Source organism: Vidua chalybeata, chromosome 1 (assembly GCF_026979565.1).
Source record: "Vidua chalybeata isolate OUT-0048 chromosome 1, bVidCha1 merged haplotype, whole genome shotgun sequence".
NCBI lineage: Eukaryota > Metazoa > Chordata > Aves > Passeriformes > Viduidae > Vidua > Vidua chalybeata.
In genome coordinates, this window is record NC_071530.1 from 21,666,303 (window position 1) to 21,810,481 (window position 144,179).

General features: G+C 38.7%; 4 protein-coding genes across 8 annotated transcripts; 2 read left to right on the plus strand and 2 right to left on the minus strand.

Annotated features, from left to right (window-relative positions):
- Nucleotides 1–11,988: 11,988 nt before the first annotated feature.
- On the plus strand, nt 11,989–80,587 carry ADAM22 (ADAM metallopeptidase domain 22). Of its 4 annotated transcripts, XM_053967862.1 has the most exons (28): nt 11,989–12,064; nt 15,700–15,763; nt 16,375–16,444; nt 21,539–21,609; nt 22,105–22,179; nt 24,323–24,394; nt 25,401–25,567; nt 27,474–27,558; nt 28,000–28,090; nt 29,886–29,937; nt 31,856–31,955; nt 34,778–34,849; nt 35,112–35,204; nt 37,738–37,818; nt 38,043–38,093; nt 38,371–38,434; nt 38,961–39,066; nt 40,138–40,254; nt 40,937–41,105; nt 42,099–42,207; nt 43,092–43,182; nt 44,533–44,550; nt 47,399–47,506; nt 50,385–50,485; nt 51,043–51,109; nt 56,068–56,154; nt 63,501–63,624; nt 64,901–68,282. In XM_053967862.1, the coding sequence occupies exons 2-28, from the start codon at nt 15,704–15,706 to the stop codon at nt 64,919–64,921; spliced, it is 2,322 nt and encodes a 773-aa protein (XP_053823837.1). In that variant the 5' UTR covers nt 11,989–12,064; nt 15,700–15,703; the 3' UTR covers nt 64,922–68,282. The 4 variants fall into 4 exon arrangements, with proteins under 4 accessions (XP_053823837.1, XP_053823830.1, XP_053823846.1 ...); XM_053967855.1 differs by lacking the exons at nt 56,068–56,154; nt 64,901–68,282 and adding an exon at nt 80,490–80,587 and having other exon boundaries at nt 47,399–47,593; XM_053967871.1 differs by lacking the exons at nt 56,068–56,154; nt 64,901–68,282 and adding an exon at nt 80,490–80,587.
- SRI (sorcin) lies at nt 74,589–82,931 on the minus strand. The gene is made up of 8 exons (XM_053967915.1): nt 82,791–82,931; nt 82,041–82,124; nt 78,849–78,918; nt 78,103–78,146; nt 76,887–77,034; nt 76,619–76,732; nt 76,128–76,186; nt 74,589–75,458 (listed from the first exon to the last, which is right to left on the minus strand). Exons 1-8 carry the CDS (start codon nt 82,836–82,838, stop codon nt 75,432–75,434), a joined length of 594 nt encoding a protein of 197 aa, XP_053823890.1. The 5' UTR covers nt 82,839–82,931; the 3' UTR covers nt 74,589–75,431.
- A 230-nt stretch (nt 82,932–83,161) lies between these two features.
- Nucleotides 83,162–85,253, plus strand: LOC128801775 (uncharacterized). Its single transcript, XM_053967905.1, has 2 exons — nt 83,162–83,943; nt 84,072–85,253. The coding sequence occupies exon 1, from the start codon at nt 83,198–83,200 to the stop codon at nt 83,906–83,908; it is 711 nt and encodes a 236-aa protein (XP_053823880.1). The 5' UTR covers nt 83,162–83,197; the 3' UTR covers nt 83,909–83,943; nt 84,072–85,253.
- Nucleotides 85,254–99,337: 14,084 nt separating this feature from the next.
- Nucleotides 99,338–120,029, minus strand: STEAP4 (STEAP4 metalloreductase). 2 transcript variants are annotated; one of them, XM_053967885.1, is made up of 5 exons: nt 119,955–120,029; nt 104,536–104,991; nt 102,627–103,154; nt 101,897–102,061; nt 99,338–100,895 (listed from the first exon to the last, which is right to left on the minus strand). In XM_053967885.1, exons 2-5 carry the CDS (start codon nt 104,989–104,991, stop codon nt 100,626–100,628), a joined length of 1,419 nt encoding a protein of 472 aa, XP_053823860.1. In that variant the 5' UTR covers nt 119,955–120,029; the 3' UTR covers nt 99,338–100,625. The 2 variants fall into 2 exon arrangements, with proteins under 2 accessions (XP_053823860.1, XP_053823869.1); XM_053967894.1 differs by lacking the exon at nt 102,627–103,154.
- Between the last annotated feature and the right edge of the window lie 24,150 nt (nt 120,030–144,179).

The window sequence follows — 144,179 nt, forward strand, 5'->3', positions numbered from 1 at the left end:
TTTGCTTGTTTTGTTGCATCTGAGTGTGTGGGATTGGCAGGGGGGGAAGCAGCTACTGTGAAAAAATGTCAGAAAAGCCTGGTGGCCACAGTCATGGGAACATTTTCATGAAAGTTTAGATACCAGAAGATTTTTGGAAAAGTGAAGGCTACTGAGTACACTTTAATACCAGACACTGGGTGAGGCTGATTTCAATACTCAACAGCTGTTTAAAAATAAATCTGGTTCCCTCTGACCAGTCAGTTTTTTCCAGAGCACGTGTAAGTTCATTTAAGAGCTTTGTTTGTCTGTTGAACAATTTCTGAAAAGACTGGCAGTATCTGTTTGCTTTGGTTTTACATCAAATGTTTTGAAAATCTTATTGCAACTATAAGAAATTTCCATGATGGTGATTTATTACCTTTGATTACTATGGGAATTGTTTACTATAACTGGTAACATAATTATTATACTGGATTTTAGGGATTGTGCAGATTGCTTAGATACTTATTTAAAAATAGCTAGTAAAAAGGTGCAACTTAGGGATAAATCACAAAATATGCACTCAGCTATGCAGCATATTCCAAAGCAGAAGCTGAAGAGGTATTTCAGAAAGGAGACAGGTTTCTATCAGTTGCTTCAACATGCTGCTCTTCACCCACCTCTGTGCAGTTTATCTTGGGCTGTAGGCAGAGACAGAGGCGGCCTGGCAACATCTCTCTTGCTGCTTTGGTGGGACAAATGGTGACAGAAAGAAAATGTCCATCTGCTATCCACTGCCAGCTGCAGGCTTTGAGCAAGCCTGCTCATAGAGCGAAATGGCCTCCCCTGTTCTTGGCCTCCTTACCAGAGAGGTGTATTTTAAAATCCGCACATATTCCCCCTTGCATTTCTCTGTGCAAGAAGGCTGCCCAGACACACAGATCATCAGTGCTGCTGTTGTGCCATCAGCAGCATGGGAGAAGACAGGAGCTTTGAGCCACGGTGTGAAGGCAGCTGTAGGTATGTGCAGCAGTTTGGGAATGTATCTGGAAAGTGGATCCTGCCTTGGCTCATGTGCGAAGTGGAGTTGATAACTTCTTTTGCCACTCCTCCCCCTCTCCTTCCCTCCCAGTAGAACTTCCTGTGCTGTAAAGTACATATAGATCTTCTGCTATTACTGAGGATGCTTCAAAGAGGAGATGGGGGAAGGGGAACATGTTTATACCATAAAAAATACCACTTTTTAGTGGCAAAGGGATTTTTACTGTGAGAAGAGTCCTCAGTTTAACATACCTTTTTATCATAAGAAGATGTTACATTACATTTGATTTCTGCGTAATTATTAATACATTTGAGCATTGTGAAGGTGAAACATATTACACATGTTTTTGCAGGGTGCCAGCATTTAGCTGCTGCAGAAGAGAGGCTTCTTGTCAATTTGGCACAGTTAGGCAGCACCTAAGACATTCTTATTAAACCAGCAGCAGTGTGCAATGCCTATGAAAAACAAAAGGAGCTAGATGTTTGAATTATTTCAGTGTTTCCCCCCACACCCTCCTTTACTGTACATCATGTCTCTACTAGGAAAGCAGGAGTGTTGGCCTAAATTCCCTCTGGTAGCAAAGAGAATAATCAATTAATAAGAAAGAGAAAAACCCTTCTTGGCATTGCCTTTTCCTGATTGTGTCATTCCAGACCATCCTATGCTCATACCACATCACTACTCAACCAGTGTAGACCTAATGTTGTTGCAATATATTTGTGTGTCCTTTTATCTCTCTTTCTCCCTCTTTTTTGGTTGTCGTTCTGTCACTAATGCTGTCAGTGAGATGAAAGGCAAAAAACTGCTATAGTGCTGAGTAATTCACTTTGCTGGATTTTTCAACCTCAGAAAGAACAACTGATATCTATTCAGTGATATTTTCTCAATAAAATGTTTCAGTTTTCCTCTTCAGAGTGTGTAGAAATAAATGTTTCTGTTTGTATTCCCCCAAAACAATGGACACTTCTGTAAGTTCTTAGGAAATTGCTTTATGAAAAAGATTAAGCCATGAAAAAAAATCAGTCATAAAACTTGCACAGGTAGAGATGTGGTAGATAAATACCAGAAAATTTTGATGGCATGTTTAAATATGATTATAGAAGGAACTATATTTCATAGGCAGTCCTTAAAGTCTGAAATTCTTGAGTGTGGTGGTATAAACACAGCATGTGTATTATGGGCACAAAATTACAGCGAGAGCACTTACAGCATAAACTGCTGCTTTTTGCTTCAGCCTCGCAGCATGTTCATATGATAGCATTGAACAACATGAATGGAGACATATCAAATGCTAGGTAGTGTTTTTCTCTGTTGTAGCATTAACAGAGGAGCTTTGGCCAGGCTTGTCCTGTGGGTTAGGACTGCTGTGTGGCTGTGTGTTCCAAGCTGTGCTGAGCCATTCTGCTGGGCCCCGCAGAGCTCAGACTGTGCCCACTGAGCTTTCTTCAAAGCACCCACAGTTGTCCTGTCCAGCTGGGGGGCCCCAGCACGGCCTCCTGCTCTGTGGGGGTCCCAGCAGAGGGGCCATCAGTGGAGTTTGGCCAATGTGGGGTTTGGGGAAAATGCATTTTAATGCTGTACAGCAAGCAGAGCTGTTAGCTTGCAAAAATAGTCATTATGTCGTGTGTGCATTGTTTGACTAGGAGCGTGTGCAAGATGACTGTTATTGTAGCTTACAATGATTTTAATGCTTCTGCACAAGGGGGGAAAATTACTGTTCTTCATTGCCTTGCTGTGCTTAAAGCCTTGGCTAGTGTGTGCCATGATGTCTATTTGAAGGGCTCTTTAAATGCCCTTTTTAAGGAAAAATGATACATAAGGGAGAAAAATATTAAAATCTTGAAAGACCAGAGGAGTCTGAGTACCCTTGATATGGTTGATATTGCTTTTTCTGTTAAACTTTCTCCTTCAAATCTGGTCTGCTTGAACAGTTGTTAAGGTACAGTCCCTTGACCAAGGACAGTGTGTGTCTGTGCACACCTGTGCCTGTGTATGACGAGACCTTATCCAAGTAGTATTCCAACATTTTGTTTTATCTCTTCAGGTACAAACTGATCATAAATCTACAATAATTTGTGGTGGAGCCAGATGAAACAACCAGTGAGCAGGTCATTTTAATAATTAACTGCTATGTTTCCAGTCCTATAGCAAGGTGCTTCTAATCATCATCTTTCAGTTAGGGCACTGTCTGAAAATAATTTCTTATTATTCTTCAGGTTTTGGTAACTCACCATTTTTTTAACCAAAGGGGAAGGTATTTCAGTTGCCAGGGAAGCCTGTATGCTAAACAGGCTTTTCTGTAAGGGATTACATTTTCTCCTGAATAGTGGAGTGCCAGCTGGGCTGCCAGAAGATGGGATGGGAGTGCAGGAAGACTCAGCCCTGGGAGGCTGGAGCCTGGGGCTGGTGGGGAGCTCTGTGTGCATCTACCTGAAACTTGCACAACCTGCTGATGAAAACTGAAAAGGAACAAATCATAAATAATGCAGGAATTATATATGCCTGTTTCTGGCAGAGCTTTTTTGGCTGCATCCAGAGACTAGAGAAGCTGTTATTATCGGAAAAATCACTCTCTATCTTGTTTGAGAGAAGACTTTGAATAAGGGTTCCTGTAATGTTGTCAGATCTTCTCTCTCTTGTGCCCTCAACAAAGCTCTCTTGGCCTCATGGCAAAATACTAACAAATCTAGGCCATAATCTACTTTTTAGTGATAGCAGTAAACTAACTGAAGAAGAGCTGACAGGGAGTCTTTGAGTCTGACACAGTTTAGCAGGGGTTTCCTGCAAGGCTGATCTTCAGAGTGCTCTCATCAAATGTTTTCATTAATGACTTCTGTAAAAAAAAGTATGTGTATATTAATGAAATTTGCCAACAGTACAAAACTGAGAAGCATTACAGTGCAGAGAAGGATCAGCTGGAAAACTGACTATCTTTTGACCAATGGAGTAAATAAAAAAACAAATAGGAACAAATGGCAACTTCTTACACTTAGGGACTAATTATAGGTATTTGTGCCGTACAATGAAAGTTCATAAATTGAAAGTTCCACAAGAAGGGGAAGATTAGGTTGTAGTAGTGGAACAGAATGGCAGGATGAAAGCAAACTGATCCCAGAGTATACTGGTCAAATTGCTTCCTCTAGGTTTTGACTGGAATTAATGTGTCTTGATGAAGAGTTGACAAAATTTTTTAATTTCTATGTGTTTTCAGTTACTCTGGACATCTTTTTATTTCCAGTAATGTCATGCAGTCACACTAAGTCGATAGGCATTGAGAAATATCTCACTTTCCTGTAGTAGCATTGTTTCAATTCTGGAAGCATGCCCTTTGGGGTTTAGAAAACATAGTGTCCTCTATAGGATACCAGGGCAAGATAACCAGTCCTCATATATAGTGCATTTGCCTGACCTAATGATCCTGCAATCTGGCATTTTAATGTACATTTACAGTAGCTTTTCTTTATATCTGATTATCTCCCTGTTATTACTAGCTTACTTTTTACATACATCCTGCTACTGAGGAGAAGAAAATTAAAACTAACAGCTTTCCATATTAGGAGTCATTCCCAGGTCATGGTTTTGAATATACTACACTAGAATGAATTCCAGATCATGATTCATGTAGGATTTTGCAGGTTTAATTATCTTGTCTCCCTTTTCTTTGTGACATAAAAAAAAGAACTCTGTGGGTTTAACTAGTCCTGCAGGGGAAGAATGTCAGAAAGCGGAAGTCTTTCAGAGCTTAAAAAGTACATTTCACTGTGGATGTGGACCCTAGTGATGGTGGGTGGTTCTGCTGAAGTGACAAGTCAAGCGACTGTGTGACCATCAGGAGTCACCTCTTGAGTACTCTGCTACAGTTTTCTCTTGTTCCAGAAGGAGGACAGCTTGAACTTGCCGAAAAATCTTGTCTGCCTTTGTGCACCTCATGAGTTATTTTCCACGAGCTGCAACAACATGCGGCATACATAGCCAGAGTGGTAGCAACCAAGTATTCTGTAATCTCAGACCATACGAGGACTGGGTATGGCTAAGAGAAATTAATTACTGCTATAACATTAAAGAACATCAAATCACTTTGTAGATGCCCTTATTAAAAAAATTAAAGTATATTTTTGGAATTAACTTAATCCCTTTGAGGGGGAATTAAGCTAAGCAAACAGAAGCTGCTGTACTTCTGAAGGAGTGCTTCCATGCAAGGCTTCAGTGTGCTTTAGCTTGACATTTTTACTTTCTTCATCTTGACTTCTGTAAGTAGCTTTGGCTAGAGATGTCTGTTGTTCCCTATGGATACCAAACTGGCACTGTATTATAAACAGTAGGTTAGTGTTTCTAGACACAGCCTCAAGCTCTGTGAATTTTCACTTAGAGAGAAAGTTCTGTCGTTCAGAAATAATGAGCCAATAAGGATATCAGAGTTGCATTGTTTTCTGTTTTCCTCAGAACTTTATGTCCTGCTGACTGATTGGTATCCATGTACGTGTTGTGTTGTGTTTATAGTAATCTTGTAAATCACATTCTTGCTTGTTGACTTCAGACTCAGGGTAAGCTGATGATGTGGCAGATTAGAATGCATAGATTACAAGGAATTTTCATTCTGTCCCTTAAAATATTTGCTTCCGTTTCCCTGGAACAGGAATGCAGGAGAAGGGCAAAATGACTGTCATTTAAATGACTTGTATGACATGACTAGCCACTGCTACGAGAGCTGTCTTAAAGACAGCAAAAGAGTAGGCAGGAAGAGGTAACCTTTTCTCCTCTGCCTCATCTTTGCCTTGCAGCTGATAATAAAAAATGATTTCCCCTAACAACAAGGTAAGTCAAGGCAAGTCAGGAGTCTGTTTCCCAAGCAGATGCCAAGGCAGCTTCCAGAGCAGATGGCGTTGCGTTGGCATGAGCTCTCTGTCCACACCCTGCAGTGTTTTGTGGGGCATCTTCTCTCATAGCTACTGGGCAGTAAACACAACCCTCATTTGGCCTCTGAACTGGGAAGCTGGGCTGATATCTTGTGCCATCTGCTGAAGGCTCCTGCTGTGAGTCACCGATGGCAGTTGGAGCGAGTCGCCTGCGTGCAGGATCCTGTCACATACACGTGTGTCTCTGTTTGTTAAGAGTGCTGCCAACAGTCTTTAAACATGGGCATTTTGTGGAGAAGGCTTAGAAGCGGCTGTGCCTTATCCTAATTTTGGAATCCATATCTCTGATTTCCAAATCTGAAACAGCGTTATAATCTAATGTCACCATAGCGTGTCGGCTCTGAGATATATGAGCACATGTGATAGCCGTCCTCCTACGGAGGGAGGGCACTGTTCACAATTTCAGAACATTTGGCTTTGAGGAGACTGCAGTCCAGAATCTACTCTGCAAAGAGGTGGTGCCAGGTCCCTGGCGTTGTTACTGAGCTGAGTAAGAGCTGAACTCAGAGCTCAGCACAGCCCCACAGCAGGACCCCTGCCAATTGCTGAAATACGTGTCAATTAAAAGATGTTTTCTCTCATTGCAGTTACACAGGTTAAATTGCCATTTTGACTCTTCTATTTACTAATAGAAACCCATTCATAACAAGTTGTTTTCTGCCGTAGAAGTCAGCGAGCGAGGGTGCGTTTTCTTTTGCTGTTGATCATGCAGCCTTAGTTATGTATTTTTGTAACTGGTAGCCCCAAAATGGTTAACTCTTTAAATATCTAATAGTTATCTGGCAGCTCATCATTATCTAGCATTCACAGAATGGTGGCTTGAGCCTTAGGTGGCCTTTTGGGAAATTTCTGCTGCAAGGAAAGAGGGAGATATGTTACTAGGATTTGGATTAAACCAGCAATTTCCTTTCCTTTGGATTAAATAGTGTTAAAATAGGAATATGGAGGAGAAGGAAGGTATTAATTGTTAAAAAAGGGTCCACACTCCCTGTACTAAAAGTGATTTCAGCATTTATTATAATAAAAATAAAGGCCTAAAGCAAGGGGGCCTGCGGGCTGAGCAGGAGTGTTCCTGTCGAAGATGCTGCAGAGCCGGCGCTGGGCCCTCTGAGCAGCGATGTCCCCGATGTTCCAGGTGAAGCAGCACAAATCCAGTGGGTCAGATGCCCCTTTTATCCTGTTTTTTGTCCCTTTGGATTGGTTTCTTTCTGGATCCTTTCATTTGCATGAAGGTTTAAGGCTCTTGATTGGCCCATTGCAGTTCTGTCCCGGCTGGCTCGTTTCGCCTGGGGAGTGGTGCACTTTACTTAGGTATATTATGGTACATAGAGTACCGTATTTCTGACAACTACCCCTTTAAACCCCTTATACCATCACCAAACTAACAGTACATGCTTAACAATTATCAACTATTTTACAACAGTTTCTAACCTATTTTTAACATTAATTTTTAGGTCAGTGCCTGACTGTTGCATGTGTTTTACTGGGCAGCACCTCTCTTAATTGCCGAAAATGGCTTACTTGGATATCCAGTGTAGAAAGCAGATGAATGTGCATCCTTATTTTCCTCCCCTGGGAAGGTCATAGTGTCTCTGAAGTGAATAACAAGCCCTGCCAGTGTATGGTCAGCAGATGCTTTGTGCACTGTGACTGCAGAGAAGAGTGAACTGCTGCCATTAATGACTGTCAGGGCTGTTCTTTCGCTTTACTTATTTCACCCTTTATTATGAGTACTGGTTAATGTGCTTTTCATCTCTTCTGTGCCTGCTCAGCAGCTGATGCCTCTCAAAGCAGGGACAAACTATCTTAAAGGATAAAAATGGGAAAAGATTCTATTTGCGCTGCTGACACCTGTGTCTTACCATTTTTTAGTGTCTTTGCCACGCTACGTACCCGTCAGGTTGCAAGAAGACTTGTACTGACATGGGCAAAAGGGTTGCATCTGTAGCAGTTCACAGGGTAAATAGCCCTAATTCAGGATTTTGCTATAATTATCCAACTTAAGCATCAAGACGAAGACTTTCTTATGAATTAACAACTATCATAATGATTAACTTGTTTTAATTGACCCTGGGGTCATTCTGTGGGTTTTTAAATTTTTTTGTAGGGTGTTATTACATTTTTATCTCCCCAAATTAATAAGCTTCTTGTTAAAAATCTCTATTTTCTGTACTGCCCTCAGACATCACCAGTAGGTTGTCCCTTACATTGAGGAGGTTCATGCAGGAAGGATAACTTACTGATTCAAGGAAATGGACAACCGAGTGCTATGGGCATTGGCAGAAAATGTGCCTTGCATGGTGCAAACCACAGCATGAACAGTGACCGTGTGCCTTGTGGAGGCAAAAATGTTGAACTTCTCTGTGCTGTAGCATTAGCCTACCTTGAGATATGGCATAAGGTCTGCCTGTGTGTGTTGCAGGTTTGTGCCACGGCCATTGTAACCAGGCTGACCTTGTCTCATAGGAGATGACATTTACCCTAATTTTTTTCCCAGACTCTAGAGGGACCAGGTTCAATTTTAGAGCAGAAGTGGGTAAATGTGTTGCTCACCCTTAGGACTGGCATATCTTTAAGAGCAGTCTGATTTCCTCTCATCTGACGCTGGACCATTCCCCAGTAGCTGGCAAAGGCCAGTGTGGAAGTTTGATTTGCTGAGATGGGCAATTATTGCTTTTGAGAGAGCAGAGAGAGGCTCTGTTAGCTATGGGAAGCCAATAGCTCTTCACAAAAGACCCTTGATGTTCTGGACTGAACTGTAGTTGGTGCTTATTTCAGCTTTTAAGGGAAGTCTTAATTATCATATAGGACCTGAATATTTTTAGGAAAAAAATTAAGATTTTTTTTCCCCAGCTTTTGTCTCTTTGCTGAAGATACCAGTAGATAAGAACAGCAACCCCAGTCCTTCAGGGAGTGTTTCCAAGAGCAGAGTAAAAGAAGATAGATATGTTAATCATATTTAGTGTTTGGTGGTGTTAGGTCTCTCACATACTGTGATTTCTCTTCTAACACAGTGCATTTTATGGCACCACCTGCTATAAAACAGGTTTAGTACATGTCAAACCCAGCAAAATTTCAGCCTCAGCACTATAGTGAAGCAACAACACTGAACTTCTTGCCCAAAATTACACGTGCTTGAAAAAACCTGCCCTGTAGAGTGCCGTCATGTGTCCTGACTCTCAGTACAGAACCATAGAATCATAGACTCATTAAGGTTGGAAATTACTTCCAAGTTCATTAAATCCAACCTTTGACCAAAGACCACCAACTAAACCATGGCACTGAGTGCCACATCCAGTGGTTTCCTGAACACATCAAATCTCAGAATTTGTAGTTTTAAGTACCCATACAGCGGCCAAACCCAGAACCTTTGTGTTATTAGCACCATGCTCTAACCGCCTCAGGTAATCACATGCATCAAGTAGTTGGAAAAATACTATCCTCATTTAATGAAGTGAAAATAATTTTTTTTAGCTTAAGTAAATTTTATTAACTGGTTTGAAGTGACTTATGTTATAATGATAGGAACATAAGTACATGCATAAAAAATATCTCCTGGATGCTGGCATATAACAAGGAATGTTTTGTAGTGATAAGAACTGATCCTTGAGACTGAGATCATAGTTGTGTTTCTGTCTCCACCAGAATTACCATGAACTCTGGTAGATTGCTGAGTTGAATTGATTTGACTAAATAGAGTAGAATTTGTGTATCTCAATTGTATTTTTCCCAGACAAGAATTTAGAGCTGCTTTTCTTATATTTTTCTTTTCTAGATCTGTATGCATAATTTTTTTCCCATGGATTTATTACAGAATAAATTAATTTGGAAGTACTGTCACGGGAAATTTATTTGATTCTCATTTGGAAGATCAAATCACATTTTTGAGCCACAGACTGGATTCTTAGTATGAAAAAATGTTCCTCCTTTTGAAAAGACATGGTTTTGCAAACTAATGGAGCCTGAGATTCTATTTCTGGTACATATTAACTACATTTTCTGAGAACAAACCAATTTGTGTAATTACTCCAAATTCCTGCCACAGCTAGAAGTCTGTACAACTCCCTACTGATAGTCTTTCCAGTATTATTCCCATATCCATGCACTTATTCCAGTAATATCTTTAACTGGAATACTACATCAAGAATTTTCTTTAGAGAGTATATTTTTGCTCATAAGACTTTAGATCATCCATATAGTTTGATTGATAGCTTTGTTTGCTAACTGGAGTCTCTCTTTGTTTACTTCTTATTCATATATTCCAAAAGGACCTGAAAATCTTAATCAGTTCCATGATCCTGTAGTGGGGGACACCCTACCGACTAAAAGAAAGAAAATCTCAAGTCAAGGGAGCTTAAAGTAGCTAACATAGAGGAAGTAAATAGGTGTAGAAAAGGAGGATAAAATGGAGAAAATGAGCCAAGGTTTCAGGAAAAACAAAGAAGGATATAGTCTCTCTGAAATCAAATTAACTGAGGATATTGGTGGCTAAAATGTATGCGAGTGCAAAGCAGAAATTAAAATTCCTTTTCACTGTTACTTGATCTGCGTCCCAAGTTCTTGATAGTCATGAGAAACGTTGACCCAGGGGTGATGGGTCATACACCTGTAGGGAGTCCAACACTACCTGCGTGGCACTGGTTTCACTTCAGACATCTGAGCAGAGAGGTGCCCCTGGTGAGCAGCATGGTGGTTGCTCTGCAGGTCAGTGTGGTGAAGGACTTCCTTTGACCCAGCTGAGATCAAGGCTGTTTCCCTGTGAGCAGCTGTGCTCTAACAAACAGGCTCCTGTACTCTCTTAAGAGAGCACCTCAAACCAGAGGCACCCATACATTGTAGCTGCTTTCAACAATAGTTTCCACATCTTGTAGAAAACAGAACAGGCTTTCCTGATCAAAACACAAAACTGCCAGCACTGCCTACATGTTTTCTTACCTTTAGCCTGATCTTGATTATTTTTTTTTCATATTTAAAAACTAAAATCCAAAAGCATTTAATGTCAGATGTCTAAAATGACTGTGCTATGCATCATGCAAGTGACTGCTGGCTTCTGAAAAAGCTGTAAGTACAATTTATTGTGATGCCTTTCCCTCCCTCTGGTAAATGGACATAAATATTCACAGGGCTGGGTACATTAGGCTAGGTAGATTATTTATTCATTTGCTAGAAGAAGTATTTGTAAATAAATGCTATTAAAAAAGAAAAGCATTGAAAATCTCCTTCATAGTCCTTTAACCAATGTTAGTGCATTACAGCATAGCTGAATTTGCTGAGACACTAATAGGTAAGTTATTCTGAAGAGTAGGTGTCAGTGAATATTTAAGGGATGTTTGAATTGTTTTTCGAATTTTGCATACAAATATTGATATTGTGCAATATTGAATAAATTTATTGCATGTCCAGTAGGGCTTACAGCCCTATCAGTGAAACCAGGGGGGATATTTTTGAGTAGAGTCAGCTGGATTTTATTTGAAAGGTTTACATTTTGTTTGCAGAAGAGAAGAGGCAAATATTCATTTTCACTATGTTCCTCTACTACTTAGTTATTTTTAGAATTTCCTTTAGCTTTGGAGTGCTAGTGACTATTCTGCTTTGGTCTTTTTTTTTCAATCAAGCATTGTTATTACTTTGTTAGCATACCTTTCTCCTTAGAAGAAGGAAATTGCCTTACCCTCAGAGCAGAGTTCATCCTGTCTGATGTAGTCATGTGCAGAGCAGATGTTGAGTCTAAGCCCCCTACTTCCAACTCTTTTTCTAGTCAATGAAGAAAGATGAGCACTTCTGGAGTAATTTGTCTCTGAAATCCACCTCAGGATGTCAGGGATTTCACACTGGAATTGTGAAATACACCATTTGGTGTACAGTGTCAAGATGATGGTGCTTATCTAAGTACCAAACCAAGGCTCAAAGAAGATGGGATGAACACCCCTATGAGTGATAGTCAATTCTTGGTGCCACGTCAATGGCTTGGCAAAGTGTTTATGAAAAAGCAGTCTTTGACAGGATGAAGTGTGATGCTGTAGAATGTTCCATGGATTTACAGTCTCAATTTCCAATTTCAGGGAGGAGAACATTGCTATTATCAGGGAAAAATTCGAGGAAATTCTGTATCATTTGTTGCCTTGTCAACATGCCATGGATTACAGTAAGTCTGCTGTTTTGTTTTTACTGACCTTTGTTTATCACTCTTTTAAGCAAAATCAAATTGTTTATAGTAAAATGATACATGTATATAGTAAAATAAGTGCTATTTATTTTCCTACCAGTTTGTCACCAATATTAAGAAATCAAAAATCTTCAAAATTTCCTTTTTTTTTTTTCAAAGCTGAGGACTAATGGCAGTGGCCAGGTATTGTTTTAAGATAATTTATTATAGAGATAGCAGAGTAGAAGTAGCTGAAAACATCTTATTCTAGAAAAATAAAAACAATGCCAGTGAATTATGTGGAAATTATGTTCTTTTCTTGTTGCTATAATGATGTATACTTAATTTTTTTCTAGTCTCTTTACAAAGAAAATGTCAGTTTAGAATTTATCTTGCATTATCCATTTTTTTTAACAGAATTTCTGGCCTTAAGCTGTGTGTATGGGACAATAACTTTAATATAGTGAAATCTTGAAAAATCTAGAAGAAAAGGTATAAGAGGGCGCAATAATTTCTATTTGAAGTACATAATTTTACTTATAATTAAAGGCTCTGTCAAGTGAAGGTTACATGAAGTTGTGTATGGATTGTGCATCTTTTGGATCTGTCTACTTTTGGCACTATTGAATGATGCTAGTCAGGTTTTCAGATCAACCAAGTGCCTGTCACATCTGGGAATTACAGGATCTCAGCACTACTAATACTGACATCAGCTTGAAAAGTCATGGCACCAAGTGAGCCTGTGTGGAGGTCACATGAGCTTTACTTTTTTTTTTGTGGAAGCAGAGTGGATGCTGATGGAAATCTTCAGTCTATAGTCTATCTGCAATTATTCTGTAGTTCAGTCATATAAGTACTTTTATTCGAGTCATATAAGTACTTTTATTTGAGTAGTGTCTTTCTTTTATAGTTGTATATTCTTTGGTATGAAGGGGAGAATGCATGCAGAAGACTTGTCATCCTTTCACTTGTCTGATTTACAGCTGTGCAGCTCAAGAAACTTGAGCCCGGTTTGAAGCATGGACAGTGAGCCTAAAAATAGCAGCTTCCTAATGCATCCTGAGCCACTGCATGGCTTCCATTAGCAGTGATCCATTAGGTCTTGGCCCCTGCTAACTCCTAGGAGAAAAAGTAGAAACAAAGGAGAGCCTGCATATGTCTTCTCCTGCTCTCTTTCTGTGAGTTTATGCTTAACACTGACTGTTCTGCTGCTCTGTATTCTTCAATGGCCTGATATCCAAATTGGTCCCTTCTAAAGTTACATGATAGATGATGCATTTTTTTCATTATATAATTCAGCTCTCTCTTGAGAGGTATCTCCCTGTCTCCTCTCCCCACCCCTCCCTCCATTTTCCCCCTGATATAAAAAAGTTTCAGCTGAGTTCTTTGACACAAGGTTACTCTAATCAGGCTGGTATTTCAAACATCCAATATGAGAAAGTAATGTTTCCTGAGCTGTATTAAACTCACATTCTCTGACACTGCATCTCCATCATTGCAACTAGCTCCTATACAGCTGATTTTAAATTATAAGTAATTACTAGAAACTCACACTGACAATCAGAGCTCCTTAGCTAAAACCACATTTTGCAGTATCTTGCTGGAATAAGGGCAGCTGGGCAGAGTTGTCTTCCGTAAGGTCTGTGGGATAGGAGCTTTGCTTTAATGAATTTTAGGAAGTACACAAGACAGAACAGATGCCTTTAAGAGAATAACAAGCTTCATATTTCTGATGGTCATGCCAGTCTCCTCTTTTGCATATTAGTACCTCTAGATCTCAGCCAGTAACAGCAGAATTATTCATACATGTGAAAAAATGTTGGGGATTTTTAATCATAAGTTACGAGTTCTTCTTCTAGTAATGTTTGCTTTGCATCCTTCCTTTTATTGTTAAATCAATCACATCTGGCTGACAGAATATCTGAAATTATGGATGTCTTCTTAATGACTTGGCTAATGACAAATGTATCTCTGCAACCTTAACTTCGAGCAAGCCATTTTGCTTGGATTTTTGTTTTGTTTTCGGTGGGATATGCAGTAACCACGGTTTCCTATGAGGTAGCCCAAGAAAGACTTTGAATGCAAAGGCCGGCGGTTGCTGGGATGTGAGTGAGCTGTAGTGAGGCACGACTCGCAGCCCGGGCTGGGAGCCGAGGGCACAGGCAGCGGGCACGGCTGGGATCTTGCTGCCGGCTGGTGGTGAATGCAAAAACTGCCGTCGCTGCTGTGAATTCCACTATCACGGCTACAGATGTGATTGTCTGAAGAATACACATCATCAAAATGCAGGCTTTTGAAATGTTTTGCTTTCTGTTTCACACACCCGTGAGCGTGTGGTTTATTCAGAGCACACTAGGTCTATGGTAGCTGGTGGGAAAAGAGCCATGAATGCCTTGAGTGGGAAGGTCAGGTCTGTAGGTCAGCTGTGACTATTTTTCTTGTCACTGTTGAGTGACTTGATCAGAGGTCAGTGCTGCTGGGAGCAGCAGTCTCACGAGAAGCTCTTCACTGACAGTGCTTCAACTTGCACTACTTAACTAAAGCTGCAATTAGAGGGAAGGAAGTTTTGACTGATAAAGAGCTACAGCATCTTCCCCAATCTTATTTCCAAGCAAAGAAATGATGCTAGAATATTTTGCTTAAACTGTATAGATAGTATTTATTTCTAAAGAATAGGCACATATAATTTGAAAGGTGAAGCAGCTTTACATTGTAGTTATGTTCATACCTGATATATGTTATACAGTCAGTAACCCAGGTTACTTCTGTGAATGTCAATTTTGCTGATAAAAAATTACTGCATAAGAAAAAAGAAAAGGATCTGTTTTTGTTGCTTGTAATTCCTGTTAGTTTTGGGTGTTTTTAACAGTAAGGTAAGTAAGGTAAGTAAATAAATAATCTCACTTTCATGCTGTTGTTGTTGTGTGCTATGTGCCAAATTTGAACTTACAGCTCCTATTTAGGGCCAAGCTTAAACACCTTAGTAGTAGTAGGCCCTTTGAAAAGGACATGCTGATACAGCCTAATCCCAGCCATGTGTGTATGCCACTGCAATAAAGGGAAAACTACTTAAAAATATTCTGGTTTGGTTGGAGATCAGAATGTATTGATATAAGATATATTTGTTTTTCTGCTCTTACAGAATATATAATATTTGTATCAACACTTTATTTGAATGAAATGCTAAGGAAAGAGTTAATAAAAGACCCATTAAAACCTAAGGATAATTCAATTGAATGCTATTTTTATCTGGGGAAAACTATGCATGTGTTCCAAATATATGTTCCTAAAGACAGATCCCTTATTTATCTGTTGCAGGTAGATATCTCCTGCATGGACTGGGGGCTTTGGACTGGATTTTCAGTTGGTTAAATTAGTCCATTTTGTGTTTAAATGCATTGTAGAGAAGGTTTGTGGGAGAAAGAAGTCTGCTTCACCACAGGAGAAAATCTGTCTTTCTAAAGTGAAGAAACAAAAAGATTGATCCAGGATTGCATTCAGTTCCTGAAACCATTTTAAACTCTTCCTTTCTCAAACATTTAAATTGTCAAAGTATATTAACTTTAAGAAGCTACTTCCATGTTGCACTACTGTTTGTTTATTAAATCTGTATTTACATTTCCTGCTCTTGACAGTGGGATGTTCTATGATGGAAATCATACTTACCTTATTGAACCAGATGAAAACTACACTTCAGATGTAAGTAGAACTTATAGTAGTCCTGCTGTGTTTTTTGACTGCAGTCATCCATGGGTATAGGGTAGGCATAAGGCCATGGGACCAAAGGGTTATCTTCTCATTCCCAACTAGTTTACCTTGGATGTGAGACTCCACAGACAAAAGCAGACCTGCAAAAATTAGACGGTGATGTGTCTATATGTGTGTGGTCTGTAGCTCTTGGCTGTAGAGCACTGCAGCACTAGAGGAGGGTCTCTTGGAGCCTGTGAGTGCCCAGTCCCCTTCTCTGGCACTGCTCTGGGTTTATTATATCACTCTCCTCCTGGTTCATCCTTGACTCCAGTTCAACAGCTCCTGGGACTTTCATTGACTCTCCCTGTGCAGCTCTGGGAGCTTAATTTAGGCCTAGCTCTATGTGCTCAGCCACTGTGTTTGAGGTACTCAGATATAAAAGGTGGTTAAATGTGGCATAAGCCATCACATTGCAGGTGGGAAAAGAAGAGTGTAAAGTGCCTTGCAACTTGCATGTTCTCTGGGGTATGTGTTGCGTAAAAATTGGAATTGTCTGTTTAATGCTCATGAGATGGATTAATTTTTCCTGATGTAATATGGGCAATTATTTACTATTTCAGGATGACTTCCATTTCCACTCTGTTTACAAATCCAAGTTGTTTGAATTTCCTTCAGTCGACCTGCCGTCTGGTATGATTTTTTAGTATTTATGACTTGAGTGTTTTAGTCTAAGGCCAAATTTGTTGATTGTATTTGCTCGATCATCTTCTGAGAGTATATTGTTTTGTTATATATACTTTCTTTTACCCAAACAAATAAAAAAACACTGAAAAAGCCTCCCATTTCAAAACAGTGAAAGCACAGGAAAAGAATCTGAAATGATAAAAAAACCCTGAATCCAATGAATGAAACCTTTCCTACACCTTCAGGTTGTGATGCATGTTTCTTTTAACAGGTCATGTGGTCTGTGGGCTGGATTATATGCTGGTATTTGTAGAGAGGAAAGGACTGAGGTAGCCTAGAGGTGATGAAAATAAACACCACGTTGATGGTGGTTGATAACTCCTCATGAGATTTTCTTGTTTTGAGACACAGGGTGAGTACTATGGAGTGAGCATGAGTCTGGGAGACAAGAAGCTGCCCAATGTAGTTTCTGTTCAGTGACTCTTATCTCCAGTCTGATCAGCATCTTTCACGGTACTGGCTATGATGAGGGCTGTGCATTTCAGTGCAGATGAATTTGGAGGCAGAAATTGTTTCAAGTGCTTGTAGTGATGAATGCCCATATTGTGTGTGGAGGGAGAAAAGATTTTTTTTTAAAAATGGGTTTTCATCTGAGAGGTTGGTTTGTTAATTGAAGCTAAAATTGCAGTAGTTGTGCCATATCCCCATTCTGTCAAGGATTTCCCAGTTTTCCTGCCCTACAACGCATATCCTAGATAAACATAGCTGTCCTTTGTAGATACTGACATTTTGGTAGAAACCACCTCCAGTCTGATTTCTTCAGGAGAGTTGCAGATGTTTGGTTATCTTGTTACAAACTATTTGTCCTGTGGTAACATTTGGATCTGAGATCTCTAGGGTGCCGAGTACTGCACGCAGATGGGTCCATCCCTGGAGCACAGTTTGTGCAGGTTTGCCAGTTGTTAAGCAAAGTAGAATCATTCAGGGAGCTAATGAGAAAAGAACAAAAAAAGGAAATTGCTACCTGGGTTGCCTTAATTTCAGTTCTGAAGAAGGAATCTGTCTGAATCCAAACAAAAGCAGTGTCCCAGCTTGGTGCCTCCTGTCCTGGGATGATGATTGCCCAGGCAAGGTAGAGGCAAAGCTGGGATGAAGGGACATGAGCAAAAAGGCTCATGACATTTGTGCAAGGCATTAACTTCTGGGTCACAAAACTTCCTGTGTACCTGCACCTTACACACGTATCATGCTTGCTACCTGTGCTTGCAGAGATGATAGTGTAATGAGAGCAATTTATTGAACATAGAGTCAAATAATAGAGTGCATCATTTATCACCTTTTCTTGAGGACATATAACTCCAAAGATTGGAAATAATGCAACCAATGCTGAGTTTAAAATAAATCTTCTATCTCAGGTTGTTAAGCTAAGACACTGCTAGTGTTGGTACTTACTATCTATAAGCTGTTTTATAAGATTCCCTAATAGTGAATTTTATGTTTTCAAGATTATAGAATAAAATTGTTTTCTGCTTTTAAAATTATGAAAAGGGATTAATTGCAAGTAAATGCCTCATTTTCACCTCCACCAAAGCTTCTTGATTTTCAAAAAACTGTCAAACTAGGGTTTCATGGTCTTGTTTTGTTTATTTGTTTTCCCACAAAAATCCAGATATGCTTGTACAGTTTTGATTTTACTACAGATAACAAATAAATAGTTGCTGGATTTGCTGTACAAAGCCCAGTACGTGACATAATGGGACTTGTTGCCATCTAGATTGAATTAGAATCACAGGATGGTAGAAAAATTAGAAGATTTGGTTGCAGAGTCCTAGTCTTCTCAGTTATGCAAGTATTTGTAATGTAGATGAAAGGTAGAGGGTGCTAATCTTCCATCACTTTATGTTTAGGGTCCCATTTCTGGAGAAATAGACTTAATTCACAGTCTACTCTCCCACATGCCCATACTTGTTTTTGTAAATTTGTTTGACAAGGTGTTTCTGATGTTTGTAGTGAAAATTACAGTACAAGTATAACATTATAGCCTCATTAGAACATCCACCATTTTTTTTTTTGTCTGTGATTATTCAATTTATCTCTCTGTAAGTCACCCTCCATACATAATCAGAACTCCAGTGAAGGATGAGAGTTCCACCAGTATCTCTATTTCTTCCTGGCCAGTCTGGAGAGGTCAGACTGCTCTCTTGACTTGACTTTTTTTTCTTTAATTAACATTTGCAGTTAATTGCTAAAAGGATTGTTGTGATTGATTTTTTGAAAGTACTACAACAAAATTACTGTTAGCAGTAGCAAACACTGTGCTGGCGTATATCATCATAGCTACTCTCATAATTTATCAATTAGACTGGCCTAATGAGATTTTGCCTGAAGCCAAGATTTTTCTCTTATCTTTAGAAGAGTGTGTGAGTAAGGTAAGATTTCCACTCAGCCTTTCCACTGCTTTAGGAATGAACTGGATAGATCACCAGCTTTAATACTGGTGTTAGAAAGGGAAAAAATTCAAGTGGTAGGGATTACTCAGTATCAGTGATAGTAAAAGCACACACTATTCTATCATGGTTAAATAGCAATATACTTTATTCATTCTTTTGCTCCCTGTGTATTAAAAAAAACCCCACAAGCTGTTGCAGAAAATAATTGATTGTACTGTACTTTGCAATGGTCTGAGGAATAATGAGGATTTTAAATAAGGAAGCTTGGACAGATGACTTGGCACACTTAGAGCATTTGACTTTGTGTTTACTAGACTGTGTTTTTTCTCACACTCTCTGTTGAGATCTACAATGCCCTGGCATGGTTTTAGATAACAATATGTTATCAAAGGTGCTGTTTTTCAAATAATACATAACAGATGTCCTTTTATTTTGGGATCACATGAAAAATATGGAGATACAACACTTAGGAACGTGATTTAGTGCGACTTGATTAGATTTACAGTTGGATTTGATTTTAACAATCTTTTCCAATCAAGATGATTCTATGATTTTGTGAATCTTCATTACTTTTTTTTTTTTGAGGTAATATATTGCCATCAAAAAAATCTGCTAGGCTCTCTCAACTGTCAACATTCCCTGTGATTTTGCTGGTCATGTTCTTTTGCCTGAGGCTCCTTGGCTGGAAATGCAACCTGTGTACATTTATCCATCTTGTGAGTTATAAGGCAGTGTTAATGTGTGTTAATGGTAATGGCTGCATCATTTCCCTTAGAGATGACTGAATTCTGATTGTGAGTAAAATAATCACATTTGCTGGTAAAGTTATCTGAGACCCTATATACATACTATAAATTATTATTTTATTGATTGAAAAGTGTTATTTTTACTAGTTTCATTAAGCATGTTATAAAATCAAAAATTAAAGGTTGAGATCCAGTTGTGTGTCTAAACTAATTAACATACATAAAGCATAATCAAAAACATTGTAAAAAGGTTTTCAAGATTTAGTTTCTCATCATTGTTCAAGCTCAAAAGTCTACAAGTCTTTAAGCAATAAATAAGAAGCTTGGGTGTGATTTAATTTATCCTTGGTCTTTTTTCTAAAGAAAGTACTCAAGTGCATTGATGTAACCATGAAAACATTTTTAAGCAGAGAGCCTGTGATTGTCCAGGTTGCTCCATGAAAAGCTATCTGCAAACCTCACATACCAAAATGACAGTATAGTCCCTAATTTACACAAGACGATACCAGTTAGTCATGCCTTGTTTTCCTGGTTTGTCTTATTAGTAATTTGCCACTCCTGGTTAAGATTATCACTTAGGCCTGGCAATGTCTTGTCAGATGGGCAACTCAGCTTTGTGTTTTAAGATTTTGCTGATATGTCAGCCCTATCAAATTCCTATCAGCATGGTTTTTAATCCTGTTTTTGAACCTTATGCAGAAATTGTAAAATTAATGTACAGCAGGATGTGAAGCTGTGAGAAACTAGCCTGTCTCACCAGCAAAACTGAACTGGTCAGGAATTTGTAAAACAAGCAGAAGTTGTTTACTGGATATGTGAACTGGAAGATATGTGAACTGGAAGTCCCTTAATTTACACAGCTCCGTCATCCTGTAGCACTATAGGGGCGTCCTATAAACACTATAGGACTATTTACTTCTCTGCATGACTGGTTAAATCACTGGAACACTGAAAGAAATTTTCAGTTCCTTGACACTGAAAGGATGTCCAAAGGTGCAGAAAGCACAAAAGAGGGAAAACAGTGAAAGGAGAAAGACATTATTACAAACTTAAAAACTGTAAACATTTAATTTGCATGAATCAAGAAGATCTTCTTGGGGTTATGCGAATAGCAAACACATTTATACAAGAAAAGGAAAGAGCTTTATTTTGTGTAGAGAAAAGAGAGGCAGGGACTATGAATCTAAAATTAAAGATGGAAAATTACTTCTTGGACATTTGAAAGGGTGAGAGCAAGTGCTATCTTCTGCTTAATTTATGATGTGTCCTTTTCCATGAGGGGCTAGTAATAGATTTGGTGAAAAGGATTTGGCAAAAGAATAAACTACTTGATGCTTATGTTTAGAGATTTAAGAAGTTAAAGACACAGAGGGATTAGCAGGGAGGAATATTGTGTTGGCAAGTGAGCATTGCCAGAATCTTGTAAGGTTTCTCCCAACTCTGACATATTTTGCTTTGTGAATATAATCGTCTTAAAGCATTAATTCTGCCTTCCATGCTCTTCTTATTAATTTAGGTAGCTATTGCAAGAGCTCTGTGAATGTCTGCTGAATTCCTGAAAATGTGATTCACTCCATGGAAGCACTATGCTAATAATATTTCATGCCCAGTATTGGTGAAGTTTTGGCATAGAACATCTGCTCTGCTTTCTGAAGCGTGACACCCACAGATCATCTGTTTCAACAGACCCAGATTATCACTAGTAGAGTTTTTAATAAGATCCATGTTACTGGGAAGCATCTGTAGTCTTGCCTCTCTTCTAGCTGGAAACTTGAAAAAATGAGTTGATGCTGCATCTGAAATGCTGAAGAGTGCCATACTACTGTCATGTTGCATCAGGGTCACTAATTGCTGGGCTATATTTTTGTAAATATTCCATGTATTTGTCTGTGTTTTCTGCTTAGAGTTCTGGCAGACGAATACTACATCACAGAATTTTGTTGTAAGGCCAAGACACAAAAGAAGGAAAAGGCAGGTATGTGCCAATATGCTTGTTTATAAGGAACATGCCGTCAAGTTTGTTTCATGTCTGCTGAGTTAATTTGTCCAGCTGGAGTCCTGCTGCTCCTGCTGGTTTGGCATGAGATCTCTATATCAATACAGCTAATACAAAAAGAGGTGTCTAATGTAAGCTAAACATTGATGGGTGCTCTTGGACATTGCCTACCTGAAGAGTTAGAAAATTTTTATATACTGCTACATGGCAAATAAAAAAGTAGATAAAATAATCTTGATAATTTTGAGTATAGTTTTATCAGAAACTCCCATAATTAAACCTATATATTTTTTTTATGTTGTAATAGTGACAAGTAGCTACTTTACCTCACTTAATTTTGTTTCAAAATAAATATTCTAAACAGAGACTTCATTCCCTGTTTATTAAAGTGGGGAAGCCACTAAGTGCAGATGTTTGTTACCAGTTACACTCTCTCTGTACTGTTAGACTCTAAGAGTTACATTCTCTCCATAGGTTCGTCAGATTCCACGTAAAGTTGAAGAGGAAACAAAATACATTGAGTTGATGATTGTAAATGATCATCTAATGGTAAGACTGACACATTTCAACATCTTACAATTAGCATCAAATTGTCTTAATTTATCCAGAGGGCATAAAAATAAAGAACACTATAAGGCCAGAATAAATTCAGTATGTCCTTAATAGAAGAGATTATGGTCTCATTTACTATCGATGAAGTTGGTTTTGAATTTTGACAAGTTAATTTCACCTAGAATGCAACTAGGCCCAAGGATCAGAAAGAAGGGTCAGAAAGTAACTAATGTCACTGTGACTTAAACTGATGATTTTCTTTCTGGCTTTCCTGAGCATTTCTCTTAGTTACAGGCACTCAGCTATCCATAGTGCAGTTATTTCAGTTGTGCAGCAGCTGTTGAGAATGGGGAAATTAACAGTGACCAGATTTTTTTTTGATACGTTCCAATCAATGTAGAGAAAATGATTTTGTTAAACTTTTATACTTTCTCTGGGAGAATACAGTGGGGTTTTTAACATAGTGGAAAGACACATAATAACAGTGTGTTGAGGAAAAGCCAGACTTATTCAAGTGGGAAAAAGCACATATTTATATCAGTGAAGATGATTTATTAATCATTTAATGAAGGAAATATCAAAGGAAAAGGCAAATTCTTCATCACTTGCAGTTTTCAAAGGTAGGTTCAAACACAAACAATGGATTTCCTCTTGAAGTAACTGGATGAAGTTCAGCCTGGTAGTACCCATCCGACTGGTGACATTAGATGTTTTTATGGTGCCTTATGGCTTTAAAATCAAAATATTTCTATAAATCTTGTCTACTTCTTCTGTAATGTGAAGCAATTCTCTCACACAATACCTGAATTGGCAAAAATAGACATGAAAGTGTACAAAAAGTGTGCCACTGTCCTTAGACAGCATACTCCTCCACCAGCTCAGTTTGGTGAACACAGGAATAAATTCTTGGATTAAATTAATAATATTGGATGAAAATTCCTTAAATCAGTGTAACTGTGTTTGATCATAAGGACCTGAAGCCACAGCATTTCCCTTGGGATCCTCCTATCTGTTCAGGCCGATTTTCTTCAAGGACAATGTTTCCTAATTTTGTCTAATCACAGCTACTGCAAGAGTCAGTCCAGTTAGGAGTTTATTCTCTGAGATGAGTGCCAGTGATCAAAGGAGCCAAATAATTTCCTCCTGTGAGAAGGAAATATCATTTTCTATGGGCTTAACTTCCTTGTTTTTGGTGTTTTTTCCCCCCATTCCTGCTTGAAAGGATGCCTGTTCTATGCCCTAGTTCTTGGAAACTTCTTGCCCTCTAAAAGATCCTAATTTCCAGAAAATATGGACAATTTTCATTCCAAAATCAAGTATCATGGGGCACAAGATGGCAAAACATTTCTGAAAATCTTGTACACTTTATCTTAAATTCTTCTGATGTACCTGGGATTTTCATGTCCATGATGTTCATTCATAACTGTGGTGGGTTTTTTTTTGTTGTTGTTGTTTTTGGTGGTTTGTTTTTTTTTTTTTTTTTTTTTTTTTTTTCCCTGGAAATAGGAGTACCTGAACAGCTGTTTCTAGTGCCATTTTTATAACACTGCATTACAAATTTCACTAAAGGTGCCATTGGAGTCTGATTGCTGAAGTGGTTTGAACCAGTTACTATGGCTTTATAGAGTGTGCAACTATACAAGAAGAAAACCAGAAAACAGCTTAAAACAGGAAATTGAAAAAAAAAAAGGAGCCTGATAGATTAAAACACGTATGCAGGCACTTCTGGGATAACAGATCTTAAGGAGTCTCAGCTATGGAAATTTTTGTTGCTAATTTCTGCATTGGCTTTTGTGATTAATTTTAAAATTGCCAACAATAATGATGGCAACAGAAGAGACTAACAGAATGTTCCTGTTCTTATGGAATTTTCCAGTAAAGATTCTAGGGTACTTTCTAAAGAAGTAAGTTGTGAGGACATTCATATGTCCTCACAACAGCTGTTGTAAAGTATATCAGTAATGTGCATTTCTGAGCAATTTTCTACTATTGGTTATTAACATTACACTCAGCACAAGAGACAAAACATCGTACAGGGGCTTTATTGTTGATATAATTGCTTTTTACTTCATGGTGTTTTGGAATTGGATGTTGTTTTTCTGAAATCTGTACCTGTCACTGGTCTGTGCTTGTTTCACAGTGTAAAAAGCACCGCTTGTCAGTTGGCCATACCAACAGCTATGCCAAATCAGTTGTGAACATGGCTGATTTGGTAAGTATCACTCAACTATATGTTGTTTTACGTGTAAGATGAGTCATAAGATTCTCCTGATGATAGATGCAGAAGTTGTCAGCTCACGGTATAACAAAGTAATTTATGAATACAAATTTTCATCTAGAACCACAATCATTCACCTATAGAGCCTTTGTCTAACATAAAGCATCAGAGGGGTTTTATTTTGTGGCTTTAAACATTTAAGTATCCTGCTGGATTGGTCCCTTGAGTCGGAGTTTTAAAGAGCACCTTAGATATGACAATTTCTAGCACAGGATCCCTGTTTTGACAACTTTAAACCCAAAAGGCAACCTGAAATTCTAATGCATTAAAATTTCTCCAGAAAAAGTGCACTTGAGTAAATCAGTTAGAATAGGGACATACAGGTGAACTGTGTGGACTATATTTAGTGCTAAATCAGACCAGCTGCTGGCTCTTGCACCTCACCGCAGCAAAGTATTAGAAAAAGAAAAGTATTACTAGAGGAAGAAAATACTTGAAAGTATTTGGTGTGGAGTGTTAATGCAGCATTGAAAGGGTGTCCCTTTTTTTGTGATTCAGCCAGCATGAGTTGAAATACTCCTGTAGACGTATACAACAATGAAAAATTATGGCTTTGTAGGTCATTATTCCACATAAGAGGGCCCTTGTGTGTCATTGGGTGAGTTGGCTGTTATAAAAGCCAACCATTAAATTCAAATATTTGATCTATTTGGAATGTAGTAATTTTTTAAAAATCACATTTTTCTTCTATGTACCTCTGCCTGTGTAGGCTAAGAGAAGGCTAGGAGAACTGATTGAAGAATTAAGCTTAAAATTTTGGTTTTACCTGGTTTCCGTGTTTGTTGGTTAAGGGAGATAAAATCACCTACAAGAATGCAAAGTGTGCTAGAATAAGTGAAATATTTAGTTATGTAAAAATGCAAGCTCTTAAAAAAAAGCAGTAAACCTCATCTTTGTTCTATTTGACATAATATATTTGTTCATTCTGTTAATGTACTAGATATATAAAGAGCAACTTAACACGAGGATAGTATTGGTTGCCATGGAAACCTGGGCTACTGATAACAAGTTCACCATATCTGAAAACCCCTTGGTGACTCTTCGTGAGTTTATGAAATATAGGAGGGATTTTATCAGAGAGAAAAGTGACGCAGTTCACCTTTTTTCGTACGTAACCTTGTGTGATGTTATATTACTGGGGTTTTTTCTTTCCTTGGGGGTTGCTTCTCACAAGTGGCTGATGCATCTCCTTTCTGTTGTGTGTGTAATCCACAATAATTATGAAAATAAAGTTTTGGATGGGAAGGTGGGAAAAAAATCAATGCAGAAACTGCTTGCCAGTGAAACTAGAGGTTTGACTTTTATTTTAGTTTTAACATACTAAGCCTGAGCTGCATGCGCTGTAATCCTTTGTTATTCTGTGCAACCACCTGTTCCACAAGTGCAGCTATATGAAGAGTCATGCATGGTTCCACCTCAGAGATTGACTTCTTCAGCAGGTTTTGAAACCAATGAGGTTTTCTGCTGAAGTGCACTATGGCCTGCTTTACTTTGTTGAATAACCTGCATGCTGCAGATTACTGAAGTGTTTCAGATTCTCAAAACAGTTTGTTCTCCCAAGACATTTGAGATATAAGTATGCTAAACTGAGAAGATATTATTTTCTCTAAGTATCTTGTTTTGAAAATAAGAAGATTGCAAAATTTTTATTTTGTAAATAAATATATTTACAATAATACAGGAGAGATACATGGCTGAGATTTTTGATTCACATATGACATGCCAGATTAATATCTCTGTTGGAGTCCTTTTTTCTCTCTGCTGACTGTTTTAGGAGCCTGTAAGAATAAACTTAACCTAAACACCTCACTTCACATGACTTCAGTAGGGTTCCAGGATACCCAAGCCGGGTATCCACCCTCAGAATTTTTGCACATACCTAATTACTGCCACTGATTTCTGCCTTGAAGAAAGGTAGTAAGATCTGCAAGTGGTGCTTGCAGATTTTGGTTTCTCTGTGTCTCAGATCTTCATCTCTTAAATGGGAATCAGGTTTTCTCATATCCTTTGTGTGTCCTCTCTGGTGACATTGTAAAGTCTTTGAGGGGGAAGTCTGGTTTTTGTGAATGTGTGACTAGGACAAAAGAGAGCCTTATCTGGTCTGTGGCTGGGACTCTGGATACCATTGTAATGCTAATTCCAGTGCTATCCATAGCACCACCACCAATGGCTATTGTCGTATTGCATTCATAGATTGTTTAGAAACAGCACTTTCTGAAATTGTGTCTGTGAGTGAAACACAGCTAAGTTGGGAGGTGGGGGTAGCTGGTGTGATGGTACAATGGTTGCAAATGAGCTTCCACCTTTAGCACAGTTAGCCCACTGTGATCCTTCTTGATGTTTTTTCCTCTCACCTGAGAAAAATAATTTGCTGGATGGATCAGTACTCTCAGGTGGAGCAGAGTATATTTTGTCTCCAGTAACTGGCAGTCATTCATGCTGATGTGGTCAGCACCAAAGAGCTGATTATATTTAGGCTCAGAGTGCATCTGTTCCTTGGATGAGATTGGCTGTAGTTCCAGGGAGTTTTCACCTACCACTGCATCTTCTGCTAATGCATCTACCCTTGAGTTTTACCACATCAGCACTGCCCAATTAGACACATGTAGTTTCACTAGTCCCCTGCATTGGGAGCATGGTGGCCTCTCCTGAACTCTGCCTGGAGCATGTGCCAGCAGAAAGCACTTGCTGCAGTAGAATGTCAAGAAACAAGAGGCTGGGCAGATCCATGTGGTTTGGCAAAGTAGTCCCCTTTTTCTTATATTAGGTAGTCTGAAAAGGAGGAGGGAAGATGGTATAAGTTTTCTGGAGATAACTTGTCATGTGAGGTTTGTGAGTGGTTATCTGTTTTTCCCATTTGGTTTTGCATAATTTGCAATGTAGTGGTGGCATCCAGCATTTGCAAATGGCAGCTTCTCATTTGGAAATCAGAGGGATAGATACTGGAATAGGCAGGTGCAAAACTCGTGGACTGAGCAAGGTAAACTTCTTTTCCTTTTCGTTTTTGTCAAAGGGGGAGTCGATTTCAGAGCAGTCGAAGTGGTGTAGCCCACACTGGTGGAATCTGCTCCTTGCTTAAAGGCGGAGGTGTGAATGAGGTAGGTGGGGATACTGGCATGAGCAAAAAGTGGTGGAAATTTATCTGCAGGGAATTCATCAGTGCAGACATGTTCCTCAAAATATTTTGCTTTTTTTTTTTGCTGATGTAGACTCTTACTGCAGCTTTATAGAAGGGACACTTCAATGAAGAGTGATGAGTGAATAAAGTCAATACACTTCAAATACACTTTTAAGCAAATTCTGCAATATCCTGTCATTCATATTTCCAGCCACAATGCCAAGAGAGAAGCAGACTTTCTCTTACTTATCTTGTCTATAAGCCAGTGTTTAGTTTTCATCTAGCTACCCTGAAGTAAGAATTCTAACACTGTGTATCTGATCTCTACATTTTTTTTGCCTTGGTATGAGAAAAGCTTCACTTGAATCTGAGATACATGTGTGTTACTGATTACTTTTCCTACCTTGCTTGTTTCTTTCAGTTTGGAAAGCCAGACTTAATGGCAGTTACCCTTGCACAGACCTTGGCCCAAAACATTGGCATTTTCTCAGACAGAAGAAAACTTCTAAGTGGTAATTTTATTTGCTTTTTCACTCTGTCTCAAGAGAAAAATCTTAAAAAGGGTCCTATAAGTGTTTTTCTGATATATACTTTATCCTTCTGTTTCTCATAATATTGAAATATTTTTATTTCTTGCAACAATGTGAGAAGGGTCTGACACACTAATTTTCCTCTATTTGAATGCTGTAGTATTGTCCTGCTTATAACTGCTGACAGCACTGGTGTCACCATTTCATCCAAAACAGACCATAATGGTGCCTGCCACTTCCATTCATTTCAGGGAGACTGGTGTCCCACCCACAGACCAAATGGCTGCCATCTTATGACACGAGGGTGGGAATATACATTATTAGGTCAGGGTATAATGAAGAGCCTCCTCAGTACTGGTATATAGAACAGCTCAAACAATACAACTTTTTATCTGTTTTCCTTTATTGATTTCCTTTTGTAGATTACCCAAATATCTAGTATTTGGTACCGTACTGCTCCCACTTCTCTGCTGTAACCTTGGTATTCAGCTCCTTGTTTATGCCTGTTTACCTGCAATGCTTTAATCTCCACCATTTGCCCACAACAAGCGCCTCGCCTTCCCCCTTCCATGTTATATGAAGTCCCAGCTTGAAAGGATTAAAATAAAAATACAGTTTTGAAACAATTTAGATAATGAACTGGAGTATGGACTTACTGGACTGTGTGTGCTTATGTGGCCTACATTTTGAAAGATAAATTACTCTATTGATTAGTGGATTTTTTTTTAGGCATTGTAAAGACATTATATAATGCAGAGATGCAGTTGCATTTAAAGGGTTTTTTGCAGATTATGTAGTACTATTTTTTAAAATACTCAGAAGTGTAGGACCGATGTTCTATCCTACAGACATGCTCAGTATTCATTTTCCAGCCACGTATTTTTGAGTGGATGTAGGGGCAGGGTAAAAGTGAAAATTATAATACTGGTGACTCCCTTTCTTTATGGCTGAGAGGGTCAGGACACTGTTTTGGTAGGGAGAGAGGAGAATGCAGTTGTTAGAGCTTTGTTTCCTTTCTAATTGTACTTTTAAAATGGAAGCAATAAACTGATGTTCATGTATACGGTAAGAGAAGTTATGGAACATGCAAGTGAAAAGCATTTCTACTGAAATTAAAGCAAGACACAGCTTTGAAAGAGGAGGATTGAGACCAGAGCAAAATGATTCCAGCTGGCAGGGCAGAAGGAAGTTGCATGGGGAAGGGAGGCAGGCAGGGGAGGGAAGAAGGGAGGGAGGAAGAGCAGAGGAAAAAGCTGATAGATCCTGCTGTACTACCTTGTGTTCATTGATCATTCCATGCTTTTTTTTGGTCTGAATTATTGTTTGGGGTTTTCCAGGGGAAGATTTTCAAAATCACCTTACCATAGTCGAAGAAGAGAACTAAAAAAGTAGAAAAGTAAATGATTCTTTTTTTTAACTCTGAAAATTTGGGAAATGAGTATCATCACACAGGACAAGACAAGAAAGCTGACTCATGATTTGCAAGTGCAGAAGGCTAACACTGCAGTTTCCTTTAAGAGAAGGAAAGAAAAACAGGACATGTTTTCAAAGCTCACGATTGCATAGAATCATGCAGAGTTTCTAAAAATTTTGGCAAGATGCACTGATACACTTAAACTAAAATGTGCAATAAACTAGCAAATTATTCTTTTCAACTTGTCTGGAAATACGAAATGGAATTGAGTACAGTGTGCTTTTTATGATAAGAATTGTATTATTTTGGACTCACAAGACTTAAGATGTAACCTTTTATTTTTTTTTTTTTTTTTTTGGGCAGGTGAATGTAAATGTGAGGACATGTGGTCTGGATGCATAATGGGAGATATGGGGTAAGACATTTCACTGGAGAAAAGTCATGTTTTTCATACAATGACATAAAGGAAAGTTGTGAAAAGTTTTCTTTTTTGTGGCTCAGCAGAATATTTTTGATGACTCAATTTTCAGATGAGAAAGTAAAGTATTAGGTATATACCATACAGAGACGCCTTTAAAGAAGTGTGAGAATAAGTGAGTTCATGAGAAGGGCATGTGAGCATTTTTGGTGAATGTTGATTTAACTTGGAAAGCACAAGGCTCAACAGTCAAGCCAGGTCATGGCAGAGAAGCAGAAGCAGGCATAGCTTATTTTCTCATGCAAGATTGCTATTGAGTTGCAGAAAGAATGGCATACCCTAATTCTTGAAATCTTGTAATCAAATTTCTGAGGCATGTCTCATTTTCAGTGTTTTTGTTGGAATCTTTCATCTATTTCTATCACTTTTGCTTGCACAGTTTGTGTGATATTGTTAGAAAAACTGCCCCCATTGGAGGCTGAGTATGTTCATACCCATGTGTAGTGTCACTGGGGAGATTTTAACATGACTGGTGAATCAGCAAATTTTTTCTGCTGGGTGAAATTTGATGCTTTCTGAAGTATATTCAGACACTAACACTTTTTATTACAGGCCTTTTTATTTCAGGTCTTTTGTCATGCATATGAATTACATTGTAGTCTAGTTTTAGATATAAATTACATTGTATTCTAGTTTTAGATATAGACAGGGCTCAGTTTTTAATTAATTTCGAACGGATCCACAAATTTTCACAATAGCTTTGTGATCAGAAAAATTTGAGCAAAGAAGTATGTCTCATTCAAACCTCTTTGAAAGTGTGAATGTGTGCCCTTTTCATCTTAGAATACCCGAAAACATACCTGGTGGGATTTTTCTGGTTTTTGGCAAGTGAAAAAGCCAGTCTGACAGGCATTTTTGATTCTTATAAAAGTTATAAATTCCCATGTCAGGGCCTTTAAATTCTTTATCTGAAGCTCAAACCTTTCACATAATTTGGTACATTAAAAAGCCTTGTATTTACCTAGCTTATTGCTGAACTTTGGTGAAATCCACAGCCTCTGTAGTGTTTAGACCAAATTAATGAGCAGTACAGATGGAAAAAAGCCAATTATGTTTTGGAAGCTATCTCTCCCAGCAGTGCAAGATAGCACTTTGGCTAATATTTTTTATATCCAGTGGTGAGCTGATAGAGGAAAGCCCTTGAGACTTCAAAATCTCCTTGAAGCATAAGTACTTTCATGACTATGGACCTGAGTATAAAGATCACTGCAGTTGCTTTGGGAAAAGTTATTTCCCTGTGAAAAGGATCCATGCAAAGATTCTCTGCATCACATTGTTTTTACGTGGGGCACAGTGCCTCAGGGGCACTCTGTACTCAACTGAAATTTACTGAGTGGGACACATGACAGAGGGAAGCCAAAATGTTAGGTGGTGTTTGCTAGAAACATGTTTAAAATGGCATAACTCTATTATATAAAAATTCTGTGGGTCAGGGGAACCATTTCCTCTAAGAGAGAAACAAACCATAAGCTGTCTTTTTCTCCTGCAGTTTGTATGGGAGGAAATAAATGTATTTCTGAGATCAGGTCTGTTAGTGGAACAAGTCATACTTGTGTGAACTACACACTGTAATCAGATTTGTGCTGTTTGGCATGTAAAAACTTAGTGAAATATTCTAGACTTATCACATTCCATGAGCTTTGTGTCACTGTTGAAATTTCCTTGTTATTTACTGCAAGGATTTTCAAATAGAAAGAAATAGAATAGTCAGATAGATTTACAGTCATTCTGATTCTGAACAGCATGTTTTCATTCTTTTTCTAAAGTATAATGTTATATTTCTTCTGTTTCAAAAAAAGAAAATGCAAGTGTAAAAAGCACCAGAGAAAGTAATCCTTTTACCTTATTCTGTTAGGTACTATCTTCCAAGCAAGTTCTCTGAATGTGATATTGAAGAGTATCATGAATTTTTAAACAATGGAGGTGGAGCCTGTCTTTTCAATAAACCAACCAAAGTAAGCATTACATTAATGTTTAATATGATTTCTATTCTATTGCTGATTTTGATGAAACCAAGAAAAATGAAAATTATAATGTTGGGAAAAAACCATGTAGTTTTGATAGTTCTGGTTCTCTCTAAGTTCTAACTATTCTGGTAACATATGGGTGTAAGTAGATTATTTCAGTTAATAGTAGTTTAGAAATTACTTCTAAATAAATTGCTAATAAAGTGGTTTCATGTCCAGTAGATTATCCACAGCCTCTGATCGAGAATCATCCCTCACACAATTAGTTCTGAATATTGTGAATACAATACAGTTTTGTATTTACAACAGGTCTGCAATGCAGGATTTGCAGCATTTTCAGTATATTCCTGCTCCATTTACTGAAGCATGTGTTAAAATGTAAAGCAAGCAGGATAATGATCTTGACTCTTTTCTATATATAATTAATGTTAACCTGTATTTAATGGCTGTCTTTCAACAAGCAAAGGAAGAGAGGCTAACGCAAAAAGACAGTCCAATTTGGAAAAAGGACTTACCTGGTAACTGAAGTGGTCACAGATGTAAGAGAGAAGAAAGTCAATTCAGGAGTGATTCATGTTCCTTTTGGTGAATGTGAGAAAAATTGCATCTTCTGACAACCACAGAATTTCAATAAAACTTAAAGAAGGAAAGACAAAACATAAATATGGACAAGCTGAGCCTGTTTATCTCTTAAAGGTCCCTTTTGATGAAAGACTATATTATTAAAAATAGAGAGAAAGCACTGTAATTCATTAATAAGATGTAAAATTTCTTATTTAAAATGTACCTAAGATTTAGAAGTTTGCTTTTTTCCCTCCCACAAAGGTGGAGAAATACTGGTAGATGTATTAACTTGCCAAGTGTATTGTTTATATAGTGTAATGTGTCTTACTTTCTTTTATTTAAGTGATTATGTTTATTTACACATCCGTCAGTTGGGAAAAAACCCAATTACTCTCCTTTCAATTTAGTTTGGCAGCACTTTGGTTTTTTTTTTTTTTTTGTTTAGTTTTTTTTTTTTATTATTTTTTTTTGTTTTGTTTTGGTTTGGTTTTTTTTTTTTTATTTGTGTTTTGTTTTTTTTTTTTTTGATTGGATGCAGAAATGTGAGTTAGGTGTGGAAGCCAGAGTGATTTAGTCTCTTTTATGCATTGTGGTTTGGGTTGGTTTAAAGGTTTTGTCAATGGATGTCTGTCTAATTAGCTATGCTGTCAAATGTGTTTCCTCGCAAGGGTGGTGAGACACAAACTTGTTTTTGTTTTTCAAGCATTATGAGATAAAGGAAAGCTGATGTGACAAGGTGCAGTGTTTGGCAGTGCTCCACTCTTAGATCAGCTATAATCCCAAACATCACATCAATGTCTCCTGGAGCAGATTGAACATATGCTCTTTTCAAATGAATGGATGAATGATATGACTTTGGGGAAAGGTTATCCAATTTGCTTTTAATGTTTGGTTTTTTCTTCAATTTCATTTTCAGCTGTTCCTATGTACTGCAGCAAATTGGCCCAATATTTCAAGGCAGTATTCTCTGTTACTGCTCTCTCTTTGTCTCTGCTGTGCAGCACACTGAGAGATATTGAAGAAGTTATGCTTTCTGGAAAAATTCATAGGAAACAAGCATTTTTAACGACTCTTTAATAGTTCTAAAGGCTTGCCTACATTTAATGTTAAATTCTACATATGCATTGCATGCTGCAGTCAAATTTCCATTTCAATAGGGGATGTAATAATAACACATCAGCCTGTACCAGGCTGTGGTTTGTGGCACAGTGAGGTACGTGGGGTGATGCTCCATCCTGTGGGCTCCTGACAGAAAGGCAGCAGCCGGTGAGAAATGCTCTACACCATGTACAAAGTACTTGTGCAGATGGCTCAGGAGCAGAGTGATTTTTGGAATGGTCCTAGTTTAATTGGAAAACTTGAAGGCTGAGCAGCAAAATTTTAGTCTGGTGACACACTTAAATGCCTTCTCATTTATGTAATAAAAGCTATTATTATGTTTTCTTACGTCCAAAGGAAAAAATTATTTTCTTTTAGAAAAACTGCCTTTAAAAGTTTTAGGAAGACAGAAGAAGTTAAACTGGAAAGACCAGAATGTCAGTATCCCTTAGAAGAGGTTATGGCATACAAATATAAAGATCTTGATCTTTTAAGTTAGAGTCCAGTGGGAAGGCTGAAAGGAAAGGGAGGAAGGCTCATCAGCAATACTTGTGCACATCTGCCTGTGTGTGATACATACTTACAGAAAACTGCCAAAGTTCCCAACTGTGGTAGAGGAAAATGGAAAGAAAAAATCCAACTGCAACAAAAACTGATAAAGAAACTGAGCATTTCTCCTTTCCAAGCATTTCTGAGCCACATAAAAGGACTACTTTTTATGACTGTTACTTCTGAACTTACAGTGCAGGCTTTAACCTTTCAGTCTTTGTCACTTGAACTTCAGAACAACAGCAATTGCAACCACTGTGAAGATAATGAAATTCTCATATCTTTAATTTTTTTTTTCCTTTATTGTCATACCTTTTGTTTTTCATTGTGACTTCTGCTCAAACAGAATTTACTGTAAAGCTGACACCTATGCACAGAAGATACCATGTGACTCGGCAGCATTGCTGTATTAATTTTCAAGTGTTCATTCTCTGTATGTTTCACTTGTGTTGTGTCACTCTGTGTCTCCCTGAGTCATGGGGACTGCTTTTCAGTTAATGGATTTGGAGAGCTAGCTTAAAAACCATGTTGCACAGAGCAAATATGACAATGATTCCCTTAAAAGAGACATGCCCTTTGATTTCTGAATTTCCATGCAGCTTCTGGATCCTCCAGAATGTGGCAATGGCTTTGTGGAAGATGGAGAGGAATGTGACTGTGGGACAATAGCGGTAAGTGCAATGTACTTTAAATTAGCAGCTAGCTTTGTCCAAGAGTTGCGGAGGAAGGTAAGCAGGGTGAAGGTCGTGTGCCCAAGGATTCATAGTAATAGCTGCCTGTGCAGAATCAGACCTTCAAAGGCATGATGCCTCTAGGTGCCTAAAGGAATAAAAAAAATCCATTCAGGTAGTGTGCTAAGATGAGCAGTAATAAAAGCTTGGGGTTCATGTGCTTTTCCCATGTATTCTGTTCTCTGTGTGTGTGTGTTGCCAGGAGTGTGCCAGTGAAGGAGGAGAGTGCTGCAATACCTGCACCCTGACCGCGGGCTCCCAGTGCAGCAACGGGCTCTGCTGTCGGAAGTGCCGGGTAAGGGCAGTGGCCTTCACTGTAGCAGCCTGGTGGGAATGCATCCAGGTGGCTGCAGGCACTACAGCACTTGTGTTTTCCCTTGCAGACCTTGTGATTACTCTTCTGAAAGCTTACCTTTTAAAACTGGCTGAAATCTGTTTTTTCTGAGGCTGTACTCTGTCTTTTAGGCTTGGCTTTTTTGGGGCAGGGACTGTCATCAAATGCAGAGGTAAATTGAATCCTTCCAGTTTCGGACAAGTTTGAATCAGGTTGAAGTTCTATGAGATCTCATTAGACATCCTTGCTTAAAGAATGAATTAACCATAAAGGTTTCATTAGATGTCCTTGTTTTTTCACTATGAGGATGGTGAAGCACTGGAACAAGCTGCCTAGAGAAGCTGTGGATGCCCCATCCCTGGAAGTGATCTAAGCCAGGTTGGATGGATCTTTGAGCTAGTGGAAGGTGTTCCTGCCCATGGCAGTGGTGTTGGAGCTAGACAATCTTTAAGGTCCCTCCCAACCCCAACCATTCTGTCATTCTGTGAACACGCCCATCCTTATCCAGGTGCCACTCTCAGTGCCGTATGTGTTGCTCTGGATTTGCCCCATGAGACTGAATGGGAAAATTGTACCACAGAGTGTCTGAGGGAAGGATAGAGTAAAAAACACAAAAGCGCAGCCAGCAGAATTACTCAGAAGGATTAATCTAAAAGACACCTGACTTCAGTTTCAGTTTGGTCTGCCTGTGTCTCCTTATGTTTGGACTGACTGAAATCCCATTGAGTAAAGGGAGTCAAGCCCTGTGTAAACTGTAAGTTATTCTTCTTGATACATCAGTAAATAGTGAAAGGAGGTTTAACCAGATCATGACTGTAAGGGAGCCTTGTTAAATATGACTTCAAATTGTTGTTTGTACTTGTTTAGTAATAAAGATAATTAGTATTAATGTAGTTAAAACTGTGGTGTACTATGTGTGATATTTTTATCTTTGTCTGCACATTTGAGGGTTTCATTCCCTTAGGAGGATCATTAATAATAACTGTGGATCACATTCTTGATTTTGTGCTCATCCTAATGTTAAAAAAAAAAAAAAAGCACAGATTATGCTGGAACAGATTACATTTCTTTAAGCACATTCCCTTTTAAAATGTAATAATAATTTGAAAAATCAGCAGATTGCCAGTGTGGGTGAATTTTGCTCAAGAATCCAAGTCACATAGGCACCATATTAAAGACTATCAGAACAAAACAAAGCTTTTGTATACCTATCTTATTTTTTTGCAAATGAGAGAAGGATTTATCTCATTTCAGAGTGGCAAGGGTGAGTGAATGAACAGAAAAGTAGAATTTTACTACTGTGTTTATATCAGAACAACTCAAAAGACTCTATGTAATAGCTCCCAAACTTGGGGTTACTTTCCCCCATAATATCCTGCCTGAAAGCAGGAGTGAAGGAGGGGTTGCAAGCAATACATGGTGATTATAAATCCCAGAATCCTGTCTCTGACAGCATTTGTGTCTGTCTGCATTTTTCCAGTGACTGGTAGAAAAAAGAAGCTGAGGGCTGAGAAAGTACCATAATCTAGCTCTTCCACTAATGTGTGCCTGTTCACACCAGCTTGGAGTTAGCAGTTTTCCCCCAAAAAATGTATGTGCATGCAGATCAAAAAAAAAAAAAAAAAAAAAAATCACAGGCCTGCAAAATGAACTGGGTATCACAGTCTTAAGAAAACTTTGAGGAAAAATAAGGAGTCTGTAATATGTCCATGACCAGAAACACTAAAAAATGCCTCAAATGAGATGTTTTCCTTATTTTCCAGGCCTTGAGACTTAGCACGTAATTCTTTAGCCAAAATGTCTGTATTAGGTTACTGGTACACTTTTCATTGTTAAGTATCCAGTCCCTTAGAAAATGGTGTCAAACTGTACAGAATTCAGGGCATTTATTAATAGTTCCTGTTCTGCAACAACAATGGAGGATTAAAATAACCAAAGTGTTTATACGTAGAGCTCTGTGGTGTTCTTCATCCCTAGAGAGAAGATCAGGATTACTTTTTCTGTTCTGTAAAGAAGAGTAAAATAGTCACAAAAAGGCACAGTGACCTGGTAGGATAATTGTCCTGGTTTAGGGCAAATTTGGGAGAGAACCTCTGAAGGGGTTCCTCTAGAAAGCTGATTCAATTGGCCCCTCCCCCAGCCAGTTCGGGAGAAATACTTCCTTGGAGAAAAGTGGAAAAATGAATAATGCTGCCAGCCACTGCAGTATGGGTTTGGACACCACCAGGGGTCCTCTGTCCCAGGAGAGACTTCTCCTGTTTGGGCCCACAGTCCATACCCTTGGGAGGGGGTGCCTCAGAGAGTGGTACCACTTGCACCAGTAAATGGCTTGAGTGGTGCAGCATACTCACCAGGGAAAAGAGAATCTTCCCACTTCAGTCAGTATGTGGATATTTCCCATTTTTTATTTTAGATAAAACTGTAGGGAAGCATTGCGTTTAAGACAAGATATGGAGAAACAAAGACACTAATTTTCTATGCTTTCTTTTTCCAGTTTGAACCTAAAGGAGTTTTGTGTCGAGAAGCAGTGAATGATTGTGATATTGCAGAGAACTGCACAGGAAATTCCAGCCAGGTGATTTTTTTTGTCTTCTATTCATGAAACAAAAGAACCCCACCTATAATCTCAAAATCGCTATGAATGTTTTGTATAGTATGGTGTATAAAAATTGTGTTAAATCTGTTAATGCTGAAAAAACCAGAATGATACTGAAATGATTTTTCATATGGCTTTTGTTGTATACTTTGCTTTCATATTTGTCTGATCTATGATCTATTAATTATTTTCTCTTTCTATAGTGTTCTCCTAATATCCATAAAATGGATGGATATTCATGTGATAACAGACAGGTAATTAGGACTTCAGTTTGTTTTACATTCTTTCTGCTATTATAGATTGCTTTGTATGGATTTTGTTTTAGGATCTTTGGAAGTCACCTGCGACAGCTCTGCTAACATTCATGACTTCTGGATGCTAGTCATATTTTTAATGAAAAGGAGATAGAATCACATATTCTTTGTCTTAATATAAAGCATGTGACTAATCTTTCTATTATAGAAATACCTATTTTGGAAAATCAAGTAATTTGAACTATTTTCTGTGGTTTTTTTTTTTCTTTCTCTCTAGGGTATTTGCTTTGGAGGAAGATGTAAAACCAGGGACCGGCAGTGTAAATATATCTGGGGTGAAAGTAAGTGAATGCTTCTGTTTCTAAGTTGGTTGTAATACATGTGACTTGAAAGACTATCTTAACTAAGAAAAATTATGGAAGAGACATACTGAGAACCATTGAAAACATCTAGAACAGTGTGTCTCTCCCTTTCTTTCACCCATCATTTTGTCTTTCCATTCTCTTTTGCAGCTCTTTCTCTAGTGTTGGTTAACTTACTGCTGTTTGTTCTGAAATCTGAAACTTTAGTTCTCATTAATAACCATCTAGGAAGCCTGTACTCATGTTCATTAGTTTATTTCAGTGGGGACATTTTTGACCAATAAACTCTCATCAATCTGAACAAAATTTAACAAAAGTCCAGTGGTGGCATCATAAAGCTTTTAACTGAGAAGAGCACTGTGCAGAATTTCATGGGCCACGTGCAGATCATGGTGTGTCAGTTCACAAACTGGGAAGCTCTGCTTGCTTTGATTGTGTATCCCCATTTCTCATGACATGGCTTTTCAAAGTCATCATCTTAGAAGAGATTTGTTTCTGTTTTTAGAAGTGGCGGCTGCTGACAGGTACTGCTATGAGAAGCTGAATATTGAGGGGACTGAGAAAGGAAACTGTGGAAGAGACAAGGACTCTTGGATACAGTGCAATAAACAGTAAGTTGATCCATTTAGAAAGCTACTAGAATGAGGTTCTTACCCCTGATCCAGTTCTTAAGTTGGCAAGAAGAGACTCAAAAAGCCTCTCTATGGATCAGATTTCTGGCCTTCTTCCGCAGACCTTTGTGCAAGAAGTCCTGGAGGGAGTAGGATGCCAAGAAGAGATGATCCCTGACAAGAGAGCACTATCTGAGCTTGGGAGAGTTTGGACCAAAAGTGGTCCTAGAACTCAGTGAGGGTTAGCGGAGGAGAGAAGCCTTTGGTTTCACATCTTAGTGTGGTGTTCACTTTTCATGCTGTGCCATTGCATTGCTATGTTTTGTTCACTTTTCATGGTATTGTAACTTTCCAAGTATATTCCTGCAAGTCGCTGCCTAAAGCATTTTTTTCACATTGTGCATATATCCAGTTGATTATTTCTGCCAGTTTCTGAACCTTTCACCAGACCTTATCAAACTCTTTTTTCAGATTTCTCCATTCTGTCCATGACATTTGATTTCTAGTTCTGCCTACAGGTGAACTAATGCTCTTTCCCACTTTTTAAACTCAGATTTGCTAACCTTACTTCTGCTCTATTACAAATACATAAGTAAAAAATATTCAGTAATATGGGAGATGTTAGACCCTACTATTCTGTCAGTGCAAAAGTCTCCACACATGAGTAGTGAAGTCCCTTCAGCAGTTGAATTAAACTTGGTGTCTGTAGTTCCCTTACATATGTGTCCTATGAGAGTGTATTTAGAACTAGTATCTATTGTTGCTCCTCTATGGACCAGTTACTGTATCTTAATAGATCATTAAATCAGTTTGATGTAGCTTATTCTTGACAGCTCTCTGCTTGTTGTTACTCAGAGTATTTTTGATAATGTGTTATAAAAACAGAGTTTTCCCAATCTAACTTCCAAGGGAAAAATTTTCTTGGGAAACAGCATCATTTATGGGAGTTATTGTCAGTGGGAGAAAAGCAGGGAATAACAAATAGGTTACCAAGCAAGTGATCATATTTTTGATTGTCCATTTTAATTGAATTTTATTTTTTATGAGCATCTATTTATTCTTTCAATGCAGGGATGTGCTTTGTGGATACCTTCTGTGCTCCAATATATCCAGCGTGCCCAGACTTGGAGAACTTGATGGTGAAATCACAACATCAATCTTGCACTATGGAAAAGTCTACAATTGCAGGTAATTGGAAATCCTGAAAGCAGAACAATCAATATCCATCTTGCACAAAAAAGCAGCTTTCTCATTCCTAAGTGGAGAAAAACTGTTTCCATTATTTTTTTCCTATTAACACATAACCATTAGTTCAGTTCAACCTTTGTTAAGCTTCAGAAAATTAACTGCCTGTGGGGCAGTTTCGCAGTCCCCTCAGTAGTTAATTTTGCCTGTAGAGATGTAATGCTCTTCTCAGGCCCTGTGATTTTACATTCTTTAATATTTGTGAAGTACTTCTTGTACCCAGAGTACTTAAGACATATGCCTGCACTGCCAAAGTTAACTGGTAGCCTAATTCATTGCTATATTGTAGCTGAAGTCTAATTATAGATGTGGTATGTTTTGATAGCTTCACACAACTGTAAGACGAAATGATGTCCTAAACAAGTAAACTGAATTTTGTCTAACTCAAGCTGTTTCACAGGAAAAATGGTCCTTGTGTTCATGATTTCATTTGTTTGATGTAGATACACTGATTTGGTCTGTTTCATGTTAGGCCCAGTGAGCTCACTTAAGGCAATACTTACTCTTACCTGGCCCTGGGCATTGTGTAGCACAGACATACAGGCAGCAGCCCTGGGCCCAGTTTCTCAAGCAGTCCCTTCTAATCACAGCACAAGTCTCCAAGGTCCTCTTGATTGTCTTGCAGTGGTGGCCACGTGAAGCTCGATGAGGACACGGACCTGGGCTATGTGGAGAACGGGACGCCGTGTGGGCCGGACATGGTGTGCCTCGACCATCGCTGCCTCCCCACCGAGGCCTTCAACTTCAGCACCTGCCCCGGCACCACCGACAGCCAGATTTGTTCAGGACACGGTGTATGTTCTTGCACTCTTTAGCGCTTTTTGCTGGTTTTGCTGAGTACCTGGCCTTGTGTAGTCTACTAGCTGGATCTTTCAGGAAGCAAGCAGTTTGACTAGAAGTCATAAAACTGGAGAAGTTTTTGAAAAGGAAGAGGGAAAGAGGCACATAAGTAAATATAATGCATTCCAGTCCAGGCATCTTAAACAATGAGTTTACTTACTAACAATAGTTAGTAAGTATTAGTTTTACAGAGTTTTATCAATCAATGGTTTTGCTCACTTTTGCTAACTTAATTGGTATTTCCTTCAGCAATGTGCTGCAGAATAAATACAGAGGTTTTAGGAACTGAGAAACTTGGGTCTCTGTTCTTCCAGAGACCTGTTCTTTTTAATTCCCTCTTTATTACAAAAATAGCCAAGAAGATTCATGAAGTTGTTGATGATGTTGGATTTTGTGGGCTGAGAGTTCCTTTACTCTGAAAAAGAGGGCAGCGAGCTGGCTCTTGGCTATTTTCTCTGCTCAGTGTGCAGTCTGTGGCTTTACTGTGGCCCTGGCAAGCCCCCTTGTCCCTCACACAGTTGACACAATGTCCAAGGCCCTGTGACTGAGCTGGGATCAAGGAAGTTGTTCTCTCATAATGTCTTTTGTCTTGTGCACTGCATTAAAACTTCCTATTCCGTCTGAAATCATGCACTTCATCATATTTTGAAGGAAAAAAAATCATTAAGGTCAGTCTCCCAAAGCAATTATAAATGCTTCTATTAAATACAGATTATGTTAAAGTATGTACTGAATAAACATTACATCTATTTATATAAAATATAATAGCACATTTAATGCATTTATACCTAACATAAATTTAAAAAATTGCTATGTATTAAAAATTACATAGCAAAATTGTGTGAGCAGTAAAATTATGGCTTTATCACTGTACCTATACTTAAGGTATTAATTACAGGAATGGATGAATAATCTGATTTTTTTCTGAGCTATACTTTTGACTGCAGGTTTGTAGCAATGAAATAAAATGCGTCTGTGACCGATTCTGGGGAGGAGATGACTGTAGTTCTCACATCAAAGATGATCTATTTTTTGATAAGGATGCCATCAATAAAGGTATGTTGTTAAAATTTTTAACAACTGAAAATTCTTGGATTTGAAAAAAGTTCATTAAGCAAAACTAGGTCTCCTACTCTTTCAGTTAGTACACAACATGCTGCAGCATCAGGAGCCTCATTCCCCTCTCTCCTCCCACAGCAGAAGCACTCAGTGTCTGTAAATGAAGCCTCAGCCTGTGCATCTTTGGGAGCTGGTATCAGTGGGTCCAGTTCCACCATGCTTGTCCCAATCATCTGAGTGGCCTTATTAGGCATATTGATAGATTAGGACAAGCAAAAGGTTACTGGGACATTCCATATCTAGATGGAAAGCTAGTGCCTGACTTTTATATTTTTGGAGTGGAAGTTTTTATTCCTCTTTAATCTTGCATACAAAAGAAAGATATATTGTGGAAAAATGAGATTGTAAATGTTGGTCATTAGAAATCCTTGTGGGGGGACATCTTCCAGAATCCTTCATTTGATTAATTTATTCAGCTATGGAAGTCATTTGAGCAAAACCAAACAAGTAGTCTGGTTTTATTCCATGGTAAGCATATATTTGTTAGGGCAGGTTGTAAGGATGTAACCTACAGCAGTTTAATATTAATAATACTGTTTTGGCATACCTGGCACAGGTTTCCCATGTAATAAGCATTCAGTTAATGGAAACAGACACAAAAATCAAAGCTTGATTTACAAGTGATCTTGAAAATCATTTGTAAATCAGTTGTAAAGTGGTCTTTTTATGTCCATGCTCTGCTTCAAGAGTGTATCATGGGTTACAATTCATCAGCCTAGTGAAAGTTGTTCCAACTGGTTTTAGAAAGATGGTGCATTTACAGGTTTTGTGTATTTTTCTCCTAAAACCATGTATATTTTTCGTCTTTCTTGTGTTTCCAGGTGTGGTTAGCACAAATATAATAATAGGGGCTATTGCTGGCACCATTTTAGTGTTGGCTCTCGTTTTAGGAATAACTGGTTGGGGTTACAAGTAAGTACATTTTATTCTTCTTTATCGAGTTTCAAAATATGTGAATTTCATGTGATAGCTGATTATGTTTTGAAAATAACAAGTCAAAAAAATCTAAAGAATCCAAATTCAACAATATTTATACATTAACATTTTTATCATATTAACATTTTTCAAGCAGTTCTTATCTTTGTATGTGGTTTTAGAGAGCTTGATCCAAATTTGAAATTTATTTATCACTTAGTAATTTCTTTTTCTTTTTTTTTAGATGATCAGATTATGATTTTACTGTATGTGACAAAGGAAATACAAGAATATGATCTGATTAAATTATAAATTTTTCCTCATGATGAAGTAAATATAGCAAGATTAGCTCTCAGTTAGCCAGCAAAGCATTTAACCATAGGCTTCATTAAATAGATGATTATATTTAGTCAGCTTAACCTGAAATTAATTCAAGCACATTTTTTGTAGGAAAGATCTGCAATTTGCAAATAAGGCTCAAGTTCTCTCCTGGTGTAGATATGTCAGTGCTCACTGAGAGGCAAAATTGATTATATTAGCCTGATTGGTCTTTTTAATTCTTTTATGAATTTCTTATAAAAACAGAGGGATTTATGTTTTTTGCTTGTAGTAAAAAAATATTCAAGGTACTGACTTTATCATCTGTGTTTGGATGAGACTGTCTCTTGAAGTCGTTTGTCCCTAGATCCTTGTTGTGCTTGGAGGGCAGGGCAGGCTCAGCTTCAGGCAGTGCTGTGGCTGGGGCACAGCCCCAGTGGTTTGGCATAATGAAGTGGCACAGCCCCTGCTGGTTTGCCAGACTGAGGTAGGCTGAGGGCAGCTCAGAAATACGTAAGGAAAGAAGCATTTGGAATAAAAACCATGAAGATGAGGATAGTAGAAAAGCAGGATATACTGTCTTCATATATCACCCTCAACTTCTGGCAGTATCTGAAAATCTGGACTTTTATTTAGAGTAAAACTCTAAAAGTTAATGGCTCATTTTGAGATCATGTCTAGCCAGTGGGATTAATTTTTGGAGGTTCAGGACGAGAGTGCACCTCTCACTAACAGCTTCACAGTGAACAGGCTTAAACCCAGCATGAACTGCACCTTACACTCAGCGCTGACAAGCCATCAACATGTATAATGAATATATTTTTCTTGTTTATTCTAATGTATAATACTTCTGATGTAGTATATTTGTGAATATGCTTATTTCAGAAGTGATTTTGTAGAAATATTTTGAGCAAAAATTTCATTCTGTATACAGTGCTTTTCTTTTTACATTTTTTAGTCTTACTGACCATGTGTACCTGCATACTAAAAACTCATTCTTCTTCCTTTCTCTTCTGTTTATATGGAAAGAAACTACAGAAGACAGAGGTATGTGATAGAAGTAGTGGAATGTATCTTAGAAGTCTCTGAAAATATCTTTTCTTCTCTTTTGCTCATTTACATGCTACAAAGAAAATATTGAGATGGGTTATCATATTTTAAATAATATGTGAAATCAGTATTCTATAATGCATTGCTTGAAATCCTGATTTCACTGGATTCAGGAGCAAAACCAATGTTTTTCATACTTCTGCAATAGACTGTTTCATTTAGGAAAACAGGAGAATATTTCCAATAAGAGACACTGAAAATCAGCTATTAGAGATAAAAGTGTTCTTGGGAGGCTAAGAACTGAATAATTAATATTAACATGAAGTTCAGGAGCCTTTTGAGACAAATTAATTCCTGGAGCTTCTTTGCAGTTAAAAATACAATGCAATTAAATTGCTGTGTGGACAAAGAGCCCATTCTTTCCTGTCACCCTGTTCCATTGATTCATAGCTAAAGCACAGGATTGGTTTCAGCACAGGGCTGAGCTTTCTTCATCTCAAGCTTGTGGCCAAAAATAAGAGTTTTCCTAGTGACTTATGTTTGGCTCCTGGAAGACTACCTCCCTTTGATCAGGCATCTGCCTGGCAGATGGGTCTTGTGGGAAGGAGTTGGCTCCTTCCTCTCCCAGTCCCCAACACATAAGAGGATTTCTCAAATTCCCCTGTTTTCTGCCTGTATCGCTGCCTTCTGCTCCAAGCTGCTGCTTTGTTTGTTGCTGCTACCCGTTGTGCTTGTTCTCCATTTCCCTTTGTGTAATGCTTTCTCTGCCAGGCTCAAAATATTTGTAAAAAGTGGAAAAGCCCTGTCAAGTGCTAGTTGCGTGCTACAGGGTCAGATAGGCCACAGGTACAGTAACAAGTAAAAGACAACACTATTGAAGTCAAGGCTTATACAGAGGCTGGTGGGTAGGGAATGCCACCCAGCTCAAGGAAGGCAGAATTTAAGGGTTTGGTGCTGCTTAGTGGAAACTGATGTATCTATAAATGGAGACTAACATGGCCATCAAGTCATGCTGCTGTGGATGTTTCAGTATTGGCTGAGGACAGAGCAGAAGAAACCTCAAAACAGAGTCCACTCCATGTATGTTTGCATTGGAATACTAGAGAATGTAACTTCTTCAGATACCTTCATCTCCAGAAATTACTTTATGGCCAGAGAGCTGTGAGTGTGCAGCCAGTCTGCAGCTGTGTGTGAGAGCACAGGCAGAGTGGGAACCAACAAGAGCTGAGGCTTCTGAAGGTAATGGAGGACTCCATAATTTTAAATATGAGGAAGATATTTAGTAACTAAATCTCCTTCATGCATAAAATTAAGTACTGTAGGCTGACTTCTAAATAGAATATTTTTGGGTTAGTACAAGGAGTGCTCCATAAATGAAAAAACATACCCACCAGATTGTCCAGACAGTCCCTTTAGAAAAAAAAAAAAAAAAAAAAAAAAAAAAGATAACTCCTTAAATAACAATGAAAACAAGCTATTATAATATTTTTGAACATGACATAAGGATTATACTTGGTACTAAGCAAGTTGAAACAAGTAAACTGAAAGTGGTAAGTAGAGCCAATTAGCAAATTAGCAAGGATTCTGCCAGCTGGAATAGTGTGGCTTTAAAGGGCACAGCTACATGGGAAAAGTTATATCTGATGGAGCAGTGAGAGAGCAGTTTGCTAGAGGAACCCTGGGGAGCAGATCTGCCCACATTGAGCCAACTCTGAAGACACCCATGTGCCAGTTGAGGAATGGGATAAGAACTGAAACTCTAGAGGTTTTAGAAGATGGAGAATTGAAATACTGCATTGCACTAATGATTTATGCCATATAGTTGTATACTTTACATACCTCAGAAGGATTAGAAATCTAGATATGGAATGGAGAGGTAACAGTTTAGGTCTGTAGTTGGACACAATATGAATCAACCTGGAGCAGCCTGTAGCAAAAATGTCTTGGAAAGTGTGACATTGACTAAATACTGATGCTGATATTATGAAATAGTCAACTATAAAAGTAATTACCTGTACTTGGGAGGATTTTTAAACCTAGTGGAACTAAAACTGGAATATTTGCATGGCAGGTATTCTCTGCTGGTGATGAATTTGCCATCTGCAAAAACTTTGCATAACTTGATTAGCACTTTCTAGTGGGTTTTTTTTTTTGGTGTTTTTTTTTTTTTTTTTAACCATAACTGAGCTTCTAGTTCTGGAAAAGGATAAACTGTTACATTACTGTCGTGTGTCTTGGCAGATTGAGTCTACTACTGTGGTAATCAGGAGTAGCTGAGAATCTCTGACACTGGTGTTAGTTACCTTACACAAGAATTCAGTTAAAAAACTGGAGGTTTTTATCCTCCTGAGATTTAAACAGCTCAACAGATTGCTACTCTTGAATTCTATCATGATCACAAGTTAAATGGTAAGCATCTACCTCAGAAGGAAAAAAGCATTCACTATTCCTGAGCTCCTCTTTGATGCAGGCATGTATTCAGCTTAGACTCAGTACTGGTGTTTTTTGCAACCAGCATGATGAGCTATTTGAAATGTCTGGACTGGTTATCCAGTATCTCAAGAATCACTAACTGTTCACTTTGAAATTTGTGGTCAGAGTTAACGTTTTTCCTTGTTTTCTCTTTCCAAAACCACATAATCCACTCTTCTGCACATAACAGAAGCGTTGTGGGAGTTTTCTCTCAGATGGTTGAATTATTTAATAACTTTATTGTGTGTGGTTAACAGGTTTTCTCAAGGATTGCTATCCTTGTCTCTTTCTTTTAAACTAATGTTCATGCATGTTTGTGTGCATTCTAGTTCCTGTCATGTTTTCTGACTCTACAATGTTTATTACACTTCAGACAAATACCCCAGGGAGATTATGTAAAAAAGCCGGGAGAGGCCGACTCTTTTTATAGCGACATGCCTCCTGGAGTCAGCACAAACTCTGCATCTAGTTCTAAGAAGAGGTCTGCTTTTCTGTCGCATTTTCAGATTTCTACCTGTTCCATCACCCATTATTCCATTAGTCAGAACATTTCATTGTTTTGCAGCAGGTTTGACTCTTTCTTCTTTCTTTGTGGAATGTTTGAAATAGCATCCTTTTTGCTTTGATTACTGATTTTTCTCCTGTGTCCTAGTTGCTAATTAGTATGATTAGGCCAGAATAAAAAAATTTTGCATTGCAAACCAATTTTTGTTTAATAAAATTTTCATAATATCCCTGCTTGAGAATTGATTTCAAGTAGACTGTAATAATAATTGCTGTCTGAAAAAAATTAAATAAAACACCAACAACTTTTTTAATCAATGTCATGTAATCAAAGAAAAGGAACATTGTCTTTCTTCAATAATAGTTATAAACATAAAATGTTAATATAAATGTTATTTTTATATCTTTATTTGTCAGTGTCATTAATCCAGTGTGTTGACTTAGACTTCTGCTGTCTCATATTAAAGAAGATAGTGATTGCATTTTATTCCACTTATTAGGCTAGGTCACCAAGTGTTATCTTAGAAAATAATTCTACAAATACTTTCTGCAGTTTTCTGCTTGCTGTTGTTAGATTAAAGAGAATTAGCTTTTGCCCTTGATCAGATTTCACTAATTCCTTTATTGTTCCAGTTGCCTAAAAATTTCAACATTTTAAAAGGGAAGATTCATTTAAAAGCATTGAGAGCCATTTGTAATTGCTAAGATCATGATGCTCACTGTTCCTCTGCAGTTAAAGCTTCTTTATATGAAAATCTTCAGCTAGCACTGTAAAAGAATTTATGAGAAGCACTGTGTCCTAGAGGAATTTACAGTCATGAACTGCTTCACAGGAAAACCGCAATTCTCAATTCTTGCCCCACTAAGCAGCCTACAGCTGTGCAGTTGATGAAGCCATTTTCTTTGCTATTATTTCAATGAAAATAAAGAAAATGTATGGAAGGGACACATATGTAGTGACGTTTTCTATTTTGGTATAGCAGCTTGATCTTATACACAACTTCATTCAGTTTGTTCTAATGATTGTGTTATTAGGGAAACTCCAGTAGTGATTACTTAATTATCTCTAATTTTTAAATTCGGCTTTTTAGTTGTGTGGGTTGGTTTTTTTTTTTCAGGAAGCAAGCATTAATCTTAAATGATGCACTGTTTATGTTAGAGAATCTTTTTTAATTTGGTTAAAATTTTGAAATAAAGTCTTGGGGAAAAAAAGTTTTCATAGCTTTGTCTATCAGGTTTAAATACCAGTTAAAAAAAAAAGTTATTTTTAAATACTGTAACTTAATGTGTTTCTTCTTTCATGTAGTATCTGTGTTTATTTCATACTTCATTTATTTCATGTGTCTCTATTATTTGTTCCAAAAAACTAATGATTTCTAAGGTCTGTCTGTACTAGAGAGTTTTGTTGTTCCCACCACCAGTTCAGGTATGTTGTGCCACTGTCAAGTCTGGAAAAGTAAGTCTGACAAATATTCCATTAACATTGTGATACAGCTGACATAGTCCTTCCATTTGAATTCCCAGAGTGCTACCTCCTACCTTCCAAGCTGATTTTGATTTGCTCTGTGTGCTGGTATGGATGGCATCTCTTGGGAGATGTTAGAGTGACTGGGCCATCAGCTGCCTGGGCTTCTCCATGCTGGAAAGCACTATGGAATATTAGCTGGTACTCAGAGGATGTTCAAGGATTAACACATAACTTTATGATAACTCTTGCTATTATGAAATAGCAAACACCAAAACCATTATATAGCAAGACATTCCTGAACTTGAAAGAGACCTTGAAGAGGAGGAGGAAGTGTTTGAAAATTTGTCAGTGGATCTGTTGTTTCTCAGATCTTTTGTGATGTGATTAAGTTTGAATTAATGAAACCCTGGGCTCACCTCAGTGTGGCTGTGATTAGCCTGAGCTTCTGAAAACTGGACAGCATCTCTCAGATGCCCCCAAGGAAAGCAGAGACTGAAAAATGCAAGTATCCAGACTTAAAAACTACAAAAATAGTTCCTTTAAGCAAGGCTTTGTAATATGTAAGCCACCTATTGTGGATTTTTCAACTTCCTCTTCTCTTTTGGAAATAATTGTAGAGCTCATGGTAAACAGCTGAGCAGCAGCTCTAGTTCAACAAGAGGCAGCCTGTTGCAAAACCCCACATGTTGGACATCGCCACATACATCTCTGGCTCTTAAAAAGAATGCAAGAGGAAAGAAAAAACAGTTTGCACCAAACACCTAGATAAAAAGACTATTTTTGGCTTTGAGTTTAGCATTTAGTATATACTGCAGCAATTGGCTGATAAAATATAAGCGTTGAAAATTAGCAAAAATGAGGCAGAGTTACCTCTCCCCTGGCACTACCAGCTCTGGGTGGGAGGATGCTCGTCACCAATTCCTGAACCCCTGAGACTAGAAGCAGTGGGTTGAGGGAAGCTGTCCTGGCTTTCCTGCAGCAGCATAAGGAGGGAGTGGGCAGCCTGCAAGCAAGATGTGCTTGACTGTGAGATGAAAAAGCCTTGAAATGGGCACAGTAGTAAGAGCATCTACCATCTAGGAACTGAGGCAGAGCTGCAAATCCAAAGGAAATCTGGTGTGCGCCGGTGTTTGTGCATTCCACAGCAGATGAGTGAGAAAGCAGTGCTGATGCCTGGCTCTTGAATGTGGGCACATGGAACCACTGCAGGGACAGCTGCAAGGTGTAACTGCAGAGTTTAATCAGAAATCCTAGATGCTCTGCTAGTGCAGACAGACCTTAGGCTGTGTTTTGTCACTGGCCTCGGGAATGTGACCAAACCACTGAGCTAACATTGATGTGAGACAATACCCTTAACAATAACCGCATCTGAGCCCTCCTATTCCAGGTCAAATGGATTATCTCATTCCTGGAGTGAAAGGATCCCAGATACAAAACATATTTCAGACATTTGTGAAAATGGGAGGCCTAGGAGTAATTCTTGGCAAGGTAAGTGTGAACCACTGTGCTGGCCACAGTGGAAACCAGCCTCTGGACCACTGCTGCTCTGCTGAAAGTTTAGCTGATCTTAGGACAGCAGCATGACTCCTTAAAATTGTGCTAGTTGTTACTAACTTGGAATTAGGATTTAGCAGCACCCTACATAAGTGCCTTTTTTGCACAGTGCTTTGTCACAAAGAAATTACACTTAATTTCTCCCTCCAGTGTGAGCTAACATGAAAAAGAGAAAGAAATCTATTCACTATTGCCAGCTTCTGTGATTTTATCAGGCAGTGTTAAGTGTTTTTCTTGAAGTGTAGTGATTTTGTCAAATAACAGCTGAAATAAAGGAGTTTTTTTCTCTGAACAGTTGCAGCAAAAAGTAGAGAAAGTGTCTGAGGTAATTCCAAGAGGAACATACTTGTGAGATTTAAATGGTTAAAGGTTAATGGTTAAAGTTAAAGGTAGCAAGTCTTTTGCTATGGATGCAAAAAGAATATACAGTTTGGCATGGGGCAGGTGAGTTTCAAGTTGTTTTACTGTCTTTGTCCTTTGATTTCTTTCAGGTAATATAGGAGGAAACAGAAAGAAAGTCAGAGGCAAAAGATTTAGGCCACGGTCTAATTCAACTGAGTAAGTCTGAATTTAAAAAAGCAAAGCCAAAAAGTAGAGTTTTCATATTTGTGTTTTGTAGATGGAAATTAAGACTACTTAAAAGTAGACAGCTGCATTTTTGCTCTGTGGCCCATTCTGATTGCTGACTGATAATCTGGTAAATGGTTTGGCTAATGTATTTCAACCTCTTTTTATGTATTCTTTAAAAATTAACTATTAATTTTCTTTTTTTATGTAGGCTTCCTCACAGTCGTTCCCATAGCAATTCCCAATCATGGTGGCAGCCTGCACCATCACTGCAGGCTTTTGTCTACAGTAAACTGCCATTGCTGAGTGTATCCTGGTTCAATGCTGAGTTTCTGATAACCTGACTGTTTCCTACCCTTGTCTTCACCCTGGGTTGGGCCATTGCAGATTTAGAGATTTGTATCTCTGCATACTTTCCTGGAGGTTTTAGGAGAGGTATTATCTGTCTGCTTTGAGAGTACCTTGAAGTTTGCCATTGCAAGCCTGAAACAGCCAGTCTTGACTAAGCCCTGCGATCAGTGGGTAATTAAAGTTTCTACCAAGTGACTGATCCCTAGACTTTTCCAATACAGCTTAGAGTTGATGGCTTATTGATTTATTGGTTACGTTTCCTGAAGAGCCCATGTGTGCAGTGCTCCCCACACAGAAAGAGCCTTTCTTATGTACTGTTGGTTCAGGCCCCTCTTGTGAATGAGTGGTGAAAGGCTGGAAACCTCTGGGCTCATCAAAAGCACTGGCCTGCTCTTACAGCACTTCCACCCCACATGAATGGCCCCTTCTTTGACCATGATGGCAGTGACAGTGTCCTTCCCCATATTATGACTACTAACTTTGCACCTTGATGGGCAAATGGGCTTGATACCAACCCTGCTGGAAGCTGATAATGCTAATTGCTCTCTGGGCCCCATTTTCTTTGGTTTGGGAATTTTGAGTTTGTTTTGAAACTTTTATTTCACCTACAGTGCACTGTCTTTAGGTGAGTAGGCTCAGAAAGGATTCCTAGAGAAAACCCCATGTTACAAATTACAGAAACAATACTTTGATGCACATTGCAATTATAACATTGCATGGCCAAAATAGCATCATGGAATCAGGAATTTTAGCCCTTGGAGGAGTTTATCTCAAGAGTCTCTGTGCTCTTTGTCTTTGTGTTGATAAACTCTGAAATGTTATTTTGCTCATTTTCTTTTCTCCTTGCATGAGATAGTTTGATAAAATCAAAATTAGTCTGGCTGAACTGCCAAAAGCACAAATGAGATTTGCTCTGAGAACTTTGGGGCATCAAATAAGCAGACATAGATATTGTGAGTTGGAAATATTTTTCCCTGTATATTTGTTTCTCTTTTAAAGGTGCCCCTGAATTTCCACCTAATTCTCTACTTTCCTTCTTGCTGCTTGTTACGGTGGTGCCTCAACCCGGCACCAGCCCTGATGCTACAGGGAGGAGGCTTGTACTTCCCAGGGGCCATGCAACAACCTTTTGGGGATGAAGCACAGTGTGTGTATTCCTGGGAGAGGCCTTCCAGGCAGGAAAATGCTCTTTCTCCTGATCAGGTCTGCACAGGCCTGAATGGCTTGTCCGAGTCTCCTTGGCAGTCCTGTCACCAGCTGGAGAGAGAGCTCCCATGGAATGATCCTCATGCTGTGTCATTTCAGTGGGGAATGGAGAGAACTGCCAGGGCTGTTAGAGGGCAGTTATCTCTGGTTAGAGAGACAGCTTATTTTGCAAGGAGAAAAAATGGACTGAGAATGATCTAACTGTGACCAGCATTTAGTCATTTAGGAAAAAAAAAAGCCACACCAGCTGCTTTGAGGATGCTGCAGAATACATGGAGGCTTTTCCCAGACCAATTTACCTTTCTACCTTGTCAGGGAAATACAGAATAATATTGAAATCTGTTCTGAAGCAGTAATTAGAAAGTCAGCTTGTGTGGCCCTTAGGAGTCTAGTAAAGCATACTTGTTGATATGAAAGAAAAAGGATAACAGTGTTGGTCTCTTGTAATTAGCAGACTGTAGTTAACCATTATAAAATTTGGTTTATTAATGCCTTATCTTGTGCAGAATTCATTTTTTTTTAAGCAGAAGCACACTGGTGTGGTTGCCTACAAAGATACTTGTATGCATGGGTCTGCAGTAACTGCACACATTATGCACAGGGTTTTTTTTTGTATACAGCCAAGAATCAAACCAAATTGTGCCATTAATGATTTAAACAAAATTTCTTAAGGACTGAGCAAGGTTTGAAGTCTGCAGCCCTCATGAGCAGCACTGACAGGGAGTTGTGAACACTTTGGGCAGCTCCTGAAAAATGTTCTGCTCACACCTTTGTGTGACCCTTGGACCTAGCATACGTGAACAACGCTTATGCTGTGCATAGAGCTCTGAGGAGACTACTAAAGATATTTTGAGACATTTTTAATTGTTTTTGGATGTTCGATAACAAAATAATTGTTCTTTACTAAAGGCAGCTGTTTCATGGAATGCCAACAGGCCAAATGCTTTTTCGGAAACATGGCCGATGAAATGGCCCGATAAATAGTTCTCTGTTAAAATCAATTAGAATTATCCAGGAATTATGAGTTTTCTGAATAAGTTGACAGTTTAATTGGGAGCTTGTGTTAAAACAGGTCCCAGGAACAGATAGCAATTCAGACCTTTGTTAATTTGCACTGCTTTTCCTATTAGCATTTGTCTTCCTCGTTGTTGTAACTGATACGAACGTCTTTGGTTTAGACTTTCTATTATATATTGTCTTTTTGCAGCCGGGTAACCCATGCATCTGAGCCTGGGCTTTCTCTCGCCCACCAAATCCCTACCCAAGGCATAAGCCCAGGGGGTTCCGACCACCCCCAAACAGGGAGTCGGGATCACAGGTCAGTCTCACCTGCCCCTGCATTCTGGGCTGCCATTTTGTCCCGTGAAAAGTCCCTTCCCTAGTATCCGATAGTTTCACTGTGGCAAAACGCCGTGACTGCTTGGAGGTGCTCCTGCTGATGCAGCGCTAGCTACCCTTCCTCCTCGCCAGCCTGAGGAGTACGAGTACTCTTGAGCCCAGGTCTTTTGCCTTGTTGCATGTTGCGCTAAGAGCCAAATCGAGCTGTTGGTCTAGCTCTAGGCTTATGCGTAAGGACACCTTGTTTCAAAGCAGAATTTCTCACCCAAAGAAAATGTGGATTCTGGCCATTACTAATGAACATGTGGCCAGAAACATCAGCCTGAGGCTTTCCAATGGTATCATGTAGTGGTCTGCAGTAACTTGAGTTTAACCTTTTTGTAACAGATGGATTGAGGTGGTGAATGATGGTCTGTAATACACCCAGACCTAGGAAACCCTGCAACATGGTTGTGCAACAATTGCATGCTTTGATAGCACCTTACACTGTTTTCTAATGCAGGAAGCCAGATTGGGAGTGTTTCATGGTTACCAAAAGACCCTATCAAATGAGAAAATACAAGTTTAAAGTACTGCAGCAAGTACAAGAAAACGTACAATTAAAGCTAAAGCAGAACTTTATTAGTTCCTGGTGATGCTGGCATCAGTCTGCTGTTTCACTTGTGGTTCATCTGTTTTGCTGTGCTACCGCTTTTGACATTTTCTTTCTCTAAGACCCCAAGCTGGAAAGCATAAAGCACTCCCATTTCCTGAGAGATAAGCGAGCTGAGGAAGCTACTTAGAAGCACTTGTGGCTGAGGGCGAGTACTTTCTGAGAGCTGTGGCTGTGCTTGCGCGGGGCGGGGAGGAGACGTTCCAGAGCAAAAAAGGAGCAAAAGAAGTTGAAAAAAGTGCTGCTGCTTTTGTTGTCATCGTTGTTTGAAATATGGAGGGGGTTGAATGACATGATTTGGCCCAACTTTTATTCATCTGAGCAATAACTTGCAAGGCCTGTTCCCATATGTGAGGTCATTGGAGTCACTCCCATAAATAAGGGTGGCAAGAACTGCACCAGAGGTATCAAAAATAACTTAAAGAGGAATTTTCTTTCCCATTTTCCTTGGTTAAAATTTGTTTCCTATTTCATTGTGCTAGTTTCTATTGTATAAAGATGGTGATCACAAATAATCATTTGATTGTTGCCATTTATCTGTAACAAGAACAAACTTTAAATTGATCCGGGCAGACTACTATTTTCTGCATCTCCCTTTTTTGTTGACGTGACAGAGGGGGAGGAATTTGCTTATCTTGTTATTGGGAAAAATTTGTTACAAAAAAGTTTTCTTCTTCCTTGGTAATTTGTTGTCAGATAATTAAACATCATCTTTATTTCATAATTTTTCATGTAACTAATATGAGTATACAACTCAGATTTTTTTCCTAAAAAATGTGGTTTTGGTGTCAACATTGCTTCTATAAAACATGAGATAACCCTGCAGCCTACTTCCATTAAAGCCAAACTAAATGAACATTGGAAAATCATAAGGTTGTTTGCCTGTAAGTGTAAAAATTGTCGCTATAGTGGCAAAAAATTCAAACCTTTTAACATGACGAGGCTGAAATTCATTCCCGTAAAAAGGGTCAAGCCCAAGATTCTGTGGTCTTTTAGCCATTATCTTACAATTTATCTAGATGGGTGTCAAAGTGTGTCTTTGGCAAGCAAACATCATGACTGAAGTCAAAATGCCCCTTCATCCTTATTTTGTAATCATGAGGGAGTTCAAACCATGAGCTTAATGCTGGCCCTCTGCATAGGAGTGAATTTTACCCTTAAGACATTAAATGAATGATGTATCCCAAAGAGTTTCCAGATTAATCAAACATGAGTTGTTGTAGGTCAGATTTTCTCATGCAGTTGTACACATTACCTAGTCCTCACCCAAATTCATACTGATTTATTTGCCATATTTTGCATTTTGGGGATGAAGACATCCTTGCTAAGCTTGTGCTGTGTGTTCTCAGATTTTCTATTCTTGTTCTTCTGCTTTCTCTGTTCCTTCCATTGCTTTCTGCAGGTATTTAAACCCATGGTTCAAAAGAGAATATAATGTAGCTAAGTGGGTAGAAGATGTGAATAAAAACACAGAAGGACCATACTTTAGGTATTTTGTAAATTAATTCTATAATTCTCATTTTTTAGAGCTGTTCCAGCATATACAAATATCTTGGGACTCCTACCTTGTATAAATCAATACAAGTTACTTAGGTGCAAAGGGCCCCTCTTCTTTTGCTGCATTTTGATGTCTGTTTTTGGCTTCATGTGCAATTTACAATTCTTTTTCTGAATGTTTTAATGAAGCCATTGAAAAGGGTGTGTGTAGTGCATGCGTTCCCACCATCATCTATAGCTTGTAGTAGCTTTCTCATCATTTTATGCCAAATAGTGTTTTATGGGCATGAGACATATTTATCACTAATAAAATAGTATTAACTTAAATAGATTGTTAATTTACTGAAGCAAGTGGTTTCATAATGCATTCTACCTACTGTTTTATATAGTGCATACTAAAATTTAAATGAAAACAGTCTAAAATGTAGTGATATTTTACCCTCAGCCTGCAATGAAATAATTTATATATTGTAATTGGAAAACTAAATGTATGAGAATATACTCTGTGCTCTAATATTCAAACTGTTACACATCTGTTACAAGTGAGGTAGGGTTCAACCAAAACTATAACTTATTTTTGAAAGGGAAAAGTGTGCATTATCTGGTACATTCCAAGTTACAGAGAAAAAGCATGCATGAGGCTGGGCCCCTGTTGGACATGAATCAAGAGACTGAGAATGTTGCAGTATATTCCCAAAAGACACAGTCCCACAGCTGAGACAGATCTCTGCATCAGCTGAAGAAATGAGCCAGCATAGGAGAGAATTAGGAGAGAATGGAAGACAATTTCTGACAAATGACATAAAGCATGAACAAAATCCATGAAGCTGTAAGCTGGCATATCAAAAATAAGGATAGTTACAGAAACACAAATCAAAACAATAATAAGCAAAATCTTCAGCCAAAACAGTTTGGCTGAAGGATGGTAAGAACAAGTAAATAGAATCTTAATAGTTTTGCTACACAAGTAGACCTAATAATAGTGCAACAGGGCAGAAATGTGTGCAGTGTGCATTTGGGGGAAAAAATGTGATGGGAGTTGTATCACAGGGTACTAATGAAACACTTTTATTGGAATAGTAACACTGACAGACATTAAATGGCGGGGTAGGAATTTTGTCATTTTTAGAGCTAAAAATGTCCCAAAGTCTTAAAACACCATAAAATTGTTACTTTTTAAACCATTTCTGTTTGTTTTCAACACCTTATTAAACACAGACAGAGTAAGCTGCAGGAAAGGTTTCCAGTGAACAGTTAGGAAAAATGAGTAAACTTTAGCCTGTCAGCCCTGATCTCAGTCCTGAAAAGGGAGAAGAGATCCCTGATGCAAGAATCCAAGGCTTACAGGAGGTTGTTTTGATTGTGCCAGTTGGTATCAGACAGGTCTTGGTACTTGGACATTCCAGCAGGGAGTATTGCGAGTCTGGTTGTTTCAGGGCTGGGATACGGGGTCCAGGTCTGGTGTCTGCAGTTCAGCAAGCACGTTCTAGAACTGGGGAGATCTAAGTCCAGAAAAACCACAGAAAGGACTGGAGAACCTCAGGCTGTTCAGTTTAAGGGAGCACCATGAAGTCCACACCACTGCATATGGAGCAAAATCTCTGTGCGTGGGGGTTCCTTTAGATTTGCAAACTAAGACTGATAATGACCAAAGGTCACTGGAAGCTGAAATTAGGCAAATTCACATAAGAATTGAGGTATGTTTTATTACCAAAACCTTTTCTAAATATAGCCTCTTGACCTTTATTGTTCAGGCAAGGTCAAGAGCTGCCCACCATAACATAACCCCATAGCTGTCTTTCAGGGTTTTTGTATCAGAAGCCCTGTAGTAGCCATAAACAAAGACATTGATGTAATATGAAGATAGCACTGTTTTAATACAGGTTTAATACACTTGAAATGGTTTAGTTAAACAGGGTTAAAAATCTGTTTTCTTACTCATAATTTGGTTTTCATTTTTTAATATCAGTATATTTTTATTTAGTAACTAGATTAAATTGATGGGAGTGTGCCCTGCCCCTGAGGGTATTCAGCTGTTACACTGAATGAGTCATATTTCTAATTATATTTGAGATAAACCAAGCATTTTTGGCATGTAGATGAGGATTAAGCTGACCCATGTGAGTTTTAAAGGCTACGTATCAGCAGAGATGAAACATAAATCAAATTTTTTGCACCACAGAAGCTTACTAATCACTGCCTGCAGCAGTTACCCTTAGAAATCAGAGAGCAACTAGAATAAATTTAGAAATCTGTATTGTCCTAATTAAATGAGGTAATCATGGGGAAGTATTCTGCAGACACATTATGGAAGGCAAAAGATCAGATCTCCTGAGATGAGTTGCTGTGGGTTTACAAGAGGTTGAACTAACAGTTTCTCCACAAAAATCAGATGCAATTTTGCTTAATGATAGTATGGACAGGAAAAGACTATTCTTAAGAATGTTGTGTCAGAACATCTTGTGGCTGAGTTTTGAGCCTGGGCCTGTGAAGTGATTCACAAACAGAACAAAGCAGATCTTACTTGATAAACTAGAGTATCAAGCTGAAGTCAGACTGTGCAGCTGGCACTTTATTTTTGAGTCAGAGTCCCAGGATAAGGCATTTACACCAGAAATTTAGCTGAGTAATTTTCATGTAGCTAACTGTCTTTGATTTCTCTGTTCTTTTAAATGTGCTCTGAAAGTAATACTGCTGTTTTGCTTGTTTCCCTGTAGTTTTAGGAATACTATGCTGATGACTGGTGATGTTGTAGGAAGAGCTGAAATAGAATAAGGAAAAATTACAAAAAACACTTTCCAGGAAAGTTGCAAATTTTCAGAATATAGGGATATTAATCATCACCAAGATTTTTTCCATCTACTTAAAAAACCCTGTATAAATCATAATTTGTCTCTCTAATACCTGATTTCCTAGTAATTTTTTGTAGTCTACAAGTCTGATGGGTATTTCTATATAATTACTTTTTATTATGATAGTAAAAATAGCATCTGGTGTCTCTGGCACCAGAAATCTCCCTATTGTGGGATTCCTATCTTTAAGAAAATAAGATCTGTGAAGAGAACTCTCATTTTCTTGTTCAATATCTAGTCTAGATTTTAATTTTGTGTGCCAGACAATAACCACATAACCTCAGCAATAAAATCAGGCAGGTAGCCTCACCTTGATTTTAGCTTTGCTGTAAGGAACATTATTTTATGAATGCGCTACTACTGCTTATTCTTGTTACTGCCAATTACAATGTCCACTGCACAGGCTGACCTTCTGAAATATTATTAAGGATTACTCAGAATTCTCACTGAATCTGAAAGACTTGATGGAGCCCTGATGGAATCAGAGAACAGACTGCCAGAAATCCCAAACATGACGTTTCTGGAGATAATTATAAGCAAAAAAGACTAGAAGGCACCTTCTAAAGCATTGAGCCACCTACATTTGATTTAATTCAAGTATTTACAATGAGTTATATTTTATGAATTATTTAAACACAAAAGTGGTTTACAAACAAAGGCTTTTTTTAGATGGAGACCCAGAGCACGTAACCAGAAGGAAAATGGCTGTCCCATATCAGAAGGGCATTGAGAAGGGGCATGGAAGGAGGAGACAGTAGGCTGCCATTTCCCTCCTATTTCTAATGTGCTTTTGTGTCCTTGATTTTTTTCTCAGTTCCTCTTCAGCTGACCATCTCCATTACCTTATTTTGTGAGCATCCAGCTGAAGCAGAGCCGTGACCAGCCCTAGGCAAGCTGCTCTTGCTGAGGCAGCTCTCGACTGTGCTTAAAGTAAAAAACAAACAACCTATTTTCCCTATTACAACCAAAGCAAAATACTGGTTTTTTTTAGCAGGCAATGAAAAAATGCCTACTGATGTCAGTAGGATCAGGATTTTGTTTCAAGAGTTAGGGAGAAGGGTTCATTGAAGCATGTGAGTGCCTGCTTCTGAGGCATAGTTCACTGCTCCAAGTGACACCTCAAGCCATAATCATTGTCTCTTCTGCAGCCCCTCCATGAGCCTCCTCTCCCCTTGGCTGCTGCTCTTTCTGAGGACATGTGTGCACGTCTGTGGCTTTAAAAAGGAACTTACTTTAAGATGTTTAGCCACGCCAGTGTTCCTAGAAGATCCTAACTTCCTAATGTAGGATCTAGGCTGATGATGTCATACAAAGAGCTGAATCCACAGCAGCACAGGTCAGATTAGGCTGATAGGGTCTATATATGGGCTTTCAATGCTTTCACCAGGTTGAATGTTAATTGAATTTCATTACATTATTTCAGTCTGCAAAAGAGAATCACTCACAGTTCATGAACAGTTCAGATCTGTCAGGGGCACCTGTCTTGAGTTCTGTTAAAATGACACTCAAAATTGCAAGATGTTTAGTTATGTGACCAGGTGACACCTTTTGCACTGTTTCTTGTGGACCAACATTTGCTGTTTAGGGACAAAGAGGCCAAGCAGGTAGGCCCAAGGCTGCAGGGACTTCATTTGGGGTTGGCAGTAAAACCTCTGAATCTCTGTCCTGGTGTGTACTGGTTTCTTGTGTAAGTTTCAGCTGGAAGCAACATTTGGCATGAAAGCTAATGGACTTGATTGCAGGAGAACTGAAACCCTAGTGAAAGCTAAGTTCAAGGTCAAGATCCCACCCTTGACCAAAACTGCCAAGTTTTCCTATCTTTTACCCCAGCATTACCTGCAAGTGTCCCTGAATGCTGTCTCTCCATCCTGTAAATGAGAAAGAGCCAGACATGACCTTTCTCATTTAAAGTATATGTAAATCTGGGATACACAGCACATACACAATTGCAGGGCACAACCTGAAAGGTGATCAAAACCACCTCAAACAATGTTGTTTATCACAGAAAACATACTGTAAGATCTGCGAGCATATGCTGAGTCGTGTATGCTCACGGTCTCAGTAGTTGTCACTAAAGATGACAAAAACCAGCACGTAACTCTATAACAAAAATAAGTGGTGAGGCCCTGTGAGGGGAGGGCAAGGTCATTTCTCCAAGTGTGCAACTGCATTCTCAACGTATTGGCTGCAGTGCTGCAGGTGCAGCTGAGCTGCAAAGCTCACATCAGTTAGATGTGCAAACTGCAGGTGAGCAGACAGTGCAAAGTGGGGTTGAGAATAAGGATATGTAGGCAGTGACATTGGAGGCTTGGCCTTCAAAATCTTTGGAAAAGGCAGCATTGTGTTTGAGTTATGGTGCCAAGCTTCCTGGCTGAAAGGCTCAGTTAGGGATCCTGGTCAGAGAACCTGCATGTGCAGGGAAAATACTCAAGATGCTCCATCCTTCTGGGGATTTTTACTCCTTCCAGGGTCACCTGCTCAGATGGATGGACAGGAAGATTGGCCGTGGCTTTTCCTCTCACTGTGGCCTTCTCTTAGAGTATCTAAAATGTGAAGAGCCTATGGTGTGTTGGAAGTGTCATGCCTGGTGTGGTGAAAGAGATAGGAGATGCCTTCATTCTGTGCCACGCCGCTGGGCTGTGCTACCTTATAAATGGCTTTCTGATAGGGCTTGCCAAGTCAGATTCCACTAGCCCAGTTCCTTGTTTCTGATCTCCAAGTACAAATTTTAAAATGAAAACTTAAAATTATACTGCAGCAATGGGGTAAAATTTGTGAATAATTGGATTACTAATGATATGTAAAATCTGCTCTCCTTATTTTCCCCCTTCCCTCTTTTCCTTATATTCTTCATTCTAGAGCCACAAATAGTTTATTAGTGATAGTCCAAGTGGGGGCAGAGATGAGAGGACTTGTATGGATAGTGAACAGCAGGGCACTGTTTACAACCTTTCCCTGGAATTTTTTTTTAAATTAACCTGTTTTCTTGCATGCACAGTTTGGTGCCCAGATCCATGATGTTGGACATATGAAAACCTTGTTTTATACTGCAGTAACTGTTTCAGGGTTTTTCTTCCTGAAAACATTGATGTATGTCCAGTTCATCTTAATGGCTGATCAATGGGCAGCTACTGAAGATGTATGCTTCCATGTTTGGATAATTGTATCAATGTAGATCTCTTAAGTACTGTTGAACTTAGAGGCTACCACATGAGGCGTTAGAGGATCATGAGCCAGAGTGGAGAGCTCTCATCATATAATTTCCATTGACACCTTGTTGCTTGTGGCTACCATCAGTCATTGTTTGTATGGGAGGCAACAGAATCTGCTATTGTAGGGAGCTACAGACACAACAAAATGATACAATACTCCAAAATAAAAGTACAATTATTTAAAGGTTAATAAATTTCACTTATTGTTATGGAAACTTTCCATCTTCAGGGACACATTAACTCAGAAGATACTAGATTGCAGTGCTCAGGGAGGGCTGAGTGATGTGCCTGCAGTGTTAAGAGGCCTCGTGTGGTGAATGCCCTTGGTCTGCACAAGAGAACAAGCCTCAATTTTTCTACTTTGAGGCTTTTTTCTGTTTTACTCTACCTAGATTTAGAGCCTGATAGGAACCTCTCAAGTGGGAAAAGTGCAGAATCTCAAAACAGAAGTATAAGAGTTTTTCTTGGGTATAAAATTTCAGTCAATAATGTGCTGTTGCCTTATTGACATGAAAAAAAATGCCTTTCATGTGATACAAACATTTACTTGCTCCTGCTTACTCTACTCACCTTGTACAGAAATGCTGATTGCCATTGACTAATCAGTCCATTTTTGTATATTCTCATCAGACTCTTTCTTTGGCTGGAACAATATGCACTGTATGATGCTTGCATGTATAACAATTTGTTATTAGCACTTTGTATATGCCTTTGTTACTTCACAACTAACAGTTTGGCCTCCAAATGCATGCATTTGTGTAAATTAATGTTACAAAAATAATATATTTATTTGCTATGTTTGTATCAATTTAGGAGATGTGTAAGATATGCATAAAGACACATAATTGCCATTTAGTCACTGGGAGAAGACATTTGTTCAGTTTGTATTTATACAATTACTGTTTCTATTTAGGCTTTATTATACCATGTTTATATTTTAGTTCTGTATTTATTCAATTGCAGATTTTGTTTTTAATAATTTTATAATGATTAATTACAGTACCATGTAAAACAGTTTAAGAAATAATTTTTGTTATACAATTCTAATAAGAAGTAGCAAATTTTTTTCTTCCAGTGTTCCTGAAATCTCTAAATATCTTTATTCATATAATGAAATTATAAGACTACTGATCAAGCAATTTTATCCCCCTGATATTGAGCTAATAATAAGCTATATTCTTGGCTCTGAACCAAGCTTCAGAGTAATGGCAGTTGCTGTTGCAGTGCTAGAATGCAAAGACATCACATTTATTTTATGTGTTTCAACATCTCAGGACACTGTCTCCTGCAAAGTCTCCGTCTTCATCCACTGGATCTATTGCTTCCAGCAGAAAATACCCTTACCCGATGCCACCACTTCCTGATGAAGAGAAAAAAGTCAACAGGCAAAGTGCCAGGGTATGTGTCCCTCTTCTCTCTGCATTTCACCAGTGTCTTGATTTACTGGTAGTTTTTCAAAAGGAAACTGTGGCAGATCAACACCTTTGACCAACAAGGAGAGCTGGAATAGCATTTCCTTTGCACGCTGAAGTTCTGAAGCTGCTGAGCCGCTGGCAGTGATGAAGGCCTTGACAGCTGTGTTTACAGGCAGCTTGTCAGGTTGCTCATAAAGCTGCCCTGAAGCCCAGATTTCACTACTTTTCTTATTTCAAGCTGAAAATGTGCCCTGGACAGCCTTTGGGCTGCAGAGTACAGGCAGCCCTGGAGCAAGTGGTGTATTTGGCTCTCCTTTCTTATCCCTTCTCCCAGCAACTCTCATTCAGGCTGTGGGGATAGCTGCCTCCCAGCTTTATGGAAATGTAAAAATTTCCAGTTATGCAGCATGTGGAGTGCTTTCAGGGCTGGAGGGACTTCACTGCTGTGTGACCTGAGCCCACCCTGGTCTCCCTGGAATGACCAGGAGCTGCTGGAATGTGTGGTGGATAGTAACACCTCATATGGAGAGATTTCCAGCTGCTCCAAAAGGCTTTTATTTCCTTTGTGTCAATTCAGACATAGCAGGTATTTGAATAAGCAAAAAAGTCCTGAAATTTACTTTAGGATCTTTACTTGCAATACCCTTGGTTCATATTGCTGATGGTGATGAGATTCTCATCACTGTTCTCTGTCCTTTTTTTTTTCAAGAAAAAAAGAATGGAGTGCTGTTGAGGGAACCTGCAAGCTGCTCCCCCAGTGCTGCTTGGGGCAGAAGATTGTGTGAGGTGCAGCACAGGGTCTCCCAAGGCAGCTTGGAGTCTGGGCTGTACTGATGTGTCTCAGCCCTGGAGCTGCTTTGGCAGTAGCTCAAACCCACAGCAGGAAGTCATGCTGCTCTGAGCAGAGTTAGGCAGATGAAAATGGGAAGTTATCTCTCCACTAATATTAGTGTAACTCTAAGGTAAAAGCTATCTAGTACAAGTTTGATGCTACACTGACTCTTTCAAAAAGAAGACTGAACTCCCGCCCATGGGCATTTACTATGCTGACTGCAAACAGCCTTTACCATGCTTGTGCTGAAATGCTCAAGACTGTCTGCTCACTTGGTGAACACATACCCACCAGAGGCTGGGAGGAGATGTGGTGACCCAAGTGATGTAGATGCAGCTCCCCAGACAAGTTCCTTGCACTGTTTGGGCGACAGCCTGTTTTATCTTGGTGTTCAATGTGTATTTGTGTTCCTTTCCCCCCTCTCCAGCTATGGGAGACATCCATCTAGCTGCAGTGTTTTCCTGGGGTCACATCAGAACTGTTTACTTTGGATTTTATAGAAACTCAGCATCACTGAGTCACTGCACATTCATCTGCTCTTCAGACAATTCGAAAGATCAACAGAGGTGCCCGTGATATCGCAGTGATAACCTCCTGTCATGTGGAAAGGAAAAAAACAGTCTTTTTTTTTCTTTCTTTCTTTTTTGTTGACCTGTATTTTATGGATTTGATGAACAACCAAAATCATATCCTTTGACAGAGAATAATTAGCCCAGAAGTGACAAGGCTGTTCCGCATGGTGACCTAGAATCCCAACTGCAGTCCATTTGCCAGTCCTGTGTAAGAGAGGTTTTTCTCTGGTTTACTGCAGTCCTGAGTCAGACCAGAGTGGAACTGGGAACATGCCTCACGGAGAGCCCAGCTGATATAAACTTGTATGCTGTATGCATGAACCTTGTGTTCTTTACTTTCCACATGTAAGGGAAAAACAACATACTGTAGTAGAGATTAGCATGCAGGAGTAAGAAATATAGGATTTTTTTTTGTGACAGGATTTCAAGCTTTGAAAGGCAACTATTTGACACAAATGGCAAACAAACAAAGATTATATCTTTTTTTTTTACCTTACATGTTTATAATCTCAGTATACAGATTGTATATATGTATGTAAACATTCAATAATGTCAAAAATAGCTGTTATACGTATGTGTATTTTGCCAAATGCCTAAAGGAACAGTCATGACTAACATCATCACACTTCAGATTTTTCTAATGTTATGAGCAGACATCCTTGGAAATACAGAAAGTACAGTACTGTAAAAATGTGTCTCTCAGAAACTGGTGTTTGACCAAAATCTATACAACTTTTTCAGCATCTTATACTGTCTTGACAATCTCAATTGTACAGCAGACTGCGGAAACCAGTACAGCAGCACTTTGTCTTAAATCATCATAAAAGGAACCAGCCAAAATCCCTTGTTTAGTAAGATAACCACTGTATCCTCTCACAGGTATAATCAAGAATGATTCAGCAGACAACAGTCTTTAAGTCATGTGCAGCCCAAACTTACTGGACATTTGGGAATACTTCTAAGTAGTCAATTCAGGATGTGGTGATGTGAAGTCTGTCTGTGAGAGCTGCTGTGTATTTTTGATAGAAAATTTCAGTCACTGTTTTAGATGGCAAGGCATAGGCTTATGAGAAGCATAATAATTTCACTGCACTAGATAATAACAGTGCTGGGCAAGTGGCCAGTTTCATTGCTGTCTTTCAACTTTTATTCGTTACTGGAATCGCATTTACCATGCACTTGAATGCTATGCTTGCTGCCCCTGAAGCCCCCTTGACAATTTTTTGGGGCATTAAACTGAGCACAAGTGAATTTAGCTTAAAATGGTTTGGGGTGGGGGGGGGAACAACTCTTTACCATGTTAATCTTGTCTGTAAGTTGATGGTTGTATTTCTAACACCCAAGACTTCTAAAGGTTGTTGTAAAGCAAATGCCTTCTGGTTGGGAATTTTCAGTTAGTGAGAAACTGGACCATATTAAATCAGTTTATAATTCTCTAGTTTTCCAAAACTGACTACTTTTTAGCTTCAGGTAGTACCATTGCAGAAAAAAAGACCCGACTCTGTGGTGCAGTTGAATACCCTACCCAACAACTGTATGATTAATTAGATATTATTGTAATGGGAACATCTATGGTGTTTCTGAATCTTCTACCTCTTTCATGTATTTTCTTTAGTAGGTGAACCCAACACTTGCAGCCTTTTAATGTATTTTTTTAACTTTTATGTCTCTCAATAAAGTCAGAGATATGTAAGATTAAATTAAGAAATGTTTAAAGATGTTGGCAGCTGTAAAATATGTAAGATTTTTAGAAACACTATATTTTATGATCAGGCTGTATGTTGGATTATGAAAAAATATTTGCCTTGGCATTCAAATGATTTTCTCACAGTCAACAGGTTCTGGTAAGTATTTGGAAAATGACAAACATCAGTGAGCACAAGTGGGTGCAGACTGACCATCTGGAAAGAGAGAGTCACTTGTAACTGCTTTAGGGAAAGATTCTGCATTTTTGTGAAAGGTAAATCTATCAATCAGCACTGAAGAATATTTTTTTGCAAAGATTTACTTTGAGTGTAGCTAGCTGGATTAAAGATAGTTGATAGCATGTAGCTTATGAAATTAGGGTCTGAGCCATAACTTGAAATCAATATGTCTTTTGTTGATTTCACTGGACTTTGAGCAGGACCCTCAAGAGGTTCACCCACATTAGGACATTATGATAACCCGATCATCGCTGTATTACTCTGTCGCCTGGAAGCTGGTTTTCCCTCCCATATTCATATTTTGTCTTTAGTAACTGGACTGTTCACATGTGCCTTTTATGGTATTTTTTTTGGATACAAACTGGCTTGTAGTTTTGAATGATCCCATTAGATTTCTGTGCATATCTTATATTTACCACTGTTTACTCTCCCCTTTCCATTTTGCCTTACCAAGAAGCAGCAAGATTTGGCAGACAGGACTGGACATAACATGCAGGCTCTTTCTGCTATGTTCATAGCTTCTTGTTTTGCAAACAAATGGCCCTCCTGACGGTATTTCAATGTAGTATGTACTTCCAGCTGCTTTTGTTTTGGTATAATTCATTTGTAGCATGTGATGATACACTTATGCGTGTAGTGTACCTTTAACAATCACCCTCACATTTGGAGATATGTAGTGACTGGAAGTCTAGTTCTGGGCACTAAGTTTAAGTTAAATAAATGTTGACTTTCACTTTCGTGGTCTAGCATGAGAATATCACAGGACTTGTGTTCTGGCAAAATTCTTCTGCAGAGAACTTTGCATCAGGTTGGTAACTTGGGAGACCTGAACTGGCAGGGCTGTGTGAGCCTCCCAGGCCAGTGGAGGTTGGACAGAGAAGTTGTTTGCTTACAAAGCTGTCATTTCCTACTTTTAAAGTGTAGTATGTTAGAAAGCTGCCAGATTAATAACCTTGAAGATTGCAAATATTTTTATCCACTGTAGTTAGTTATGCTGGCAATAGCAATATAAACTGCTGTATAATACCTCATCCAGACTAAAATAGAGTACTTGTCACTAATATAGCTCAGACATTTTGACTCATTGAGACTCATGCTTTTATTTTGGTTTTATTTTAATAAATGAACTAGTTGTTGCCAACTATGCTGTACATGCCTGTTGAAGTGAGAAAGCCATCAGTTCTCAACTAGAAGTAATTGTTTATATGAGCATAGGACCGGCAGGATGAGATATACTTAAGTTACCGTTATGTATTTCAATGTGGGAGAAGAATCTTGTGTTATTTATAATAAAATTAATGTGACTAACTGATGGAGACTGGAAAATTGAGATTGTATCTAAAAATAATGCTGCACAATGATGCCACAGTTTAACAAGTAAAGATTTACCTACTAATTCTGGATTTGTTGACTTAAGAATTTTAGTAATGTCAGGCAATATACCAGAGATGGGTGTGACTGATAATTTACATATAGTTTTGTTATATTTAAGTAAGTAGATTCAAGAAGATTGTTAATTTTATAGAGCCTATCTTTGCTGAAATTGTGACTAAAGTCACAACTTGCCAGTCACCTGATGTGTGACTTGACTTCAAAGATGGCTTCTTCCAAATGATTTAAAGAGTTCCTGATTTATGAGATGTTGAACCTGCTGACCTCATGTGCTCATGAAATAATTTTGATTGTGCTATTGAACAAGTGAACCTTTGAGGTATATTCTGAATTAAAATCAGAAAGAAATTGTGACAATAGTTAGTGTACTGAAATCCTCTTACTCAAATCCCTATTTCTGCTTTGGACTGATTGGACTTGTCAATGCTAATGCAACAACTGAAAACCAGAGGTAAGAATGGCTACATACACTATTATAGACATGCATATACTACAAATTCTGACCAAATTTGCTGTAACTTCATTAATGAATTGATTTATGGATAGAATGTAATGTGAAAGAAGGATAAGACTCCATAATCCTAAAGGATATACTCTTCAGTTAGCCCTTAGGACTTGCTCTGACATCAAATCCCGTAGCTAGTTGTAAGCAAAGTTCTCACACTCCAGTGTAAAACTCAGTGAGCTCCTGTTCTCTTCCATCCCCTTTTCACTTCTACTGAAAAGAATTTTCATGAAATATTCATCCACTAACAGCCTCTGTGAGTTGGCTGACATCAGAGAGCTGCTAAGTTGGTCACCTTTCCACACTATGGATAGGGTCTTCCCAATACTGTTAATAATAGTAGGTTAAATGAGGTATTAGGAAGAAATTCTTTAAGGGTGGTGGGACACTGGCACAGGTTGCCCAGAGGAGGTGTGGATGCCTCATCCCTGGAAGTGTTCAAGGCCAGGTTGGATGGTGTTCTGAACAACCTGGTCTAATGGAAAGTCCTGCCCATGGCAGAGGGGTTGGAATGAGATGATCTTTATTGTCCCTTCCAACCCAGACCATTTAATGATTCTGTGATCTTTTGCTTGTGCTATAATCAGGTGATGATGCCTCATGTCTTGTTGATTTTGCACTGTTTTTGCTTGGGGATAGGTTAATTTTCTTCATTGTAGCTGGTATGAGGCTGTGGTTTGGATTTGTGCTGAAAACACTGTAGATAATGCAAGGATTTTTTTCAGTTATTGCTGAGCAGTGCTTGCAATGAGCCAAGGCCTTTTCTGCTCTTAATATGCCCCGCCAGCAATTGGGCTTGGGGTCCACAAGGAGTTGAGAGGGGACACAGCTCGGACAGTAGACCCAAGGGATATCCTAAACTGTATGATGCCATGCTCAGCAGCAATCCAGGGGGAAGGCTGGCAGTGAAGAACTGCAACTCAGGGACTGGCTGAGCACTCGTCTATTGATGGTGAACAGTTGTTTTCATTTCACTTGTCTTTTTTGGGTTTTAGTTCTCTCTCTGTTAATTCCCTTTTCATTATTTTTTTTTTGTTATTACTACAGTTATTTAATTTTAATTATTTAATTGTTCTGATGTCAACCCATAAGTTTTCTCACTTTTACCTTTACAATTCTCTTGCCATCCCACTGGGGGTGGGGACTGAGCAAGCAGCTGTTTTGGGGCTTAATTACTTGTGGTTAAAATACTACTGGTAAAACCACTTGATGACTCAGCCATCCCGTGTCTCTCTCACCTTCTAGCATTTTTGAAGGCTAAGCCTCTTAAATTACCGAGTCTGTGAACCTAACAGCTGAGCTGTTTCCTGTTTCTCTTGCTCCAAGTCTGAAAATGTGGTTCTTTCTCTAAATTGAGTATCAGTGTAATGGGATAACAGTGGACTGTATGGACCACTGTTTTTAACCACAAGATGATGTTATTACCTCATTTTTAAAGAGCTTGAGCATTTCAGTCTCCAATGAATTCCAAGAATGGATGAGCTGATGAGCCACTATTTGCATGGCTTCCAAATCCTATGTATCAGCAATATGGGATTTGACTTGGATCACATTTGGCGTGCTCAGTTGGTTGGAGCTCGGTGTTAATAACACCAGGGTCACAGGTTCAATCCCCCTATGGGCCATTCACTTAAGAGTTGGTCAGGATTATCCTTGTGGGTCCCTTCCCCAGAATATTCTGTGATTCCTGAAGACAAATTTGAATAAACTGCAAAAATATGTGCAGGTCGTGATCCCATGACTGGACAGTGGAGCAAGATTCCTGTGTGCACATAACTATTATCCTAATAAGGCAAGAAAAGAAATGAAACAGTGAAGCTAATTGTGTAAACATAGCTGCAATACAGACAGGACTCTCTTAAGTGTGATTTTGTCAGAAACAGGAAAGGAAGTAACAGTTTCTATAATCTATGCTAAAAATCTCCTCTGACACAAGTAGTTTCTAAGTCAGCTTATGAAAACAATTTCTGGTGTCTCAAGTATGGATGCTGATGTAAATTGCAGCTTTGGAAACAGCATCTTGTGCACACAGTATCTTGTCATTCCACAAGAGTTTTCTGCAAGTATTTAGAGAAAAGCACAACAGTCAACATTCCTATGTTATCCCAGACAAGTAAGAAAAGCAGTAAAAATAAGTTCAGAGCACACATATTGCTCACACTTGAGATAATGTACCTGGCTTCAAACTTGGCACACCTAGCCAGATCTGGCAGTTCTAGCTCTTTAAAATCCAGTCTATACCAGTTTCAAAATCACTTCAGCTAAACCAGCTTTAAACTGTTTAAAAACTTCTGCTACTTAAGACGGGCCATAATTGCCATATAACTCAGAATGAGATGAGGAAAATTTGGGAAAATAAGCACAGAGCAGTTAAAAAGAAACATGTTATCTAGGGGAGAAGTAAAGGTGTCAACACAGTTTTTAATTGCTAGAGCATAAAATGTCAAAGCAACAATCTTTTATTTTTCTGTTTCTGTATTCCTCTGAATAAAAAGATAAAGCTTTTGTTTTAAAAAATATGAACATGAGGCCTTAAGACCTTATATATTCTAACTTTAGCATGAAGAGTCTATTTTTACAACCATGTTAGAAATTCTGTACATAGGCCTGACTGACCTTGTAAGTGGAGTGGTGCAAGCAGCTAATCATGCAATATTGTAAGGCTCTGTAGAACAGCAAATGCTCATTTAGTTTGATTATTGGTACAAGAACTCCTGCTCACTGCCTGTGTAGACTCTGCATACTTTACGCTTGGAAATACAGTCCAGAACATACTCAAACTGTGAATATATAACCTAATTTTTCTTTTCTTAAGGATAAAAATATATTACAATAGGTAATGTTTTATATAGAATACAGTACTTATTTTTATTGTTGCATAAATGCAAAATATTTTTTTCAGAATAGCAAAGCATTACAGAATTTTTAATATGCTGGAGAAAACACTATTTACTGTATGACCAGTTCTTTCAGCAAAGCTTTTGGGGTGGTATATACCAACTGGCTCTGCCAGCTTCATTTTGTGCTGATGTTTAACTTGGGCATTGCTGTAAAAAAAAAAAAAGCTATTTTTTCACTCATACCAGCCGTTATTGAAAGAGGCAAGGAGAATCATGTTTCACCACTGTGGCTGGGCTAGTATTGGCGAAAACAATGAGTTGCATCATATCATTGTCTTTGCTAGTTAAAATTCCTTAAAAATCATACCTGATGTAATAAAAGCGCAAGATGTTGACAAACATCAAAATGAAGCACTGCAGTTTACAACTTTCTAGCTTTGAGTGTGATATTTTTGTCATAAACATTACAGGCATTGGGCTGTTGAATGAATCTGGCTTTCATGTAGCTAAACAAAACGTTGCTTTTTATAAAATCAAATAATTGTAATTTGGGGTTCTAAATTCCTGTTCACTTTTAATAATAACAGCATCACAGTATCCACTTCTACAAGAGTATTTAATACAAATGCCTGTGGTTTTCAATGTTACTAACATATTGTAACATCAGTAAAGTGACTTTCAATGACAAAGACTGTTGCCTGTATTTTGTTCTTCTAAGTCACTGTATTTAGCACTTTCTGTTTTATAGGTCTCTATAAAATAAAGATGTTGCATGCATGGGAAAAGGCTAATAGAAGAATATAGATGTTATTTTTCACATTCCGAGGTTGAAAATTATTCAGTGACCTTCTCAAATCTTTGAGAAGGAGCCTACTGTTCTCAAAGCAAATCTAAAATTACTATTCCTTAGTTTGCATGTTTGAGGGCAACCTAGGAAAAATACCGATTGGAAACTATGCCCAGTGGTTGGCTTAAAGGTCGAGAGCAATCACCCCACTTGGTGTCACATGAGTATTCTTCCCAGTATGCCTTGTGGGAAAGAGAAACTATCAATTCTGAGAATAACTGTTTCTCTAGCAGGTAATTTGCATATTCAATCTGTCCACTGAATCTACTCTTAATGGAGAAGCTCTTAATATTTGCAAAGGTTTCAGGTGGCTTTTTTTTTAGCTATGACAGCAAACTCTGTACTAACTCCTTGGCATCTCTATGTATTAGCTTAGTTTCTCTCTAAACTTGAAAGATGATGTATCTCATCAGTCCTTGTGAATACACTGGATTTTTGAAATACTGATGTAAAACAAAAAGCTATTTTTTCCTTGAGGAAGCCAGAATTTTCTCCTGGCTTTGGAAATTTTTTTTTCCAGTTTTCTCTGGTTTATGTTTACAAGATCACTGAAGAAAACCCTATTGGTTCACACTGTTTTCTTGCAGCATTTCACTGCCCGGTAACTGGCTGGTGCCAAAATACTGATTCAGCCTGGGGAAATAAAATGAGCAAAACTTGAGTTTTGGGTCCTTGGGTCTTGAGTGCTTTGGCCCACTTGAGTCAGCTGCCCTCACTGAATTCCTACCCAGCCTCTTGCCCACACTCAGCCTACTCACTGTGATTGCAGAGTGAGAAACTGAGAAGACCTGGATTCTGTGCAAGCACTGCCCAGCAACAGCTGAAACACTGCTCTGTTATTGATGCAGATTAGTTAGAAATCTGAACCTTTAGGCTGCTATAAAGAAAATTAATTCTATCCCAGCAAAGCCACTACAAGACCAGAAACACAACTAAGCAGAAATAAAGATGTGTGGGAAATGAACATTTTGGTAAAGATCTCTTAGTATTCTTAGGGTAAAATGAACTGTAAGGATGAGCACTATATTTATACAAAATAGTCTACTCAAATCCCTACAGGAAGAACAGCCTTTTTTTCACACTCTTACTAACCTCATCAGCTGTCAAAGGTTTGAACTGCAGCAGAACTGATGTTGGCTGCTACACTCAAACCTTTATGGATTTTGGTCATTCCATTAGAAATACTTCCGGTAGTATTCCATCTATTTCCCAACTTTACGTGCAACAGGACATGTACTATCAGAATATAAATGCATAATGCTGTCTATGCCTTTGAAATTCATTATGAGGATAGAAAGAGAACTAGCTTCTGTAATGAAACTACAAGCAATACCCAAAGGATTCTAAATTTAAGCAGTAAGTACAACTTGCTTCTTTAGGGAAGATGAGCCTGCTTTGAATTTACAGCCCAGAAACTAAAGTGCTGAATTTAATAGACATCTCCACAAAGCAGGGTACAATACAGTATCTGAGTGAGATTCCTGCTCTGAGGAGCTCGTTTCTCCAATGATGTATAATTATATGTGTTTATATTTATGCACAGATGTGTAGTTTTGCTTTCATTCCTTAATGCAAAGGTTCCTCCCCAAAACTGCCCTAAACTACTTATTTAAGAAATATACTTCTTTTAACATTCTTCTGGCATTGTATTCACAAGCAACAAAACAACTTATATCACTCCTCTGTGATAGGCAGAGGTGACCAAAATAAACAAAAGTTTCATTAACTTATTTTATTGGAAAAAAGGTTGTACTACCTCTGTACAGTTGTGCTGTTCCCTCTTTCCATACAATATCCATCTTTCCCTCAAAAATCCCTACAACAAAAGCAACAATAAAACCTCCACCAAACAAAAATCCCATGTTTTTTCCCCTGAAGAGCCTCAGGCAAGTAAGCCTTGCCTGTCTGTATCTGCTTTCATTGGTAACTACTGCTGTGATCTGAAAGAGTAGCATGGCAAGAATTTTTTCCCAGTGAGTTTTGTCCCTTGTGTGTTAGTTGGCATATTGAGGCATGAAGACCACTTGCTAGACGTTAAAGTGGAGGAGATAGAAACATTTATTTACATGTAACTGAAGTTTGTCTGCCTGTGAAGGGAGAGTTGATGCACAAACTGACACAGCACAGCTTTTTTATGTTTAAAAGTGTTTTATGCAGTGACACAAACAAAGCAAGAATCTTACAAGAACAAAGACCCCTGTACCAGGGCACAAGGCTAGAAGAGTTTTCTGCTGTATTTTGTTGCATCCCTGCTTAGAAGAATTTCTAGCAGGTGCTAGAGTCAGTGCATGGTGTCACAGGCTTCATCTTCAAAAGAGCTGACAAAGTAAGTAACCAAAACTTACTGATGGGTTAACAGACCAGTGCAAAATGACCATTCCAAAATCCCTTTTAGTTTGTACATCTGTCTTACCTTGTCAAAGACAAGAAAATATGTATCCTCTTAAGTCATACACATGCTACTGTTTAAGTCAGAAAATAGTAAGTTGCATTCCAGAAACTGATTTTAATGAATCATGGGGAAAAAGTAGACACATGACTGAAAATCTTACCATTTGCGTGATCTGAGCTATACATAGTGAATTGCAAGTTTATGAAAATAAAAGCAACTTTAATAATCACAGATTGGAAGTTAAAGACAACAGTACATGAGTAGTTCATATTCATTATCAAGACTAAAAAATGTGTGAAAAGGGATGCCTTCATAAAATATGCAATTTCCAATATTGGGATACACAATCACTGGAGAACTTGGCAAAGCAAAACACATACTGGAATGTTAAATCATGATCATCCACAGCTTGCTTCATTTTGATTAAGATGCTCATAAAACTGGAATGTTAAATCATGATCATCCACAGCTTGCTTCCTTTTGATTTAGATGCTCATAACACACTGTATGAACTGAAAAGAGAATAACCACTTATTAGATGTATGACAGAGAACAAATTTTTACTTTTTCACCTACAATTGTCATTACACTTTTCTGTAAAGAAATTCAGCTCACAAATAGTAAAGCTTTAAAATACATGTGAAAATAAGCAAATAGTTAATAAAGCAAAGCATCTCCTTAATGATAACAACAACAACAACAAAAACTAGCACACATGGTCCTCCCCTCTCCCATTCCAAAAAAGAACCGCAAAACACCCAAATCCAGGATGACTTGAATCTCTTTTTGCTACACAGATGTGGCTAGGAAGCCAAGACCCAGAAGCCTGACTGAGTGTAATTCATCCACCAGACCTCCACCAACCTTTTCCAGGAAAAATGCCTACCAAGGTTTAAAACAGAAAATGAAAAAAAAAAAAAAAGTCACAGAAAATGATGCTAGCAGGTGATGTAGCTTCTTGGATCTTCTTGAACCACACTGGTTAGAAGTTCAGAAAAAAGTACACAACATTTTATAGAACTCTGTAAAATACACAAAAGCTTTTTGAGACAATACTCAACAAGCCCCAGAACTTCTGGGTTCTCACTGCATATGTAGGGAAGATAGGCACAAACTCAAATCATTAAGTTTTTCTTTTGTTTTACCCTGGAATTTTAATAGGTTCTTTAAAATGTACTTACATCATCATAGTGGAAGTTCACAAAACCCTGCTGAGTTGCATCCCTTCTTCTAAAGCATTCTGCAAAAATTCATTAAGAAAACAGAAACCAGGTAAGAAGAATTACAAATAAACAATTTTTAAAGTGTATAGTACTTCCCTAAAATTTCCCAAGTCACATGAAGGAGAATGTGATGAAGAATACAGCAATTCATTCCAAGACTTAATTTCCCATTCTAAATTTTTTGTGTGTTTCATATACAAGCCTTTATGTTGTGTTAATAAACCAAGTTTCCCAATTTTGATAACATTACTCTTCCAGTCTGCATTAGTATAAGGTCCATTTTTTAATAGGAATTTAAAAAAATCCTGATCTATAATTGTCTGTAGACTATTGATAGAAATCTCTTTTGTAGTATGGCAAAGTTAAACTTGAGATAAGTGAACAAACAGGTTTTATTAAATAAAAATATATTATGGGGATGACAGTAGCAAGGCTACAATCCATCATACCAGTGAGAGCTCGGAGTTTCACACAGCAGGCAATGTAATCATCAAATGCAATCTTTCCTTGAGTGCTGTATCGCTTTGTGATTGCAGTCACAGCCTGTGGGCTCAGTCTAAATCCTATTTGAAAATAAAAAGTCATATTTTGAAAAGCCAGGTAACTTAATAGAATCCAACACGTTTTCATTGGAAATATCATGTGTTAGTTACTGCAGGATGATAATTGGGAAATGGTGTAAGTCAGTGTCAGAAGCAAGAACATTTCACAACTTACCCATAGTCATCAAGGCTTTCTCCAGCTCCTGACGATCCACTGTGCCACTTCCATCACTGTCAAAACTTACAAAGTGTTGCTTCCAGCCATTGACCACAGCCCAGAGTTCTTTAAACTCATTAAATCCCAATGTGCCAGACATATCCCTCTGATTTCAAAGCTAAGAAAAACATTTCTTAACTAAACAAAACCACCAACAAAAAGTGACCAAAAGAACAAATAAAAAAAACATCTACTCTCTGTAGTTAGAAACTCTTACTTGAAGGCCAATATTAATACAATTTTACTATTATTACTATTTATTATTATTATTATTATTATTATTATTATTATTTACTATTATTACTATTATTAATTTCTGTTGTAGAAAACTAGCTAAAGCATACTCCAGGCACAGATTGGATAATACCCAAAACCTAAGGCCAGAAAACCTAATCTCCCCACTTCTTCCCAATGAAACCTGCTAAAGCCTTTTTCTCTTTTTGAATTCTACTTTAGTTGACACATTTATTTAACCTGCTGCTACATAACTGTAACAAATTAAATACATAGCTGAAATAAAAACAGATGCCAAAGAATAAAGTGTTATAATATTAGTTCTCTTGTATTCTAAGTGGTTTGTTTAAGATGACAGTTTAATTTCTGCTTTTTTTCTTTTTAAGCAGCAAAACTTTCAATTCAAGTTTTGGCTAACAAACCTCCAAAGATTCCAACCTTACACAGTATATCTAAGGCTTCCACAGGTCCTACTGCTGCCATATACCATTCCATTAGATACTCAAACCTGATTCATTAATGGAACAGGATTTAGGGGGACTTAGATTGTATTCAGGTGACGTACTGCAAATGCTTAAAATTCATTAGGTAGGATGAGAAATTGGAAAGTTGTCCTATTTGAAAAGCACAAGTGATTTACATAATACTTTATTCTGGGCCACCAGACCTGACTGTTCATGCATTCAATGGAGAAACAGTTCCCCAGGCTTAGAGGGATACCACTTGCTGTAAAATGATTGGTCACTGAGAGCCTAATTTATTTACTATTTCTTCATTTGTTAAAATTAGTGAGAATGAAGTTTTGTAGCTTCCCAATCACAATGATCACAGGACTTAAAGGCTGAATGGAAACCACAAAGCATTTCCCAGATGTTTTGGTGCTCTCTCTCATCTTTGCTCAGATAATGCAAAAATGTTTACATTTCATACTAAAGGATACATCCAGCATTGAGATCATAAGTCTGCAAGTCTCTAAGTTGAAAGCTGTTAAAATTAGAAAAAGGAAAAATAAATTATGTTAAGAGCATATTCTTCAGTTTTACCTAAACATAAAATTTCAGATTATAAATTTAAATTATATACTGATTATATATTATAATGTATAAACTATTATCTAATTGGTTCCTCTGTATATAGCCATACCATATTTTTCATCCAAGTAAGAGCCATTACTTGTTAGAAAAACTGACAACAGACAGAATTTGGAGGTAATTCAAGTTATATTTAAAACTAACTTGCTCTTATCTTAATCCACAACAGTTTTGGGTTTCAAAGTGGTCATTTATACTCCCCCCTCAATAGACACCACTTGAGCAAGCCAGTTTCAGAAGCTGTAAACTGAACAGGAGGTATCCCAGCAGAGGAGTCCTGCCACAGATTTTGGTCAATATCAAAGCTCAGTTCAAACCAAAGCAAAGCATCTTTTTAAGACCTGTTTGTCCATTACAAAACAAACCACTTCAACACCACAAACCAGCAGAGTGGGGAACTAAGGAAGCTGAGAAGGCAAATCCTTGGCACACAAAACTGAATACAGAGAATTTACATGTCCAAAATATGGAAAGGAAACCCATTTTCCATGCAAAGAAAAAATCCCAGCTCTGCAGAAAGCACAGCTACACGTTTTCTAGGGAAGAAGAATTAGTGTGCTTTAGATTTGCTTGTTTATTCAAATCATTAACTTACATTTATATGCTCCTGCAATCCCTGACTGGGTGAGACATCTCTGTAGCTCATCAGCATCTATTTGTCCATCCTTTCGATAACAGAAGACGTATCAGCTATTAATGCCCTCTCCCAGGCCGCTTATTCCCAGTACCCACTCCCTTTCCAGTGACATTCAATTAGTTATCCTTCTCAAGACATCCTCACAACTCACAAATATAAAAATTCCTGGGTTTTTTTTTAAATATTAAGTTGCTAGCAGAACAAGCAAATGTAGAAAGCAAAGAACTTTGAAAGAAAACTCAGAAAAGCCACATGGCTTGGAAAATGCCTCACTTCCAACAAATCCTGCTCAGGGCCAAATAGAGAAAACAACTGCCAATTCATGGAAAGCAGTGAGCTGCCAGAAGCGGAGGTGGAGTTCTAAGTTTTATTCCTCACATCCCCAACATGAAGTTTGGTTCACACAGAGTTTAATTTAACCTCATTCAGGAATGGAACATTATGTCTGTAGACATAAAGAATGATGACACTTCTGCAAAGCATTAGAAGATGAAAAGCCAAGTCAGGGGAGGTTTAAGTTGGCTATCAGGAAAAGGTTTTTCGCCCAGAGAGTGGCTGAGCACTGGGATGGGCTTCCCAGCAAAGTGATCACAGCACCAAGTCTGACAGAGTTCAAGAAGTATTTGGACAACACACTTGAGCACTTGGTTTGACTCTTGGGGTGTCTTTAGCAGTGCCAGGAGCTGGACTCAATGATCCTTGTGGGTCCCTTCCAACTCACCATATTCTGCGATTCTGTTTGCTACAGCATTTTCCTAATTCTTTAAATCCACTTTTGAAAGCTCTTTTTTTTCAACAACAGATATGCTACTGAATGATATGGTGGGAACAGCACAGCCTGATAATTTTCAGAAATTAAGTATCATTGTTTATAGGACAAATTAGTTCTATGTTCAATGATATTTGACAGGATCTGGAAAAAAGGCAACAATGTTTTGATTCTATGTAAAGTTACTGGCAGATAAACCCAAATTTGCTTCCTATCTACTCCATCAGTCTAATTATACAGATGTATTAAATACTTTATATTCATGGGGGGGGGGGGAAAGAGATTTCAAATAGCCATTAACATTAAGTAACTAATCTCTTCAAAGGCTTTGTATCTTCTGAAATAAAAATAGGAACTGCATAGCTTTAAAATAGAGGAAGATAGAAAATCATGACTGTAATCAAGATTAACATTACCAAAAAAATGCTTGTCTGTTTTGGTTTTTTTTAGTAGAACATAAGCAAGTTAAACTAGACAATGCATATGAGCTTTGCAAACAGGCTAAAAAATAAGTTATTACTTCCAACAAATTCAGACTCAATTGAATAAAGATTTGAAACAATACTTTTGACTTTCTTCTGTAAACAAAGAAAACTAATTCATCAAGTCAAAGATAAGATCCCTACTGTAAACTACTTCAAAGAAAGCTCAGATAAAACATCAAATATTATATAGGCATAAAAACAACACAGCAGCAAACCATAACCAAAACATACTAATTCTACAGTAAGTACAGATGGATAACTGAGATGTGGCTTTCTACAGAGTTGCATGGATGGCCATAAAAGCAACTGATAATTTATCTGTTACTTCTCACTGTCTCCTTACAGGGTTTTTACTTCTGCACAGCCACTGGTACCAGAAACAGACACCTCAGATTCCAAGGATAACTTAAAAAGCTACTGAGTTAATTTCAGTAAGGAATGATTTCTACAAATAGAAAGCATTTCAGAGTGTTAACTTAAGTATTCTTAAGTGCTAACTTGATGATACCCATCAACCCACTGATTCCCCAGCTTCCAGTATCCATGCCTCACTTGAGAAAGCTGGGCATGGTCTATGCTTTGCTGAGATCCAGCTCCTGCCACCTCTTCTCCACTGTTCTGTATCCTGTTTGCTGCTACTCCCTTTCTCTTTACAATAGGAGCTCATTAATTTGTCCAGCCTCAGTTACTGGCTCTACTGCTGATTCCTGGCACACATCCAGGAGGCACCTGCATGCAGACACATCTCAGCTGGCAGAGAAATTGTCAGCACATTCAGCAGAGCTCAACTCTGGGCTCCACCTTCTCAGAAAGGCCTCATTACACAGAAGTCATTCCAGTGTTCTCCTTTACTACAAAAACACACGGTCTAAATATTTTCATAAGCAGTTAGAACGAAGTAAGATATAGACTGCAAGATGCATTATTAATTCAAAAGAGTAACATAGAGAACAAAATCTAAGTTATGGTGGGAATCTGAACATCAGCTAATATTACTGAATTTAAATTTTCATGTTGTGGTTGCATCTACCTGCGGATAGCAGATCCAAGAGCAGAATTGTAGATTTGCACACACCCTACAAGTGTGCAATAAATAGCTATAATATGGCAAACAAACACGGAACTTCAGCTCAATAAACCTAACTTAATTGCTCCTAAACTCTGTAATACAGTTCAAAGAGCACTTGTTTCTAGCAACATACATGATAATATAAAAACAATATATGCCACAAAATTACAGGAAAGAAATTAAAAATGCAATGCAGAATGACAGGGAAGGAAAAAAAAAAAAAAGTTGTGAAAGCCTTTCCTCTAGAAGAATAATCACTCTATGTTAACAGTAAACCCAGATGTTGGCACAATCCGTGACTGTTTTTCCATTTGTGAGTCTATTAAGATAATGTAATGACCTCTTTCCTGTTATAATTTCCTGCTTTTAGCCAGGCCATCTCCAAAGCCCACGCTTTCCACTGTTTCTCTTTTCTTTCTCCTAAACCTGGCAGCATTCACCAGCCCAGAGCTGAGTCACAACTCAGTTACAAAACTTCATGCATCTATATATCCCCTGCATATACCTATATAGGAAGTAGAGGCATACATGCCTATGTTTGTGTATGTATGTATGTATTTCCACATACAATACAGAAACTAACAGCATTATTCAAATTATATAGTTCCTGTATGTATACAGCTATAACATAGGCCAATACAGCTATATATAGCAAATAGGCTAAGTAAAACAATTATGGATTTGTTTTCTTTTTAACTAGAAACATCAGTTTTTCTCCCTGGGGTATTGGGGCTGCAAATACTAGGCATTTCTCCTTCCAAAGGTAGAAAGTATTCCCCAGGAAGAAAAAAAAAATCCAATAAGTAAATAACATTTTATAAGTTTACCTGCCCTCCAACTGCAGCAAAATAACCATACAGAGGATCCTGAGCTTGTCCAGGGAATGCTGGTCCTCCTGGAGCTCCTCCATACTATGAAAACAAAAAAGAAAATTAATTTTAAATCAATAATTCAGTTAAGGATCTGTACTTATCAATGTACGTTTTTATGTACACACCATGCCTTAAAAAAAATAAAAATCAAACCAACCAAAAACAAAACTCCTCATGAAAAGAATCCCCCAAACCAACTCTGAATTTCAGAACTGACATACTAATGTATTGTAATGTAAGCAGATCAGTGTAAAACATTGCACAGGAGCAATCGACTGATCTAGATACAGCCTGGTCTATCTCACCAAGGTTTCGTTTTATTCTACCCCCAGCAGAAAACGGCGTGCTGAAGAAATACTAAGGCACTACAAATTTTTTTTTCCACTTCAGAAAAGTTGAGCAAAAGAGATGTCTACGGCAAATACATGGAAGAATATATATTAAGTGTGAAAACCCTTAAATAAAACTGATTCCTAAGTGAAAATCATGGAGTGACGCCCTCAGCACTGACTTTCTCCCCCGGCAGCAGCTGCGGGCGAGGTGCCTCCTCCCTCCCTTCTCCCGCCGGCGCAGCCCCGAGCCGGCGCCTGCGGCCCCCGCGGCGGGAGCGGCGGCCGGAGGCCGGGCAGACCCCGCCTGACCCGGCTCCCGCCGCTCCCCCCGGGCCGCCGGCCACCTCCCCCCGCGGGCCCCGGCCCCGCTCACCCCGCCCTGGTAGAACCCGCCGGGTGCCGGCTGCCCGGGATACGCCATCTTCGCCTGGCACCGGCTCCGGCGGTCCGGCTGCGCCCGGGAGCAACCACCCGGATACGGAGGGAGAGCGGCGACTTCCAGCCCCGGCCCTTCCCGAAGCCCGCGTCCCGCCACCGCCCGGGCGGGGCAAGCGGTGACCTTCCGTTACCAGGGCACAGGGCGGTGCCGGGCGGTGCCGTCGGGAGGTGAGGGAACACCCCCTCCGATCTCCTCCCCTCCGAGTTCCCCCTCCGGCACAGTGGTACAGGCCCGTGCCCCCGCGGCGGCATTTCCTGGCGCAGCGAGGGGGGCGCGGCGCTGCCTGGGCCCGCCCGTACCGCGGGGCGGGATGCGGGGGGGACGTGCTCTGTCAGTGCGGGATGCGGCGGGACGTGGCGGGACGTGGCTCTGTCAGTGCGGGATGCGGCGGGACGTGGCTCTGTCAGTGCGGGATGCGGGCAGGGACCGCTGAGGGCGCTGGCTCGGCGCGGGGCTGCCGGCCAAGGCCTGCGCGCTCAGATCGCCGGCAGCTCCCAGCCAGCGGCTCTCAGAGAGCCGCGGGAGGCGGCGCCCGTGGACGGAACCGCTCCGCTGAGGAGGAGGAGGAGGAGGCCGCTCCCCGGAGGCAGCGGCCGCGGGCAGCGGAGGTGGAGCCAGTCCCTGGCGCATCCCGGGCCTGCCGCTCCCGGGAAAACGGTGTTCTGTGGCGGCTGTCACCCACTAAGGTGACAGGAAAGCTCCCGACATGTTCACCGGTGAATCGGTTGATTATTTCAGAACCACCGACTCGTGGTTTACCAAAAGACCGCAAGACTCATAGACTGAGCAGTCGGTGCATGCGTATCGTGTATCCCAAAACGCATCCTTACTTGTTCTCTGTTGGTACCGTTGCTTTTTTTTCAGAATCGGACCACCCGTCCCTGCTCCCAAAGACACAGAACAAGCTGTATAATTTGTTTTGGGTCTGTAGGTTCAAATTCCGGAGTAGGAGCTGGGGGAATGCCCGTGTCCCACTGGAGCGAGGGAGCCCTTTTCTGCTCAATCGGGGCCGCTCCGGGTTTGGGGATTATCTGGAAGAGCCCCAGCTTTGATCCAAGAGCCTCGTCCCGGCTGGCGGCGCTCCCCGGTACAGCCCGTGCTTTTCTCCCGCTGACCGCCCAACACCCCGGGGAGCAGCATCAGCCAGAACGGCCACGGCTTGGTCTGAGCTGGTCTTGCGACTTTGCAAAACATAGAACTCCCTTCCTCTCCTAGTGAGCACTATTTAATTCAGACACAAGACGATGAGAAATCAGTTGCTGGAGTCTGTATGACTGAAACAGATCTAATAGAGACCTTCCAGGACAAGTGGCCTGCTATCAGAAATCTGGAAGCATAATTTTTTTTGTTTTTTTGTTTATTGACATAATTTCTGAAGAACGTTATAAATTTGAGTAGCACCTTAATTAATTAAAGTATGTTAATTTGTAGTAAACTTTCCATTTAAAGTGAGTCACCCTTCTCAGCTTCTAAGTCATCCAGTAAACAGGACTTTCAGACATTATCTACATGGAATATATTTTACTATTTTAGCACTATTTGCACCTTATAACTGCTAACAATTGCCAGTGACATGAAAACAAAACTGGTGTTCTGTGTAATTTAATAACCAATAGAGTTGCCAAATGAGACAAATAATTATTTAATAAGAATATTTTATCACACAGAAATAGCATCACACAGAATAGCATATATGAAGCGATGAAGCAACTGAGAAAAAAAGTAGTGACCCTGTATAATTTCTTGGCTTAAGAAATACCTATCTCACAAGGGTATTTAACTAAGACTGTTGACACCAAGCTGTGTGGTGGTCAAATAGTTGTTTTGACCCGAATTAATCACGTGCAGTGCAGGTTATTGCAGGCTCTGTGCTGAACTTTGTTAGACTACATATATTAAAGTCTGGGCAAAAAGCCCTCCTAATTAAAATAGGACCTAGGAACAAAGATAAAAATATTAAAGGCTGGAAAGATTGAAAATAAGTGGCAAAGAATATAAGTGATAAGATTTGAAGAGTTATACACTGATAAACAAAATGTCAAATGGTATATATATATTGCCAGTAACTTAATAGGAATGATTTTTCATTGCTTCAGTGAGAAAAAAACAGGTATGATTTATACCAGTTGGTAGATAAAGACACTTAAACTGTACAGCTGTAGTTGTATAGAAAAGGAAGATGTTTCATAATTTGGGGTAGGGTTTTTCTGTACTTTAACTCTGTGTAAATAGCTGACCATTCTCCATTTTCAGTACTTCTACTGATACTCCTGGCACTCATCAAATCATAGCGTTTAGGCTATAAAAGATCTGTTAGAACATTGAGACCACCTGTTAATCCAGCACTGCCAGGCCCACCACTAAACCATGTCCCTCAGTGCCACATCTACAGATCTTTTAATTCCCCCAGGGATGGTGATTGGGCCACTTCTTTGGGCAGTCTGTTCCAAAGCTCAACAATGCTTTCAATAAAGACATTTCTCCAAATATCCGAAAAGCTCCCCTGGCACAGCTTGAGTCCATTTCCTCTTTTGTTACTTGCTGACCCCCACCTCACTACAACCTTTCTTCAGGCAGTTGTAGAGAGTTCTACTGTCCCCGTTCAGCCTCCTTTTCTCCAGGCTAATGACCCCAGGTCTCTCAGCTTCTCTTCATCAGACTTGTTTTCCATACTCTTCATCAACTCTGTTGCCCTTCTCTGATCTCGCCCCACCACCTCGGTGTCCTTCTTGTAGTGAGGGGCCCAAATGCACTACATTCAGTAGTTAGCATTTGCAAGATTATTTCTATTTAAACATACCATGGGCAAAAGAGCTAGGAGACAGATGTAACCAAGGGATGTATTTTAAATGGATTGTTGGGTAGGCATTTTGTTTGCACTGGTGCATTTACTTATTCCTTATCTGAGGAAAATGAAGGCTGCAAAGGAAGGATATTCGAGGAGATTAATGAGTACACATCTGCCTTCTGAAGGATGACTGAGCTGTGGTAACCTTTTAAGTTTCCATAAGCTCATCATATTACAAACACACCAGTAAGAAATCTGTGTGGAATAAATAGCTTCTGATTTTGCAGATCTCAAAGAGAGTGTGATCCCTCTAGTGGGAAAATTGAAGTCAAGCAACACAGGATGCTAGTACTATTGCCTTTTTTTTTTTTTTTTTTTTTTTTGAGATAATTCACTGTATTTTTCTAAGAAAATGCCTTGGTAAAATAATTTTGTTTAGAAAGGGAAAATTATGTGCACAGTTTTCATTCCATAGCTTTTTCTGCATTCTTTGTAGTAGGATTTTAAGAAAGACTTCAGAACAGAGGTACAGTAATAGTGCTACTGCCTTATACTCTGGTCACAAGTCACATTCCTTATGTGTGCAATGCTTCCTCACAGTGAACCAAGGCTAGCATAAACCCAAGACAAGTCACAGACTTTCTGCTTGCCCATCTGCTCTACTTCTGTTCCTTCTAAGTCAGGGTACATTTAACCCTGACATGAGCTCACACATGATGTGGGAATTTGGTCACCCTGAACTGAAAGCCTTGAGCTGGATCGTGCTGCCAGTTACATTCCCATCTGGTGTAGTGGCTGGGAGCTTGGTGCTGGTGTGCTGAGGTGTCACGCTTTCCTGACAACTGCAATAAAGCTAGGGAGGAGAAAGGGAATTAAAGTATAAAGTTCAATTTTCTTGAGGTATTTACTTAGCACAGCTGAGAGGATAAAAATTTCAGAATAAGTATACTACTTAAGGAAGGCCACGAAATAATCTCCTCACCCTTTTAATTGCAATACTTGAAAAGAGGCATAATTTTAAACAGTGGAAAAATAAATATAGTACAGACCAGATGTCTCTATTATAATGCCTGACTTGGTGCCCAAAGGAATGGTGCTTCTGTGTTGTGCTACTTTTTTTTTGCCTTTAATGCCACCCTTTCATTTTTTATTTACTGCACATTATTTACACTCAGTTCTGCAGACAAGTATTTTGTACAGGATTTCCTTTAATAACCAAGTTTTACGCTGGATTCATCATGTAATGTATTTGAAAGGATAGGGGGCAAGGGAAAGGCATTTATATCACTTTATAGATACAGAGAATATGGAGAACAAAATTTTCTATAGATTTTAGTCATCCACTTTGAGCTGCCTCAGTATTTTTGCAACTTTATCTATCTTCCAGACTTTTCTCTCTTAGCTGCAACTTCCTTAAGAGATGGTTCAGAGGTGACCAACTCCCTTGCTTCATACTCATTCCCTTATTTAGCTAGTGTGGTTTTGATATTGAGATTTTTTTAGGCTAACACTCAGCTTTTATTCAATGCTGTACAATAACACAATTTACCTTGTCCATTTAATTATAAACACAACAGTTTGTACATTCCCCAGGCATGAGTTCTTTACAGAACAGAAGCTGAAATGCACTTTTTCAGTAATAACATTAATTTCTTAGATCTGGTACGTTGCAGTCAGATGGGTCTCAAGATGGTCTTTAACTAAAGATATAATTAGATATATAAAGATATCTGATGATAACAGTGATACGTGCCTATGACTTGAAAAATACATTTACAATGCTGCTTACTTTGCATGTCACTTTTCAACTGATCTTTATTCCTTTACCATCCACATACCTTATTTGAAAACCTTCAATACCAAGAGCTTGGAGAATTTGAAACAGATTGATGACAACCAAAGCAAGTCATGCAAGCTCTTTTAATTATTTTGTTGAATAACATGGGGTCAGGATTCAGGTCTCTGTTTTTGCTGGACAGAAGCCAGAATATGAAAATGAACTGTGTATAAAGGATTGAAGCACAGAACAAGTTCAGCAATAAGGCATCTGATTCTTTCTGTACAACAGTTTTTGCAATCCTATGTGTCAGCATATATGGTCTCATATAAATCAGAATATTTATTATGCTACTTTACTTTCTGAAAGGCTAGGATTCTGCTGTACCAGCTAGATGGTAAACAAAGGCTTGTAAAACTCTCAGGTGCAGATGGAAAGGAATTGCTGTGAAGCCTTATTCTTCTGAAGCAGTGCCATGGGTATCCAGCTACAAAAGGGATGGATATTCCTGAAGATTTAGGCATTATGCTCTGCAGCACCACCACTGCTGATAGGTGAGAAATGAGCTCATAGCTGGTCAGTTAGCGGTGGTTCAGGGACAGTACTTCTGGGCACAGAAACAGCGTACAGAGCACAGAAATGATGCTTCAGGTGTCTGAATTCTATGATTGTCACCCATTAGGTGCCTGATGTCCATTAGAGCTCTCATTCTTAGCTCCAAAATTTATTGAGAACCTAGGCAGATGGCGTTTATTTTCTCCATGTCTAGCGCTTGAACTCAGTTGACACCAGTGCAGTACAACCAGAATTAATTTTCGTTTGCTGATCCATAATTTCCATAATCAATGAGACTGGCCAAATTACTGGGGAAATGTCTTGGGCTGGTTTGCATGTGACTCATGTAGTAGAAGGGACACGGAAATAAACACCTCCAGGAAAATAAAGTTTAGGTTTTATTGACTTGTTTTTAAGTGCCCCACTACCACCTATGATGCAATGGAGTTTTTAGCATTTGGGGGATTCCCAAGTTTCAGCATACTGGAAGTGTAAGGTGTGTCACACTCTGTGGAGAAAAGTCACTTTCCTAATCATGATGTCTCCTCTTGATGCTTGTTTTGGTTAATGCTTCTGTTGCAGCATGGGGTGTGTGTTGAAAATGCCTCAAATATTGCAACACATATCCCCAAGTGGCCAACATGAGATGTATTTTCAATTCCTGTCAGTCATACTTGAGTACACTCTGAAGCAATACCAGTGAACACAAAAACTCCTTGATCCACCTCTGGCTTTTGTAGATATTTTTCACTCACATGTATAGTCTGTGGCTGTTTTCTTTGTTCCTTGTATTAGCTTCTTTGCTCCTTTTGTTCAATTTATTGAAACCTATTATCTCAGTGGGTAGAGCATGGTGCTAATAACGCCAGGGTCATGAATTCAATCCCTGTACGGGCCATTCACTTAAGAGTTGGAATTGATGGTCCTTGTGGGTCCCTTTCAACTCAGAATGTTCTGTGATCTGTGAGCTTTTATGAGTTGCTAAAAAGAAATAAGCCTATTGCTGTCCCAAAAAGAGCCCACTAGATGTCACACTGCTTCTTCTAATTCAGGCACATCAGCTCTTGCTTGTTGGCTGTCTAACCCATACCTGTTTTTTACAATATCCAAATATAAGTTCTGCCGAAGGTAGAAACAGAACTCACCTAGACAGGCCTCTGGTACCAGCTGTGGGAGCAGCTCCTTGGGTCCCAGCACTCCTTTCTAGTAGGAGCTGTAGTATTCCTAAGTCTAAAGAAATTTCTGCCAAAAGTCCCTTTTAAAATGTCTAAGAGTGATTTAGCAGTTTATATATAGGTTTTTCTATTGGAAAAAATTTAACACACATGCATGCATATATGTTTGAGAATAAATTCTGAAGATTATGGATAATATTTAAATGTTTGAGTATGAGAGTTCTAAATAACTAGATTGGTTGAGAAGTGTAATTTCTAAAATTAGCCACAAATCTGCCACTGAAAGTATTCCAGTTTGCCACATTTTATGTGAACTGTATCACAGAGAATATTTCTTCTCCCTTTGTTGAGCATAACAATCTTTTTGGCTGCCTAGAAAGAATGAGCATGATGTACAAATAAGGTCATAATTAATAAAGCCAAGTCAGAAATCATTATACAGTTATGCATAATAATGTATCAAAACATAATAATATTTTATTCAGAACATGGTACCATGGCTATTAGGAGAGCTGATGATGTAGTTTGTTCTTCATGTTTGTGGGATGGCTGGTACAGGTTTTTTTTGTTGTTGTTGTCATATTGATGCTTCTTTCTTGCTCAGTACTTTTGCAGCTGGATTCTTTCATACATTGTTAATATGTACATTATAGCTGATTATTCCTTATTTTTTCAGTAAAATGATTAGAATTTTCATGAAGAAAATGAAAGGTTCTACATCACCTCTAAGTAAGAACATCCACAAATGTTTATAGAATCATGCACAGGACTTATGGAAAAACAAGGTGGTAAATAGGCCAGGCAGGTTTTCAGTTGTACTCTGTGCTCCAAAATGTATAGGGCTTTCCAGTTGATATTTTTATATAATTGACCTGTCCCTGGAATCTTTGCAGATGCTAATAATCACTTGGTGGTTTCCATTTGTGTTGTATATGCTTAACCTGTTACAGCCAGGAATGAATTGGCATTGAACTAAGAGCACTCCACAAGTTGACAGAAAAGCTTTCTGATTTCATTTGAAATTTATTTAAACAAAAGTTAGAACAGTTTGTTGCTGGCAGTAAACATAAAAACAAGGCTATGAATTTTGGAATTTCTCTCAAATGTGGCAGCCCAGTCTGTTTAAGCACATTCATCTCCACACTCTTCTGGATTAGAGCTTTTATATAACTCTGAGGATGTTCCCATCCTCTTTCTGCTTTCATCCACAGGTTTTGTGTCTTTGTTCATTTTTGAGATGGTTTTCATCACCTTTTGTATTGGCTAATAGCTAATAATGTCTTTCCAATAGTTTAGCTTAAGCACAATACCTCCACATCTAACACTTCAAAGCATTTGCAGGCTTCCACACATGTATTTCAAATACACACTTAAAAAATTTGGTCACAACTACTGTTCTCATCATGTTCTGGCATGGAGGCTAACAAAACATTGAGGACTTTTTAGGGAAAAAAGCCCTAGAAGACATGGTCTGAAAAAGCCACAGATATGCTCAGGGCAGAGCCACAGTTGTTTTGACTTGTAAAATGGTTTTATGGTAGCTCATGATCACCATTATCTTGGACTTAAGGGGCCCCAGTTATTCACTGGTAGTGGGCACAGTGAATTATACTTGCAGAGTCCTATTTTGCACAGGAGTCAGACTTGTGAAGGTCTCTGCTGAAAACCTAGCTGGGATCAGAGGTCACAGGTATCTATCTTCATGCTTGTTGAAGTGGCCAGGCTTGTTTTATCTAAGCAATAAATAAGTCTGCTTGCTCTGGAGGTTTGTGAGTGCCAGGAGAGAACGGTGGAAAATAAGTATGGATTAAGTGCTTTATTTTGTTTCCCTCATGGACTCTATTAATAAAACCAGTCAGAAAAAAATTATCTGCAAATACTGCCCTTTCCTCTCTGGAACATAACATGGAGGCATGTTAAGGGGTGTCATTATCCTGACTGAAAGATCTGGTTTTAAAAGTTGTCTTCACTGTAGATATACATTAGGTATAAGTGTTTTGCACCAGAGAGAGGTGCTTGATTTTCTTCTGCTGCAGTAGTAAGAGCTGAAGGTTTCAGGAGTGGTCAGATGCTTCTAGTTCTGTCTGCCTTTGAACAGTACCTCTTTACCTCCTTGTAGACAGAGCTGGTGTTTTTTTTTCCTGTGTCTTTCCATTTATTTAATTTGTAAAATCTTTAGGTAGTACTTCTATAATTTAACTAGTTACAGCATGAATATTCAGCAGAAGTAATCTTGTTTAAACCTTTATTAAGTTCAAGGTTGGGATTTATGGCACATTCCCAGAGTACATTAGCACTGCACCTAGTTCTAGGACTATGATGCTTTCTTAGCTTGCTCATTCTGTTGTGTGTAACAGATTGAATGGAATTAGTCTATTTTATTACTACATGTTTTCGAAAAACTTAACAACCCTACTTAGGAAGTTGTTGATATTGTATTTCTGCTAAATTTATTTCTATTGTTTTTCCTGGCACATCTCTGACAAAACAGTGTTTGGACTGATCACTGAAATTTCTCTCCAGATAGCTAAGGGGAAAATCCATGGCTCTTTATTTACACATACTCTGTGCTTGTGCTAGAGTGACCTACTTAAGAAAGTCTTCACTTACTTTTTTCTCTCATAACTGTGTGGAGAAAGAAAGAGAAGATGAAACAACATGATTGATTTTTCAATTGTCTGTTCATATAAAATCTCAGACAGATAAACAAAAGGTATGCAGGTGGTAGCATTCACACAGTCCTCCCCCTATTTAGATGATTAAAAAAGGATTTTGCAGTGCGGTATATATAACCTTCTGCATTACACAGGCAATTAACATTTAATTTAATGCTGGTGTCCCTATGCTAAACTCAGTGATTTAGGCTTGACTAAAGCATCTGTGCTTGACTTTGTGTTTGCAAGAGTGAATCCACCCATACTAAAAAATAGTCACCTGACCAACAAGGATAATTATTTTCACTGGTTTTGTCTTCAAGGCACATCCAGAAGGTTTTTAATCTCATTTGAATAGTTTTAACTCTAAGCTTTTTTGTTGTCTCCTTCTCGTGTTGGGATAATGATATTTGGTATTGATGTTTTGTCTCTCAAATGGTTCTAACACTTCTCCTAACCCAAGCATTTACAGCTTATTAGTCTTTATGTTCTTTTCTTTAGAAAGAGAAGTTGTAATTGGGCCATATATTTCCTTATGTGCATTCTTTGAAAGTAAGTGCAGCAACATCAGATGTCAAATACCTAAACTTGTAAAGAAATGAACAAGTTTCTTTACTCTCAGCCTCTAGGTAGAGTGATTTAAATAGAATTTCACCTTTAAACCTAGTCAAAGCTGCCTAAGTACACTTGTGGTTTTATCTGAAGCTTATATGATACTCTCTGTGTGCTTTTCTCACACCTGGTGCTCTGTTAAACAATCCCAGAGTTGCATATATTTGTACAGATTATGGTTTTTTTCTGCTGTCTCATAGAAGAAACAAACTGCTTTTTCTCACTTTTCCAGTTACTGGATTATGACATTCCATCATTAGTGGAATAGTGACCTGGGTACCTTTTATTGCATTCAACTCTACCTTTTTTTTTTTTTAATGAATAAATTAAATTACTATAATCTGTGGATGTAAGAAATTTTTCCACATTCTTACAACAACATTCTTACTCTAACATTTTTGGTGTTAATGGAGATCATTCCAGAGAGTTCATTGTCCCTTTCACAGTGTGAAACAGTATGCAGCCACTGCTCCCTGAAGCAGTGGAGTTCTCTTTTCTATGCATCTGAAAATCACAAAACCATGATAGATCTTTGTCCTGCCCTCTTTTTCCTATTCCCTTAGCATTTTTGAGCAAGGTTCATAACCCTTTCTAGTAGGCCCTCTGTGAATGGTTTTCAGCTTGTGCTTTCCAGGCTACATCTCTCTTGGGCTGGAATTGTGACAAGTCTTTGTTCCTCTACAATCACCTTCTGGGGAGCTGGATTCAATGGGGTTGTGGCTGAAAATGCACCATCCAGATAATTTTTTTCTGACTGGTTTTATTAATAGAGTCTATGAGGGAAACAAAATAAAACACTTAATCCATACTTGAATGGCTTCCATCTGTTTCTGTCCTCATTGAGGATTTCCAGGGTAGAATGGTTTGCACATTTCTTCAGCAGTGATTTTATGTTTGTTGAGACTTGTTATGTGTAATGGTGGGTCTGCAACTAATTCCTGAGACACTCCTTAGGAACCTGCTTATGTGGTAGCTGTTCTTTGTGTAAATTTAACAGAGTAGGTTACAAAAACTGTAAACCTGCAGGTAATATCCTTGCTGTTTTCACACTGTTATTAACAAATATTTATTAGGATGTGTTTTTTTTTTTTTTGTGAAATTATGGTAAGGTTTGACATTATCCACATTGACAGTAAATATTTTAATTTTTTACTTTACTAGGTTAAAAAAAAATTGGAAATACATTGACTCTTTCTCTTTCATCACCATGAAGTTTCAGTATGTCATTGAATTTCCACATGTGCAATAGGAGCACTAGAATTTATATTTCTCCATGTATATATATATATATATATATATATATATATATATATATGTATAAATCACACTTTTCTTCTTACATCTGGGCTTCTTCTCAGGAGTAATATATGTCACCATTCTGGACACTTCAGATAAATCTTGGGAATCATAAATTATGTTTACTGAATACTACAGTTAAAAAAAAAAAATCTAGGCTATGCATTGAAGTGAGAGTAATCAGCTGTCAAAATAATTTGCCAGAAGTTGTGGTGAGTTCTCTAACGTTTAAATCAAGTTCAGCAGCTCCTTCAGAATATCTTTAATGCAGCCTGTTTTCATGGATTACTTGCCAGCAATAACAAATGGTAGCTAGGATAAAACTGCATGTTGTCAGGAAGCTTAAACTTTACAGCGATCTGTATTACTGTTGGAAAATTTGTAGCAGGTCTGTGAACCAAAAAATATGACAACTCCTGATAATTCAGAAAGGAATTAATTTAGGCAGTGTCTACAGAGTGTGTTCTGCAGGAAGAGAGAATAGCTAATCACAAGGTTGCCTTCTGGCTTTCTAATCTGTAAAGCTCCTTGTAATTAGAGAACTATCCTTAGCTTCAGGAAATCCAATTCCTCTCCTCGCCTCTGACTTCCTGCATGATGTTGTATGAGTCACTGACACAGGGATCATTAAAGAAACTTGGGATATGTCTGTGAAGACAGTAAGCGTGAATCTAAGTGTCAGCTTTTTTGTGAAAGACGGGGAAGACAGCTTTGCCAGGAAACATGGGTGTTTGAAGAAGAGCTAGAAGTTATTTGGTAGTATTCAGTGATACTTGGGTATTTGGTATTTTTCCAAGTTAGGCCCTTTATCCTTCCCAGACTTCTGTAACTGGACAGAAGGCATCCCTCAGGCAAGAATGGGTATCCTAAGTTCTTGGGTTTATTTATCTCAACAATGCTCGGCAGGCTTGCCAGTAAGAACAGACTGGACTTTCTGAAGTGTGACTTGATGTTTAACCTTTAGACCAATCCAATTAAAGATGGGATTTGATTTCCAGTTTTTACTTATGGGATTGGAAAACAGAAGCTACTAGAAAAACAAACAAACTATAATTCTGTATATGTTTAACATAATTCCCTGCAATTACTTCTACACCCATCGCCTCTGATTGCCTGGGCTGGTTCTAAATGACAGTGACACAACATCTGTCCTGTTCCAGTGTTCCCAGAGCTCTGGATCATCACTAGACAAGTGGGGAGAAAAAGGGACTGCCCTTCCAGACACCTCTTCAGGTCCTGCTCACCCTGCCCAGCTCTCACTTGTCTTCTTCACCAAGTACTGTAGGATTTCTTTTAGTTCCAGTTTTCATGCCGTGTGAATGATTTACTCTTTCTTCAATGAGATTCTGTGTTTGATTTTGCTTCTTTAACTATAAAATGAAGATGATGGTATCTTGCATTGCAACAGAGCAGTCCATTATCTGTCCTTAGCCTGTAGAGTTGGGCTATGGCATATTTTCTGGCTTTTTTTACCCCAAGGAAAGAGTTCTTCCAACTATATTTAATGCCAAGACATACAAGCCCTGTGTCTGATGCACAGTGAGGTTTGCTACTGCTGCTGCTCAGCCGTGAGCGGTGTGGTGTGGAGTGGCAGCTACCTTTGGAATAGTTGTTGTAAAGAATGAGGAAATATGCATATTTGTACCTGTTTGGACTGGGGAAAGAAGGCTATGGTGAGATCCTGAAGGGTAGTTTGAACTCCAGGGCAGCCAAGATCAAATTCTTCATTTAATTACTTACAAAGTACTGAAATAATTGGTAATTTGATTTATAATTGCAATCAAAAATGTGTGATGTTTTCTGCCATGGAGCCAGAAGGAAAGAAGAAAACCAGCTTTTTCTTCCTCATCCGTCTTTCCTTCTCTCTCTCTCTCATTTATTCTAATAGCTTTTAAATTTTGTTCCATATACTTTTCTCCAGTATGTTTCTTTAAAAATACCTCCCCCTTTCGATGCCAACACTCTGTCATAGATAATGTGCCCCAAAGATGCCTTTTTTGGGATATTCTAGTTTGGTCTAGTGGTGTTCAACCACTTGTGTCCTGTAATGGTTAGCATATTAGAATAACTTTTTTTTTTTTTTCCATTTTGATTTATCTATTTTCTGAAGGGTCATAAAGAGAGGTTTATAAAGACTAGATTTTCCCATCTCCCATAAAACTGGAGCAAAAATTTAATGGATAGCTAGGAAATTAGGAAAGGCCTTTGCACTATTACTACTACTGTTGCTACTATCTTGAGTCTACTGACTGCAGTTAAGCTATTCCTAGTTAAATCTGAGCACATGTGAAGAGAAGCACAGTGAAGGGATTGTATCTCAAATAACAAGCAAATCTGGATGTGGAAGCAAAAAGAGAGACAGGAATAGAGTGAGTTTGTGAAGACATATGAACAAAATTTACCACTTCTAGCTTGCAGCATTTGGAGGTGTTAGCTAAGTTTCGTGCAGTTCTCTGAGGTCTGTGCTTGTCCTGTAAAGATTCTGCAGTGTATTTTTCTTGTAGCACAGAGGTTGCTTATAAGAAAGGAATATGTAGGGGTCTAGTCTTGTCAGAGCCAGTATTTATGTCAGTTCTGGGTTCCCAGAATCAAGAACATTAAGGCAATGTGCAAGAATAAGAGATGTGTAGTTTTCCACGATGATAGATAAAAATTATATCTTGAGGAATGTCAGCTTCCTCAAGGGAGAAAATCATTCATGTTAGTAAGGAATTACTGATACAAATGGAGATCCACAACAAAAATCTGTATAATGCAGATGAAAAAAATAGTCTTTGTAGGAGAGAAAAGCTTCCAAATTGTGTGAGACAGACCATATTTAGGCTATTATTGGTACACTGAATGCTTATTAAATATGCTAATCATAATAAGGATGAACAGACAAACATGGGTTACATAGCTACTGTGAGTGTTCACAATATTCACTAGTTCTTGATTTGGGCCAGTGAATCCAACATGCTCAACAGCATTTGAAACAAAAGATGCTCTTGCAAAATCTTGTGTCTGGTAGGAGTTAACAAGAGTGAAGCTGCAAAAGCCTGACGTACACGAATAAAGAGCTTTTTTAGAGAGGGTCACAAAATGTCATATCTTGGAGTGAAAGGTGACTGTGAGAAAAAGAAGAGAAACCTGACAGAAGGCTGCAGAGTAAAAATAAGTTGAAGATCTCAGGACTCAAGTACACAGTGTAGTGGAACTGAAGGGAATTGCTCAGATCTTCATGGTTCAGGATCCAGCAGTATCTGTGGTGTCAGCTGCATCCCCTGGGGCCAGTGTGTGTCTGAAATCCCATTCTGTTTCAAGGAACTCTAATTAATTAAAATACCTTATTTTCACTAATAAGTATATATTTTGGTTGAAATAGATATTCCCCAGGTATAACAAAAAGGCAAAGAGTTAAATTAACCCTATCATGAATGATGTAGAGGTCTACCCACACTATGCTGTCTATCCCACTATGTTGTAGTGCATCAGAATAAAACTTTCTTATATAATGAATTCCAAACTTAGTCGTTACTGTGACAATATCCATGTGACCATTTATTTTAAATGCTGCAATTTGTATTTTCTAAGTGCTGACTGATTTAGAAGTAGATCTAAGAATCAATGCTTTATTCAATGCTATAATCAATGCAGGAATTCTTAGAATGGCATTACGTACATATGCACATAAAAGCTTTTCTTGGCTTCTGGGAACCATATGGAAAACACCCTTTCCAAAATTCCTTTAATGATCTTTCTAATCTCCTTTTTCACCAGGCTTTGTCAGTATGTAAAAGAAAAAAAAAAAAAAATAGAATCAGCCGTGAGTAATGCATACAAGCTACCAACAAGTTTCCTGGCACTGGCTATTGTTTTCAAAATACTACCACTGAATACTTTCACTACCAGTCTGATTACTGAATTTGTTTTCTCTACCATGTTCAGGAAGTAAATTTGTAAATTTGTAAATCAAATCCTCCTCAGCTGCCCTAGTACATGAGGATATGAAGAGGACATGAAATCCCTCACTCAGATGAGAGTGATGAAGATTTGACCTATTACCTACTGAAGTCAACAAAGCACCTGCTGTCGAGTTCAGATGCAAGGGCTCTGGATCTGCTCCTGAGAGCTTTTATACACCCCCCTCGCAGCAAACAGCATCACCTCCTCGGTTTGTACACAGCCAATATTGGCACTTTATCCTTGGAGTAAATAGCAAATTGCAAATCGTACCCAGCTGCTTTGCATTTCCAGTACATCTTGGTCTGTTTTCCTTTGACAAAACAACGTGATATCCATCCCCAAAGAAGTTCCTTTGTCTTGCCTGCAGAAGGACAGTCCTGTGGGTGTTTGAGACTATGGATTAGCTGTGAGTGAGTGTACAAAGCAGCATTCAGTCCAGCCATGGTAACTTTGTGCTAGTTCCCTGTCAGGGTAAAGGAGACTTGGTTTGGCCTCTTTTAACACAAGGCCCTCAGAAAACAAAAGGAGCTTGTTTGCTTGGAGGAAAAGATGCAGAGCACTTGCTCTGTTTGTATTTCATAAAGCACAGCTTTTAAATGGGACTTGCCATGGCTGTCAGAGTTTAAACTCCAACCCACAGGCTTAGCTGTGAGAGAGGAAGGGCAGGTTTTAAATCTGTACTGGGAGAGAGGTAGAAACCCTGAGAATAAATCCTTTATAAAGTAATATCAAAACCCAGTATGTGTCAGTGCTTTGGAACTCTTGCTACTGGTAATAACATAAATCTCGAGTACCTGTCACTGAGACTAGAATCTACCACCAAAATGGCAAATCTAGAGGATATTCCCTCAGACTGCTGCTACTTCTTTTCCTGCTTGATTATCCCTTTGTGCAAACACAATATATCTCTCTCTCTGTCGTTCTGTCTTGTTTTCCTCCTGTCTTTCTGCTGCTTCCATCTCTCCTCCAGGGAGCTGTAAGGAGGTGTTACAGGCATCCTCACAACAGTGTTGTCACTTGGGCCTGTTGAGCCTATACCTGATCCCTTCTGCAATAAATGATTCTGTGGAAAATCACTGAAGGAAACTTGAAGTGTAGTACTACTCCATCATGGCACAGGTCAAGAAAAATTTCTGTAAAGACTTACATCAGCATATGCACATGAGTTTAGGACAAGTATAACATATGCACCAGTGCTGGTTAGTAAGAGTACTTGGTGCCAGAATTCTTTCTAAGAAATCTGGCTCTGTCAATTGCTGATATCCCAGACTACTCTACCATTCTTTTGGGCATAAAGAACAGATTATGGGACAGAGGATGACATGAAGAGAGGGTATATTGCTCTGCTCAGAATTAAAAAAGACTTCATTGTTGTGAAATGTTTTCAGAACTGTTGTTTAGATAGTTGTTTATTTTGTTGTTTTGAGTTAGTTGCTTTTATTTAGTTGTTTTGAGTTTTTAAAAATTTATTTTATTTTTTAAAGCTGCTTGATAATGCTAGTTTGAAAGCACAGCTAGCTATACTAGGTAGCATGCTTATGCTTTTATGTATGTGGGTGTTCTTTGTATGGACAGGGAGAACAGCAGAGAGGTAAAAAAACAGTAAGCAATTTTCTTCCTACAAAATCAGCATTTTTTTTTTCTTTTCTTTATTCTCCAGTCCAAAGGAGACTGTTGGATTTTCTGTTTGCAGTTTAACAGGACGTCACCATCCCAGCTGGAACCTGTGTTTCCCCAACATCCTCAGCCTACCTGGATGACTAAGCAAAGATCTGCTTATGTGATCATCCAAAAAGCAAACAAAGATGGAGGAAGACAAGTCCAGGCTGAAGACAGGATCCCGTTTTATTATTTGTTCCAAGGCTTCCCAACACCTTTGTGCAACTGAGCACACCAGCAGCTGCACCTTAGCAGAACAGGTTTCCAAAATGATAACAGAGCTCAACGTGTAAAGAAAATATTTATTGTCTTTAAAACATGCATATTTTCATAGAATTTCTGTCATATCACATCCAATGATTTATTTTTTTGAAAAATCAACAGTATTATCTTCATGAGATATGACTATGACATATAACCCCTCAAATAAAAGGATTTTCCTTCAGTTTCTTCTCTTACAACTCAATGCTTACACAAAAAAATCACCGATCATTTTTTGCCTATACTTTAAAAGCTGAGGCTTGTAAGCACTTGTCACAACTCTGCCATTTTTATCTTTACTCCTTCCCCTTGCCCCTGAATTTCTGGTAGAGCAAAGCAAAGATTTTGGTAGAGTACAAGCAAAGATTCAGCAGTCCTTGGCCCACAAACTTTGAACATCAGGGTTCTTGTACACAAACCAAACAAATCTTACTCAACTATCTCTAAGGCATCAACACAGCTCTCTCCTTGGATCGGATATTAATGGAGGATAAACAATGGTGGGAGGCGAAGCTCTGTTCCTTAGCTAGCATCCATTATGCACCTGTTCTGTTGGTGCTGATGGCTTCTGGGATTAGAAACAGGGAAATGTGTGGAAACTCATGCAGGTGTGCATATGGATCTCTGTGGATATGTGTAGGTGCACGTAGAGCTGAGTCCTGATGGGCAGGATAAGAAAGAGGAGCAAACATGGTCTAACACCAAAGGTTTCTGTGGTTCTGCCCAGCTCTGGAGGAGTTCAGGACAATAGAAGAGGGACATGGAACACCACCTAGTTCTCACGTACCCTTCTTAGGATGGAGGGTAAATAGGCAAGGGGAAATAAACAAAGTGAAAGAGAGGGTCTGCACCTGTGTGAAAGCATGCCTGGGGTGCAGAAACTCAGTGGCCTCATTTGTATTTAAAGCTTGTCATTGGGGTGGCTTTGTTTTATACAGAGCCTGGCCAAGTTTTCACTTTTTCTCTCCCTTTCCAGATAGAGTAGGCTTAAGACTTCATTTTGATATGGCCTCATAATATTTTTTTTAATAATAGAGTGTAGTCTAATTATACAGCAGATTTGTTGATAATGCAATTTGACTGTTCTGAGTATTTGGGATTTCTCTCCGAGCCCTGCCGAATTTGTGTGAGAGGTTTGTCTACACAAGGAAATACCAGCAGAAATTTGACAACCAGTACAGCACATGGAATAATGAGGGAGAGGATATAGATGTCTGGAAGATACCACTTGTACGCTAATGGGTTCAGGAACCATTTTCCACCATAAACCAGCGTGTGTGCAGTGCACAAAATCAGTGACAGATATCCCAGTTTGGACTAAAGGAGAAGGAAGAAAAAAAGAAGGAAAGAAATGGAGGTTAAAATAGTAAATTAAACCAGAACAAATGCAAATTTAAGGACACAGTAAGAACTGTGGCATGTGCCAACTTGGGGACTGGTGAAATGAAACTATTTTATATAGCATAAAGGCTCATTATTTTTTTTTAAATAAATTAAAATGGTTATAGATTAAATAGTTTGGTTTTTTTTTCCCATCAATAACACTTACAATCTTTCCTAGCTCACATGTACTGCCTAGTGGCTGTCATATTTGTGACAAAGCAGAGAAAATTCTGACATTCAGTGGAGAAATTCAAGATTTTTTTATGCTTTAGTGCTAATCCATCCAGAAGTATCATACTGTGCAAGTTTTTTTGCCTTGATAAAACATCCATTGATAGTAATTTCCCGTTCTCTTGCCTCCCCTCCCCTCCAGCCCAGCTCCTGCAGAGGCACGGCAGCTTGCACTAAACTTCCTCCAAATGGAGAACTGAGATTATAGTGTTACCAAGGGCAGCCTGTTTATAGTCACAGCAGTTTTTACAGTCTGCAGAAATTGCAAATTCTCTTTAGATGCTTGGCATTGAGAAGATTTGAGTTATAAAGGAATTCAGATCCATTTTAACCTAATTATCTTGTGAACCAAAAAAATTAACCCAATAAAATGGCTAAATTATTTTGTGACTTCGTACAATTGTGGAATTTGATGTCAAAGTCAACTTTCTGTTTTTCATTTAGGAGCTCACATCTTCCCAGCTTTCTCTTGTTAATGCCAGTAATCCCAGTGGTACCATAAGCAGCCATCAGAGCAATTGTGGATTTTTACAGCTGTATGGCCATGTAGACGTTTTTCACTGTGTGATGGTGGATAAGGCAAAGATCACATTTGAAGATAATAATGGAGGAAAGCCACAAGTCTCTAGTAAACCTGCCCATGGGCACTGTTGATAAGGGAAGGAGGATTTTTTAGAAGAAGGTTTTTTTAGAGATGGTCTTACCTGAACAAATCGAAATTCTCGCCAGTTGACATTGTTGCTGACTGAAGGCAAGGAAGTTATTCCCAGAAGAACAAATAAAAAAAATCCTAAAATTCCCAAAGCCAAATAAGAGTCACTAAGCCAGGCATTAGTGTGGTCGAGTGGTTCTGTTTGATTGTTCAGTGCCTGAAGAAAAGAAGACCAGGTGTATTTTAGTGATAGCACCAATAAGGAGAAAAAGTTTCCTTACAGGTAAGTAGGATATAAATGTTATGCATTAACTCTGTGATCATCAGAGATTTACTTTGAATGCCTGTTTAAAAATCAGGAGAGGAATTATATTACATATAGGTTCTATGTAACTGCAATTGAGGTACATATTTTACTGTTCTGTGGACTTGTTGAAGAGACATATGTGATCCTTTGTTATGTAAGATCAGAAAGTCATAATATATTATATTCTTGAAGGTATATGAAGAAATAGTGTTTACATTTTCCCCGATTATTTTATGGATATGTCAACTGTCTAGGAGGAAGATGGAGGCCAGAAATCCCCTCAGCTCAACATAGTATCAACAAAATGTAGATATATCAATGTCTAAAAGATACAAAAGCTAGGAATATTACTCTATTTTAAAGAACACTGGATTTTAAAGAGCATGTCCAAATGGATTTCTGAAGCTCCAGGTAGATGGTATTATTTTAACAGGGCCAGAAGAAAGGAAGGCTTAGAGCAGGGAACAGAACTTACTTGGGAGATGATTCTTTTGCTGGTTCTCCAACTTACGAAGGCACGCATTGGAGTAACAAGAGTGAACACAACATGCAGGGAAGCAAATGCCAAGGCTATTAGACCAAGCTGTTTCCTACACAGCATCCATTTGTCCAGCCAGTCTGGAAAACGGCGGTACTTGGTACCTCTGTATAACTGAATAATTGCAGCAAATATACCAGGCAGATACACCAAGGCAAGAAGGATTAGTGCCATTACAGGGCAGACCCGATTTGGAATGGTAATTGCAATAAAAAATGAAAAGTCATTGTTTTCATAAATATAAGTGTAAATTATATCAAGAGCCACACAGTAGAAGAAGAAGAATGTAGTTAAGCCGAGGGACAAAAAGATGGGAAACTTCCACATTGGAAAGAGTTGCAGAGGGTAGTTTTCTATTTCCTGAGCAGCCAAGAGGGATCCCTTATCTAGTGGAGTGAGACCCAGTGCACGAACAATATTCATGACCGTTTGTTTAGCTTCCAAATCATCTCCACAGACAAATACCTGCAGATAAAAACAAACAGAAGTTTATTTTTTACAGTTTTTTGTGATTTTCTCTAATGCCTTCCTACCTGGATATATATGGACAGTAAGCGCAAGCTTCCTAGGCTGCTTCTTTGTTTACTTGTCTTACTGCTGATCTTCATTAATACAGGCAAAAAAGTACCCTATAGGTACTTTTGGCAAACAAGACGAACAACTTTGAATATAATTCTTTACTTTAGGAAAGACGATTGTTTCAAGTGGCAAAATTTTATATCTGGAAATAACAATGTATAAAAAGCTTAGCATATGTCTTTGAGTAGAAGACTTGACATATTTTTCTGAAGATCTGCAAGTAGCTTGTAAGCACAAGATTTTATAGGGCTAAATGGAAGCAAAATTTTCAATAGCAGTAAGTAAGAGCAAAATTTTCAGTTGCTGCTATAGTGGTCCATAAATACTCCAGGGAAGTGAGGACAGAGATCTTTAAAACATGATTTCCCTGTCACTAAAGTAAATAGTTCTTTCCTGGTCTAGTACAATAGTGAAGAAATCATATTTTCTGTGAGTGTGTAAGACAATAGTCCTTTTGGAACTGGGAGGAAAGGGGCAATTTCTGTTCTTGTTGAGATGGTGAAGATTTATAGAACCTAGACTTGGAAGCCCTTGGGTCTCTAGCCAAAACCATTTATTTCTTGGCAGACAGCAAAGTTAGCAGTGGTTTGAGTAGCTGGATGATTTCATGTGTTATACAAGAGCACTGTCCTTTGAAGTGACAGAAAACATAACATAATAAACATAATAAATTATTTGTCTTCAAGTAACCTGCTGTGTTGCTTCCTTTGGCCAACTCTGTGCCTGCTGGCCTGTGGTTGAGGAGCTGGTTAAAGCAGTTTGCACACACTGATGTTGTGTTAAATTTAGATGACGATGATTTAAAAAACTTTAGTAATTTATTCACCTTTCAGCATACTTCTTTTGCCAATACTCATTGCCTGCCCTATCACATCCCTTACCTCCCTTGTTTTGCTTTCTTCATTTTATTCTTGCTATGAAAATTCCTCCTATCTCATTTCTGTTTAACTTTACAACTCTGATAACCAAATGATGTAACACTCCTGATTTTTGTCTCTCTTGCAGCTCTGCTATCTTTCTTCTCTTGCTTCTCTAGTGTCTCTAAACACCTTTTTGAGTTGAGGCAGGCTATTTATATTCCCTGTCATGCCATATTAAAAATCCTAAGTAAATTTTAGCTCACATTTAGTTTGAAATGAGAGACTATAGTGAAAATACCATCTCAACTCTGCCTAATTCCACTATCCCAGGTGTGTTGTGTGTAGCTTAGAAGAAGCCATGTGGTGTGTAAGTCTGTGACAGAGGAAATCCCCGTGCTCAGCCTTACCTGCCGGCTTGCATCCAGCATGCCTGACTGCAAGGCCCAGGCTGACACGGTGTTAAAGGCTTTCACAACCTTACTGCCAGGCAGCAGCTGAGCCAGGTGCTCTGCGTTCGATTCCGGATACTGGTTTAATTTCAAGTTGTTGCTTATGTCCACCAAGACTTTTCCACGGAGAACCTCTGCTAATGGTGTAAGAAAGTTGTAGTGCTGCCTCTGGATCGCTATGATGATGATGGCAGCTTTCTGTGCTGCCTCTGTGTGGCTCAACACCTCTGCATCCTTGGGAATCAGGTTGGATATCTGGGTGCTTCGGCTTCCATACACCACTGGGTAGCCAGACTGAATCATCTTATGCCCCAGAGCTCGTCCAAAATCTCCAGTTCCAAATATGCACACTGTCTCTCTTTTTTCAGAAGTGTTAGGAGCCAAAGCCATCATGTTGGAAGAATTTTTATTCATCTGTTAAAGAAAAACCAAGTAATTGGAACAAACTAAGCAAAACATCAATCTCTTGAAAATAAAATGTTTGTATTCACAATGGGTATACAAAATAGGCATCTTAGCCTCTCCTTATCCTTTAATATGATTCTTGCTCACTCTTCTGAATACACACTCTCAGAAGATTTATGTAGAAATTAAAAAAAAAAATCTGACTATTCAATCCTCCATGTCTTACAGCACTCTCTTTTCCATCCATTTCATGGATTTTAACATCCAGCTGAACTGTTTCAGTTTTCCTCTCTCAAAGAGAAAATAGGAGGAAAAGAGAAGAGAACAGAGAGCAAGGGTAGCACACTTTTCAGAGCAATTGCTGCTTATTTATGCTATAGAAAAGCATTGATGAGGAGTCTGTTTCTAATCAGATTAGAATCTGGAAGGTCTTTTTCAAAATACTTTATGAAGAGTTATTATAAAAGGTATCTATAAACCAATCTATTGTTCTCAGTATTTCCTTAATGCAAGTAGTCAGTGCCAGTTTGTTTTATTATTGTTCTTCAATTTCCTGAAGAATGTTCCATGAAGCATTTGGACAGTGGACTAGAATATTTCATGTTGAAAATAGATTTTTGATATTTATATATTACACATAGTAAAATTCTCTTTGAGGTTTTATCTCTCTTCCTTTATCACTGTACCTGGCAACTTCAAAGTCTTTAATGTATTATCCATGCAATAGCAGTGTTCTCACTCTGTACTTGCAGAGCGAGACCCATGATACAAACACAGAATCAAAAAGGTCTGTTCCATAGGTCTTGCAGTAGGTCCACACGCTGTTGTCCCTTAACAAAAGGTGGACTCAGAGCAGAGCACCTAAGACATCTACTGGGAGAGCCTGGTCTCAGGGTCTGTCCATCAGACAGACCTGTCTGACCCAGTCTCTTGGACTGGCCATCAATTTGGTACTTAGAGCATCAATTTAATTTGCAGGAGCCTCAGTTCAATTCTTTTGCTGCCTCATAGCTAACTGTCCTAATTAGAGCTGTGGGACCAGCAGGTCTTACAGTTTGCAGGTGAAACTGTAAAGAAAAGATGAAATTGTAAAGAAAAGAAATGCATGAATTGTTTAGCTAGAACCAAAACAACTTCTTTGCTCCTGTTGTTTATGACCCTTTGCTTACATTCTTCTGTGAAGCACCATTCAGAATGCTGCAATTTATACATACTGCTTTGTTGTATAAATGTTCTTTACTTTCTTTTGTATTTTTCTCTAGCCAGAACAGTTTTTGCTTTTTAAAAATCTGACATGATTTTAAATTATTTGACCCAAAACTTGCATTTGTTTGGTGAATGAAAAAAATCAAGCCTCAGCTTCCCCCTACCTGCCATGACTCAGGGATAAGAGCTGTGAGTCAAGGATGCAAACAGCTGTGGCCTGTGCTGTAGGGTTCAAGCTTTGCTAGCAAGATAGACACATAAATTCTTATTCTGAGCATCACATGTGACAATTTTGTTTTGGACTACTTCTGTATGTAGCTAGGTAACCCTCAGCTGGTATCAGTGCTTGCCCAGATGCATTCTTGCACTGAGCTGTGGGAGCCCTGGTTTGAGAGGTGCCAAGGCAGCTGCTCCTGGTCATTAGGGAAAGTGAGGATTCAGGCAGAGAAGAGCTGAGCACCTGTGTGCTGGAGGATCTGTGTGGAGGCTTTGCAGTGCAGCACAAGGGGTTAACCCTGGCTCTCTGCAGCTGGATTCCATGTACTTTGACAAGTAGTACACTGAGCATGAAAATAGATCCTCAAAGGGACCCATCTGAATGTGTCTTGCATATTTGTGTGCTCTGACACATGCATAAAATTGCAAGGTCCTTTGACATATTTGAAAATCATTCTCGGAGGACTTTATTAATGTCCCACAAGGCTCTAATGTGACTAAAGCTATGAAATTCCTTTCTGGGGATAGTCTATATTTCAAAAAGAACAGAAGGGTTGCTTGTGTAATATCAATAAATGGTCCAGCTCAGTACCTAATAAGACTCAATTCTCTTTCCTTAATTTTAGTTTTTAGCAAAGTAGTCTCCTATCTAAAATAAAAAGTAAAACTTATGTGTAACATGCAATCATCCAGTTGAAATCATCTGTATGTGTCCTCAAGAAATCCCCAAGTTATTGCTGAGTGAACTGTGCAATTCATTCTCCTCTCCAATCTAAGGATGGAAAAAACCAAAACTCAGATGGATGATATCAAGTATTATATTTGGTAGATAGTAGAGTTATGTTTTGTTTGGGCTTATAAACATATTTAACATAGAAATGGATCTAGCAGCAAGAAATAAGTCTATAAAGTACTTCCATTGTTCATTTATGCTGAACACCTCATTTACTAGTAAACCCTGAGCTTGTCTTGCCAGAGAAGAAAAAAAGAGCGAGATGAAAAGAAAAAAAATGGAAGAAATTGTTTTTTTTTCCAAAATATGGTTTTATGAAGTGCTATGTAAGATGTAAAGGGAGTGTAAAAAGCATAGAAAGATGAAGAGAGTTAATGTTTTCTTTAGCACTTGTGGTCTAATATAGCTTAATACCATTTTTAACAAGAGAGACAATTTGCTTAACTAAATTGAGCAGAAATCACCTTTTCATTGTAAGATATAATAAGGATGCCCATAGCTATTATGAAAGCACAAATTATATATTAGAAATAAACTATTCAGCAATTAATTTTTAACAAATGGATTATATTGTAAAACTGATAGTGCATCTGTTATTTCTGAAAATCACATGTAAGACAAAGCAAGTTTACTTTTAAATTCCAGGTCTTCTGGACCATGCCTTCTAAAAAATATAGTAATTGAGTTAATTTTCTCAATAGAATCCTTCTCTTTCTTGCTTTTAACATTTCTTTGTGTCAGCTGGCTCTAACTGAACCAAAAGGAGGTTGTAGGCTTGGCAGTGAATATCTGGAGGTTAATTCAGGCAGTAGGATACGAGCATATAGAGACTGTAAGGGCACATCCTGGCACTGCTGCCTGTGTTTGAAGAAAATGCAGCATCTCATGGCAACTGTGTTGTAAAGCCAAAAGAAGGAAATTGGACTCACAGATTCATGAGAGCAGTAAGTGGAATCTAAGAAGATAGTAATTTTCTATAGAATGAGGTGTTTTATTGTGGTGTATCAGAATGACAGATGGGAAGCAGAAATATATCACAAGGGGCACAAGGGTTTTTGGTAACTGGGAGCTCAGCCCAAAGGCTGACACTGGGCTGTCACTCAGCAGCTGGTGGTAGTGGAGCTCTGCTCCATGCCCATGGGTTATGCTGGGTGCTCTCAAAGCACCAGAGGAAAGCAGAAATACCAGCGAAGAAACATGCAGTAATCATTATCTGTCCTTTTACATATGCAGCTGTATATTATCTGAGAAAAAGCCATAGGGATTTGTATGCATACGTAATATTTTTCCTTATATCCATCCCCATAACATTAGAGCACTAGTAATGCCTTTTGTTATTTGAAAGATGATCTATGTAAACTTCTGCAGTGATTGGCTGTGGCCTTTCTCCTCTGCATTGTTGTTGTATTCTTCTACACTGAGTTACCCTATTTTAAGGAAAATGGTGGTAATCTCTGGGTTTTCTTGGTCAGTAAAGATAAAAGGAGATGCTGAAAAAAAGAAGTCACCTGCAACACTGTCATTTTTCCCCATTACATAAACACTAAGGGGAAGTGAACAATGGGGAAGGGGAAGGTACAGTGTTTAGTTAAGTAGTTTTATGCAAATACTTGATTATGTAGGAAATTAAATTAAGACAGGTAGATTGCTTTGCACATGGGAAAAAGGAGAGATAGTCTAGTAGAAGCAATACCACAGATGAAGTACAATGCCAAAAGTGGAGAAGTGGAGATGGGATGGATAATGAAAACATGAGAAAGATGTAACATGAAATGCAGATGGAAGATCAGTGGAATGATTAAAAAGTTAGAAAGACAAGATGAAAGGAGGAAGAAATAGTAATTTTATTATTTACATTTTAAAAAGGAACAAAAAAAATTGCTCTGGTTGTGGTCTTAAGAGGTCCTTTCTACAGCAGAATGAACTGTGGTTAAACCAAGGCTGACAGATGCTTGTCTCACCTGTTTGTGAGACCTTCCTGTGTTGTGGATCCTGAAGCTCCTTGCTTACTGCTTTCTCAGCCATTTTATTAGGCAAATTTTTGTATGAGCAATCTGTATTGCCTCCCCCACAGTAGACACAGCTGTCAAAGGTGTCAGTTTATCTCCCTTCTCTTTGCAGCAGCCTTTGTTGGACATGAAAGCTGTTACCATTTTACCCTTTTCTTCTAGAAATAAAACAGTCCCACATCTTTCCTGCAACTTGTGTTTCTGAGAGTGGTGATCTTTCTCATGGCTTTCTTCTGATGTTTCTAGGCTAAACTGCTCCAACTGTTAATTAAAAGTGTGGTGCTGACTGCAGCACTCTCACAGAGATAGTAGATAGAAAAGGATTGTTTTAGTTGCCTCACAGTCCACACGTAATCCTGCTGTCACATTTGTCTCACTCACAGCACAGACAATTCAATAGTCCCATTAAGGCGATGAATGCTTTAACAAGGGGTGTGTGGCAACAGGCACCAAGATGTGGAGTGCAACACCTGGTGCTGAGCTCATGATTTACACAGCATCCACATGTCAGATTTCCACCTTGGACTAACTTTAGTCTAGTACTGCAGCCTGCGTGCCCACTGGCAGCTGAATGCATTTGGGTCCACTTAAAACATGTCTTCTGGCTCACCTTTTGTGGTAAGGAATCTAGTTTCCTATGTTCCAAGATAACTCTGTAGTGTAAAGCAAAGCTTGAAAGTGATGATCTGCTTCTGCATCTGAGCAGAACTGAAATACCAATGCAAATGCATCCTCTTACATCCAGTCCTTTAATTATACTTCTCCCATGCCACTTGCTCCATCCTTGATTTCTGTAGTGTTTTCAGAGCTGTATCATGCACTTGTCCCTGTTGAATAGTACCATATTTTTTTCAAACTGTAGCTTCAATTTGTCAAGATCATTCTGATTTCCAGGCTGTCCTCTAACTTGCTTGCAGCCCTTTTCAACTTTGTCAGATTGTCAGCTTTAATAAGTAGAGTGTCTATTCCAGCATCCATGACATTTAATGAAAGGAATAGCAGTTTTGCCAGGAGAAACCCCCTGTATATCTGCAGTAGATGCAGTCTTCTATTTTGACAATGGTTAACTGAAAGATTGAAAAATGTTTCTTTTTCTAGTTCCACAGAACCCTACCTTGTATTACCTTAATCTAAACTGCATTTTTGTAGTTTGCTTTTGACATTTTTTCTAACATCTACCATACTAAAAAAATTGCTCATGTCAAGTTGTGTCACTTCTGTGATTCACAAGGCCTGTTATTCTTTTATAAGAAATAATGGGGTTGGTTTGGAATGACTTATTCTTGATTAATCCATGTAACTATCATCTCTTTCTTTCTTATTTTCTATTTGCTTCCTCTATTTGTTTGAGAATTGTATTTAAATGGATTACTTAAAAGGGCCATAATTCTGCACCTCCTCTTTTGTCTTACAATTTAAAATAGCTGTTACTACCTTTCCAGTCTTTCAAAACTTCACCTCTTTCACACAATTCTTAAAGACAGCATTTACAACCGTGGAAATGCTTCAGTTATCACCTAAATGGTGTGAGATGAATTCCATCAGCCTCGCTGATCTCAGGTCATTTAACTCACATAACCATGGCCTAATCTCATTCTATCATTTAGCAAGTATTTCCAGCTCTTCACTACTGATGTAAACCCTTCTGTCATGGTTGACCCTTCCAGTGAACAAAAGCAAAATAGCCATTATACAGCTGGCTTTTTTGGAGTCATTAGTCAATAGTTTCTCTCAGTTGAGTGGTGGATCAATGCTCTCCTTGATTTTTCTTTAACAGTTTATGCTTTTACAAGAAACTTTTTGTTATTCTACATGTACCCTACTAATTATATTTCTTTTTGTGCTGTGGCTTTTCAAATCATACCAACATATTGACACAATTCTGTGCTTTTCCATAGATTTTGGTTTATGTGTGTTATTTGAATTTGAAGTTTTGAAGAACTGACAGATCCAGCCACATGGTTCTCTTATGGCAGTCCTTGCACTGCATTGCAATCTTTATGTCTCTGCTTTTAACAGTTTCTTTAAGCAGCTGCCAATCTCCTGACCTAATTTTCTTCTCAAATTGTACTTCCCATGTAACATCACCTTCTCACCTTCAGGATCTAGTGTACTCTGCTTGTTATTCTGCTTGGGGAGCAAATCCATTTTCGAGCACTTGATGTTTCTTTGTTGTCTGTGGTTGCTCCATGCTGTGACAGCTCTGTATTTCCCCCTTTTTTTCCACAATCTTTTATTTGGATTATATTCTTTTATCTCTTGATTCAGGGCAAAATTTTAGAAGACAAAGCAGGATATAAGGACTATAAGAAGAGAAAAGGCCAAAGAAATTTGACCTGTTGCCATGTAAAAGAAAGGTTTATAAGTAGGTTATGGTAGGTCATGGTGTTGTCTACTGTAGGAACTAGTCCCAGGATTTACAACACTGGTCCATTTATGTTTCTCTCTTTTTTTTTTTTTTTTTTTTTTTTTTAAGCTCATTGTAAGAATCTTAATTCCAAAGGTGGACATAAGGATTATACACACAGCAAATATTGTGTGATTTTAACTATAAAAATGATGGGTCAAAGGCCTTCTTCTTATGTAAACTAATTGTTTTTACTGCTATTTCCATGTAAATAACAGCAAGGATTCTGTTACTCTGTGCAAATAATAGAGAGTGTTGGGGATGGAATGGCCTTTCAGGATCAGCTTGCCATTGCTCTAGTAGAGCATTCTGAAGGCAAATAAAAGTTCTGACTTAATACATCTTGCTCATTATATAGCATGCTGAGGGTAGATTCATATGTGTGAATTCATATATGGTTATGCAGAAGTCATGACAACAGTATTGAGAGTGTATTCCAGTGATTCTTTGTAGTAGACTTTGGATATAAAATCTGTTTTGTAGGTTCACCTGTCCAGGAAAACCTTGTTTTTTCATATTTAAAAAGGGTTATTCTTTTATAATGATGGAGAGACACTTGGATTGACAGTTGGGAGCTTATTAAATGGAGTCCATTGCACAGATGAACTCTAACAGTACCTTGCTACATGGAGAAGTTAATTCTTTGCTCGGGTTCCCTAACCTGCAATATTTAATTCTGCTTGAACAGTAGTGAACCTGGGGCATCTGGGACAAGCAGTTTGGCTTCAGACTGTGCTCTCATTTTAAGCTACCAACATGACTTCTTACATCACTCCATAACCACACTACTCTTTTAACATGGAGAATTTAGCTGTTTCTGATTTGGTTGGGTTTATTTTTTTGGTTTTGTTTGTTTGTTTGTTTTTTGTTTGTTTTTGGTTTTTTTTTGGTTTTTGTTTTTGTTTTTGTTTTTGTTTGGTTTTGTTTTTTTGGCTTCCGTATCTCTTGTTTTCATTACAGCAAAGATGAGCTGAGCTTTCTCACATAGCATCCACATAGATAAGTCCTCAAGCCTCTGCTAGAGGCTTTTTTCAGTCAGAGTTCTGTATCTCTCTAATCAGGAAACACCTGGAAGCATGCAGTTCCTTGCATGGATTCAGGATGCATGCCATATGTCAAACTATGCTTACATAGTTTGAACCACTCAGGCGGGGCTGAGCACATGACAGCTCATTTCAATAACAGAGGTGCAGAGCATTCTCTTCCAAAACATTTTGAGAAGAGGTTCCCACCACCACTACAGAGAGTATGTCCTGAGCACTGTTGAACCTGATGTAATTATTTATTTCAGTTTTGCTGGGCTACTGTGAACTGATCTTGAGTTGGCATTTAATGTTGAAATGATGAAAATAAAGCCTTGTCATGTCCTGCAGACCTTCCTCATGCCTCTTTGAACAGACCAAACAGGTTCAGTCAGTTTTGCTTCCTAATGCCTCCTTGTACCCCTAATCCCTCCCTACCTGACAAAGACACATCCTTCTCAGTCATGGTTGAGCACTCCTGATAAACACAGTGCTTTGACACCAACCCAATGGCTTGTACTTATGCTGGTGACAACAAAGAGCACTGCCTATGACCAAAGGTGCCAAAGGCAGTGGACATGGCCAGGATTATTTTTTAATTTATTTTATTTTTTTTAATATCAGGCCTTAGTTTCTCACTGTTTCCTTTAAATTCTACGTACCCATTGGTGGGCATGGTGAACTTGAAACAAATAACTAAATGGGTACATATGTTTATTTGGATTTATACTTTTTTGTCTGGTAATTCTTAGTTTTCCATACTGTCAAGTTGTCCAAAGTTAAACTTTATTTCTCAAATAAAGGTAATTCTCATTATTGTCTTAAATGTTTATCAAGCAGAAGTCATCCCCAACTGCTGTTTTTTTTTTTTGTAAATAAGACTCCCGCTTTGTCTTGTAATTTATGATCAAAAGGTGTATATTAGATAAAAATGTCCTAATACAGTAAAATTACACATAGTAGCCTATTAAATATAGTACAAAAAGAAGAAATTATTACTTTATTTCTTGCATAAGTGGTACTTCATCTTTGGAATACTTCATGAAATATTTCACACATGCTTAATATACAGTAATCCTGTTGTAATGTGGAAACCAGGTGAAATGAGATTTAGAAATTCTCCTTAGAAAGAGGAGGCAATCCCATTAACTTAAAATTTCATTTTACTATTCCCACAGAGGGAGAAAGAAAACACTCTATAACAAATACTGTTTCTTACAAGATGACATCTGTGGAACCAAATCTGCTCTAAAATACAAATTGCATTTTCTGTTTCTTGATACACCTAAAACTAAAAGGCATGTGGCTAAACTACTGTCCCATGATTAATCCAATACTTAAACACATCAAGAAAACAGCAGAATAGCTCCAACAAACCTATTACAACAAATTATGCATGAATTTTCTTTCAAGCAAATTAATATCTGCTGTTCTTCTCAGCAGAAAATCCTGGGCTCCAAGTTTTGACAAAGCTGATAAAAAATAATTTTTTGAGACAATAAATCTTTCTATGGAGGACATTGCATTTCACACATCTTCACTTTTTATCAGGAGTACACTAAAACTGTCTGGAGGCTCTTCAAACAGATGAAATATAGTCCTAAATAGACGTACTTAATGTTATCTAAATCATAGCAAAATACTGAGAGGGCTGGAAATCTCACCACCTCCAGCTGCTCCCATGAACACACAATACACAGCTATAACTTGAGTAATTTCCTGTCTCTTCAGGGCTGTTGTTCTATTCTGAGGCTTGTAGGTATTAAGCTTTAATCCAGCCTCTTCAACTGCAAGAAGAATGAAAATATTTCTTAAAACACGTGAAGGTGAGCAATTGTGAGGGAGAGCAGACCTGCCTACAGTGCAGGGGCGCTGGGTTTATCCCAGCTGGCCCAGGAGATGTTCTGAGGCCTTGAAAGCCATGCTTGAAGATCCACCAGGCATGGAGGGGCACCTCTTGGACTCCTGCTGAGGCGTTCCCTCACTGTGAAACGATTTTCTTGAGCATCTTTTATCTGCCATTTAGAGACAGTAACAAGTAGCTGTATCTCACAGAGAAATAACACTAGAAATAATGAAGCCTGGCTTCCTAGGGGTTTGTGTTTCTTGGCTGATTACAGGCTCTGATTGAAACTGTTTCTAATCACAGGAGGTGACTCCTATAACATTTCTTCTAGTGGATTTTAGGTATTTCAAATGTATGTAGTCACATTATAGTCTTTCATTTTTCAGGACTCTTCTGTGGGGTCTTCAGCTGCCCTCTTTCATGCAACATGAGAAGAAGCAAACACTCTGCCCTTCTGGTATATTTGTTTGAAATCAACAGTAAAAAAGTGATTGAGGAACACACATAAATGTGAGACACTCACGTACTGCTGCACGAGTGAGAAGATTTCTCACTTCTTACAGAAATGAAGCTAAAATAATGGACACCCTAAAAATTTGTGAAGTACACACATCCAAATGCATACCTGTACCACCAAAAGAGAAAGAAGTGAATGAAGCAGTTTTGACCCAACATCATTGTGGGCTCTTGACAGTAATGGAGAACAAGGAGGGGATCTTATTTGGGAAGCTTTTACTGACAGCCATCAATGCCTTGCAGATACTGGGATTAGCTGAAATTACACCAACAACTGACCAAAACCAGACCTTCCAAACACTAAAAATGTAAGAGTTCATGCCACATATTTATTATGAGCTCTAGGAGAGCATGAAAAGCCTGACTCTCTTCCCATTTACAGTAATGAATTCTTGATTTACAGTTCTCTTGTTTTTGGACTGTGTTGCACAAATGGGGAAATGAAGCCCAGTTGTTTTGTTGCACCTTTCACAGAAGAAAGGGCAAGGTGGCTGCAGTGGTGTAGCAACAATGTTCTTGCCTGTCTTACACTCTTAGAAATCTGAGAAGTGAGAATATGATGAAAGATTTAAGAAAACAGCATGAATATGAAATTTTCTTGCCAAAACAAATAAATGAGGATTTGCAACATTTCGGGAATGAGGCCAAGCACATTTTACAGAAAGTTCATTAATCTATGTTTAAAGACATATGATTGAACAATCAAAAACAGTGGATAACTTCATCAGTTCCCTTACTCACTTGATGTGAAGTGTACTAATTGTATTTACTTGCTTCTTTTGGGTTCCTTTATTTATTTTATGTGGACTTGAACATTTTCCTCTCTCATTTGACTGAATCTGAGCAGCATCTGCAGAGACATGCCTGCCTCCAGGACAAAATGAACACTGATATTTTCAGAAGACATTATTCCTCAAAAAAAACCCAACCCCACAGATAAAACAAGAAAAACCAACCCACCAACCCAAAATACCCCAAAAACAAAAGGAAAAAAATAAGAGAGTGAGATAGATATGTTTTTATGCTGTTGAATTTTTCAACAAGGAAAAATCCTTATCAGGCAAACTTTAAAATTCTTTTCAAGATGGAAGAAGTTCCCCTTCTTACTGAGCCACTGATTTCAAAACTCTCTGAGCAATAACCTTAAGTTACAGGCTTTGAAAATTAATTGCTGAGAAGCCTGAATTTAGAAACATGCTTTTAAAATAGAAAAAAAAAAAAACAGTGACAGGATTAGTAAAATATTGACAGAGCTGTTCAGGGCAGCATCCCATGCTGAGAAAAGGAAATATATAGGGTTTGTGGGGTTTTTTTTTGGGGGGTTTTTTTTTTGACCAAAGCCTCCTTTGAGTTCAGCTCAGGCTTTGCAGATGCACGAGCTGCTGCTGGCGATTCCTGCCTGGCAAGCAGGGATGGGTGTGCACAGCAGTGAGTCATTAGCTCCTCTCCCAGCCCAGATGTTGGTCCAAATGACATCTGCCAGAGAACTGCCTTTGGGCACTGCTCTTGGGGCACAGCACTGCCACCAACTTGCTTATAGGGCAGCCAGAGCTATCCTGTGCCACTTCATGGGGGATAAGAACCCTTACAAAACATCTCATACAAATCCCTGCTGCCTGTGCCCTCTTACATAGGGGCTGTGGCCTTCAGAGAAAGCTCACCCTGATTTCTGTCTTCTCCTTGCTCCTGGGTCTCAGTCAGGGTTTGAGACCTACTCCCATTTCCTACCCCTGTGAAATGTGTGGGGTTGAGGCAGAAGTCACTCTTGGTTCTGCATGTCAAGACAATGCAATAAGCAAAAAAGGAGTGAAAGAAAAAGTGGATATTTGGAACAGAGACAAATGAAGAGCTTTTTACTAAACTTAGCTGAAGAGCAAAGAAGAGGGTGCCAGGAGGCAGGAAACAGTGTCACGCTGCTTCTGTAATTGCCTAATTGGACAAAATAATTCCCTCCTGCAGGGTGACCCTCTCTTGCATCTCCAGCAAGGAAATTCAATATAAAATAAGAAACTGACTTTTCTGAATAAGCCCATTGTCTTTATTGAATTACCATTTTATGCTATTATTATTATTGCATAATTATCCACTTTTTGTGGGTACTCATGTCTTTTTACATATTTCCTGCTCTTGCAGTCATCGTAGCATGGGACCACCCCAGAGAAATCGTTTGTCAAACTATCCTCTGCTTTAATGATGCCAGAAAGTGTTTTGCTCTTTGGCAATCAACTTCTCTGCTTAATTTCTTAGCACTTAAGGCTTGTTTATCTAGAGGCCTCCAGAAACTTGCTCACAGAGTTGGCATCACTAAAGGTGGTAGGCAGCAGTTAAACGCTTTGATCCCAGTCCTCAGGTGCTGTAACTTGTCTGAATTGGATGGCTAAGCCTTTTCACCATTGATCAAGCAGTTTGTAGCAGATTATTATAATTGAGCACCTTTGAAGTGCCAAGTTATAAGAAGCTCTGGAGCAGTTCATGTTTCAGAATTCAAATCAAATTTATTAATATTCTAATATTTTAGGGACATCGTGCTGTTTATGAAAGTGGTTTTTCTGCACATTCTTATTTGTCCGGGGGAGGCTGCTCCACTTGGAAAAAACACATGTAGGGAAGTCATCCATAGCTAAAAACCTGTCCTCACTCCTGATTTAATCTTAACCTCATGTTTTCCAAAGACAGTCATGGGAACTGCTTGTCCCAGTGGAAGGTTAGACCTAGCCTTGCTGCTGAGCCAGGCTGATCTGTGTGGCTCTGCCAGTGCACAAACAAGGCAGCTCAGCCAAGCGTCGGAAGAGCAGTCCCAAGCCAGGCAGCCTGAGCCTGTCTCTAGCACAGTGCCACCACCAAAGTTAGGGCACTTCTCTGGTAATCCCACTGGGAGAGACAGCACTCAACAGTTTAGTAAAGTAAAATCAACAGCTGAAAGTCACCTTTGCAGTGGTGCATCCAGGTCTGCGCACAGTAGTCCCTATGAAGTCGGGAGGAAGCTGTCAGCCCTCTAATGAATGCTTGTGCTGGCAGCTATTCCCTGTCTCCAAGAAGCACCAGTATAACCAGTGCTCACCTGAGCTGCCGCCTGGCACAGTCCCAGCACCCTGCCCAGACCTCCACAGCTGGGAGGACAGAGCTGTCGGGAGCTCAGGAAAGGCTCACCAGGACATTTGGGAATGCACCTGCTTCTCACAGCCCTGCCTACAAACATCTCGTAAGTGAATTAAATGAGTATTTTATTGACAGTGCTCTCACTAAATTTTAAAAAAGGCAAAAGTATCTGGGTCTAAGCAGAGAGGTCAAAAGAGGAAAAAAAGACCAGTATTTTGTTTTAGAGCATGCAGGGACAAAAAGCTCCCTACATTTGAACTGCAGTAAGCATTCAAATGTTACATTTACATACCTGTCCCTACCTTTTCTTCCCAAAACCCGGCTTTTGAACCCTGAAGTCAATATACATGAAAATATGAATAGAATAAAGTAAAAATGCCAACACCTCTAAAATGTCCCACAGAAAATAAGATATTGTAAATGTTGCAGCTCTGCTCTGCTAGTTCAGCAACCAAGATGAGAAAGGAAGAAATGTTTGCTCAAATCTTGAAGTTACCAAATAAAGAGGTTTAAATACAAAATAGACTGGGGAGCAGTGAAAGAGACCTTAAAATATGTAGATTTTAATTACTCTGGAAGTTTCAGTTACTGTCTGTATTTTTGAGAGACTGGGTTTATAGGGAGCACCCAGTGCCCACACTGATGGGGTTTTTTCTTTGGAGTAGCTCTGGTCTGGTCCTGTGAGCTTAACTGCAATTAGCTGTGAGATTGTTTTGTTTCACCCATGAGCAGCCAAGATTGCATGTCCCCAGCTGCTCTGCAGTGTGAGACATGGGATGCTACGTGGTGGAGAGCAGCAGATTCATTCCAAGTGAGCTCCTGCTCTGAAACCAACTACTAGTAGGCTATGCACTTTCTTCTATATTTGTATGAGAAAAGTCCAATATGGAGGAAGAAAACACAGTGATGTTTGATTTCTCAGTGACTATTGCAATATTTTGATATGTAGTTACAGTGCTACTTCATGCTAGTCTAAATCATTGCTATTAACAAACCTAGGAGCTTCAGAAAGGCCACATCTAAAAAAGAATTTTCATTTTCCACTAATTGCATCATTTTATGAAGTCTTAACAGACTTGAAAAAAATTGGCCTACAGTCTGAGTGACAGTTTGTGTTACAGATTTAGAGAGGATATGAAATTTTCCTATATCAAAGCTGAAGAACAGTTCTGACAGCTGCAAATGTTCTCTGAATTAATAATGTGGAGCTGGTATAAGACAATATTTAAGAAAAATCCATTTCTTTCTTCATCATTGAAGCCCCTTGCTTATAAAATATTAAACAGGATTAAAATTGGTATGCTGCTTGAATGGAAAGGGAAAACTTGAAATCCACATATGAATCCAGAAGGAAAAATAATCATTAGTTCCAACTTTTATTAGTGATAACTTATAATTCAGGGTAAAACAAGACCCTGCCCTTGCTGCTAAAATTCAAACCAATATTTTGGCTCTGGCATAGGAAAGAAAATCCACTTTCTAGCTTCATTATTTAAACCCCACTGACCAATCCTTATTTGCAGAAGCTTTCTTCACTTTAACTATAACAAACACCTCTGGAAGATTAAATACGCCTGTTATCTGCTATGTAAGCTCTCAGAATATTAACTGACAGATCTGAAGTTCTGGTTTGTCCTGACTTTACAGATAAAATTACTTTCTTATTTCTCAGTGCTTCCTTACATCAGCTCTTAGTTACAAATAGATTGTATAATGTCAATAGAAACCCAGGAGACATGGCCTGGCTTTGTGGTTTTTTTGACTAGCAGAGAGAAAGGCTCAGCTAAAATTTCATCAAGAGACTTAAAAATTTAACTTCAAGCCCACCTAAACTTTTCAGTTTGGCAGTTTAGCCATTTTGTTCCCCATTCTCACCTGCAGGAATGAGAGAAACCTGTGTCATCTGTAAAAAACTCACCTGTGCACTCAACCTGATGCAGTTGCCCTGAGCAAGCCAATGCTTTCCCAGCTGGTGAGATGCTGTACATGGACCAAGGGAAACCTCAGGAGCTGCAGAGAGATCCTACTGCCTGGAGCAGGCACAGGAACCCTGGCAGCCCAGCTGGTATTTATCTAGAGGAAGCCAGGGTGAGTGTACAGGGCAGGAATATGTGAGGGGATGTTGCAAGCCTTTTCTGTCTGCATGGGATGAAAGAACTTCCCGTCAAAGTCTCAGGGAAAGTCCCAGCCCTTGTATTTACAGCTGAGGTGAAGCTGTGGTTGCTTTTATCATGCTGGCACTGACTTGCCCCTTGGCTATTGGCCAGACCTAAGGTTTGGCTGCCTTTCCCCACTCTTATAAGACTAACCAGAATTGCATAAGCTAGAAATGTTGTAGAAGCACAGCAACAAATATTTGCCTGGAAGGAAAGCTGCTTTTTTTTTTTGTCTTGACTCTTCTGTGCCATTCCACCTCTAGGTAAGGACAGTAAGATTGCCACATTAGGATAAAAGGAATTTGGCATGGGGTGGTTGAAAGTAGCTTATCTCTAAAATTCTCTGGATAGTCTTGCTAAGTGCAGCTATCCTGTGATGCCAGAGTCTGTGATGGATAAGTATTGAGAAATGAGTCTTTGAAGGATAAGCCACTGTGAATATTGTGATGTTACATATCTGTTTGAATTTTGTGATGTTACATATCTGTTTGAAATGGGACAAAATTCAAAACAGATGACTTGAGCATCATTGAACTAGGTCATAATCCAGATAAGAGTAAGGGCTAAGAAAGTCCCACTAGCACTGAAATTTTGTAAGTTTGAAAAATTACTTGAAGGGGGATTTAAATAATACAGTGCTCTAGACTTGCAAGCAATTTCTGACATTAAAGAGGAAGATAGTAAAAGAAAAATATTTTTACACAATCTTGACTTAGGGAGACTTACTGTAAACTAATTAGAAAAACACTAAAGAAAGAGTCATAGAATATATAAAATACAGGGGGAATTTCTAAAAACAGAAAGATAGGACAAAAAGAAGTTTCATTCAGAACAATCTGTGACTGCACTAGGGCTGAAGAAGGTATATTTGAGAATTTGAGTTCTAGAAAAGAGATCAGGTCATGTTTGAGATTTAGAACAGGAATAGCCTGTGTCATTTGTACACTGTGATAAAAAGTACAAGCCAGTGTGATGCCTGAACCACTGGAAGAGATCCAGGAATTGAGAAAGGTGATATCACTTTGAAAGAGCTTGGAAGATTCAACAAGGTGCACCTGGCATGTGCAAAGTGTTCGACCTGGCTCAGAATGTCCACTGAGGCAGTGGATGTGTCTGGGGATAACCAGCGTAGTATTCATTTTCAGGTGACCCTTATAGGAAGATGCTGCCAAGAATTGTTTTACACTTAAATTAAAGGGAATGGAGAGAAAAATAGTTGACTTGCAGAGTTTAAAAGCACAAGGCTAAGCCCACAGAAGATATATGAGAAATAAATGTACAAATTCATAATAGATGGGAAAAAGGGCAAGTGCTATGCAATTCAGTGCATCAAGTTTATCTAAGCATTGAGTTCCTGTGCAATAACGAGAAAAAAAAATCTGAAAATAATTTGAGGCTATTTTCCAATGGATAAATACCTTGTGAATACTAAAAAAAACAGGAAAGCATTGAGTTGTCCAACATTTCGCACACCTATGCAATCCCTTCACATTGTAAAGCAATGCTTTAAAGAGGAGCTGAATATGCTCATTCCTCTGGAATGACTGGAAGAACAGACAAAATAATTCTTGTAATTGTAGGAAAGATGAATGAAACTCCTTGTTCATCCATTGATGGGCCTGAAGAAACAAAAGAGCTCTGTGACAGGAGTCTGGTGGCTGTTTATTTAGCAAAAATAAAAGAGGGTTTTCAAAAACTTTTTGAAACATTTGTGAGCTGCATTCTTTTCTCAGATGTGTATTTAGGCTGCATTTAGCATCTGAGGAAAATTGTGATGAATTTTGCCAACTTTTCAGGTTATTAAGATTTATACAGATGACATTTAGATTTGGTGAAAAAATACCGTCTCAGAGTAGCCACAGAAAGAAACTGTGCTTCTGGGCTGAAGGTGGACAAACAACACTGTAAATACCATGTAACACAAATAATAACATACTTGAAAAAAGTTGGCAGAAACCCAAGTAAATCACCAGAAAATATTCAGCAATTTGTGTTCTCCAAAAGTATTAGGGTGCTGAATTATAAAGATAAATATGTACCTACTGTAACTTCTTGAGAGCACTGTCTTGATAATCTCACATGTAATTATTGAAGAAAATGAGAAATAGGAGGAATTAATTAGACATTTCAAAGTTTAAAGTAAATTATCCATGGAGGATTTCAGGGCAAATGTTGATGTGGTCATTTTAAACAGTGTGGAAAATGAAAAAAAAAAAAGAAAAAAAAAAGAGAGACTGCAGTAGTTTATGAGTTAACAAAACTTTGGTATACTCATAGAGGAAAAAAGAAGCTTTAATCTTAGTCATGGAAATAAACAAACCCATACATTTTTATTTACTGAAGGCCAGTGCCACTTGGAACCGATTATAAATCATAAGGAATTACCAAACAAAGCTTGGCCAATGGCCATTTTTCATTATTTTTCTGTTATGGAGTGTGACTTGCAGCTTCAATATATCCTTGAAATTGCAAGCTGGATTTCTAGAGCATTTAACAATGGAACTAAGTCCAGAGAGATATGTGCTCATCACTCTTATTGCCACAATGGTTACTGAAGCTAAGATGCTTCAGAAAGCTCATATCATTGAATGCAAGATTGAATTTAGCCTGAAAACATGGGAGTGGTGAACTTGAAAGCACTACTGGGGAAGATCTTCCAAAGCATATGTGCCAAAAATTTCAAGATTCGAATGCATAAGGAAAAGGCCAGGGACATGGGGGGTGTGTGCTCTGCTCTGTGTCCATTTCTCACACTTCATGCTTGCTTTTTTTTTTTTTTTTAATTTTTTAAAAATTAAAAAAAAAAAAAAGTTGTTTCCTATCATCACTTGTCTGTGCTCTTTTTCTTTTGGGAAAAATAAAAAAGAGCAATGGTGTTACAAAGCTGCATGTTGTTTGTAGGAGGTTGTTTCCCCAGGCTCATAGTTACAGTGGAAGAAGACATGACAACCTTCAAAAAAAAACCCAGAAGGGAAAAAGAGGCACAAAGCCTGTCACTTTGTGCTGTGAAATCTCCATCAGACAGCAAACTCACCCTGGGACCAGGGAGACCCAGGACACTCAGCTAGGATGGTGCCCCTGAGAGAAGCAGTGCTGGTGCCCTAGGGGAGCCAGCATGCCCACAGGGACACCACAGGGCACCTCAAAGGCTGGTGGAAATTTACTGATAAAAGCAGCCTCAAGGCTTTTGATAAACATTTGTATCCCTCTGTTCTATCCCTGTTTGAAATATACTTGGTTTTATGTTTTCCTTGGCAGGGAAGGTATAGCCTTGGGAATATACATTAAAGTTTTAGCCTGTGAAAAAAAAATTCTGGCTATAGCTTTGTAAAGCCTGCCTTTGCTATGTGCAGCCTTCACAGAGAGAGGAACATCATTTTGCTGGGGGTTTATTCTGAGGTCCAAGATTACACAGGGATTCAGGATGGAAGTCAGTATGTCTTTGAGGATTTATACATTAGAGATGGCAAAACACCACCAAGCACACTAGCTAACCCAGATCTCAGACATGCCAGAGTAAATGGATTTCTCCCTGAAAAGAGGGTACACAGTAACACGGTTTAGACATAAGCTTTATCCTGTATTCTTTGTCCCTATCATGGCATTTCTGCACAAAGCTTAGTTTCCTGAGAGTGAAGTACTGATTCCTCATTGTTTAGGGGAAGCTGACTTGACATCAGCTTTCCCAGAAACTGGGAAAAAAAAATCACCCTTCACAAAATCACAGCTACAGGTGTCACTTTTAAATTAATGGATTTCCCATACAATGGCATTGTCTGATTGGAAACAGTTCAGAGTAATTTCAGTGAAACTTGATTAAAAAAAAAAAAAGGGAGGTTAGGAGACAAACTGGATCATATTTCCCTTTCAAATAAAGTCAACAAACTTTCTTTCTTGAACTTTGTTTGACACTGTTTCATGTGATGGTTCACTTGCTTCCTTGTGCTCAAACTGAAGCTGTTGACTGTAAGTGTTTGCTGTCAATTTCGACAGGGTGGGAATATCCAGACCATTTCTGAACATAAACTCCAGAATTCTTGACAGCTTGAGATTTCTTTCTTGCACAGTACTTTATCCATGAAGCCTATGAAGGAAGCACTGAGCATGCAAGCAGGTGGGCAACATAGGTCACTTGAAGTTGCAGACCAAGATAAACAGAATTTCTTAAGGTGCTCAGTGAGTGAAAACACGAGACAAAACCAAACATACAGAGATGAGCTGTTGTGTGACTAGGTATTCAAAGTTAGGGAACAGGTGAGTTTTTGGAGGAGACATTAAATTATAACTTCTTTCTTTCTATATAAATTACTAACCTCATCCAGCCTGTCCATGCTTCATTTTGATCATCTTCTAAGAAAATGTTTGAGAAGTGAAGGACGTGAGAAGGGGTATAATTTTTCTTGTCAGAGGTGACACTGACACATAGGAGGCTGAAAGTCAATAATGGCCGAAGCATTTTTCCATTTGTTGTTCTCATCTTGGCTGAAGCCAAATCCCAGCTTGGAATCCTTCCTCTAAAGTTAATATTTTCAAAGGAACTACACTCAAATATGTGTGAGATGTCTCAGGTTTTTATTGTGCCTCATTAGTTTTCAACACACATGTGAAGATCCGTAAAGATCCTGGAGGGACCTCTTATAATACTGTCAGTAGGAGATGGGAAAATGTAACTGTATAAGCTTTTACATTCTTAGTGTTATTTTCTGGTTTTTGGCTACCTGCCATTTGATTTTAAGTGGGGATTAAGGCACTGAAAACACATGCAGCTAAAATATCACAGGCTTTTTTATGCTAAATAAAGGTAATTTTGTTCAGCTGGTGTTTATCACCTATTCACAGAGTGACACTTTCATTTCTGAGATGATAATAACCATTCAGTATCAGCATTCCTTGCTGTTTCAGCAGATAAAGTTATGCTGTGACCAGAGATAGCTGTTGTGCATGCGTTTGTGAAGGCTGCTCTGGATTCCTGCTGCATTCAAGCTTGTTGCTTCATTTCTAAACAGTCTTTCCTTAAAAAACAACAAAGAATGTGACACTATTGTTCACTTAGTTTCACTTAGGAGCATACTCTGTGGATGACAGTGCCTACCAGGAGGCCAAAGTATCCCCTAAGATAGTTACTGTCTGATGCAGAGAAATATGCAGGATTTTAACTTCTTACTGTTTCACAGATAAACTGTATTGTGATTTTGTGTGAGATGGAAGGCAAAATACTTGTTACAAGTATTCTGGGAAGAACATTTGGGTACAGTTACAGAAAAGCATAAAGTGAAGCACACTGAAGTATTTCAATCAATGCCCAAAGCAAAGCCTAGATTATGATCTGACTGATCCATTCTGGACTTGGAAAGCTGTATTTTCCCTTAGGCTGCAGGGAGGCATGAACACTGCACAAAAGTGCAGTATGGTGTCATACTGGGAGTGTTTTAGTTCTGTAGAGTGTCCTCAATAACTGGAAACACCATAGTTGGAAGATCATGGGAATGGGTGCTGTATTTAGGCTGTGTGTTAATGTCCAATACTATTTCAAAATGAGGCTAGGAAGAAAAGGTGAATTGAAGAAATTGACTTGAAATCTGCCTAGGCTGTGTTGAATATATCGTTATGGTCTACGAGCCATGTGTGTCCAATAAGTCATTCTAGTACATCTAGTGATTTTTCTAGAAAGAATTTACAAATATCCTTAAGTCAGGGATGATGGTTCTTCCTGCATCATACTTCTATCTGAAATTGCTTCATGAAGCTGAACTGTCATATTTAGAGGAGGTTAACAAGGGATGATTGATGTATTCTGAAAAGACGAATATCTCTTTTGGATATTTATATACCTGAAAAACTTTGTAGATTTTTCAACTGAAACTATTTTTAAAATTTCCCTTAACCACTCCCCTCACCAAAATTGTATTTGGGATGCAACAATATTCTGAAATTTAGAACTGTTTGTGAGAGAGAAAATAGGCTATAGAACTTCTGCCCATAATCATAGCAGATCATTGTATCCTATTTATGTAATGCCTTTATAACTACTGCACAACTAATTAAAAAATTAGCTGCAAGGAGAAATATAAACCCTAATGAAGCAGCATAGAAATGTAGAAAGATTAGCTGGTCAATTTTATGGACTCAAAGAGAATACAAAAGCCCCAAATCCATTTTGAGCAGCTCACTCCAGCAGCAAGTCACACCACTGGCATAGCCAGAATTTTTACTGAGTTCCATAGCTGACAAAATCACCCCTACTGCCAAAATGCTCAAATATATGACTGTGTCACAGGAGCTGAACAAATTACTCCATATCAGTTTAGCCATACTACTTATTCATGTCCATGTTCTTGGTTTGCTCCAGTAAATACTACCATACTAGTTTAAATGTCTTCCTTCTGAGCTCTGCAGGCCTAAGTCCCCTGTCTGACCAAGACTGCATGTGCAGGGTATTTGCTTTAATCCTGCCTGACACTTTGTAAAAATAAATTTTCCAGACAGACTTCTTAATATATATTCCTTTGTATCATCCAGTACAGGAAGAGCTTGAAAAACAGCATTTTTCTTCTAGGCTATTTAGACATACATAATCTGTTTTTGTTTCCCTCCTTTTTTTTTTTTTTTTTATTTCCTTTTAAAAATGAGGACCTCATTATCATGTAAGCATTAACCAAATGACACAGATAGAAATAAAAGTTAACACTTAGTCAAGGAGAAATAATTTTGATATTTTTATAGCTATACTTCCTTTAGAAGAGTAGAACTTCTTTTCCAGTGATACATTTATGGTATTATAATTAATCAGAGAAAAAAGAAATTGTACTGCATTATGAAAGAAAGCAATAAGGAGGGGACATGAAGATGAATAGGCTACTTAAGTGAGTAAACGATTTCTGGTGCCAGCCTGACAATGACATAGAGTACTTTAGTGTCTGTAGTGCTATCAGGTCCCTCAGACTCCTCAGCAGTTTTATTCGGGACTTTCGAGGGCTTATGATGATGCTATGCTTGGCCACCGAGCAGAAGACAGAAGAGGAAGTTATTTATAAGGTGCTGATTTCACTGAGTAAGATGAGTTTCACTGGAAAGGATGAGTTTGAGGTCTTCAGAAATGATAGTGATCTGTTATTCAATGATGTAATCCTTCCAAATGTCTTGCTTTTGGTCATGGCACAACAAATGTTCTATCCTCAGCGTTACTTCCCCTCACAGTTCCCTCTCACTGACCCTGCAGCACTGACCATTCTCTCTCTGCTCCTCTTCTCTTCTACATTCCCTGTCCTTTAAACTCCCTTCAAAGTACACTTATTTCTAGCAGTGATCTCCCTGTTTTTTTTGTCAGACACTATCCCAGCCACATTAAGGTTACTTTTTGTGAAGGTGGTGTTTACATCTAACTCAATGAAGTGGGAATGAGAGGTCTCCCAGAGCAAGTAAGGATGCAGACTTTCAGGTTTCACAAGAAGCATTTCACAGACTGGTGAATATGGAGAGAAAGATATGCTGACAGCAGCCCTGTATATGAAAGACTGTACATGAACAAGAGGAAAATTTCTGTCCTCTGTTTCCCAGTCCACTTTGTTATTTAGAAAAATCAAAACATTGACAGTCAGAAGGTTCAGGTAGACTGTATTTGATGCTAATAATGGGACTGGAAACACTGGCATGTATTGCAGTAGAGCTATTTTCATCTTGACCATTCTCATCTACATACTTTTATTTCTGTAAGAAGTTATTTAAATGTGTGCATATACCTCAGACAAGTAGTCTGTGTTTTTAATTTTTTTAAAGAATGTCAGGAAGTTAGAATAAATATGTCCATGAAATTTGTTTAATAAGAATTTTCAGAAGCATTTGTCATATTTCTACTGGCAAAGTCAACTGAAAGACTAATTTTAGCAATGTGAAAAGCTGCTTCTATTGTGACAAAAATTATGGCCTAAGGGACAGATCCACCCCCTCTAGAAATTAATACTTACAAAACAACATTTCTCTCAACAATCTGATGGTAATGCCATGGGAAGTTACTAATGGGAAAGCAGAGCTGTCAGAATAAAAGATATTCACCTTCTCTAAACCAAGGAGGCTTTATTTATTCTTCCAAGCAATAGGCATAATTGAACTGTCTCTCTGAAATCTTAGTCTCCTGTAGATAATATGCTCGGTTTAGTACTAACTCGTACTTCAACTTCTGTTTCATGTACTTGGTATTTTTTGGCATCGTGTAGACCTTATGCTCTGGGGAATAACAACTTTCTTAATCTCTTTTTGTGTTGCATCTGCAATTACAGTACAGGTATACAAATATACAAGAAAAAACCCCACACCATGAATTTTATATGGGCTGAAAAATGAAATCTTTCATATCAATGCAAGTATTAAGGTATTAGCAGTCTAATTAAAGCATTCTTATTAGTCCCATTTTGTAAAAACCAACACTTCAAATTTTCCAATTATTTTAGCTCACCCCTGGTCATGGTGCAATTGATGCTAGTACCCACTAATTTCCTCATCTCCACCCCTTTCTGCAGAACTATGCTCACCCTTCTCTTGGTCCTCAAGAAGCAAGGGAGAGGGTTCTGATGAGTTTTAGTATCCTGGGTTCTTCACTGGGAGAAGTATGATGCTGCTGAGGATTTCTTCCAGCTTACTCTAGGATCAGTGTGGGGCTACTTTTATATGGTTCTTAGCACGTACTGCACGTTACTCTTTCCTCATTGGTTTGCAATTCCTCTTTGTATCTAAATATAGTATATATAGTAAGTTTTAATTACCTGCATTGAATATTTGTTCTTTGTTCCCTTTGTTATCTCTAAGGTCAGTTTTACCCACCTCCCAAGGGCTTAATAACCAGTAATTGACCAATAGTAATTTGTTTATAGCCCAGGTGGGTCTGGTTTTATCCCATCTCCACACATTGAGAACCCCTCCTATAATCCGTTACTTGTATAATCCTCTACCCCAGTTTTATTTCAGATAATAATTGCCTCTATGCAAAGCAGCTACTGCTCCTCTGCTATTACATGCAGAAGTAGCAAAAGTCTCATAAAAATAGGCATTAAAATACACAAACCTACAAAGCTAAGGTAAAACTTAAATTAGGTAATATTCACCTGGCAGGTAAACAATTTTTGATACAGCTCACCTAGGTAAAATGAAGGAAAAGGCAATCCAGGATAATATAAGGTTATCCTGATGTGTCCCAGCTCCCAGGCTTTGGAGATGTAGCGGGGTTTTTGGGCTCCTACTCACAATGGCAATGCCCTGCTTTTCAGGTGTGCTGCTCTGCCCTGTGGAAGCAGGCAAAGAAGTCTTGGCCATGGGGCTCGTCAGCCTTATGAGGTGAGACCTAAAGAGAAGACCCTGGAGGAGATGGGTTCCTATGTTCCAGGTTAGATTTTATTGTCTGAGAGCTGTGGTTCCTCAATATAAAGCAAACTGCAGGCAATCAAGCCCCATTACAGTGTAAAATCTGCTATGTGGAAAGAAAATAAAAAGTACTTCCTTCAAAGTAACTTCATTTTCTTGCCTAAGTCCTACTGATATCTGCAGCTTATCTCTACTGACTAGCCAGGTCTGACTGATGCATAATAAAAGTAAATACAGATGTTGTGGAAATGAGGGCAAAAGGGGGATTTCTAACCACCTGCTTCATGGGACAGCATTCCTTCCAGGCTGGAGCTTTGTGTCCCAGTTTGGCCTCAGGCTGGTTCAGTGCCTGCCCTGGGAGGGAGAAGGTCAAGTTACAGATGGGGAAGAAGGAGCACTTTCTGGTGGACAACAAGCAATTCTTTTCTGTCAAAACTGACTTGTCACTGGCTCTTGCCCAGCAATGTTGCTTGAATCAAACACAAAAGGAAGCAGAATTAAGTCTATTGGTGCTGCTTTTTTAACTATTTCCAATAAAACCTGTTCCTTCCCAGGGTTTGTGCCATCTTAAATGCAGCTTCCTTTTCAGAGTTTGGGTGAGAGCAGGGGCAGGCAGGACAGTGGCAGAGGTGTTATATGGATGTACATTTGTGCATCTCCTGGTTGTCTGGATGTGTGTTGCATGGGGGAGCAGACTTCCCAATTTTCCTCATGGGAGTGAAAACCCTGCTTTTTGCTGCAGAGCTGTGAGCTAAGAGCACTGTCAGGGAATCCTCATGTGGATTTCTTCTCTCCAGATACATACTGTGCCCTTTTCTGCAGCATGCAATAGCCCCTCACAGTAAAACTCAGGTGTAATAAATGACACGAATCATAAAGCATCTGCCAGTAAGGAAAGTAACTGTCCCAGCTCAATATTGCAGAGACTCCTGTTAATTTATTATAGCCAGTTTACAGGATTTATTTCTGTTTGACACTGGGAATAATTCTCAAAATCTCTCTAAGACAGAAGAAAATAATTAAATGTTCAATTGCTTCTACTTTGATGGTAATGTAATCTTCTCACATCAAGAAGAGAGGTTAAATTTAAATGGTTTCTTAAATTCCATCTTGAATTGTCAGAACTGCATACATCCAATATATATTTTTTTTGTTTTCAGTAGAAGAATATGCAGTTCCCATGTAGATTTCTGCATTCTGTTTCTCATATAAAATAAGCTTTTTTAATAAACTTAGAGGCTATAAAATTACCAGAGAAAAAGGAATTAAATGATTGTTTAAAATTAAGTGCTTCTTTAAAAAAACACAAAGGGCGTGGTACTCCAATACTTTACATGTCATGTGGTCACTTGTTACATTCTGATAGCCACAAAAAATTACTGGTTTTGTCTAGTGGAGCGTAATTTCTATGCTATACTGACAAATATGTGATTGTTCGAAAATAAATTTATAATAGCTTTCAGAAAAATCTGATTTATTGTTACATTTTAGTCCTATGATCAGGTGTACACTTAACTGATGCCCACAAATGTCATGTTGATATAAAATTGTTTTATGTGGACTTGTTTCACAAATACCACTAAGAAATAATATTGAAAGATCTTTTATCCTAAAGATTTTTTCTACCTATTTTTGCAGTAATTGGGAAAAACAAGAGTGGCAAGTTAAATAACCTAAGCAGAAATTATCCAGTTACAGGAGCAAAAGTTCAGTAGGGAGATGGTTGTTGAATGTGTGCTCATCACAGAAAGTTGTTAACATTGATCATCACAAAAAATATTCATTTGAAGTGTGCTCAGATGTAGGACATGGTAGTGACATTCCTTTTAAGTGACAGTGATTGAACTGAAGATGAAAAGCCCCATTTGTTATGTATTATTAAATAATTAATTTTGCAATGATCCATTATAAACCGAGAAGTGTGTATCTGAAAAATTGCAACTGGTGCACAAAAGAGCATATTGGTCATTTTTATGGTTATCAGATGTTGATCCTGTTGATCAATTTTATTATAACGATGGTGTCTGAAGCAGATTTTATGTTTTAGCTATATGTAGCTAGTGATCACAGAATAAAAATCTTCATAATCTACCTAAAAATCTTGCACATTGGTCGTAAAAACATACTGAACTGGGTGGGACTACACATACTGATTACACTGCAAATTGAGAGAAAGCCTGTCAGATTGATTGTCTCACTCTCCTCAGAAGCAATGTTCTACTGTGAGCAGGTAGAAAGCAAATATGGAAAGACAGGCCAGCAGTGGAACTGTAAGTGTGTGGGAAGGCAGTGCCACTGAAGTACCAACAACAGTGTCTTCAAAAAGAAAGCGTAACATAAATGCAAATATAAATACAAAGGAGGCCATGTGGAAGGTCCATGAAATTGGTACGTGGTCCTGCAGACCCAGTGAAAAACATTTTGAGAGAGTTTGCAGAGGTGTGAGTAACACTACTGTAGATTTATAGTAGGAAAACCAAGCACTGTCAGATGTGGTATTTTCTGTAAAAACAGAAAAAATGCATCACACAGCAGAATTTTCTTCACTTACAGAGGTTTTGTGCTTCTAATGTGTAATTTCATGTTGTAGAAAACTCTGCTATCAAACACTTGCTGGAAAACTCTTTGAAAGGGAGTCATCAATACTGGATCACTTGGCAAAACAGGTTGAAGTGCTTTGAAAATCATGTGAATAGACTGAAAAGACAGTTGAAAGAAGGCAATGTAGAAGCTTATTATGGTTTAAGTAGTGTAGCACACTGTTGTAAGAGCTTGTTCTTTTCCCAGGAACAAAAGCAGATAACCTCAGAGCAATGGAAATATCTAAACCAAGAGCCACTTGTGCCAGTATTCTCCAGGTGTGACAAAGACTTGAACTCAACCAAATCAACAGCTAAATATACTATACATAAGTATTTTATAGCTATTTCATAGTTGAAGAAAATTGTTCCTAATAGCCACCTTTTCTTTGCGTCATTTATACACCTTATTATAGGAAGTGCTTATTTACTCTTTTTTGAATATAACTTAGCAAGATACTTTTTCTCTGTCCTTATATTGCTCTGGGAGCCTAATGGTTCTCACTGGCATGACAGGTGGAAAGATTTAATTTTCTTAAAAAGGGGCTTTGTGAGATGTGCAATCCAATACAATGTATAATTCAGTATCAAGAAACAGTCTAAATGAAAAAAAAAAAAAAAAAGCTATTTTCCATGACAAATAAAAAGCAAAACTTTTTGGCTCCCAGTGTTTTAATTGTACCTGTTAGTTTAGATGACTTAGTGATAGTGTTACTAGTACTTAAAACTTTGGTATACCTTGGGATTGTTAAAATTACATTAATCAGTAACCTCTCAGTCAAAATTGCTTTCCCTCTTCATATGTGCCTTTTAATATTCTAAAAACTACAGTGTAAGAATTGTCTTTAATTTTAATTACATGGATCTGTTATATTAACATTTATAATGTGCTGGATGAGTACTTATTTTTTAATTTTGGCCAAGGATGCAGGTTGTCTAGAGGTTCCCATAAAAACTCTCATTGACTCCAGCTGTATAATTTAGAAACACTAATTTATGTATCCACTAATCGCACTGGTTGGATTTTTTTTCCCTGTGAGTAACTCAAGGGTTCCTGAAAAGAGAAAAAAAAAGGTTTTTTTTCTGTTCATGGGTGTAAGTAGGGCTGTAAGATCTAGCTTTAGGTAACTGTATTATCCCAGCTTTAAACTGACAGGTTAATATTAATCAGGAGTTAGTTTCACACCAAAAGATAAAGTCCTACCGGATTTTGCTGGGACTCTGTTAGCAATCCAAATAAGGATGAAGGATATATTCTTAAGTCATACAGCTGTGTGAACAACTGAAATCGATTGTAGCCATTGCTGAGCTCGCTTGGATCCCTAGTCTCACAGATATTTATGGAAACAATTACACAACTGTAGTAGAAAAAAAGTATTAAGAGGGATTATGCTGATATTCTAGTTTCACTGTCTAGGGGTGAAAACACATCTCTTATCTACTCATGAGAAATAAAACCTGCTCTTCTAGGGAAAAAAAAGTGATCAATATAAAAAATATTTTATTGTACAATGTGTTTAGGTGTAACCAGAGATTTGGCATGAAAAAGTTCAATGGAAAGCCTAATTCAATTAGAAGAAAAAGTCTTGTTACTTATTTCAGGAGATGGGCAAATTGTTCACTCATTTTTAAATTGTAGATGATTTCTTCTTTGTCCCTGCTATTCCATTATCCCTCCTGGAACTCTTTACTCAAAGGCTGGTGTTCATTCTCCTGTTTGCCTGGTCCCACAGCCTGCTGTGCTCGATGCTGCTACTGAGCTTTCTGCTCACTGCTGAGTGAGGTAGCACTGTTGGTAGGAAACAGGTCTGGCAGTGCCTCTGCAAGTGGTGCAAAGAATTGAGAATATGCCAGGTCAGCAGATAAATCCCACATCAAATAAAGACTTTTTAAAGCCTCGGTAATCTATTTAAAATGCCACTCTGCTGGCTTAAGAGACTCTTATTGCCTACAGCTTAATTGACCTAATATGAAAGATTTGATTTCTGTTTATTGTGCGCGGTTATAACTGGATGCTACTCGAGCTGTCATTATTGATTATCAGCGCCGCTGTCACTGATTAGGGCTGTTTGTGGAGAGCGCCCAGCGGCTCCACAGAGCCAGCCGGGCTGCCCGGGAGCCGGGGCAGGGCTGGACGCGGCCGTGACGGGGCGCAGGGACGCGGGTGGTGCCCGGGTGTGCGCCCGGGCACGGCAGCGCCGCGGCTGCCCTGACGGCGCGGGCTGCCTTCGATTTCTCCCTCTCTGCTCGCAGAGAGGCACGTCCACACCGGCGTCCTTTCTCCACAGAGCAGCCCAGTGCAGGTAGCCCTAAGGAGATTGCAGCAGCATATTTAACGATACATTAAATGGCTCCTGCATCTCTGTGTCCCGCTGTGCACTGTTGCATTCACCAGTACTTTGCCAAATCCCTTTGTAAACTTCTCAGTCTCCATCTCCACCTGGCTTTGGATTTGTGTTTGCAATTCTCTATTTAAGGAAGCTGCTACAGTACCTTATTTTCTAATGTGTGGGAAATTTGGCTCCTATTTCTAGCCTAGGCAGCCCAGAGTGGTTTCTAATATTCAAACAGTTATCAGTTGTTAAGATAACAGAAGTAGCAGTTCCTGTATTTGAGAAGAAGCATCAAAAGAGAAGAGAATAATAAAGGACATGTGTGTACCTGTTTTCTTTTGAGAAGAAAAATGTGTATACCTCTGCTGTGATTGATATCAATGCATAATACATAAATATCTGTGGTTCCAAAAGCTGACAACCTTGCCTGGACTGATGAATGTTCAATTTCTGTAGAGATAATTTAATAACATATTAGAAACATCCTTTAAAATAATAATGTCTGACTCAATTTGAATGATCTGAAAGCCTTAAAGAGGGAACAATTGAGTACTGAAAACCCTACAATGCTTTTGTGTTTGACAGTTATAAATATTTTTTAAAGATCTCAACTAGTTGCTTGTCTGACAATTCAATTATTCAACCTTGCTGGAGAACATCATAACAAAATTTGTCTCTGTACCGACACTGTAGTAAGTCTGAACTAAAAGATGTCTTTGGAATGAACGAAGAATCTACTTGTTAATATTATTTATGTGATATCAAAGGAAAAACCAGCCAATTCACCTACTCGTGTGATATCTCTTTCAGCAGCCTAGCGCACTAAAATGTGAAAATCATCCTTCCATGTTAAGAACTTCCTCTTTTCTGACTGCACAGTAGTTCTTTGCATGAGATTTGTACTGGATAAATATTGGGAAATTAGCCCTTAAAAATCAGGAACCCAAAGGAGGGCCTGGATGAAGCTGCTGGAGGCAAAGAGATTCCTGTGGTGCTGAGGGGTCTGAGCTGGTGCCTGTCTGGCCCAGCCAGGAGATGCATGGCTGCAAGCAGTGTGGATGTGGTCAGTGCAGTGTCAGTCCTGTAGGGTTTCCCTCTGCAGACAAATATCCCTTCTCCATTCATGGGACAGTGAAACTCTGTGTTTCTGATGTCCTTCACTAATAGTATATGAGCCAGAAACAGCACTGATCATACACCTTGGAAGACCTTCACAGTGGCCGAGACAAATTTTCTGTCAGTATAATATGTAGCCATCACTCTGGGACCTCCATTAGTTTTCCTAGCAGGAAGTAGTGCACAATCATTAGTGATGGCCATCCCTTGCTCTGAATCTTGGCAGCCCATCTCTATTGTCCAGGTTCCTGTGGAGAAAACAAATAGATGCACTCACTTTGAAATGCTTACTGTACTTTTAACTGTAAGGCTGAGAGGAACATTGGCACCAGGCTGCAAAATTGTAATTGAAATATTTTAAATTCCTAAAAAGATTTAAATTCTGGTCTTAAGCTCACAGATATTAATGGTTTCCTCCAATTCCTTCACTTGCATTTATGTGGGGCGAAAAAAGAGAAAAAAAAAGTTAAAAATTGTTCTTGAAGAGACGCAGGACTTTTAAGGGAAAAGCCATAAACCATTGTGGAGAAAATAAAAACTTTAGATGTTGATGTATTCCTGATCAGTGCTCAGACTTATGCTTGAAGACCAAAAGAGGAAGAAGTCACAACAATATGGATCAGTGTGAAAAGGAAATCCAGAAAAGAACAGTTACAGAGAGGTAACTAGCTGTTGACTGCAAGGAAGAGAGGACACATCTGAAGCTCAGTGCCCTTTGTGTGCTGTTTGTGGAAGAGCTTGGTGAACTAGAGGCAGCCTCTGCTCTTTGCAGGGAACAAGTATGGGCAGGTTTCCAAGGCAGAATAGACAAAATGAAAGTGTCTGGAAAAACGAAACAATTGTAGAGATAAGGAATACCTTTCTGGAAAGTTCTGTCTTTTGACTTTGTATGCAAACACTCAGACCTCATAGTTGACACTCATAACTCAAAGCTTTTCTCTCTTTCTGGGTCTCAGGCATGGGTCAGTTTTGCAGAGTGGTAGACCTGACATTACAGAGGGAATAGCTAATGAGTTTAGCTGCTCCTAGCATGAACATGAGCACATTTCCCCTAGTTTTGGTTTCCTGGTATTACTGTTTCACTCATATCACTCTCTGCAAAGATGTTTTGGAGTAAGGAGAAAGGAGTAAAGGTGTGTTTTGAGAAAAATGCCATAGTTAGTACAAGACATTCTCAGGGACTATTCTACTTGCACTGATAATGCATTTCTTGGATGTATAGCAGCAGACAGTACAAAGATAAGGTTAAACAGCCCTCTCCATGAATAAAACTTGGACTTTAACATTCTACCATATCAGCAATAAATGCAGAAGCCAAAGACTGTATTTATATTGATTCCTGCTGGAATACTGGTGAGAGAGCTGCCAGCGGTTAACTTCACACACACTATCAGCTCTCCCTTTGCTAGAGGATGGAGCCTGTGATAAAGGCTGAGGATGAGGAATGTGGTATACAGAAGATGAGGAAAGAGTCAAAGAAATTGTTGACGTCTCCACAGATGACATTGTGATGAGTGTGTAGGTCTTAGTTCAGCTCATAAGCACAGCTCATAAGCTCTGTGGGTGTGGTGCTCGAGGTGAGGCAGGGCGGGGGGGGGGTGGGCTGGACGCCCCTTGATGCTGCCTGCAGTAGGGGGGTGCCAGTGCTGCAGGGCAGAGCTTCAGTGCAGCCACTTTAGCAAAATTCATAGGTACCAATGGCCTTGTTAATGACCTTCCTTTTGGCTTGGTGAGACACAGAGGAACTTGCCTGCAATCAGTACTGTGCAAGGCAGCAGATCAGCTCAGGTCAGGACAAGCAGCAGGGAGTAGAGGTCACAAGCCTGGGAGTTTCTGGGCTGTTTTTCCATTGGACCTCAGTGCTTACAGCTGTCTTTGGTGACGGCTAATGTGAATGACAGGCACAGGAAGATGAATCACAAAGAATAAAAGACTCGCACGTTGGCTGGAAAGAGAGTTTGGTGGCTGGAAAGAGAGTTTGGAGAGTTTGGCTGCTGTGGAAGCAGCCTGGGTTTCTCACTAGCCTCCTTGTTTTGTAAATGCAAATTATTCTTTTTAAATCCTTTGCTGCGCCACATAAGGGCAAGGGTAATTGTTTTTTTCCCCTTCAACTGATTGCTCATCATTATAGCAAAAAAGCATGGGATTGCTTAGAAGGAAATCCAGTCCGAATAATTCTTTCCCTGACTGTGCTAGTACATTCTTTATTTAGGTTTTTGTCAGAAAACCAGTTTTATTACTTCAGATATTACTACACCCTCTCACTATTAGTCTTTTATGACATTATCTTTGTTTTTATGATGGTTGTCGTTATGTATCAATTTGAAGAGATCCTCCAGGAACACCATGCTCAGGTTGTTTTCTCTCATCACAGTGGGCAGCCGCTTTTCTTTTCTGTTTTCTGGTAAGGTGCCATTTCTTTCAGTCACAAGGGTGTATTTTTGCTGGTGCAGATAATGAGCACAAGATTAACTCACAAGGCAGGCCCTTGCTGAGAAGCTTAGCATTAGCTCATGGAATAGGAAACAAACCACTGTAAGTGCCTATCCTGTAAAAGCTGAAATTAAATGAGCTTCCATTGTTATGGGAGCAAAAGGGCCATGAATTGTCTTGAGAAGTATACATTCATATTCTAACAAATGTATCATTTTTATAATAAATATATCATGCTTCATATATAAAAATGTAAATATAAATAACACAAATATTACAAAACCACCTCAAATTTTACTGATAAATTTGAGGTCTCAGGACATGTGACTTCTCAATGCTCCTCAGAAAAAGCAGATGATTTTCAGGAAACAAGGCAAACTGAGCAGTCTTGTGCCTAGTTTTCAGAAAATTACACGTCTACACTAGGAACCGAGCACCTGATAATCTCTAAAGGAAGCAAATTAAATAACCTGAAAAAAAATTACAGAGGGATTAAAGACTGAACTTTTAAAAGCAGATAGCCTCAACCTACAGTATTTTACAGCAGATTTCCAGAGTTTTTAGAAATATTTATTAATAAGAATAGTATATTTAGTTATATGAGTTCAGATAAAATTGTTATTGCTAATATTTCCCTAAAGCATCTGGTTCTGCAGTTATAAGAGACTGGAAGTTTCAGAGCCTGGAAAAAAGAAGATCTGTTGTGTCATCAGATTTGGTGCTGTTTTTATCTTGTTCTTTCTCTTTAGAGAAAGAAAACAGCAAAAGGGAGATTTTAAATTATCCTCACCAGCCAAAGTTAAGTGGGAGCTGGCTCAGTGCCTCAAGTGCCTATGCCCACGGAGAAAATCCAGACTGGGACATGGATGCTAAGGCGAAGTCTACCCCACCTTCTGAGACTGTGGCAATCACAGGCTGAGGAAGGGCAGCTTCAGGTAAACCCAAATCACAGTCCTTCCCCCCCACTCCTCTGGGCTGCAAGACATGTAGCTGCAGTCATTGATTTCTACTAACACAGTTCTCCGCTGGGAGAGACAAACGTGTCTCAAAGAGGTTGAGCCTACCTACTACCTATAGATAGTAGTTCAATTTTCAGCTGCCACAGAATATTGGTCAGGATGTCCACTATGGCATGGGCAGAGAGCCTCTCTGGTGTGGCCTGTGGTGGCCTTGCAACAACTCTAGTTCCCAGGATAGGGGAGATGAGTGCTTAGTGCTCCAAGAACTCTGAATGCAGCACAAAGCACAGAGGGAATGATTGGTTTTTGTTTAGAGACATGACTGGCAATGGACTAACTCCTGCTTCAAAAAGATCTTATGAATTTTACATTGGAGGAATTGTTGGATAATGCACACAGATGCTGTTGGGAGCTTGGTGAAAACATCAGTGTCCCGTGTAGCACTGTCCAAGTGAAAGCAGAAATGGTTAGCCTGAAAATTTTTCTGAGTTTTTGTTGGTTCTTCCCATCTCATGTATTTGTGTCAACTGAAGTCATGCTGACCTCTTTTCTTGGGGCTTAAATGCTTATATAAGACAGATGCCAAGGCTGTAGGATAATTACAATACTAATTACTATTTTTGACATGTATTTCTAGTGATTAGGACTGTTTCCAGAATGCCTTTGATGCTGTTTGCAAGGGTACTGAGCTGAGATTTTATTTTTTTATATTATTTTTCAATGCTGATGTTTGCTTGTTCTGTTCTTTTAGATGTAGAAATATAACAGCAGACAGTAAAGCAAATTCAGCCATAGGTTTTCTATGCAATAGGAGGCACAAAGTAAACCAAGCAATAGATTTTTGCTACAGGGAAAAGATATTTCTGTTTTCCTCAGTAGTTTTGCTATGCATTACCCTTATTTAATTTACTCTTCTTGTATCCTTAAAAACGGGACAGGAATCACCTAAAGGTAAAAGTTGAGAGTCATGATGAAACATAAACACGTGTCTCCTGCCAGTTTCCAGCTTCAACCTCCTTGTCAGTAATTCTTTCATGTCTTCGTTACATTTGCTCTCCTAAGGAGAGACTTTGCTCACATGAACTGTACTTGCCCTGTGGGGAGAAACTGAAGGACTGGCACTGGTTCAGCTGTGAGGCAAGACCACTTCAGGAGGGACCAAACTCCCCAGACCAGACAAGGGAGTTATGAAAACACATCATGGGGATGTGTGCCGGGGAGAGTATGGGACAGTGTAAACTGAACAACCTTGACACAGACTGCGTGCAGTCTCCATGGGGACAGTGGAGCTGTGGAGGAGTTGGACAATATAAGTTGTGCTATCTCTGTCCTTGCAGGTTTTTAAGACCTTACCAGACAAGTATTCTAAGAAAGTTCTTCTGATCTCATCTTTATCCTTCCTTGAGCAGGAAGGTGGACCAGAGACTTTCTGGGGCTTGTTCCACCCTGAATTATCTGTGAGAAGTACTTGATTCCTGTTCAGAGCTCTGTTGTTTCAGGGAAGTAGGAGAAGTGTTGGGAAATCAAGGGGTCAAGACAGATGGGGAGCATGTGGTGAATGCAAGGCTGGCTGTTAGTTTGAAAATTTCCTTTTTGAGATGGACTTGACTCATCTTACTGCTTTGAACAGCATTGATCCTTACAGTGTTTATTCCTCTGTAGGACTTCATAGGCAGGTGAGTATGGAGTTCCAGATGGAGCACAGTTTCTAGTGGAGCTGGGTAGAAAAGCAACAGATTGTCCATTGCTTATTTTTCTTTTGTGAATAAGTAATGGGCTTTTGAATGCTCTTTTTTTTTTTTTTTCCTAATGAGTCTCATGCAACAGCATTTCCTGTCCTTTACTAATAGTGCTGAAACCCATGGCCTAATTGCAACCAAATCTGTTGGAGCATCCTAGTGAAAGGCTGTATTTAAAGGCCCCCATCCCACTATTCCTCTCACTATTCTTCTTTGTTCTGGACATAGGGACGAGTGGGAGCCTCAGTGATATGCCACCTCTAGATGGCATGATGTTACTATAAAATGTGCAAGATGGTTTTATATATTAAGCAATTATTAAACTATTGCCAGGGTAAGGATGTATTCCAAAGACCAACTGTTAGGACTCCTATTAGATGATACTGATTCCTACCATGCCTGGAGTGGTCATGATGCTAATATTCAACATGGATTTAAAGAACCAAAAGAAAATAGCTGGAAATGTATTATAGACACATTTTCAAATATTACTTATTCATTCATTTTTCAAGTGCTAAGAGGCAATAATATCATAATTTATGAAAGCATCAGTTCATTATTCAGTTTTTGTAGCAGTCATGTTTGCGTTGCAAGAATGCAAAATAAGGCTGTATTTTCTAATTTCTGACAGGATTTTCATTTCTAGATCAACTTGCGTTTGAAGAAAAATAAGGTGTAATAATATCTGTGCATACTGTTCATGTAGATTCTAGTGTGTCTGCAAATAAATATTAAGAGGGTCCCAGAAAATTATTTACACTTCACTAAGTGCATGAAACTCCTTACAAACTTCAGTGGGAGATGTGCACATGTATTTGACTGCATTCCTAAATTTTGCTTGTGGGCATGGAAGAAGTCCAAATGATAATTTTAAAGATTTAAAAAAAAAAAAAAACAGTGGTTTTGTGTTTTGTAGTTTTGGTTTTGGTGTTTTTTTTTTTTTTTACTATATTGTGTTATTTTTCTGGATGATGCTTTCTTTGAGCTCATCAGTTTATAGCTGTCAAAGAATGCCCCAAATGCCAAATCTTGAGTAGTCTTCACTTTTGAACTATCACTGAAATGAGTTCCATAATAAGAAGAATTTGCACTAGCTCAGGAGATCCCCTGTGGTTCCCTGCTCTGAAAACCAACAAAAACAGGACTGAGATAGGTAGATGAAGTGTGTTATTTGACAGAGCAAACCCCGTGCTAGTGAGAAATTGCTTATGGAAGCAGCTGAAGAAATGAAAAGTAATTATATACTGCAGAAGAAGGAATAGTTCCAAAAATAACTTTCTGCTCTGCAGTCTCCTGTGACACTAGACAGCTTCTTTGGGTCCTGTCACGTTTTGCAGAAGCCATTCTACATCTGCTCCAGCATTTAGATTGGCACTTTTAAAACCAGATCTGCCAGGCTAGAGCTGAGATGCCTGGTTTTGCAGACCACTCAGTTCCTGTACCTCAGGAGCCACTGCTCCTTACACCATAAGATGACTTTGAAGAAGAGAAGCAATTCCCAGAAATGCTTGAAACTGTGATGCAGTGGCTGTGAAAATGAGCTTATAACTTTATTCTTCTGCAGTAGTTAAAAATCCTGGGCTGCTCAGTAAGAAAGGTGATGAGATGATCCCTGTGTCTTGTGCACCACAATTTGCATAATTCCCTTACTACATTACCCAGTAAGCAAATACTAAAGTGCAAGTCAAATTTGGGAAAGTTGTGAAATTCTAGATTGAAGGTTTTCTTTGCAAAATAAATTCAGCTACTTTGGAATTATGCAGCATGTTACTGCCTTGAACCATGTGCTCCTTTCTCCAAGGACAGCCTTTGTCCATTCCATGTATAGATAACTATGGAATATGTCTTTTAGCTTTCTAGAATTGAGTTTTCAATGTCCAACCAAATAACTAACAAAACCAAAGACCTCCACCAAACTGAATACACAGAAATTCAGTCATAAAATATGTGTGGACTTATTCCTACAGTCTGCCAACATGAATGCATCCTCATTTGTCTTCTAGCCATTGCAAAATCCATTAATATTCTGAGTGCCTCGGTGATGGCAGACCCTCACAAGGCATAATCATGCGATGCAGCTCCCAGTGGCTCGCTCAGCTCACACTTGTGTGATGGATTTCAGATGACTGGCCCTCAGGATAGGCCCATATGGTGTGGTATGACACACTTTCTGTTTTTTTCCAGCCTGGCTGAGAAAAACAGTACAGAAGAGGAATTGTAAGAAAGAAATTCAGAACAAGTGTCTCTGGTCTGGGGTTTCAGAGGAGCAATCTGTGCTGCATGTCCTGCTCTGCTCCCTCCTCCCATCACTGCAGTATTCTGCCCGGGTCCTCATCACCACTCTGCCTCCAACCGATTTGCTGCCATCCCACCTGGCCTCCAGTCCCCTGCTTCCAGACCTTCTCTCTTTAGTTAGCTCTTTCTCAAAACCCAGCTATTTCTTCCACTCTGCTAATAGATTACCTTTTATTTTCTTTTCCTGGATACTTTCCCTGTTCTTCCCTATTTCCAAGTGGATTTCTCTGTGCTCTGAGGTCTTGATTACCTCTTCTCTGAAGTGCATGGAAGGTGTCTTGGGGACCACAGAGAGCAGCCCTTAACAGCCTGAGTTCTTGGTGCTTCCTTCCCCAGATGAATCCTTCCTGAGACTGTCTCCACTCTTTACCCAGGACCTTCATAATTTTATGTCAAATAAGATTTCCTCTGAAGCCCTGTAGTTTTGGTTGACCTTTGAGTTCTCATAGGAACAATGTCATTTCCAGCACCTCAGAAGCCCCTGCCATGCTGACTTTCAAAACCTTCATTCAGATCTTAACGACAAAACAGATGAGAATAACGTATGGCCCAAGTGTTATATATTTTTCTCATGCTCATGGGACTGTTGGGAGTGCTCTTGTGGTCAGATCTGTGCACCTGAAGGTTTAATTGCACTATCATGCCTGTTACTCAGTAGTAGTTGATGGTGCAAGCTTTGGTTGCTGCAGTGGTAAGGGAAACCTGTTGGGGAGGTGATTTCTCAGACCATTTGAAACCAATTGCACTCACCCCCCTGGTAATACACTTGCTCTGGGAACAGAAAAAACATTTGATCTGAAATTTTAACTTAAGACAGGCCTCTGGGTCATAAAACCTCTGACTCAATAGCAAAATTATAAGCAACTGAATCTGGAGCCTGATATAAGACCTTAACTGCAGGCATTGCTCACACTTAAGCTTATATTTCGCATTCCTAACATCCCTGTTCATAAAAGTGTTATATTCACTGGATATATTGTTCAGTGTTTGGAGCTTACAACAACCATGTGGTGTGAGTTGTGAAAAGCTGCTCGGCTCTGCTGAACTTGTGGTAGATATTTCTATAGTGCCCTCTATGAAGGTTTGTGTATGTGTGTATAGAGTTGCAATTTGAAAGCACTTTAGGTCCCTGAGCCTGGGCAAAGCTCAGTTGAGGAAGTCAAAATTCAGATTTTATGA

Bases quoted from the DNA above. Each gene is read 5' to 3' on its own strand.
- LOC128801775 (XM_053967905.1), top strand. From the start codon at position 83,198: ATGCGGCGGGACGTGGCGGGACGTGGCTCTGTCAGTGCGGGATGCGGC.
- SRI (XM_053967915.1), bottom strand. From the start codon at position 82,838: ATGGCGTATCCCGGGCAGCCGGCACCCGGCGGGTTCTACCAGGGCGGG. The intron at 77,035-78,102 runs GTATCCTTTAGT...CTTTGAAATCAG, and splicing joins TTATGATCTCAATGCTGGAT to AGGGATATGTCTGGCACATT. The intron at 76,733-76,886 runs GTAAGTTGTGAA...ATTTTCAAATAG, and splicing joins GAAAGCCTTGATGACTATGG to GATTTAGACTGAGCCCACAG.
- ADAM22 (XM_053967845.1), top strand. From the start codon at position 15,704: ATGTTCTATGATGGAAATCATACTTACCTTATTGAACCAGATGAAAAC. The intron at 15,764-16,374 runs GTAAGTAGAACT...TTACTATTTCAG, and splicing joins ATGAAAACTACACTTCAGAT to GATGACTTCCATTTCCACTC. The intron at 31,956-34,777 runs GTAAGCATTACA...ATTTCCATGCAG, and splicing joins TTTTCAATAAACCAACCAAA to CTTCTGGATCCTCCAGAATG.
- STEAP4 (XM_053967885.1), bottom strand. From the start codon at position 104,991: ATGAATAAAAATTCTTCCAACATGATGGCTTTGGCTCCTAACACTTCT. The intron at 103,155-104,535 runs GTAAGGCTGAGC...TTTTATCTGCAG, and splicing joins TGCTGGATGCAAGCCGGCAG to GTATTTGTCTGTGGAGATGA. The intron at 102,062-102,626 runs GTAAGTTCTGTT...TCTTTTCTTCAG, and splicing joins GCAAAAGAATCATCTCCCAA to GCACTGAACAATCAAACAGA.